The sequence below is a fragment of the Peromyscus leucopus genome, chromosome 18 (genome assembly GCF_004664715.2).
Source record: "Peromyscus leucopus breed LL Stock chromosome 18, UCI_PerLeu_2.1, whole genome shotgun sequence".
NCBI lineage: Eukaryota > Metazoa > Chordata > Mammalia > Rodentia > Cricetidae > Peromyscus > Peromyscus leucopus.
This window is the reverse complement of record NC_051078.1, coordinates 27137940-27282118: the sequence shown is the minus strand read 5'-3', so window position 1 is coordinate 27282118 and position 144179 is coordinate 27137940. Positions and strand designations below refer to the sequence as shown.

The window sequence follows — 144179 nt, the reverse complement described above, 5'->3', positions numbered from 1 at the left end:
GAGGAAGAAGCAAAGTGCTAGAGAGGCCCATAGAAATCCACAAAGATACCCCCACAATAGACTGCTGGCAATGGTCGAGAGACAGCCCGAACTGACCTACTCTGGTGATAGGATGGCCAAACACCCTAATTGTCGTGCTAGAACTCTCATCCAATGACTGCAGGAACTGGATGCAGAGATCCACAGCTAGGCCCTGGGTGGAGCTCCTGGAGTGCAATTAGCGAGTCTGATCTGTAAGTTTAAAACCCATGCCAAAACATTACAGTTATCCCTAATTCTCCTTTATAAATATTAATTATCATCTCTTTTATTAGACACCTAATGATGTATTTTTGAAATTAAAAGAAATTAATATTTTCTAATTTATAAAATTTGGTCAAAAATCCACATAATTTTCAGAACCATCTTAGTTAAAGAAAGAATTTTGACTCTTTGTTATCTGGTATCTTTTCTAACGCTGCTCACATTATAAATGCCCTGGCTAATAGAGTATAGCCAGCGTTGAGCAGAAATTAGAACAGCAGATCTCATTCTCTGCATGAGTTTTGGTGTTTAGATTCCTACTTCTGGAAGGCTTTCCTTTGTTTGGTATAGGATTGCCTCCTCTTCTCCAGGGCTCCCTGAGCCATGAGGGAAGGGATTTGATGGAAACATACAGTTTAAGTCTGCGTTATTCCAATGCCTCACCCTCTGCATAATGTCTGCCTGTCGGTCTTTGCATCTGTTCCTGTCTGCTGCATGTGGCTCAGCACGGCACGGATTTATTTTCTTTTTAATATAATTTTTCAGAATTTCATACATAGATACATACAATGTATTCTGTTCAGATCAACCTTCTTACTTTCTTTCCCACTTCCCCTTACCCTGACCAACCGATCTCCTTCCTAACTTCATATTTACCTTAAAATATGCATATTCCACTAATCAAAGGTAGTTTTCACCATATGTTCGTAATATGTGGCAACTCCTCAAAGAAAAAATGGCTCTCCCTCCTCCAACAGGCGTCACCTGCAAGAGCTTAGCTAGAGATGAGATCTTAGAGCATGTCCTCCTCCATGCTGGATTGTTCCGTTTTGTTTTGTTTTTGATAGAGTCTCCGTGTTAACTCTTGTTAGCTTGCAACTGGCTCTAGTAATGAGAGAGTCATCTGCGCTACCTAAGAATGCTGGGATTAAAGGTGTGTGCCACTGTGCTGAGTTTTCCATTCTATAATTTTTTTTTTTTTAACGGACTTGCTCTTGTGCAGATAAACACAATTGCTGTGGGTTCAAGGGTGCAAAAGTCAGGTCATGTCCAGATGTCAATATTTATAATATTGATTTCATTCATATAACTATAATTAGTATAAAACTACAAATGTTAGTATAAAACTACAAATATGAGTTTCATGTTATAATATTTCAAATAATATACAAATTTTCAAAATATTTCTGACTGGCTGCAATTTAAATTAATAATAATAAGCAATGAAATGGAAGGTTTTACAAGGTGCTTTTGTATACAAGTAACAATTCTCAAGCCACTACTTAATATTAATTTTATTTGAAGTGAAATATTTATAGGAATATGAAATCTGTTTTGTTATTTTAGGTAATGATATCCTAAGAACGCACAGCTAGATACTGTACAGTTACAAAAACATGTTTTCAGTAGGTCAGTAAAAAAAAAATCTACTACTGTGTCAAAATTGGAGATTTGTAGCTTTGGAGCGTTATTGTTAAGGTATAATACATCTTACTTGAAGTCCTTAAAATTGCACATTTGAATTTAAAGCAAATTTAGGATTAAATTATTGAAAGAGTGTAGATTCAGAACAGACTGAAAACAGTGAAATCACTTAATATCTCATTGTTCTCAGTGCATTTAGAATAGTTATTATTAGAATGAGTACATACATTAAAAAGTAGTTTCTCCGAGATAATTTTAAAATTATATAGAGATGTGATAGGAGTCCATATTGAAAATGCTATGACCATGCTTTAAAATAATCAAGAGGATGTTTTAATAATGTATTTATATACATAATAGCTTCAAAGTGTTTACTAAATTTAACTAAAAAGAAAGCTTATATCCAAATCACAAGAAATAATAGCAAATTTTGTCATTTTGTAATGGATTGAGTATTATTTAATATATGAAATGATTCAAACTTTATCACTCAATTCATTCCTTAATGAAAATGTCTATCAATCAATGGGACAGATCTACAATTATAAAATTAGATATTACTTGTTATGTGTCTAAAGCTACTTGAATTATTTAATTGTGTTTAATCAATTTGAGTGGCCTAGGAAAGACATTCAATTTCACTTGTCACTTAATCTTAATGAATTAATATTTTCCTCAGAAATTGAGTAATTAAAGCATGATATCAATAATTCATATTCAATTAAAGCCAAAAGTCATAGGGTGAAACTAAGTTTTAGTTTCAAAGAAAAGTTAGCTGGGAAAGAAAAAATGGGAAACAAACGTATCAAGTTTATAATTTACAGAACAATGCATTATAGGCTCAATAAGAACAATAAATAAATAATACATAACAAATAATTTTATATAAGAAACTAATTATGAGACCAATTGAGAGACTTCAAATGCATACTTCTATCTTATTTAATCAAAGAAGCCACCCTCTGAAGCACACATTTTGACTAAGGATGGAAAGTATCTGCAAAGGGCTAGGGATGAACCTCAGCTGAGAGTGTAATCTAGTATGCAAGAAGCCCAGGCTTTGATCCCAGCACTCCATAAACTGGGCAAAGTGACACCCATCTGCAACCTCAGCACTCAGGTGGTGATGGTAGGAGGACCCAGGAATTCAAAGCCATCCAGGGCTACATAGTGTCTCAAAAACAAAAGCAAAAAACGTAGAAGGGGCTTGTGACGTGCCCAGCAGCGAGAGGAAACTGCTCTAGACCTGAAGACATGAATTCAATGTTGGCCCCCACTGGTTAAATGAAAGAATCAATAAACTCTCAAGAGTTAACTGCTGCTTCCTCCACATGTGTGCAGTAGCATGCAAACCAACACACACACAAACATGCACACACACACACGCGCACACACACACACACACACACATGTGCAAAAACATTACACCTCACAAAAAACAAAATAGAAACTGTGCTTTAGTGACTTTTGAAAGATGACATGACTAGTCATGGAAAGAGGGAAAATTCTCTTTCAAGCTTGCATAATTATGATAATTAAAATTGAATGATCCTGATCAGTATTATATATAAATCACCTCCTAAGAATCTGAATTTATGCAAAATCTATAGGAACATGATGAAATATCCTAGAAATTATATCTATTTTATAATAACATAAAAAGTTTAAGTGAATTTAAATAGTTAAACCATTCAAGTGAATCATTTTTTCTCATTTAAAAACCTGAACATTTAAAACATTTATTTCCATGATTTATTTTATTCAACTCAACTCCACACTATTTCCTGTTATTCAACTATCCAAGAAATAAAAGTAAAACAATTTGTGGATATGAGTATTTTGAAGACTCCAAAAGCTGCAAATGGTAATTACTTTATTATGAGATAGTCATTAAGGTCCTCAGTTCCAAATCTGCTAATGTGTTACTTTAGCAACCCATAGAACTTCTTTGATTCACTAATGAATGCTTTAATTTTAGCTACTAATTTGGAGATTTGGAAAACATCAATGGACTCTAAGTTGAATTTATCAGCTAAGCTTACATTACTGAGTTCTTAACATGTATGTGATATTCTTTCAATGTGTTACTTTAATGATTTAAGTCTATAATGCTTTCAGTTATTTAACCATTAAAATAATGCTTATTGAAGGTCATTGTGCAAAACAGAACACTATGTGATCAATTCCTAAAGAAACTACCCATCAACCCAAAGGAAATAAAAAAATACACAACTTTGCATGTAAAATTATTTAAAATTCCTATTATAGACTATACATTTTTTCCTGTAGAGCTGTGTCCAAGACAAAGTACTTTAATTTATTTAAGTATATTCAGTATATTTTAGTGGTGTCTGGTGTCCTTTCAGTATACTATAATACAAAAATCTCTAAAACAGCCTTTTGAGGAAGAATACCTGTCATCACAAATAATAGATTATGAATATCAGGATATCAGTAAAAACATCAGCCAGCAGGGATAAATCCAACCCCAGGTCTGACAAATGAAATCCTAAGTCTGGCTGTTTTGAACTTTATCTTCTTCTGCTCCCTTTTTCAGTCTATTAAAATCCATGCTTTAGTGCCCATGCTCCATGGAAGTACTGTACCCATTTATGAACCCCACATTCGGGAACTTTATCATAATAAATCTAAAGTTTCCAGCCATGAACATATTTAATCTCTTTTAAGAAGTGATGATGATCACCCAGAATTTCAGACTGTGTTGTTCAGAAAGATAATACCAAGATAAATTGTGTCGTTATCTTCTCTCAAGTTGAAAAGCTATGGGTTAACGGTGTATAAAAACTTAACAGAAATTTCAATATATTCAGTCATGTCATTATTTTTAATGTATATATATATACATATGTATATATAGATGTAATGCTATCTATAGCATTTCCATCACTTTACATAATCCCTTTTCTCCCTCGAACCTCTCCCAAGTTCCTTCTCTCTGACTCCTTCCACAGTCTCTTCACATACATATGAGTCTTCATTTACTTTTCTGAATTTTCAAAGTATTGTATTTTAATAGCTTAGGGAAGTGGGCTTCATTGTGACATTTTCATGCATGTGTATGATTTTTACATGCATAGTATATTAATTAAGGAAATTATTTTGTGTATAAAACACAACATATGAAGGAAAATGACAGGATATATGTTTTTATTCATCATGGAATGGACACTGTCTTCCAAAATCATCAACTTGTTTGTATTAATTTTTGTCCAGGAACTGCGACCTTTACAGTGTATTTGTCAAGTTTTCAAATTTCAGATTCTTATGACAGAGAAGAAACATTCTGCTGTGTTCTGGTTATTTGGATGCTTAAAAGTTACTTGCTCGCCAGGCGGTGGTGGCGCACGCCTTTAATCCCAGCACTCGGGAGGCAGAGCCAGGCGGATCTCTGTGAGTTCGAGGCCAGCCTGGGCTACCAAGTGAGTCCCAGGAAAGGCGCAAAGCTACACAGAGACCCTGTCTCGAAAAACCAAAAAAAAAAAAAAAAAAAAGTTACTTGCTATATCCCTTGATATATATTCCCAGAAATGAAATATTTTTTTGCATATAAAACCCTGTAAAATGGACAAGACTGTTTGAATAAAAAATGAGAACAAGAAGTGAAAGTAAGTTATGTTCATGTACACATATAATCCATATGTCCATATCAAATCCACATGTCCATACATGAGCTACATTCATGCACAGCTCAACAAGTTGCTTCATTAATTCCAATCATGTATTCTCGGGACTATGTACTATTTCATCCATAACTTTGGAAAATAGGAGAAAATAAGTAAAAAGTAATCAAATTAGGTAGAAGAGAACATGGCAGATTAGCTACAGGCCAGTCTTTTAATTGACATTAAAATGACAGGCTGTGCTTTTCTACCTGTCAATATTGATGTTTAGACTTCCAATAATACAAAAGTGTCTATTTTATTTTAGGCTACAATCACACGTCGTAAGGATGGTACACACATTTTTCTAACAATACATTGAACTTCATTACTTGAAACTGTTTCACAACCCTTTCTAGTTATTGACTATCTTCCATTTTGTAGGTGTATTTCTTCCTAGCCACTGCCTTACAAGTGGGTCTCTTTATTTTTAGGAAAGAGATATGTCATGAAAACTCGTCTGCTTTTTAAGTAAGAAATAATGTAGTTTGAAGAAGAGTTTTTATAAATGTGAGGAAATGAGAAACCTTAGAAACCAATTATTTCCTAAATAATTCTTAATATTCTACACCTCACTATCATTGAAAAGCATAAATATCCACATGAGCTTTAACATGATGCAACGTTCTTTGCCCTCATATTCTATCAATAATAATGCTTCCAAAAATAAATAGAAGTAATAAAATAAGCATTGCTTAAAGAAAGTAAATTATTTTCTCAATAATAAATATAAAATGAACATTAGTTTAACATTAACATCTGTTTTCATGAATGTATTAAATCTATATTATTGAAATTCTTATACACACTTGTATTGAAAAGGATCAATATTTTAACATTAGTATCTAGCTCTCAATGAAATAAAGAAAATAAATTTAATTAACAAACATTATAATATTAACATAATTTATTGTTCAATTAATTGCACAATAGTGTGACCAAATTTTTTCACTCTTTTGAAAAAAACAAAGGAATGTATGATGGATAATGCTGGATTATATAAATACAGTGTCTTGAGATGAATATGATTGTTATTCTCTTATTTTCATTTTATATATAAGTATTGCATGACATTTACGCTTTAATAGCTATGCTAACTATTTAGAATTTATTCTATAGTGAATATATATTTGCATACTTTATTGTCTTCTATTTTCATTCATGCCATCCTTTGTTTATCAATAACTTCCTGACAAGAATGATTTGTTAACTATATATTATGTTGACATTTTTGAAGATCAAACATCAAAGTCATTTTGTTCAGTTGTCATTAATATGATAATTATATAATTATTTGGTGAATTTTTACATCATTGATTGCAATTGGTTTTTATGATTTTTTTTGAAATTTTCTTTATTATTATTATTATTATTATTATCCACCATAGGATTCATCGGTTTTTAATTACATATTTAAGTCAAATGGTTGATAGTGGGTTCATCCTACAGATCTCATAATTAATTTATGGTGCAATAGAGGAGAAATTGTGTGGTAATACTGTGTTTAACAAGGTTTTAGCACTGCTCTTGAGCTAATAGCTTACAAACTTGGATAACTATACTGAATGCCTTCTCTTCTATGCACTGAGTACGTACAGGGTATCAAGCCCAGTGGTGAGGAAACTTATTTCATAAGCAGCTTTTAGTGTTATTATATTAGATGATACTTATATGTAATAAATATAAGGGTATATAAGAAGAGTTCAAGTACATATTGTTACTTCATTTGACACATCTCAGGCAAGAGCACAAAAAGTTGAGTTCAACTTGACCTAACTCCCTATCTTGTGATTCCAATCTGATGATGGGCAGCATTTTTTCTTCTATCAACTTCATAAAATCAGCCCTCACATGGTAACCTTGGAGTCCTAATGCAATTCTAGGTCTTCAAAAAGCACAAAATCTGTCAAGTCCAAGATTTCTGAATAAGTTATAGTATTATTATAGAATTAATGAAAAGTGTGGATCAATTTACTTCAACGTCTTTGGAAGTAGGACATTGCAAGTCAGCCAGGTTAGCTTAAGATAAAACACTCCAGAATATGAGAGTGTTTTGGTCTGTTTTTTTTTTTTTCAGTTGTTATGACTTGCTTGTTGTAGACATTCCCTTAGGGTGAGGTTTGAATAGTGACAAGTACATAATTTACTCTAGACATATTAGGATGTGTTAGGAAAATGTGGGAACAATTTAATGGTGGAGAATGACCAATGCTTGGAATTACGACGAAACCATACATACATGTTTTATTCTCAGGATTATAGTTAAAATCCTGCATTCTGATTGTCCATTAGTTTCATCCCAAAACTCTCAGTCTTACTTATTAATTCAGCTCATTCCCTGAAATGAGGAGATGTCTCAATGTTCATGCTGGGCATTTTCATCTAAGCACATAAAATCTTATTTGATCATTTAATTTGTTCTTCTTTGTAATCAGACTATAAAAGTTTGGCTGCTAAACAATGTCCACACAGTTGACAGTCCCAACAACGATTATTAAGTGATGGAGTTGGATGCGGTAGGTCACACTCAGTAAATCTGACTGATGCAGAACTAGAATGTTAATGAAAGTCCACAAACATTTCCTTACCTGTTCTCAATTTGCAGTGCTAGCCCTGTTGGCTCATACATTACAGCCAGAATATTGTTCTGACTTTTTCATCAGAAAGTCCTTGAAGAGACCATGCCTCTCTTCTTTAAATAGACAGTGAATATTATCTTATTCAACAATTCATAATGTCCAGAGTGAATGGGATAAAATTTTTTAAGTATAGTTTTATAAAATGGAGTTGCCCACATTACATAAATGAATATTTAAAGGTTCGATAACAGTCTAAATGATGGTTTATTGTACATTTCAAGAATACAAAAGAGTTAATAAAGCTAGATGTAGCTCACAATCTTCCTACTCTGATTTGATGTTGGATAATGGTTTTTGACAATGAGATAGGAATTCCCTCAATGTATCAGCTGCACATCATTTTATTGTAAATTTTTAGCTCCAACTTACACTGGTTTTGTTGTGGGGACTAATTTAGCTTTCAAGACATATGCATATGGGATCTATATTTCTATCTTTATCTTACCAATAAGAGAGAGATGATTAGTGCTGGAATAAGATTCCAACTTACACTTCCACTTTCCTGACAAATGGTTCCCATTAGAAAATGGCATGTCTTTGGATCATTCTTCTCATTTTGTTGCTCAATGAGGAGTTCATTTCTTTTTTTCCAGTACTCACTGCCCTAGTATGCATAATGAGGTATGGAAAGACAGGACAAGGATGTTTTACAAAATTTATTCCTGAAGCAAATTGGTTTTCTCTAATTGGGTGTTCACTTAAAAGTCAGCAAGTCATTAAGTAGTGGCATCCTGTGGCCACCAGAAAGAACAAAGTAAAGAAAGTGGAAACCACTAACACTGGAAGCTAAACGTTATAGTGGATGCAATAATCTTCTTTGATATTAATTGCATTTTGTAAAACATTTGTGCATCAATACCTGTAATATAAATGTTACTGTAAGATCAACGACTAGATACTAGTTTTAGAAATGTTGGCGTGATCTAAAGGGGTTGTAATGGAAAATTTCAACATTTAGATAAGATAAATATCCGGATAAGTAATAGAGGGTATTAGCACTTCCTTTAAAAGTTATTTATGAAACAACTAAACACAAATTAAATCATATAACTCTAGGAAAAGTTAATCTAGTATAAAATGATAAATATTGATCTAAATTTCCCCAAAAGAAAACAGGAATGAGGAAGTGGAAAACCATAAAAATACTTAAACTCAGTGAGTTAGAGATGAGTATAGACTACTCTAATGCTGCACAAGGCAATGTATAGAGTACACGTACAGGTGCCAGTACCAGACTTAGGGGTGATTTCAATACTTTAAAAAAAAATAACTTCTTCCTTTATCTAAAATGATCAACTATAGGGGAAAAGGTTATCTTCCTCAAATCTAATGCAATTTCAATACTAGAAATTTCAGTAGCTCTTAAAAAAAAACACCTTTCAAAACTGAAAGGAATGAAAGAAAAAAAGAGGGTGAATTGAAGTTAAAAGTAAATAAGTAAATAAATAAAATACAAGCATTCACCAAACTTTAAATGACATACACCCCATTTTAGAATAACTAAGGAATTTTAAGTGATTTGTTTAGGTGGAGATCTGGCCCACAGGAAATTTGCCAGACTCTCTGTCCTCTCTTTTGAAATTTCTGCTTACTTAAGCTGTCTCATTGCTTGCATTTGAAACATGTAATTATGATTAAACAAAGATACAGAGAAGTTCCTTTGTATTTCATCATGTACTTAGGTGGGGTTCAGAAAGTGGCAAGTTATTTTGATTGTGTCATGTTGTATGGCAAGGTGGTTGCCAGAGACTGTGACTGATGAAAGTCACATCTATTCTGCCTCAATATCTATTTTTCTTGTAAAACACAAAACATATATATATATATATATATATATATATATATATATATATATATACTAAAACACAGATTACATTCAATTAATAATCTGATAATTTAATTGATTCATTAATGAAGCTTATCTGACTTTAAAATCCATTGCATTGTAACACCTTAACCTTTACTTATATATAATAATTGAATAATGTAATCAGCAGTTTTGAAGGCTGTATTTAATATTGTGAGTCTTCAAATTTTCTAGCTCTAAGTGCATTTTTCCAAGGATCTATTTATATTTCCTAACAATCAGGAGATAAATAGAAAGGATTATCCTTGTTTATTTTAATGGGTGTTTTCAATTAAAAATTTTAAGAGCACTTCTCTTTTATGATACATGACCAATTGTACAATTATACAACCAAAATAAAAAGTATTGTTTTAATTTCTGTCTTTGAGGAGGTAAGACTGATCCATAAAAAACTAAATGAATTTCAGACATGATTGTATATGAATTTGAGATACGACTGTTTCAACTCATATTATATAAAATGTATTTTAGAAGTTAAAGAATTCATCATTGTTTTAGAAGAATGGCAATTACAGATTTTATCATAGGTTAATGGCAATCGCTTTTAGAATCACATGACTCCAGGGGAAATAATTTGAGTCACATAAGGATGTTTCCAGTTCACAGCGTGGAAAAGTAGCTGAAATCCAAATCAATGGTGGCACTACCACACTTTTCATCTCCTAATCAACACTTTTATCAGAGGCTTGATTGATGCCATTGATGGAGGATTTCAGTTGGTATCCATGCCATGTTCTTTGTCTGGACTCATTCATTTCCTACTGGTGCAGGTTTTGCTTTCTTGCTCCAGTCCACAATGAAAGAAACATTCATGGTTTCCTTTGATAAAACCGAGCTATTTTTATCTATATTTAGAATCCGTGTACTGGAATCAAGATCTATTTTCCAGTCACTTCAAAGTCAACTGATACCCAGTTGACCCTGTAAAACATCTTCTAAAGTTGCTCTCCAAACCCCCAAAACATGATTTTCCATCTCTGTGCTAAAAGAGATCATGGAAGTGTCGAGATGAAAGCTAGAAGATATTTTTGTGCACATATTTCATTCCTGAGCCCTTAAACAGATCTAAATAAGACTATATGGAGATAATTATAATGATTGAAGTAGTATGGCCTCCTTATACAAGAAGGTGAAACGTCTTTGATCTCCACCTACTCAAATGTTGTTTCTCCTCCAATACACAAATTTTTCTTTTCACATATCCTTTTGAACTTTCGTGTCTTTTACAAACAAGATGCCTTTATTTATAGACAAAAGCTAAAAGTTAACAGGAATATCACTAAGCTACTGACACTCAGGCAGACAGGCTATTCCAATACAAAATAGTTTCCTGGAAGAATTAAATTCTGTTGAAAATTATTTATAAGGAGCTGCATTGACAAAATATAAGGAACAAGAAAAATAACAATTTAAAAACCAAGCTTATTGATTAATGACTAAGTGTATGGGATTGAGGCAGGAGAATCACCATGAGTTTTAAGCCAGATCAGGCTGCAGTGTGAGATCCTGTCTTATACAGAAAAACAATTATATCATCTTAAGCTATGGCCCTGCAAAGTCTTTCACCTATTTCCTGTCTTCATTGTACCAGACTCACAAATGACAATGTTGCATGCTCAGTGTGAAACCGTTGAGTGCGTTTTCATAATGAAAAGATAACCATTGAGTATTTTGGGAACTTACTTCAACTAAATTTAGCTTATTCCCATATTTCTGTGGGTTTTGTGACATCTTACCATGTCTTCACAAGCAAGGATATACTAAACATAATTTGAACCACAAATTATGTAAAACACAGGACTCTGTCGATGGGCATCACCTCTGTCTCATGTCACAAATTATTTGCTCTTTGGATATCTCTATATGTGCCTGCTGGGCAGTATCTGAGGATAGTCATCATCTCATTATGTAGTTTGTTGTCTGTGGTTTGGGTTAAATTTTGCACAGAAAGTTAGGAATTGAAGGTGATCAAAACAAGTTTGTATTATCTACATTACAGTAACTGTGACTCCCTGCTACCTTCAGTCTTTTCCAATAAGAAATAAATTCAAGTACGTTCTGTGAATCATCTCCAACCTTGAAATGGGTGTGCTCAAGTATTATGTTAGTGGATTTTTCAAGTTCTTCAACAATATGTAAGTTATTACCTTGAAGTAGCTAAATGAGAACCTTCATATGTGATCTGTGCTATTTCAACACAAAGAACACATCGAAGTTGCTGAGAAAAGATCCTGTTAGGATACATGGCTCATCCATTTTCTTTTTCTGCAAACACACTTTCTGTCAACGTTCCCTGTGACAGACAATTGACTTGATATAAAATCTGTTGCTTACATGTTCACATAGCAAAGAATAACCAATATTTTTTTCTGCAAAAATATTATAATTCTTACCATTTCCCACAAAACATAAGCTTATATTTAGATTCATGGAAAAAGAAAAAGAACCAATTGATAACAACTATCTCCCATTTATACTCATCCTTTTTCATGTAGAGGAGTCGTTTGAGTGGGCATTTTAAATAATCTTTCCTTGTTAAGTTTTGTAAATGGATGACTTCTGATAAGCTAGTTGAGAAATAGAGACTTTTTATTGTATCTCCTTGTAGATGTGATTTCATAACAAACAGGAATGTTTCCTGTGCATTAAGAGTGTAACCATTCTGATCTGGTGGTTGATGTTGGCTTGTTATTAAGGTGTACATATGCAGAACATGTAAGAACTTCTGATCCTCTGTGTGCTTTTAAGTGTGTAACGTGTATAAATCAAACCATTCCTGTATCAGAATAAAAGTACTGGAATTGTATAGTGAGAAATGGCTACTTTATCGAAATATTTATTATAATAAATTAAAAGTTGACTCAAAACAGTTAGACTCGACTTCTAAGAGGCTGAAGCCTTCCTAAGGCTTTTGTGCTGCAGATTTATGGATTAGCTGCGCCACCTAGTGTTCATATTCTGAAATCACCAGTATGAATGTCCCACACACTTCTTTCCCTCGCTATTTCAAACTGTTTATCGATTTGTTCATTTATTTATTTATTTATTTATTTGTTTGTTTGTTTGTTTGTTTGTTTGTTTTGGTTCATCACTTTGATTTATTATTATTTAATTTGAACAACATTTTCTATTTAGGAAAATATTTGCATACAAATAAAAAGCAAAAATACATAAGTCAATAATTGCATGATGTATATAAACTTGCATAAAGATTGTTTTATTTTCATTTTTATCACTTTGATGGTCAAGAGTATTAGTAAAGAAAAATAGCTCAGAAGTATAATAAATAGGACTTAACAAATATATATTGAATTGTAAGTGAAATACAACATATATGTCCATGCTATTCCCAATACCGAAGCATCATTTATTTGGTGAGGAAAAATATCTAGCTATGATTCTGTCTCCCCTGTTAATGTTTTGAATAAAAGAAAAATATTAATTATTATCCATAGTTTCTTCGGAGATATGCAAACTCTTTAAAGTTAGAAAGCTACAAAATGTAAACAAAAACACTTTTATCACTTTAAGAATTATTAATTAGTTCATATGTTTCCACTAGTTTGGCTATTTGTCCCTGTGCTTTTTCCAGTCATGGTCTCAGCAATTCTCAATCATACAATCCCTCCTCTTTTTCGCTAAATGGACTCCTGGAGCTCCACCTGGGGCCTAGCTGTGGATCTCTGCATCTGGTTCCCTCAGTACTTATCAGCTATGGATTCCCTTGTCTCCCCCCTCCCCCTCCCTGCCTTCCCCCCATTCCCATCTCCTCCAGGTCAAAGACTCCCCAGAGGATTGAGTTCAACCTGGTAGATTCAGTTCAGGCAGGTCCAGTCCCCTCCTCCCAAGCTGAGCCAAGTGACCCTGCATAAGCCCCAGGTTTCAAACAGCCAGCTCATGCACTGTGTATAGGACCCGGTCCCACTGCCTGGATGCCTCCCAAATAGATCAAGCCAATCAACTGTCTCACTTATCCAGAGGGCCTGATCCAGTTGGGGGCTCCTCAGCCTTTGGTTCATAGTTCATGTGTTTCCAATCGTTTGGCTATTTGTCCCTGTGCTTTTTCCAACCTTGGTTTCAACAATTCTCGCTCATACAAACTCTTCTCTTTCTCACCAATTGGACTCCTGGAGCTCCACCCAGGGCCTAGCCGTGGATCTCTGCATCCAGCTTCCTCAGTCATTGGATGAGGTTTCTAGCACAACAATTAGGGTGTTTGGCCATCCTATCACCAGAGTAGGTCAGTTCAGGCTTTCTCTCAACCATTACCAGTAGTCTTTTGTGGGGGTATCTTTGTGGATTTCTGTGGGCCTCTCTAGCACTTTGCTTCTTCCTATTCTCATGTGGTCTTCATTTATCATGGTCTTTTACTCCTTGTTCTCCCTCTCTGTTCTTGATCCAGCTGGGATCTCCCGCTCCCCTAAGCTCTCTTTCCCTCGACCCTTGCCCTTCATTACCCTTACTCACGTCCATGTCATTCATGTAGATCTCATCCATTTCTCTGTCATTGGGCGATCCATGTGTCTTTCTTGGAGTCCTGTTTTCTAGGTAGCCTCCTGATTTTTAAGTTGCCACAAATAATCTCCTTTGAGAAGTAATGAATGGATCATCAGTATACCATTTCCATAGATTCTACCTAATGTAACTACCATTTGCTGACTCCAAAGACACTTGCAAGAACACAGAACTGTAGGATCCTGTTTGGAGCTCAGGACAGACAAGGATTCAAGCTGATTTAATTAACAGAAAGTCTCCAAGGCTCCAGAATTAGTGGACCTCCTGTGAGTTTTATAGCCCCGAGGGAAAAGGCTTCCCCAATGGAGGTGTTGCAACTTTGAATGTAAAGGTATCCTGGCAGTAGGAATTGTTGAGTTTTATTTGACTTATTTACAAGAATATGAGTGAGTGGTTACTTACGGAAGCAAAAATGATGCTCAGGCAGCTGCATCACTGAAGCCCGCCCCAGCTTGGGGGGCAGCTCACAAAAGCTGGCAATCTGGAGCTTTCTAGGCAGTATGCAGGATGGGGAGTGCCCAATCCAGATGCCTCTGGTCTATACCTCTTCCAGAGAGCTCAGTTGATGTCTGCTTCTTCCAGGCAGCTGGTCTGGTATCAGAATCTTCTTTTCAGCTTTTCTCTTCTGAGAGTCTTCTTGACAGCTCTGTTCCTATTGCTTACTTTGGCAGAAAGGGATCAAGTGAATCTGGTCAGTTTCAGGGACTTCCCGAAGCTTGTTTTGAGTTATTTATCTTCCTTTTTAAGGAGCTTTCCTGCAGGATGGAATGTTTCAATCTCAGAGGAGACTATTATACAACAGTGAAATTGAAGGCTCTTCTTCAATTTGAATAACCAATTGCTCCAAATACTTCACTCTCCTATGTAACGATTGGTTTATTGAACATACTCACTTTAGACAAACTAAATAGATGAATATAGTGATAATGTGCATAACCTAACTTTTCAGCACATTCAAGTTTCTCTGGAATACACACACACACACACACACACACACACACACACACACACATACTCTGGAATATATATATTCATTCCTAAGTCTCAAGAATCATTGCAAAAATGGAGTAGGTGGGGATGTCTTCTGGAAACTTCAGAAGCTACATTCATAAAGTCTCAATAAAATATCTTCGTAAACATGACCTGAACAAAGACCACACCAATAGGCATGCTTAAGTGGGCAGAGAAAAAGCACAGGTCTCATCAGCCTCACACAGGAAACTACAGGAATGTTGAGAACTACAGGAAACTACAGAATGTTGAGACTGGGAAAAGTCTTTCTCAAGGAAGATCACACCAACTGGTTATCCAATACCAAATGGTCAGTCCTGAAAACATACACATAAGTAACACTATATGGAGTGATCATGTTGTATTTATGTATTTAGGAATGTATATGTGTGTACATGTATGCCTGTATGCGTTTAGGGATATTATATATGGGATATTATATATACCCAATACCAAATGATAAGTCCTCAAAACACATAAATATAAGTAACATTATATCAACTAAGAAGGTCATGTTTAAGTATTTAAGAAATAGTATATGCACATATATTGTTTTTATCTATCTATATGTACATATATATTTCAATTAAAGAATGTAGAAGCCATGAATTTGAAAGAGAGCAAGGAGAGTATACAAATATACAAAAAGGTGTGAATAGAGGAAATGAAAGGATTAAATGGTGTTATTGTATCATAATATCAGCAAAATAAAAATTTTTGAGAAATTTGTATATGATCCCTGCTATCTACATCACCCTCCCATTCTTTCTGATTTTTCAAACCAGTCACATGTATCTCCTCCAAAATTCACACTCTATTTTAATTATTATTTTTATGTCTATATGTTATTGTAGTACACACAATTCCTGTTCAAACTCAAATCAGAGGAAAATGCCAACATGAATAGAGTAGGTAGGCACAATATCCCATCACAAATTGATGAGCTATTAGCAAGTGATAGCTGTTGGATAAGAGTCAGTTTTCATTAAGAGTATAAACTGATCAGTTGACCACTGTCCAATGGTAGGCCAAGCATACAAAGATATACAGGCAGCACAAATTGGACCTGATGGGTTATTTTTCAAACAAGGGTGTGAAGTGGAATCTGTAGGGAAGTGGTGGCAGTGAATGTAAGTAAAATACATTTTACAAGATTCTGAAAGAACTAATACTAAAGGAAAAACATATAGGATTGGAAAGTTCAGATAAATAGAAGATGTGCTTTTCAGGCAATGCATAAACTATTACAACCAGTAAATGGAAAAAAGTGTAAGAATATATAATATAAGCCGGGTGGTGTTGGTGCATGCCTTTAATCCCAGCAACTGGGAGGCAGAGGCAGGCGGATCTCTGTGAATTTGGGGCCAGCCTGGTCTACAAAGCGATTTCCGGGAAAGGCACAAAGCTACACAGAGAAACCCTGCCTCGAAAAACAAACAAAAAAAATAAAAAATAAAGAATATATAATACATTCAAATTATGGGTCCCCAACACCTCCCAGATGCTCCTCACTTCTCCATACAACCAAATCTGCACCCTTTCTTTTTGTTTCATATTAGGATACTTACATGGATCTAATAAAATGATAATAACAATAAAATAATATGTAAAATAAAATTAAACAGAATAGGACAAAACAAGCAAACAGAAGAAAAATAGCCAAGAAAGAGCTCAAGAAATAAAAATATAGACACAGAAACATACACACATTTGCACATAAAAACGCAAAACTGGAAACTATAATACACACACACACAGACATTGGCACATCTTTATGGAACAAAGAATTTCCAAAAATGACCTTGAGTCTTTTGTGTTAGTCATCTACTGCAAGGAACGGGATCTGGCTGTAAGAGTGTTTTGTATACCCAGTGAGATTACATCAGAAAAAAAAAAAAGCTATATGTAATAAATCTGGTTATCCTGTATACAGGTGTGAACTAGAGACTTACTCCTTATAGAGTCACACATGATATTGGAGTTGGCACAGGGGAAAGAATTATCAAAATATACTAATATATTTTAGGAAAAAAATTAATTAACAAAGAGCAAAAGAAACAGAAAATATACTTATGGGTACGTCTAAATGTGAAGAACACAGGGAACTGAAAAGGACCTATTTTATACGTGTCATATGTATGTATGTGTTCTCCTGTGTGTATGTGCGTATTTGTGTATGCATATGGTATTGGAACAGCACATTTTAATCAATGCCTGAAAACTTGCCATTTTTGACTTGGGATTATATTAAGAAAGTTAGTAATAACAGGGCTTGAGAGATGCTCAGTGGTTAGAAACACCTTCTCCTCTCGCAGTGGATCTGCATTCAGCTGCCAGCAGCCACATGATGGTTCACAATTGTAACTTCAGTTACAGGGAATCTGACTTTTTCCGACCTCCCTGTGCTTCAGCATGCTTATAGTACATATACATCACTCAGGCACACACATATGCACAAGCAATTAAATAAATATGAGTATTTTAACATAAAATTTCATAATAACAAACCTTTTAAAATAGTAGGACTTTAACTTTTATTATTAGTAGACTGACAATAAGACAAAGCTTAGCTAATTTTCCCCTGACTACAGCAATCACCCTAGAAACTATATTTTCCTTGTATAATTATTACTGCTATTTTTAGTATTCATTGGCAAAAATCCAATGAGAGGACAGCCATTAAAGGGAATTTCAGAGTGTGATTTTGACACAGGAAAAGAATGATATGCTAGTAAGTACTTGAGTATGAATATCATAACTTACCTCTGTGCAACACTCCATAAATCTCAGTGAGAATGTCACAATCAGTATCACATGAAATTAAAGAGCACATCCCTTTATATTTTCAATGAAAATGTAGATAAATTGAATATGAAATACATTTTTATTTGAATGATTACCATTGTTTCCATTTTACTCTTTCTGAAAACCTCCTTTGCAATTTTAAACAAAGGAAAATTTCATTACAAGAGGAAATGACATGAAAATTATACACTCATGTTCCATTATTTTTGCATCAAGTAAAGAGAATATTCAAATATTCTTCTCTTGTCCTACAAAGAAAACTTATTAAATTCACTTTCATTACCATCACTTTAAATAACCAAGCCCTTATTATAGTAATAAGATTCTTAGTATTTTTCTATTAAATGATAATTTACATAAAATGTAATCATTACATTTAAAAACCGAAACTCATCAAGCTATAACTATTAAAATTAATTAGTGAAATATAATTGTGAGTAAATATAATTCAGAATTCTGTTTTATAATTTCAATGCATGCAACTATAGAATTTAACTTAGTAAGTAACCAAATAACTAGCCATCTAGATTAACCATCTGAAGATGAGGTATTAAATTTGGAAAATCAAATTGAGTAGAGAAAAGCAAAGAGCTGGGATGGGACTCATATGATATATGCAAACTAAATGAGAATAAAAGAGAGCATTTAAACGTTGTACATTCAAAGTCCTGCAAAGGAAGTAGAGAGCTCACATCTTTGCTTGTCCTTGTCCCCAACCCTGAGTTCAGGCTGGCACAAAGAACTCTTACTCTCTAGGCATATTCATAGCCTCAATTTAAGATTTTATTAAACCATTCTCATCTTTAAGCTCATTCATTGCAACAGTAAACACCTAAAATTCTTGTTCCAAAAATGCAGTGTGTTTCCTTGATATATCAAATGTCATTTATGCATTCAAATATCACATTTAAGTCTTAAGTTCATAAATTTTATGTGTATTGAATTACTATTTTAAGAATTATTTTAGTTTCATGTGTGTGTGTGTGTGTGTGTGTGTGTGTGTGTGTGTGTGTGTGTGTGTCTACATATATAGATGCACAAGCGGTTCAGGTTCTCACAGAGACCAGAAAAGGGCATTGGATTCCCTGTGCTGGACTTTAGAGGCAGATATGAGTCACCGGATGTGGATGCTGGGACTCTAGTCCACTGTCATTGCAGCAAATGCAATTAAATTCTGAGGCATCCCACTAACCCCTAATTTATCTATCTATCTATCTGTCTGTCTGTCTGTCTGTCTATCTATCTCTCATCAATCTATCTGTTTATTTAGTATATGTATGTGTGTCTGTGTACATGCACATGTGCACCAGCTTGAATAAGTCACCTGACAACTTTGTGCAGTCATTTCCCTCCATTTCCACCATGTAGCTCCATGGGGTCATACAGCACACAGATTTTTCCATCAAAATATTAGATTGGCCCGTTTCCATCTGATTCTTGCTCTCCTCTGAAACCTCACAAACTGAAACTTTGTGGTCCATATTTCTTTCAGATATCTTATCTTCCAAGCTTGTACCAGAACAACCCATCAAGCTCTGAGAACCCAATGATATTTCCAGCCCAAAATTCCAAACATTTCTATAATTATCCAATTAAATAGTTCAAAGATATAAAAAGCTACATGCTATGGCTCTATCTTGCCAGATTGTTCTTTTTTCCTAAAATATTTTTTCTTTATTAAGAGATTTTTTTTAATTCATTTTACATACCAACTGCCGAGACCCCTCTCATATCTCCTCAAGCTCCTCCCAAGCCTTCTCCACCCAACCCAGCCCATCCACTCCTCTGAAAAGGTAAGGCCTCCCAAAGGGAGTCAGCAATGGTTGGTACATTCAGTTGAGGCAGGTCCAAGCCCCTCCCCCGTGCATCGATGCTGTGCAAGGTGTCCCACCATGAGTAATGGGCTCCAACTGGTTATTAGGAAAGCTTACAGAATTCATAGCTCAGTAAGGCTGTTGATTTCTTTTGTCCCTCTACCAGCACACACAACATCTTCTAGTACAAGAAAGCAATAGAGAAAAAGCTTTCTGGTCAGTGCCAACTGATTTCTCAAGTTATGATTGTCAGCCTAAAGCAATAGCCTGTCTTGTTTGGGATACTCAGTGGGATATCCTTGACTAATGACTCAAGGAGAAGTATCATTTATTTGACAAGCATGTTTTTTGTTGCTGTTGTTTGTTTTTTTTTTTTTTGTGTAACTCATGGCATCTGGAAATAAAATTATCTCCTGATGAGGGTAACTCCAATTAAATTCTTAAATTAATTCACACATTCTCTCTCTCTCTCTCTCTCTCTCTCTCTCTCTCTCTCTCTCTCTCTCTCTCTCTCTCTCTCTCTCTTACACACACACACACACACACACACACATATATGCATACACAAACATGTACGTGCACACAGATGCATACATATGCATATATGAAGCATATAAAATAGGTCATTTTTAGTTTCCTGTGTTCTTCACTTTCAGAACTACCCATGAGTATATTTTCTGTTTCTTTTGCTCTTTTTTCTTTATTATTTTTTCCTTAAAATATATTAGTATATTTTGATAATCCTTTCCCCATGTGAACTCATCCCAAATCCTTCCACATCCCTCCGTACCTAACTTCATAATCTTCTCTCTCTGTCTTCTCTCTTCTATCACCTATCCATCAATTAATCTGTCTGTCTGTCTGACTTTCTATCTGTCTGTCATCTATCTATCCTCTCTCATAAAAGCAGAAATATTTTAAGATATCACGAGTATTTTGTTTGTTTGTTTTAATTTGTTAGCACACATACCAGGGCACATATATGGAAATCAAACCAAAACAGACAGAAGCCAGCTCTGCTATTCAACCTGGTTTGTCCAAAGGGCTCAAACCAAGCTGCTGGGTCTGGCTGCAAGTGACTTTACCAGTCATTTCATCAACTTGGTTTGTTCTTTTATATAATCCCCATGCCCTTGTTTCTCAGTACTTCCCCTTCAATGTCTTCCTAGTCCTATCAAAATGTGATAATATTGCCTGAAGTTGTTTCTAGCCTATTTTTAAAATCACCATTGTGCTACTTCATTTATTTGTATTCTGGGCTTTATTAAGTGCAACCCTTTTCAGTTTTCATTTTAATTTTACTGACCTGAGCTGAAATTCTCAGGCTATGCTGTCATTTTCTCCAATGCGTAGAGCACATTTATTTTAAAGTTGCTATAACAGCTGTATTATCAGAGTCTGCTGAGGGCTGCTTTCTGTTGTCTGTGTTTCTCATATCAATCCTTGTTACATTTCTCTAGTTGATTTATGGCAGCCATTACGTTTAACAACAAACTAGGAGGACTGGATAGTGTATTTGTTTAGCATTCATAAAGTCCTGAGTTTGTTTCCTAGCAGTGTATAAAACTTTGAGATGGTGCAACTGTAATTCCAACACCCAACAAGTGGATGCAATATGGCCAGAGGTGCAAGATCATACTCTTCTTTCCTATGTAATGAGTTTGTTGGACTGAGTCTTTGTCCTCATCTCCTAAAATGAATTTCAAAGATACTCTGTGGCCTGGAGTGATGTTATCTTCCTGGAGTGCATATTTTCATTTAGTCTGAAAATTCAAATACTGTATCCAAATCTTTATTTGCTTAGATGTATGAGAAATCAAGATACTGCAACACCGTAGTGTAAGACCTAAAATATCAACAGGCGGTGGAGGCACTAGCCTTTAATCCCAGACCTCAGGAGGAAGAGCCAGGTGGATCTCTGTGAGTCTAAGGCTAGCCTGGTCTACAGAGCAAGATCCAGGACAGGCACTAAAACTACACAGAGAAACCCTGTCTCAAAAAAAAAAAATGAAAAAAAAAAGACCTAAAATATCTAGTAATTCTCAATTATCTTTATCTTTCCATATGTGCACTTGAAAGGTAAGTAAAAGATACCTGGAACATTGCATAGGTATATTAATCTGTCACTGGAACAAATATCGAGAAAAACAACCTTAAAAGATAAGAAATCAGCTGGCAGTGGTGGTACACACTTTAATCCCAGCACTTGAGAGTCAGAGGCAGCTAGGTATCTCTGTGGACTCAGGCCAGCCTGATCTACAGAGCTAGTTTCAGGACAGCAAAGGCTATACAAAGAAACAATGTCTCAAAAAAGCAAACACCAAATAAATAAATGAAAAACTAAACAATAGGTAAGAGATATACTTTGTCTCACAGTGGAGGTTTTGGTCCATGACTTATTGGCCTCTTATTTTGTGTCTACAGGTAGTTGGAACTATGCTGCAGAGGAGGCCACTCATCTCACGTCCAAATATAAAAGAGTAGATACCAGAATTCTATAGTTCCTTCCCAGACTATACCAGCAATGACCTAGTATCTCCTAGTATCTCTAAAATTTATTACTATCTACCAGCAGCACCTTTCTAAGGACAACCCTTTAATGCATGAACCTATGGGGGATATTTCAGATTCAACCTAACAGTGACTGCTTATTAAAACACAAGAGAACAATTCTCCTAATAAACTAAGCCCAAAACCAAGATCCTACTTCTTGCAATCATTCTCTCCATAGATCTTTGTTCCATGTGCTCAAATATTAGCTCATCTGCAAATTTGGTTTTGACTTGAGTGTGTTTCAAGTCATAGACATCTTGTTTGTCTCTCAGGTTAATTAGGAATATTCCAATGTCATTGAATGATCAAAATGAATCAGAAACCATGCTAAACAGACTTTCTAAAGTCTTGTGTCCTCTGCTTTAACATTATTTCTTTACTTACATCAATAACTTCCTATTTGTTTTTGTTCTTGTCCACTGTGACAACACATTGACCAAATCCATCTAGCAGAGAAAGGACATTGTTTCAGTTTGTAGTTTACAGTCCACTGTCATCAATAAAAGGTGAAACAGGAGCTCAAGGCAGGGACCTGGAGACAGGAACAGAAAAAGGGACCATGGGAGAATGCTGCCTGCTGGCTTACTCTCCAGCTCTTGCTCAGCTAGCTTCTGAAACAGCCGAGGCAAACCAACCTAGGAATGGCACCATCCACAGTGAGCTGGACACTCCTTCATCAATTACTGATTAAGAAAATACCTCATAAACATGGCAACAAGCAAATCTGATCAAGACAATGCTTCAATTATGGTGACTTCTCTCAAGGTGGCACTAGCTTTATGTCAAGTTGACAGCTGAAGCTAGCTCTGACACTTCCAGAAGTTTTTTTTTTTTTTTCCTTAAACATTCTACACATTAAACATAAAGTAGATCTTATTTGTGTGGCTTTTCTTCACATGCCAAAGGAGATTCCAGCATAGGGTTTAGCAGTATTAACACACACACACACACACACACACACACACACACACACACACACACACTTAATAGGAAAATCTATTTTTAATGTTCTCTGCTAGTATAACAGATTAGCCTCATTAATTTGACTGGAAACTTTATTCTTACAGTCAACCACTACAGAACTAGATTTTCAATAGAAAATGATTACAATGTTTATTAATCTCCTGCTCAAAAGTTAAAAGATTTATTCAGATGTAAAAAGAAAAATATTCTCCTTCAGAATTGTCATTGAGCTGGATTAATATCTTCTTTGTCAGGGGTGGTGTGTGTGATTTGATTTTAAAAGCATATATAGGTTTTAATTAAGCAGAGATGGGGGAGGAAGCTTATAACTGTGTCTACTTATGTGATTACTTCTAAACATGACAAGTGTTGTCACTATGGCCTAAAGAGGGCTATTTAGCTGAAATTTCTAAGGAATTTCCTCTTTAAAAACATATATGTAAACTTGTGATAATTAATGTCCTCTTATTTACACAGAGACCTTGGATAAGTGATACGTGTATATACATGTATAATGGTTTTGGATCAATTTAATGGATCTATATTATCATAGAAATGTGTTTTGTGGTTTACAATTTGACTTCAAACTGTCATGACAGACAATGAAATAGATACCTTACAAAGTTATATAGACCCAGTTACATTAACATCTGAACATGTAGAAATTATTCCTTAAAACTGTGTTAATGCTTCTGTAATGCTAATTTTAATATTTATAAGAATATCATGCACATATAGCATTGAGTTTGCACTGATTTTATGCTTTTTTAAAATGAAATTTATTTTAAAAAATAAACCATGAGTAAATGTCTTATATAATCTTATATATTACTGTATTTTAAAATGTGAACAAAATGTATTATATCGTGTAGAAGTTCAGTAGCAAGATTTTTATGTCAGAAACTCATCAGTTTAAATTTTACATTAAAAATCAAGCCAGAAATTATCAATGACTTTATTTGGAAAACAGAAGCATGTCAAAGCACATCTATGTTTTAGGACTACCACCTAGTGGTCCCAAATATTTATGCAGCCTTTCATTTTCTCCAATGTAGATGACTTAACTCTGCCTGCTCAGTTAATTTTGTTTCCCAGGAGCACACCCAGACTTTTTTATTGTTCTACAGTTTCAGATTTCTAAAGTAATGTAAAGTATCCTAGACACACGAAAGCATATCCACTTGTGGAATTATTCAGAACTGTCGGAAACTATGAGATGGTTTATGTTCATTGTCAATTTCTGACACTCTAGAATCGCCTTGCAGACAAGTCTCCTAGCATGTCTGTGAGGTGTTCTGTAGACTGAGTTAACTGGGATGTGAAGATCTATGTGGTTTATGGATGGCACCACTTAATGCTCAGGTGTCCTTGACTGTTCAAAAAGAAAAAGCAAGGTGGAAATCAGCATTCACTGCTATCCCAGCTTTCTGGACGCAGATGTCACATGACCAGTTGCTCTCTGCTCCTGCTATTATTTCTTTCCTTCCATGATAGACTGAGCCAAAATTAAACTCTTCCCTAGGTTACATTTGCCAGGTATTCTGGTGCAACAGTGAAAAAAGCAATTAATGCCACGTGCAAAGAATATATATTTTAATTTGTATTTAAATGGCACAAGGTAATTTTAATGGCAGAGAAACAAAATGCAAAAGAGAATAAGAATTTAACAAAATTATACTAAAAATATACATGCTCACAATGAGTTGTCTTATATTTTCAATATCACACTAGGGTGGTATTGATAATTATTAACTTTCAGACATATTAAAAGATAACTTAAGTTGTGAACTAAGAAGTCCCCACAAGCAACTCAGTGGTAGAGAACTTGATTAGCATGTTCAAGGATTTTTAATGCTGTAAAATGTAAACAATGGAAATAAATTGCTAACCTCTGGGTTATTGCTCTCTAAACAACAAAACAAATATCATGGCTATCTGTGCTGGCTAGTTTTTATCATCAAGTTGACACTACCTCTTGTCCCCTTGAAAGAAAGAACCGCGACTGAGGAAGTACCTAGGTAAATTTGACTGTAGACAGATCTGTAGGACACTGAGATAGGTGGTGTCAGGTTATATATCTATATATATTAAAAAGAAAAATAAAAAAACTAGGTTGGCCAGTGAGCAGGATTCCACCATGGTCCCTGCCTTGAACTCCTGCCATGACTTCTCACAATGATAGATTGTGACCTGGAAGTGTAAGTCAAATAAACCCTTTCCTACCCAAGTGGTTTTTTTTTTTTTTTTTTTTTTTTTTTTTTTTTTTTTTTTTTTTTTTGGTCAGTGTTTAACACAGCAACAGAAAAGCAAACCAGAAGACTATCTATGTCAGTCCCTTAGTTATTATAGTAAGCAGAACAACAGAACTTGAATATTTCCACATTCTATTACAAGTATTCTTTGATTATGTGAATGATTCAGGGCTCTCGGAAAGTAGCCTGGACTTTCTGAATAGGACTGATGCAATTATAGTTATCTTCATAAAATGGAGGAAGAGGCAAGGAATTTCAGAGGCTATGTAACATGGGAACAGAAATTGAAGTGGTGGGGTTTGAAGACAGAGGCAAGAGTATCTTCATTGGAAACCAGGAAATACTGGTTGGTAACATCTTTGGTTAGCACAAGAAGGACACAACACTTCATTCTGATGGCAGCAAAGGTAGAAATGATGTGATAGAAAATAGTTACCAGAAAAGCAATGAAATACAAACAAGCACAAAGTACTGCTTTTCCTCCTTGGATCTCTTTTTATCTTGACTGGTGTGTAAAGGTGTCACCAGCTCTAGGAGGGGGACTTTTCCCATCGGTAAATCCTTCCAGGAACTGTCTTCACAAATCTGGCCAGATGTGCGTCTCTTTGTTGTTGTGAAGTCTAATCAGGATTAACCAACACAATTATGAATACTGATTTTAGAGACCTGGACTTTGTGTCTGAATCAAATAAGCCACTCTCATAAATTATGTGTGTGTGTGTGTGTGTGTGTGTGTGTGTGTGTGTGTGTGTGTGCATGTGTTATAAACCATATATTTGTACCATTGGTTCTGTTCTGCTAGAGAACTCTAATACAATAAAATAAATAAAGTTATCTACAAGAAAAATCTTTTGAAGGTTCATGTTTGTCTTCTTTCAAACCAATAAGTTTGTGATAATTTGCTGGATACAGTATTGATTGAAGACATATGCAAATCCTCTGTTGGAAATGATGAATTCACAACTCACAAAGTGACAATTATTTCCAATAGAGCCAGTATGGACCTGTGACCTTGATGCTCCATCATTCTCTGTAATCAATAATAATATTTATGTTCATAATACATTTTACTCAACTACATTTCAGTTAAAAAAATCTAGCTTCTGTTAGTGTGATTAGAAGAAATATTGACAGAATTTCCATATAACTCTGTGTGAGTGCTAGTCACTTTGTTTATTTGGTGTTTTTTTTTTTTTTTTTTTGGTTTTTTGAGACAGGGTTTCTCTGTGTAGCTTTGCGCCTTTTCCTGGAACTCACTTGGTAGTCCAGGCTGGCCTCGAACTCACAGAGATCTGCCTGGCTCTGCCTCCCGAGTGCTGGGATTAAAGCCGTGCACCACCACTGCCCGGCTAAGCCACTTTATTTGATCTTTGGTTTAGGGTAGTTTCTTAAAAGATCTTTACCAATCATTTCTCTAAATAAATTCTTAGCATATTTTCTATAGAACAACCAACTGGGTCTTAATCCCCTTTCCATAATGGGAATACAATTTCAAAGGGTATTTCATTTTTATTTCATCTATATGAGCAGTTTGCCTAAAAGTATGTCTGTGCACCAGGTGTATCCCTATTACTTGTGGAAGCCAGAAGAGGGCATTGAATTCTTTGGGACTGAAAATATAGATGGTGCTGAGACACTTGTGTGGGTGCTGGAAATTGAGCCTGGGTCTCTGTAAGACCATACAGTGCTCTTAATGGCTGAACCATCATTGCAACCCTGGAATACCAATTTTCTCCTTTTATTATATTAATTCGATTATATATCTGATATGTATCCTTTTATTAATATTACAGTGCCGATTGTGTTAAATAGTGTCCAGGTTAAGGAGGAACTAATAAGTAGAAGTTTTAGGAAATCCTTTATCAGAACATGTCAAGTGCTTCCCATAACAGGTATGCACCTTTCCTGGAACTCACTCTGTAGACCAGGCTGGCCTCGAACTCACAGAGATCCTCCTGCCTCTGCCTCCCAAGTGCTGAGATTAAAGGCATGTGCCACCACTGTCCAGTCTGCAATGTGGATTTTAGGAAGACAAGAAGAGCACACATCTGTACCTGGTACAACCAACTTTCAACTCTACCCCTTTTGCCTTAATTTTCTGTTTGTGTTCCTTTTAGCAAACTACTTCATGTTTACTTTGCTATTATGGATAGCAGGCTATTTCACACATAATTGTTGAAGGAACTCTTGGAGATTGCATCTACTTTATCAGTATTGCTTTAAGAATGCAGAAGAGTTGTCTCAGTAGGTTGTTATAGAAGTAGGAACAAGAGGCTTTTTAAATTATCTATTGCTGTGGGATGGTCTGTATGTCAAATGTGTTGTTCTGATTGGTCAATAAATAAAACACTGATTGGCCAGTGGCCAGACAGGAAGTATAGGTGGGACTAACAGAGAGGAGAATTGAGAGAACAGGAAGATGGAGAGAGACACTGCCAGCCGCTGCCATGACAAGCAGCATGTGAAGATGCCAGTAAGCCACAAGCCATGTGGCAAGTGGGCTCTCGGACTGCCAGGGCTTGGCGGAACCCAGAGAGAAAACACTGCAGCTGCAATCTATTGCCTCCACGATGATATTAAGAGAAAAATTTTCACCTACTATTAGAATTCATAGAGAAGAAAAACCTCTGTGTAGAAGTTTGCCTCTCCATCCATCCCTCTATTCCATTGGGTCATTCTTCCAATCACTTAATAGTTAATATTTGCTATGTATATGCCAAATTCTATTTCATTTAACTTTTACCTGATCTAAGCATCCAGAACACCAAGGGTTTTTCTTTCTTCCACTTAGCATCAAAAATCAATTTCTAAAATATTATTAGAGTCAGTATGCCTTTCGTTTAGAACTTTTGACCTATTTTGTTGTGCAAACAATGATAACCTATAAAAAAAAAAAACAGGAAGAGTAGAATTCCTCTTTTCATATGAGGTGAGAAAGTTCAGGAGGGATTTTGTTGTGGTGGGCATTATTTAATTTTATTTTGCTGGCCCATCTGGGAAGTCTCAGTCCATATTAGAATTTTTATTCAAGCCTATAATTCTTTAGCATAGAAGCCAGATTTATGTAACAGGGATTATTAAATATTCCTATTAAACAATCACTTTGACTCAGTTCCATTAATTGCTATCTGGACAGTTGAGTCCATTGACAGATATGTTTGTCTTCAAGCTAATTAGCCACATTCACTGCTGTCAGACAGTTCAGGATCATTTTTTTCCCACCAACTTCCTATGCTTTTATTTTTTTTTAACCAACTAAATTCACTAGTATGTACATGGTGTAGGGTCATATATTAAAGCATTAGCAACACCTCAGGGGATACATCAATAAAAATTAGATCGATAGATAGATAGATAGATAGATAGATAGATAGATAGATAGACAGATAGCAAATACACATAAAACTCCCTCTCCCACTTGCCAACAATTTCCAGAAGCTCCTCAATTTGGGATGAGACTTCATAACTCCTCCACCACCTACTATGGAACGTTTATTTGCCTTGATCTTGTGTGTATCTTATATATACACTCATAAAAGCTGCAAGTTCCTGTGTGCACTGTCTTGCCATGTCCAGGAACCACTGTGGTCATTTACAAATTCTTGCTCTTGGAATCTTTCTACCTCTTTGCAATGACAGCTCACACTAATCTACCAGTATGAAGTTACTGCTTAGGAGATATTTTATTAGTCTATGTAGTAGAATAACTGAACTAGGTTCTGCTTTAGGGCCTTTAACCTAGCCAGCCACAGGGTTTTGGCCCAGGTAGTAGTACCAAGCAGTGTACCATTATACCGATTAGGTTTTAAACACAACAAAAAGCTGATTGATGAGTCCCATAACGTTTGTGCCACTATTGTATTAGTGGGCACAGTTTGCCAGGGCAGTTGTTACTGCATTTTGTAGAGTTCACAGTTGAATAAGAATATTGATTACCTTTGTCCCCCAGTAATATGAATATAAGCTTCTAGCACTATGAAAGCTAACTAGTCAGAGTGAAGCTTCCACGTGGGTACCAGCTTGATTTCTCCATGTTCTGTGACCCAACGATGTGGCATCTTCAACCCTAGGTACTTACTATTGATTAGCAATGCCAATAACTTTTAATGTCTCAGAAGGAGTGTATAGGAACTCACTGACCAACAAATCTAGAAGAGATAGCCCAATTCTGTCTTTTTATTTATTACATGTTGTCTGAGAGATGCATTGCCCTCTATTATAACTCCATTAAAATTTTCATATGTGTGTGTGTGTGTGTGTGTGTGTGTGTGTGTGTGTGTGTGTGTGTGTTTCAGGAGGCTTCTACAGTAGTATATATCCATAAGGTATTTTTAAAGTTCTCTCCATATTTCCTCCTCTACCTTGTCTCCCAATCCCCTTGCCCACATCACCCTTTCAGGGCTATTATTTCTTTGCTCCACTCCATACCACCTGTGGTCTATCTCCTCTCCTTTAAATTCCCCTTACTATGCCCTCCTACTCGTTTAATGACCTTGTGTCTTAAGTCCTGTTCTATTGCTGTGAAGATATGGTCGAGTCCACTCTTATAAAAAAGGTGTTTATTGGGGGATTGCTTACAGTTTCATGATCATCTCGGTGGGAAGCAGGCAGGAATGTTCTGAGACAGTAGCTGAGAGATTTATATCCAGACCCACAAGCAGCAGGCAGAGAGATAGAGAGAGAGACTGGGTCTGGTGCGGGCTTTTGAAATATCAAAATTCACTGCCCATGACACACTTCCTTCCACAAGGCCACACCTTACTCCAACAGGACCACACTTCCTAATCCTTCACAAATAGTTCCACTAACTAAAATACAAATTTATAGGGGCTTTCAAACTACCAACCTTCTACAGGTACTCCAATTTAAGCACACATATCTAACTATTCAAATATAACACCCACATGTGTAAGAGAGAATGGAAATGCAAACTTGAATTAATTGTGTAAATAGACATGTTTAGGTACCTGTAGAGGCCTGAGGCATCAGATTTCCTGGAGCTGGATTTACAAGTGAATATGAATGAACCAGGGTAGATTCTGGGAACTGAATTCAAGTCCTATGAAAAAGTAATACATGTTCTTAACTGCTGAGCAATCTCTCCAGTCTGCACAATGGAGTTTCGTTCAGCTATAAAGATACATGAAATTATAAAATTTTCAAATAAATAAATGAAGCTGGAAGTGATCATTCTGCTTGAGATAACCAGATCCATTGGCCATTTTTATTGGTATATTTAGCATTTTTGTTTTTTTTTGTGTTATTGTGTTCTCTATTTAGCTCTTCAGAAATTCTGGACATTAAGTCATTCTTAGATGCAAAGTTTATAATTTTTTATTTTTTTTAATTCTCTAGATTGTCTGTTCACTCTGGTGACCCTTTCCATTCAAGTCTAGCAGCTTTAGATTAATGCAATCCCATTCATCCTCATTTGAGTTTCATTCTTGTAATTCACAATATTGTCCAAAATTCCTTATCATGTATCATACCAACCCACCTCAAGAGTTCACATTGCTTCTGGTCTCACCTTTAAGTCTTTAACTCTTCTAATTCACTAAGCAGTTTTCTATATCAAAGTGTTGACACTTGGTCTTTATTTTTAAGTTAATGCATATTTTATTTGTAAAAAAAAAAAAAAATGACCCTTAAGTAGTGATTGGATGTCATGAATTGAAATGTGATCTGGACAACAGAAACCAAGATGATCGATTGCCACTGACCTCTTTGCTCTCCATACCAGCAATTCCTCCAGTTGCCTTTTCCTCAAACATGCTCCACAGCAAATTCTTCCAGATAACATAACTCCCAGGAGCTGCCTTGCACTGTTCATTGTGTCAGTTGTGACCATTAGGTGGCACCATAATGCAAAAAATAAAACTTTCAAAAGCTTCTGGATTATTTATTTATTTATTGGCAAATAAAAAGGTTTTTTTTGAATTTTACTGTGCTTCCCTTTAATTTCATCTTTAAGTCAAGAACGAAATACAGTCCAGGAGGCATGTCTCTAATACTAGCATTCTGGAAGAAGGCAGCAAATTCAAGTTCAAGGCATGCCAATGCTGCAATTTTAGTTCCAGGCCCGCTTTGGATGTAGAGGTCCTGTTAGAACAGAACAGAACAAATCAAAACCTGCAGAAAATAAGACAATAGCAACTACCAAAAAGAAATTAGGTGCCGTAATATTTGTACCTTTCTTTATGTTCTCTTGATTTCAGTTATATCTTTAAGCTTATTTTTTTAAAAAAAAAAAATCCATGTGTATTATACAGACGAATATGAGCTTTCTTCAAGATGTATAGTTTACAACCGAACATTGTGCAAATGTTCGTTTTAAATGAAATATAAGGTGACATAAGATATGGTGTACAAAGGAGGAGAAGGTGGTTTTTCAATAAAAGTGCTTCCCATGCCAGTGCAAGTATACATTCTCAGAAGCTATACACGAAGCAGCCATGATGGGAGCTTGCCGGTGCCTGTCACCTCAACCTCGGCAAGGGAGAGCCCAGGCAGCTCTATGAAGTTCATTTACCAGTCAATCTAGCCCAATCCATTAGTTTCAGATTTGGTGAGAGACCCTTTCCCAAAATATAAATAAGGAGAGTAATGGAGACATTGGCCTAAGACACATAACCCAAAACATCCATATGCACATAGCATACACATATACACATCCAAGAGAGTGGGGGTTGTAGTAGTCAGTTTCTCCAGTCTTGCCTCGCCCTGCGGTAGGGACTAATCTCTCCCACCTGTGTCCCACAGCTGCTTGGTCCCAAGAAAACACACAGAGGCTTGCGTTATTTACAAACTATAAGGCCTGTAGGTCAGGCTTCTTGTTAGCTAGCTCTTATAACTTAGCTCAACCCATTTCTAATTAATCTATATGTTGCCACGTGGCTGTGACATTACTGGTCTGCTGGCATCTTACCGCTCCTTGGGTAGCCAGGGGACTTGTATCTCCCCGACTCCTCCTTTCTCCTCCCTATATACCTGCTTGGATTTCCCACCTGCCTCTAAGCTGACTTACCATAGGCCATAGCAGCTTATTTATTAGCCAATGGGAGCAACACATATTCACAGAGCACAGAAAGACATCCCACAGCAGGGGGTGGTGGGGAAAACATTGAAGTGTAATAATTGTTTTCTTTTCTGTTTGGATCAGAATTTTGATTTGTGATTCTTAGCGGTTGATCTCGTTATTTTTGTTGTTGTTGTTTTTCATTTTCTAATTACTTTTTTAGATTATCCCTGAAAATTTCAGACATACACATGATGGATTCTGGTCATTCTCTTCCCTCACCCTTTTTAAAAACTCTCCCTCCCATCTCTAAGTACCCCTGGACTCTACCAGTCTTTTCACAGATTCATAATTTTTGGGTTGCTTTGTGAAACATTTAGTTTATCCAAGGCTTTCTGTACGGCCCCTGGATGGTAACTACCCACTGGAACTTGGTGGGGACAGAAACAGCGGAAGGCAATGACCCATCTCCCTCTGCCAGAACCTACCAGAAGCAAATAGTGAGGCAGTGATGGGCAGAATTCCTGAGGCCCTCTTCCCTGCATGTCTGAACATTTTAGGCAGACCGCGTAAAGACTTCTGCAGCTACTGAGTTAATTATTGTAATAGCTATTTTGCCCAGCAGATGGCATTTCATAGCCCTCTTCTTTATTGTCTGACTTGCATTATGTAGTCCTCTCTTCTACAAAGTTCCATGAAACTTAGCAGGGGTATATCTTATTTTTATTCATCACATATTCTCAGTTATTTCTCGGGTCATTATGCACATTTTAGTTTTTAACAGATTAATCATATAACACTATTTTCTAAGATGCTTCAAAAACTGTAATATCTCTCCTTTAATCATCTGTCCTGATTAGAGGTTTTCTAATATAGACATGAACAAGGTCCTAGGAGTGCCCCAACAACACCCAACTGAGAACTAAAATTGAAGAGTTAGTTAAGGAGTTAGGTAAGGTCAGAGATTTAAAACAGAGTGGCCTGACTCTTTGACTTATAGGTATATTTTGATAACCTATCACACTCAATCAATACTCATTGCTCTGACTCTAATGATGAGTATTCCTTTAATATTTTTATGAATATTCATTTTAATCTAGTTCCATTATTATAAAGACATTGAACGTACCAGAAACATTCTTTTTTTTTTTTTTTTTTTTGGTTTTTCGAGACAGGGTTTCTCTGTGTAGCTTTGCGCCTTTCCTGGAACTCACTTGGTAGCCCAGGCTGGCCTCGAACTCACAGAGATCCGCCTGCCTCTGCCTCCTGAGTGCTGGGATTAAAGGTGTTCGCCACCACCACCCGGCCCAGAAACATTCTTAATATAAGTTGTTACTATTTTGCATCCTATTGCAGATGACATGATCACATGCACAATCACATACACATATACACAAACACACAGGTAGCAAACACAAACAAATGCTTAGTGCTTAAAAATTTGTAAGGTAAAAAGATAAAAAAATCAATATTCAAAATTAATTTGCATTTCTTTGTATTAACAGTAGCATCTCATATAATTTAAGTAAATATTCTTATTGATGATAGTTACAACAAAAATATTTACAAATTAATAAAGGTGGGGGGTTTGTACTCTATGAAACTTTTTTAATAAAAATTTTAACAGACTCCATAAAAATATAGCCAATACTCATAAATTAGAAGACAAATATTATTGAGAATTCAATATTAGCCAAAGTGATCTATATATATGTGCAATACTCACCAAAATCTTAAACAAAACTAGAAACTATGCATATCAAATTTCATATGTAATTTCAAATGACATCAAACAGTCCAATTAATATTGACAAATATCGACTAGAGAGGACTCACATTTTTTTGTTTTCAAAATTTACCACAAAGTTTTTAAAGTCTAGCACTTTGGTATGGAATATGGTACTCCAGAAATAATTCTGTGTGCAATTGTCAAATGATTTACATAGGGATACAAGACCATTTAATGGATAAAATGTAAAAATGTTTCCTCAAATTGAGCTGAATAAATAGCATCTATATTTAGAAGAGTGAGTTTGGGCTCTTATCTGAACTTCTATTATCTAATGACTCCATCCAATGCAGAAAATAGAATGAAACTGAAGACATGAAGATAGGGACTAAGCCATGACACACCTTAGAAGAAAACATAGGAGAAATCATCAGGGAAAGGCAAATGACAATAATTTAGTACACCACAGACACAATTCTAGGAAAGAAATAACATAAAAGGACGTGTTCCTTTTCATGTAAATGATCCAAACAAGGAGTTCTGTGGTTCACAACATTTAAGAACTTTTTATGTCTTCTGTTATACTCAGGATGAATGATGTTCTATTTATAAAAGCATAATAAGCACTACATATAGCTTTAAAATGGAGTGAATACATTTACTGTTGTAGAATATTACTTTAAGGTGTGTTACTTTTGTTTATGTTGCATTTATTTAACTCTGTGTAGCTGTGTTTCCATTCCTGTTGAAAATACCTGATTGTCTAATAAAGAGCTGAATGGCCAATAGCCAATAGTGAGGCAGGAGAAAGGATAGGCAGGCCTGGCAGGAAGAGAGAATATATAGAAGGAGAAATCTAAGAAGGAAAGAAGTAGCCAGAGAAGGAAAAGGACTCCAGGGTCCAGGCATCCAGCTACACAGCAAGCCACAGAGTAAGAAACAAAGAAAGGTATACAGGAACAGAGAAAGATAAAAGCTCAGAGACAAAACACACAGGGGAATAATTTAAAAATAAGGAAAGCTGACTAGAAACTAGCTAAGGCCAGATATTTATAATTAAGAATAAGCCTCCATGTGTGATTTATTTGGGAGCTGGGTGGTAGGTCCCCCAAAAGAAAAAAAAAAAAAAACTAACAACACTTTCCTTTGCCAAGATCAGACCATTTCCAAACTTTATGTCAGATCTCCTTTCACAATACTGGGGCAGAGGTACCAGAAATCAGCTGATACCACAAGATATGATAAAAGATTCAGCAAAGCATAAAGGAATCACAGCCTTGGGGAGGTGTCGTGAAAATGGCTTCCCAAACACACTGTTCCTCGTAGAAGATGTGATGGAGTAGCTGGTAACAAAACCCACCTAGGCTTGAAGAGTCAGACGTCCAGGTTATTGGAAGCTCACAGATGGGTGGGTTGAAGCTTCATTCATTGTTAAACAGGTCAGCGTGAAATATCAACATAATCACATCTTAGGGCTAAAATAATCTATTTTTCCCAAAACAGTTTCTCCAGCTTCTTTCACATGGGTTTGATGAGCAATAGATTTTTGTTCTCCATCTATAAACAACTACTTATAGATAATGCCACAAGTCTAAGTTGGAAAGCTGTAGTAAATGGCAATGTGATGAGCTGTTCCCGGGCATGTCCCTTTGCTTATGCACAGTATCTTGAAGAGTTGTGACTACAGTAGATTCAGTGAGTCTATCCTTTCACTGTCAAACAAACAAACAAAATCCACCTGTATCCCAAAACACAAGCATTGCACAAGTACTTGGAAACATTAGCCCAGAAAATATAATAAACACTAACAATATTTTACCAAACACTCTTTATTTAAACCTTAGGTAATGTGATGACTTGAAAGAAAATGACCCCCCCAAAGGGAGTGGCAGTATTTGGAGATGTGGCCTTGTTGGAGTAGTTGTGGTCTTGTTTAAGGAAATATATCATTGTGAAGGCAGGCTTTGATGTCCCATATATACTCAAGCCACACCCAGTGAGACAGTTCATGTCTTTGCCTTTGGATCAAGATGTAGAATTCCCCAGCACCATGTCTGCCTGCAGGCTGCCTGCTCCCCTCCATGATGACAATGGACTAAACCTCTGAAATTGTAAGCCCCTACCCACCCCCAATTAAATGTTTTCCTCTATAAGAGTTGCCATGGTCATGCTGTCTCTTCACAGCTATGGAAACCCTGACTAAGAAAGTGAAAATGCATTGACATTTTACTTTTTAGCATGTATTTTTTTTTATTTTATAAATACAGTGTATTTATTTCAGTGAACTTGAGAGCTTTCAGACCATCACATCAAAGTGATTTTAAAAAAAGATTACTTCTCATCATTTTAGAAAACAAACTTCAAAAATTAGAAAAGTTTGTATTTTACTCAAGTTTTCCTTTGACACCATGAAACTGAAATTTCATTACTTTCAGTAACTGAGCTACAGAAAAAAAAAAGAGAAAAACTGATATACATTTATAAAACAATAAAATTAACAAGGGGTCACTTCTTGGCCTTTTGACTACGACCAAGTGTAAAAGCAAAAAGACTCCCTCCCATGCATAGTTATCCCAAACTTTCTGACCCATGATGAGAGGACCCAGTTAAAGGTGTGATGATTCTTTCTCTCTCTTGGTTAATGAGTATGACCTTGTTGGGACAAGTTGTTTCTAGGGGTTGTTGTTTTTTTTTTTTTTTCCCCTGGGTTTTAGTCATGAATGATATAGATAACAAATTTTATGTCAGTTCTGATTATTCCTCTGGGTAGATGTGGCAGGCATGCTGATTGTTTCCATAAAAGCTCCATCTAGAATAATTCTGAGAAATCACCTACTGCTGAAAGGAGAACAGGATAAGGTGACCTAGACTGGAATCTAGTCCACCTCAAATAGACGAAGTGATTCTTTCAAAAGAGTACACAATACTGTACTGAGCATTTTTCATTTCTGTGTCTTGCTGAAGGGAATGTCTATAGCTCTCATTATTTCAAAGACTATTTGGGTGCCCTAGAAAGGGACCAAAATATACGTTACACAGGTTCCTTCTCTGAAATTGTAGAATTTGTTTTCAGAAGTTATTATATGCCTTTGTAGCACACATAAATATTCAAAATAAAATTTGTTTCTTGCTCCATAGGGAATCTAACTCTGATATCATGATTAATTATTTTCTAAACCAGATTAGGAAGGCAACTGAAAATAAAAAAGAGAAAGGAAGAAATGGCTAATGGATAGGGAAAAATTGATTTGCCATAGTTTGTAGTACCAATAATTCTCCAGTCTAATTTTTTTAAGTTTCTATTGTAACATTGTATCAATCTGAACGTTCATCTCTGTAATCATCCCCATCTGATAAAAATGTACGAGATGCTTACTGTAGAGGATTGGTTCCTAAATGTATTATAATGAAAGAGAGAATGATAAGACTATAACCTCTTCCCCCATCTGTAACCAGAGGAATGCTTTTTAAATGCAAAATTTCTGAAAACATATCTACTTTCATTCATACGATCTACTGCTCTTGGAATAAAAAGAGAGAGGTGGGGGGACAAAAAACAAATTGCCCAAAAAGAAATTTTGGAGTAGCTTCCACTAACACATCTACACCTCTCTCCTAGTTTCTCCACTTTGAACACCAATAATCTCTCCTATATGGGAACCTTTAGAAGGCCATTCTTCTGACTAGCATGCTCCCCTAGTCATATAAACCCTTCCTCTTCTCAACTAAGTATCACTGTTAACCCCCTTGATACAGAGTCCTTCATCACATATCTATACAAATATTACTTTTTCAATTGAATTTCTTGACTCTGTTATAAGCTCTGACAGGATTGCTTGTTTATGGCATATGACATGTCTTCTAGTTCATTTTAAATAAAGTGATAACCTATATGAAAGTACTCGGTCCATGAATAAGCAAGTAGAAGTGTGGAATAAAGGACAGCACACATTTTGGTGATGATGACAGCTTAGTAGGACCCATTGCTTTCCACTCCATTTGTAAAATCCACCATGAGAAAGAAATGTGTATGATAGAGCATAATAATAAATACAGAGAACAACTGAGTGTGGGATATGAGTACCCAATTGATGCATCTACAACACAGCCCCAACATCTAAAGTTTGGGGAACATCGTGGAAGAAAGGGTAGAAAGGATTTAAGATCCAGAGGACCAGACCACCTGTTTTGAGGTTGTTTTCTCTGCATATGAGTGGAAGCTGCAGCCATGAAATTTCAACAATAATAGCTGGCTAGACAAGACCTACCTATATGATGACAACACACGGCAAGTCGGCCTGGATGGGAAAATTCTCACAGGACCTACTCTTTGTTGTAGAGCTACAGGCAACAGATGACAGCAGAGAGTGGGAAAATTAGTCCTCTGTAAGACGAATTGCTAAGCAATCTTATTAATTAAAAACCCGGAGCCAGATATTGGGGTGAAAACTGAGAAATCAGAGAAGCAGAAACCAGCCATGTTCTTACTGCTAGGAAATCCTCAGCCAAAGAGAGAGCTACTTCCTGTATACTCATGCCTATATCCTTTCTGTGCCTGCCATCTTACTTCCTCTCACCACCCAGCTACATCATTTCCTCTTTCTGGCCAGCTCAATCACTTCCTGTCTGTCTGTACAGACCTCCAGACTTCTGTGGTTAGTGCTGGGATTAAAGGTGTGTGCCACCATTCCTGGCTTTGTTCCCAGTGTGATCTTGAACTCACAGAGATCCGGATTAATCGCTGCCTCCTGAGTGCTAGGATCAAGGGCATGTGCTACCACTGCCTGACCTCTATGTTTAATATAATGGCTGTCCTTTTTCTCTGACCCCCAGATAAGCTTTATTGGGGTGCACAAGTATAATATCACCACAGTCCTCTCTAGAGATGAATGCCCTAATTAGTCATCCAATATCACCTGGTTAACCATGAAACCATATACATGTAAGAAACATTAAATGGACTTAGCAGGTTGTGTTCATTTATCTGTGTATGCATGTGTAAAAATATTTAAAGATAAAGAAGCCATGTATTTAAGAGGGAGTAGGTTGGGGAGCACATGGTAGATGTTGGAGGGAAGAAAGAGAGAGGACAAATTATGCAAACAGAACACACATACAGGAAATTTTTAAAAAATATATTTAACTAGAATCATGATAATGGTGCATTTTCAGAAGTACCTTGAGTCAGCTTGCATCAAGCTACAAATAAGTAGGAAAGACTGGGCCTCTGCTAAAGCGAGCAAGTTCAGCCACCTCCACTCTTCCTAGAAATTTAGAGTAGAAAATTATCAACAATCAACAATGCCTAATGAACAAGATCATTAACCCAAAAAGTTTTAAAATAAACTGGATAAAAATGTGGAGAAATAAATCTATGTTGTTGTTGAGAAATAGACAAAAATGAGTGGCAGATGATATAAGATTTTACCCTCCAGATTACATGAAGTAAGGAGAGAAGAGATATATTCAAGAGTCAAAAGACTGTTCACTGTATTACTTGTGGCACACGACCTCATTTTTATCTCTCTGTCAGTAGTGTCCAACTTGACGCATAAAATAAACAACCTTTCTTCGGCCACTCAGATTCCCTAGTGCTTGTCATTTTTAGTGAAATGTTTATTTCCTACATAGTAGACAGGAGTCCTACTTTTGTGACCTCATTTAACAATAGTTTCTTCTTTAAGGGCCTTTAATCCAAATATAGTCACAGTCTAAGGTTCTGTGGACTAGGACATTGGGGAAATCTAAAAGTAATGTCTGCCTCCAAAGTGATTTTGTGCCAACAGCTCATAGAGTGACTCATATATGTCCACCTTGACAAATAACTCAGTGAGTTGGGGATTATTTGCATAAGAGAGGACAGCTGCATGTGACTGCAGTCAGCCAAAGTCACCGAGTCACCCTGATTGTGTCTATCAAGTTCCTAGTATATATGGCTCTAATTTTATAAAAAAACTTTCTGCAAACTTGGATTGACAATAGTGAGGAATAAAAAGCAGCATATGTAACTGCCACCCAGTTAATATATGACAAGAAGAATCTAGAACAGTGGGTCTCAACCTTCCTAAAGCTGCAACCCTTTAATACAGTTCCTCACATCGAGGAGACATCCAACCATAAAATTATTTCATTGCTACTTCATAACTGTAATTTTGTTACTGTTATGGAGCATAATTTAAATATCTGATATACAGGATATCTGATAGGCTACCCCCCAAAGGGGTCACAACCCACAGGTTAAGAACTGCTGGTGTAGACTCTCTGGAAAAGTTGTATTTACACGTGCCCTAACCGTCCTTTTAGCAAGGACTGTCAGTTTACACAAGTACTGTTTGATGATAAGAAAGGTAACTTTGGCTGGGCAGTGGTAGTATAAGCCTTTAATCCCAGCACTAGGGAGGCAAAGCCAGGCGGATCTTGGTGAGTTCCAGGCCAGCCTGGGCTACAGAGTGAGTTCCAGGAAAGGTACAAAACTACACAGAGAAACCCTGTCTTGAAAAAACAAAAACAAACAAACAAAAAAAAAAATAGGTAACTTTGTCTTCTGGCAGTATGGTCCATAGAAAGCTAAATGAAGGTTGACCTTAAGAATGGGGTACTCTGCCGGGCGGCGGCGGCGGCGGCGGCGGCGGCGGCGGCGGCGGCGGCGGCGGCGGCGGCGGCGGCGGCGCACGCCTTTAATCCCAGCACTCGGAGGCAGAGGCAGGAGGATCTTTGTGAGTTCGAGACCAGCCTGGGCTACCAAATGAGTTCCAGGAAAGGCGCAAAGCTACACAGAGAAACCCTGTCTCGAAAAACCAAAAAAAAAAAAAAAAAAAAAAAAAAAAGAATGGGGTACTCTGTCTGCAATGTGGAGGACTAGTCTTACTATACAGATTCACTGTTAACTTAGCTCACATTATTTCTTATGGTGCAAATCTTTTTGCTTGGGTTATTTTCTTTCTGGAATGATTGCTATAGTATCAAGCTCTCCAAATCAAAGGAATTGTCTTTATTTCATGCTTACACTTGAAGGACTAAGTTAATTCGCTTGGCACACTGAAGACATTAGTCATTGTCTTATCACTTCTATACTCACGGCTCAGAATTCAGGCTTTGAGTCATCTGTTTGTATGTGACCTGATTCTGTGAAGATAGATTTATAAAGTCTTACTGAAAACATTCCAGGTTAAAGATCTCTATTTTTCCCCTATGGACAAATCATTAAACTTTCTGTAAAGTATCTTCTTTGTTCTTAACTTCCTCACCCAGTTTTCTCTTTATGATTTCACATATGTAAATTATTTCATATATAAATCATTTTAGATTTCAAGAAAAGATTTTGGGAAATTGTGATTCATTTGATAAATAATTTATATGGCAAAAGGATCTTAGAAGTTCATTTTATTATGGTTCTGGTTATACTAGCATAATGTCTTTAACTGCCAGTACTTAACCAATTAGAATTATTCACTTATTTTTCTTGAATGAAAGTCCAGAAATGCATGATGTAGTACTAGTAAGCCTCAGAGACTCAAAATCCACCCAGGTTACCACTGAGGCATACAAATATGTGTTACTAGACACTGTTCTACAAGAAACAGGATTGAGGAAATACAAAAGTACAAAGAATTAATTTCAACAGTCTGTACAAAGAACATATAAAAAATGCTATATGAACTTCTTCTTCTATTCCACTGGCTGAAATTTAGGCATATGAAGACAGTAGGAGATTTAGAAAAATAATTTTCACAATCTAAAGCATTATTTGGTCTAAGAGAATAAGGACCCAGATCTGTTTGTAAGTTAAAAGAATGCAAGAATTTTGATAACTTGATCTTGCTTCATGGTTTGATGAAAAAGAGATGAAAATTCTTCATAAAAAATAAAAATGTCCTCAAGAGTGTAAATCCCAAAAGATGGGGTTTTAGTAAACTAGTCTTGACTTGCTACTTTCCAGGTATCTTTATGATCAATTCCTAGAACTTCACAAAATATCATTTGTCATCTTTTCATAGTCAAAAAAGATGCTACAAAGAAATAAGCTGAACACATCTATATTGTGCTATCCATACTCAGCCTTCACTTGATAAAATATTGGTTAGCTTCAGCTAGTAAGCTTACAGTTTCTGAGAAGTGAGTTCAACAACATGATCCTATCTGGTAGGAAAGCAGTAAGTAGGAATTGTCCTCACAGGTAGGACACTGAAGATATTTTAGCAGTCACTTTGTTTCTAACCAAGGACATGAAGCCTTTTCATGCAAACAAACAGTGACTTTTCCTGCACTGAATAGTGCTGTGGTAAAAGTAGCTTCATCCGTTTCTTCACACCTCCATAAAAAGAAACTAATAATTATACTGCAAGGTATAGTTAAATCTCCTCAGTTATCCCAACACCCTGCTGAAAAAACCCTGAGATTCTAATGGAAACTTCATTTGTACATATTTCCAGCTGTTAGCATTCCAGGTACTCCCGAGGATTGCTCTCCTAAAGTGAAAGGGCATATATATAATGCCTTACAAAAGCCTAAAGCAATCTAAATCAGAATGAGATTTTTTTAAAAAATGCAGTCATTTATGAAAACTTCAGAAGTACTCAAAGATTTTCTGACACAGAATACTTATAAATCACTTATAATGTTCCTTTAATAAAAAAAATTCTAGTTTGAATTGGTTCTGGACATAACAACAATGCCTGGTAAAGGGATTCAGTTAGTTCACAAAAGTATCTGGGGCTTGTAACATAGTTTATAAGTGCGGAAGTCCCCCAAATGTCTACCAGACAGTGAGGGCTGCTCTTTAGAATTTTATGTATACAACTCAGCATAAACTCAGCTGGGATAGTGAGCTTTTGAAGTCCTTTGTCTCATAAGGTGTTAATGGCACTCCAGATTAGGGAAGACTTCACAACTGCTTAGAAATAGCAAGGTTAGAAGTATAATATATACATTAACACCTTTAAAAGGAACAAAAAGGTATATCTGGTTCTTTCTATAGGACAGTGGTTCTCAACCTTTGGGACACAACCCTTTTGTAGGGTCCAATGACCCTTTCACAGGGGTCATCTAAGACCTTGAGAAAACACAGATATTTATATTACACTTTATAACAGCAGCAAAATTACGGATGTGAAGTGGTAACAGAAATAATGTTATGGTTGAGGGTCACCACAACATGAGGAACTATATTAAAGTGTTGCAGCCCTAGGAAGGTTGAGGATCACTGCTATAGAACATCACTTTGCACAAGGGTACAGTAAGAACACGAGGGAAATCAGTGTCTAATTTTGATTAGCAATACTTCATTTATCCAGAAAACAGCGTCCAGGGGACACAATATAACTGTTGTACGCATCAAACCACAGCAGATGTTGTTACCTGAACAAGACCTCTTAGGAGATGCCAGTCAAAATTCTTGCATGGCTAGGGTAGGGGCCCCAGTGCCTCATCCTATCACAGATGGTGGCTGCTGAAGGAGGTACTGTCATTTGGGGATGTGGTTGCTGGCAGGTTACTGCTTTGGATATCGCTCTGTATAAATAAACACTGATTGGCCAGTGGCCAGGCAGGAAGTATAGGCGGGACTAAAAGAGAGGAAAAAAGAGGAAACAGGGAGGCAGGGGAGGGACTGTCTGGAGCCTCCGCCACCAGGACAAGGAAGATGTAAGGTACCGATAAGCCACGAGCCATGTGGCAAAGCATAGATAATAGAAATGGGCTAAATATAAGAGTAAGAGCTAGACAATGATAGGCCTGAGCTAATGGCCAAGCAGTTTAAATAATGCAAGAGTCTATGTGTTTATTTTCTAAGTGGACTCCGGGACTGGCGGGACTTGGCTGAAGCTGGAGAGAAATTCTCCAGCTACAAATGGCGCCCAACGTGTTGGCAAGAGTTTTCACCTAAAACCTGAGTAAAAAGATACTAAAACAGAGCTAAAAACAGTTCCTAGTTGTCTCTTTCAAGTTAGCGGCAGCCTGCATGTTTGAGCTACTATCTACTATGGTGGGTTCCTGGTGTGCACGCTCAACCTGCTGTATGGCAGGAATGAGGCCTCTGCAAGTGGCACATTAAGCTGTGTGATGTATTTAGCCTCTGCTAGTACAAAACAAAAAGAGGTTTCTGGGCTACATGCTGCTTTGATAAAAGCATAGACCCACTGTTTCTGAGAGTTGAGGGTTCCCAGAGCTGGTGGCAAACATACCACCACCATGTTGGGAAGCTGAATTGGGCAGAGCCAGCAGCCACAGTGCGTTTCAGTCTTAGAATGCTACAGTTTAAAGCAATAGATTCACAATGACTGATTCAGATGGAATAGTTTACAATATAAGTAAAAATGTACATAGGCTTGAAAGGGAGAGAAAAAGGAATATATAGAGTTATATAAACAAATAGATAGTTTTTAAAAATAAAGTCTTTAAAGAGACAGTAAATTAATATAAAAAATAAGCCATGTAAAGATGGCTATCACACAGAGAATCTGTATTATGTTCTTTGATATTTGTAACTAAAGAAAAAAAATTGATTGTAAAAGCTGTTCAGTTATGCCAAAATGTAAATTTTAAAGGTACCTTGACTTCAAAATTTGGATATAATGATATGTTGCTTTGGAAAAGAGGCTCTGCTTTTGTTTCCACAGAAAGCCAAAGGCTATGGATTTGTTCTAGATTAAGATACACCAGCCAAGACCCCCTGAAAGGTCTCCAATGACACCATGGCCCAGATGATCTAACATTCAGGACAATTTCAAGACAACTGGCTCAGACAATACAGCCTCACGGACTACCCCATAAGCCTAAAATTTTCTCTGTGTCCCCATAAGATACAATGCCCCCCTACAGCAGGAAGTAGTAAGAGATGCTAGGCACAAATTCCCAAATATACCAAGCTGACTTTGGAGATGGATTGGCTCACTCCCCCTCTAAACCCAGGCATATTGCTTTAAAAAATGGTTAAGAGATTCTTGTGTCCCAAATCAGAAGATCCCTCTGGTGTGGGACAGAGAAAAACCAATATTTTTATTTAAATCAGGTTGATTATATATGCAATCTCTTTCTAAAGAAGAAAAGGGGATATGATATAGATATTAGATGTAGATAGGATAGGATAAAAGGGTAGATTAATAAACCTACTATTAAAGAACAACTTGTTTAAAATCTTTCACATTTGGTATAGATTTTAGTTTATGTTTAAAATGTTTTACATTGGTTTAGATTTTAGTTTATTAATATAAGTTTAAACTTAATTTTATTATACTGTATATATATATATATATATATTTCCATTCTCATTTGAGGTATTATGTTTATGTAACTCATTTAGATTAAAATGGATAATTAAGAAATAGATTAATAGTCATCTATGATAATCATACTTATAGCCATGTTAGTTAAGTCTTCTAGATATTTATAGATATATTTCAGATAGATAAGTAATCATCAAATACTTCAAAGACCTACAGAATATGGCATTTAAAATATTTTTAAAAATTTAGACTGTCTAGACAGTGAGACATGTCTGCTCCTAGTAGCACTGGATTTACTTCAGAGAGGAGAATGGGCATCGAAGACACTCCATATGGATTTTAACTTCACCTTGGCAAAAATAGCCATTTGGGCAAGAAACTGTTCTTGCCTGGACTGCTTGATCGACTGGACATACAGGACCCATAGAAAGATGATCACTAAATTTTGTTTGACAAAATGGTCCTTCAGGTTCCTGCTTCGCAGAAAAAAACTGCCAGACATTCTATAGGACCCCCCCCCCAAAAAAAAAAAAAAACTGAGAGACTCTAGCCCTGTGGGCTGAAGACAGATGCCCCAATTTTACAAAGGAACATGAGGTGACTGTCCAGGCTGTCAGCTGTCTCTGTCTACCCTGCAAGACTCCCAAATGTTGCTTGCATCCTTCTACCGTTTCTCAGGTAATATTATATACTTCTGAGGTCTTTGATGTAGTTAAAACTAGATAGTTACAATCCTTAGTTATGATAAAAGATAAGTTAGATATAAAACCTTAAACTCACAAATATAAGATAGATAGGATATCTTCTTTAATATTGTAACTGTAATTCTTACTCGAAAATTGTTTTGTTATATGGAATTTTACTGTGTTAAAGTTAAAACCTTCCCTTTTGAAAAAGAAAAAAAAGGGGGGGGGGAAGTGCTCTGGATGTTGCTCTGTATAAATAAACACTGATTGTCCAGTGGCCAGGCAGGAAGTATAGGCAGGACTAACAGAGAAGAGAAAAGAGGAAACAGGGAGGCAGAGGAGGGACTGCCTGAAGCTGCTGCCAGGACAAGGAAGATGTAAGGTACCGATAAGCCACCAGCCATGTGGCAAAGTATAGATTAATAGAAATGGGCTAAATATAAGAGTAAGAGCTAGACAATGACAGGCCTGAGCTAATGGCCAAGCAGTTTAAGTAATGTAAGAGTCTGTGTGTTTATTTTATAAGTGGTCTCCGGGACTGGCAGGACTTGGTGGGAGTTGGAGAGAAATTCTCCAGCTACAGGTGACTTATAACACATGGATGGCCACACACCCATATGCTTAAGGGCTGAAGTAATTGGACTAAGATGGTTATAAAAATTAAATAAAAAGAAAAAGAAGACATAAAGTTCAGCAGGAAATAGAATGAATGTACAAGGGGGAGTTTGAGAGAGCTAGTAGTGGATGGATGCAATCAATACACATTATATAATGTTATAGAACTTTCAAACAATATATAATATATATATGTAATATATATATATATATATATATATATATATATATATATATATCCAGGCTACATGCAAAAATAATTTAAAAGGTACACCCATGAACAAGGTGTGATACTGCATTTGAAGGCTCTTAGAAAAGAATTTCGCCTATTATTGTGTTATGTGCACAGAAAGGGCTATCGAATAGAAACATAATTTATTGTAGGAATTCAGAAAAAGCAGACTAAGAGAACTTTATGTCATGAATTATATATGAGAAAAAAACTTCCACATAGAAATACATTGTCTTTGTCTCGAGAGAATTGAAGATAATGAGTTAGGAAAATAAATAACATTTACAGGGAAATAAATAACTTCTAGGTAGAAGAAAAAACAAATCACTGTAAATGTAAAGAATGGGAAAAGCAGGCCGGAGAGAAGGTTGTAGAATGAACATTTGTATGTGCCATATTCTGAGTTATCTAACTTATTTAAGAGGCGATTTTCTCAGAGAATGAGGTGAGTCTTGTCTCTTTTTTCTTACAATTTTGAATTTCATCTTCAAACACACCTTGAAAAGGACTTGTACAGTTCTAATCCTGTGAAAGGGAATGTCCCACTGTTCAATATATCAAATTCCAGCAATTACATTGCACTTCTGTAAAGAAGCCATTGCATGAAACCTGAAAGTTCAGTTCCAGACAGAAATTAGGATTCTGTCTATTTTGGATTTATAATTCATAGGATAAGAAAATAGAGGAGGTGAATTAAAATACAATGCTATGTAACAAATTGATATCATAGCATGAAATAATAGGAATTTTCACCTATTATAGGTGACACTGTAAACTGACAGCAATTTGGAGAGATAGATTGACAGTTTCTGCAAATAGACTCTTAGAGATTGCAGAGATGAATGAGGTAATAGGAGACCATGGTAAATGAAGAAGACCACATGAGAATAGGAAGAAGCAGAGTGCTAGAGAGACCCACAGAAATCCACCAAGATACCCCCACAAAAGACTGCTGACAATGGTCGAGAGACAGCCTGAACTGACCTACTTTGGTGATGGGATGGCCAAACACCCTAATTGTTGTGCTAGAAACCCCGTCCAATGACTGAGGGAACTGGATGCAGAGATCCACGGCTAGGCCCCAGGAGGAGCTCCGGGAATCCAATTGGTGAGAAAGAGGAGGATTTATATGAGCAAGAATTGTTGAGACCAAGGTTGGATAAAGCACAGGGACAAATAGCCAAACAAATGGAAACACATGAACTAGGAACCAAAGGCTGAGGGACCCCCAACTGGATCAGGCCCTCTGAATAGGTGAGACAGTTGATTGGCTTGATCTGTTTGGGAGGCATCCAGGCAGTGGGACCAGGTCCTGTGCTCATTGCATGAGTTGGCTGTTTGAACCCTGGGGCTTATGCAGGGTCACTTGGCTTGGCCTGGGAGGACCGGGCTGGACCTGCTTGGACTGAGTCTACCAGGTTGATCTCAGTCCTCAGGGGAGGCTCTGCCCTGGAGGAAGAGGGAATGGCTGGTGGGCTGGGGGGAAGTGGAGGGGGGTGGGAAGGGGAGAACAGGGAATCCGTGGCTGATATATAGAACTGAATTGTATTGTAAAATTAAATTAAATTTTTTAAAAAAGAATACTGACTGCTCTTGCAGAGAACCCTGAATCTCTGATTTCCCCAAATCAGAGTAACCTGACAGCTATATGTCACTCAAGTCCTAGGAGATCCAATGCCATTGTATGGCTCCTCTGAGCACAAAGAAAATGCATAGAGAATAGAAATACAAGCAGACAAGACATCTATAAAGTTAAAAGAAATAAAGTAAAAGAAAAAAAATATTAGCCAGGCAGTGGTGGCTCATGCCTTTATTCCCAGCACTCGATAGGCAGAACCAGGTGGATCTCTGTGAGTTCGAGGCCAGCCTGGACTACCAAGTGAGTTCCAAGAAAGGCGCAAAGCTACACAGAGAAACCCTGTCTCGAAAAACCAAAAAAAAAAAAAAAAAAAAAAAAAAAAAAAAAAAAAAAAAAAAAAAAAAAAAAAAAAAGAAAAAGAAAAAGAAAAAAAAAGAAAGAAAAAAAAAGAAAAAATATTAACTTTATTCTTAAACTTTATGTCCTATTAATCTCATTCATTATTTACTTAAGTAATCCAAAGCTCTTGGCAATGCCAAAACTGTTAAACAAGCTTTTATTGTAGTTCTGCTCATCATTATCACAACTTGGAATGAACTGAGGTATTTCTCAGCAGGTGACAGGATGAATAAACTTCAGTATGTTTAGATAATTACTTAATAAAACATCAAAATATGAAATAACAAGGACTAAAGGCTACTGAAAGAGTGTGATCTGGAAAGGGTGTGTGTAGTCTAACTCATAGAAAAATTCTAGAAAAAAAAAAAACTATGGAGACAATAAAAAGATCAGTAACTGCCAGAGTTTGCTGAAAGAAGAGTGTGAAATGGACAGAGGATGTAGTTTTATGTCACTGAAAAGACATTGATATTTTTATGATATGTATTTGTCATATATCTATGTAATTATACACAGATAGACAGATGATACATACATACATACATACATAGATGCATAGATACATAGAACCAAAGTCCATAGAATGTTAGAGCAGAGCAAATTTTCGAAGGTGAAGATTTGTCAGTGCAGGATCAGGAACTACAAAATACCTAAGTTTTCTGTAAAGGAATGATCAAGAGTGATGGAAGCTATGATTCAGGGTGAGGAGTGTGAGGACATGTGAGACCTCTGTAACTTCTTAATTTTGCTTTGAATCTAAAAATGTCACCAAAATTGAGCTTAAAACAGTCTCCATTGTGTTATCCACATAATTGCAATATTTAGTAATAATGATGGATAACCACATAAAATTTTATTAGGCTATCTTAGGTTATCTAAGCCTATATGTTTATGTTTTCATCAAGGAGTAAGAAGGATTAGGAATAATACTATAATTTCAGTTCTAGATATGTGTATCTGCTTTTCTGAGTGAATATTGACCTTTATTTCCACTTGAGTTTGAAACAAAGAAAATCTTCATGAATCAAACATAGATTATCAGATTGCAAACACATGTCATAAGAAGCTAAAGGCAGAGTGTTTTACATGTAGAACTGATTACACAAGTATTTGTGTAAAATTAAAATTTTCAAGATTCATGCTCCGAAATTCTAAACAAGACATGAAGGAGTACAGCTACAGGCTGCTGGATAATGCTGAGACAGAAATTGTCTTCCCTGGGGATGAGCCGCATAATAGATTGTCCAATACCAAGTGGTCAGCCCTGAAATCACATTCAAATAACACTAAATAGACTGAGCCAGTTGTATTTATATATTTATGCTGTGGGATGGTCTGCATGTCAAATTGCTCTGATTGGTCAATAAATAAAACATTGATTGGCCAGTGGCCAGGCAGGAAGTAGGTGGGACAAGGAGAGAGGAGAATTCTGGGAAGCGGAAGGCTGAGGCAGAGAGACACTGCCAGCCGCCGCCATGATCAGCAGCATGTGAAGACACTGGTAAGCCACAAGCCACGTGGCAGGGTATAGATTTATGGAAATGGATTAATTTAAGCTATAAGAACAGTTAGCAAGAAGCCTGCCATGGCCATACAGTTTGTAAGTAATATAAGTCTCTGTGTTTACTTGGTTGGGTCTGAGCGGCTGTGGGACTGGCGGGTGACAAAGAGTTGTTCTGACTTTGGGCAAGGCAGGAAAACTCTAGCAACATATTTAGTATTTATGTATTTATGTATACATGCCTAATATATTTGTGTATTTGTATGTAACAGTAACAAAAAATAAACAATTATGATTTCAAGAGGGAACATGAGGGTGGGGAACATGGAAGGAACTGAAAATAAGAAAGGAAAGGGAGAAAAATGAAGAAATTATACTTTAATTAAAAAAGAAATTTGACAGAGGTAGAAACATTTTAAATGAATTTTATTAATAAAAATGCTCACTTAAAAATTAAGTGCATGATACCCTGAAGGAAATTTTCAACTACATAAAATACAACATTATGACAGAATGACTGCCAGCTTACATTCCACACTACCTATGTACAAAATAATATTCTCATATTTCATTCCATCTTCAGTTTATGATAGAGTTCAAAACTGTACAGTATAAAAAGAAATGAATTTTTATATACTAGCTTTTTAGCAAATAAATAAAGTTTTTATTTAAGGGACACTGCAAATTCATGTCCAATATTGCCAGAGGTAGAATATTGACTCTACTACTCCTTTTATGTCTTTGTGTCTTTTCTGACACCTTGGCTTGTGACAACCTAGACTAGGGAAAAGTAGTCATGTCCACCTTAAAAATAGTAATATTCAGTGAATGTGAATTTCTTCCATATTGTAAGCAAATGATACATTTCAGTTTTGCAGCCATGAACAATGATCTTTTTTTTTTTCTACAACACTAGTCTATCTATATTCAGGTTCTCTTGTCCTAAAATGGGTTATTCTCTTTATTGGAGTAAATTTCATGTACCAATTGCTGAGTTTTTATTAAACCATGGTTTCCATAAAGCTGTGCATTTAGTAAGAAGGTGGAGAGGGGGAGCAAAAGGAGGGGGAGGAGGAGAAGGAAAGGATGAAGGAGAGGAGGAGAAGGGAAGGAAGGGAGAGAGGAGATGATGTAATTGGTACCTTAAACTGAATTTTTTGCAGGGCTAGTTAAATGATTAGAACCTACATAATTGTAAAGAGGTTAGAAGGTTGCAGGACCAGAGCTAATTACAATTTATCTTTGGCTGTTTTAGCTAGCCCCCTAAAGCTTATTCCTTATGGATCTCTGTATCTTATCTAACAGCCTTGTGATTAACAGGTGAAAACACTCCATATACATTGACTTAACCCATCGTTTTTTTTGACCTATGGGTTGTGACCATTTTTGAAGTCTGATATCAGATGTACTGCATGCCAGACATTTATTTACATTACTATTCATAACAATGGCAAAATTATAAATTATGAAGTAACATTGAAATAATTTTGAGGTTGGGGGGTCACCACAACATGAGGAACTGTATTGAGGGGTCACAGTATTCCAAAGGTTGAGATCCGGTGATTTAACCAATGACTACTTTCCACCAGCCAAATGGCTAGGCCTGTCACTGGAGAGCAGCTGAGTCCAACACAAAAAATTTGGTCCCCTTCCTATCACCAGCCTACACACAGTCTCCAACAGTATGTTGCAAAGTGCTTTCATTTAAGATTTTCTTTGTCCTATTACTTCAAACACTTTGCGCAACTGTTACCATGTTGAAACATGCAATCTAGAGCAACCTGACTCTCTGTTTCCAAGCCATGGCCCATCATACTTGGCTTCCTCTCTTCCTGTTAGAGGTGGGAATTCTGTTTTGTGTCAACACCAGTGATGTTCTGTTCTCCAACTTGGGTCTTCTATTCTCCACTTCTAGGTGGGCTGTACTTGGCAGAGCAGTTTCAGGGTGTGGGAAAAAAAAAAAAAAAAAGGTTTATTTGCCTTGGGAGCACTCTACCAGGGAAGTAAGTACAGGAAAGTGGGAAAGGTTTCTTTCTATGCCTAGTTCTGCACTAAACTATTTGTATGCTACATGCACCTCTTTACACTCCTTTAGCTCCATATTCCTGACACAATGTTAAATGCACTTTGTGAGTGGACATGGGCCTCTCTCCTCTCCAGCCAACCACTGTGAACTTTAAAACTAAAGAGACCCTTCTTCAGGGTGAATTGTTAATTTGGAGCTCAATGATTCAAGATCAGTGAAGATCAGCAAAAGCTGAACCTGAAAGGTAGAGGTGAAGAGACATTGCAAAGAGGCTGTGTGTTCCCTTCATATCCCAATCCTGCTCTGCAGCAAGAATGTGCAACTGGAATGCCACAGATTAGTTCCAGTCATATTTCTCTAGTGCTCGAGATTCCAAAATAAGGACTTCCTTCCAGCAGATGAAGGCTTTATCCCAGTAGAGAGCAATTAAAATCACACCAGTCGGTACATTGGAGGGGATGTGAAAAGGTCTGAAAGTCTTGGTAAAGTTGTCACAAGAAAGGAAAAAAAATGATGAAGTACGTGCATGGGAAGAAAACCTCAAACCAAAATGCTTATTTACAATATGGTTTCATCTCAACTCTGACTTTTGCAAACCCTTAAAGCATAGAAATAGAATTGGAGTTCTCTTTCCCAAAATTGATATTTTTTTTCATTTTTGCATATTAATATTTAATATTTATGAAAGACTCAGAGTTTGAGAAGAGATATTGGTTTGCTGCCAGTGTGAATTAGAGGCAAATAGTACCTAGTTGCTGTTTGAACTGACATTCACTTTAAGTTCTTTGGCTTAGCAGGAGTCTTGGTTTAGACTGGACATTATTGTTGAAGGCTGTCAAAAAGAAAGGTCTGGATAAAAATGGAATCTCGACTATGGTCTCAGGCCTGGCTGAGCTCCAGGGTACAGAGTTGTATGCAACCTGGGGGAAAGTAACATGTCTGTTGGATTTTGGTTTAGTCATAACTGTGGGTTTTATAAGTGCTTTGTATTGTTCCAAGATCTGGTTACCGGGGAGAATCAAGTTTGTTTATCTTCAAGGCACATCTCAGCAGGAAATCAAAAGCAAATAAGTATATCTCATTTAAGAAAATTATCTTAACACATTTTTAAAATCCAAGACTTTGAAAGAAATGTTTGCAATCCTAATTGCTGTATTTCACAAATAGCAAAAAAAAAAAAAAACAAAAAAAAAATGGTTAAAGCATCAGACAGTATAATTTTGTGTTACTTTTGGTAATACAAAAGTGGAGTGCTTTGGAGGAGGAAATGGCTTCTTTTCTTTAAAAGATCCTTGTTTTTTGAGTGAGATAGAAAGCCGTTTGTTTTCATATGCAAATCAATAGAAATGAGTGGTTACTAACCTTTTCAGTTTTAAAAAAGTTAAATGATTTCCATACTTGTTATTCCACATGAATAAGAATATGAAAGAGAATTAGAATTTTGATGACATTTCAGTGTGGGAGCTTTGCAGATGAGAAGGTACATTGAAATAAGGACTATGCTGTGTGTTCTGAAACTTGGGCAATGTTCAGGGAAGAATGGTTTTCCCTTGGCTTAGGTATTGAAAAAAGTGAAGGCACCAGTGTGGTTGGTATATTAATAACTTTTCATTGCTATAGAAAATACCTGACATGAATAATTTACTAAAGGGTATTGTTCTGGATCATGCTTCTGGATATTCCAACCCAAGACTAGGGGGACACTTTCTTTTGGGTTTCTAGTTGGTGGGTATGTTAGATGACCATTATAGGGAACTTGTGGCAGAGCAAACTGCTCACGTTACTCAAAGAAGTAAAGAAAATGAATATGGTTTTTGGGTCACATATCACCTTTAAGTTTATGTCCTCAGTAACTTAAGGACCTACCTACTACAAAGTCACATGTTCTCAAGGTTGCAATCACCTCATGATGGTGAAACCCCATGGTTGAGTCTTTAATGCATGGACAATGGGGGTATTCTGTACCCATACCCAAGTAATTAAGTGTGATGGCAAGTCATATTCATCCAGGAAGTTGGCCTCAACACACCATACTCTTCTGACAAAGAAAAATGGCTCTACAACCCATGGTAATAGCTCCAGAGGTAGTGTGAGGAAACTCATGATACCAAAAAAGCCATGTGTTTGATTGGTGATTTCCCTTTTATTCAGAGAGAGAGAGAGAGAGAGAGAGAGAGAGAGAGAGAGAGAGAGAGAGAGAGAGAGAGAGAGAGAGATCTGTATAACAGGAGCAGTAGGTGCTGCTGGTCTGGGAACTTTTTGTAGGACTGATGGCAAAAACATAGGTGAGTAATGAATGGAGAAGCAGTCAATTGCTAGGTAGTTATACAGGTTTAAGAGGGTTGGAAAACATTGAGGAAGGATCCCTCACTGTGGTGATATTTTATTTGTGTTGAAATGTGATATTTTATTTGTATGTTAATAAATAAAGTTTGCCTGGAGATCAGAGGCCATAGCCATAAACAGAAGTCTGGCAGTGGTAGCACAAGCCCTTAATCCAATCACATGGCAGGCAGAGTCTCTTCATGTTCAAGGACACAGCCAAGCATAGTGACATAATCCCAATACCAAACATAGAGACCCAGAGGTCTGTATAGACAGGCTGTGACAAGGAAGTGATGTGGCCGGGCTTATAGTCAGTGAGAACAGGAAGGCAATAAAGGCACAGGTTAGACAGGAAGCTGTCGTGGGAAGCTACAGTGAGGTAGTAAGCTAAGGTTAGTTGGCGGCTGTTGCTCTGATCTCTATGGCTTGCACCTCTGTATTCGGCTCTGTGTTTCTTATTTAATAAGACCGTTTAGAAATTCATCTACACCTCACTCATGGACTTTAGACCCCTCTCCTCTGTTTCCTTTGTAATGTTTGAAATGAAAATATCACAACTGCCTTTAATATTTAAGTCACCATATAAAAGTTGGAGGTACCTGGGCTTTGTTGAGGTCCACTAAGGCAAATCTACTTCCTTCAGGTCAAAAGATACTAAGTTTCAAGTGTGAACCTGGGAAGAGACCCAGCATTCTATGCTACCCAAAGTAGTCATACTATTATCTCCTTCCTTAAATAGTTAACCTGATTGGTCTATTAATCATCTTGCCAGGAACCTATCCACTTCCTGTCCAGGAAATCTGGCTCACCTGGAGACATGCTATAGGGAAAGAAGGACTAATTATCCCCTTAAGGAGATGTCATTGCTTTCCCTTGCCAACTGCTTACAGACCTTTAGTCCTGTACCACTGCCATGACTCTGTAGCACTGTGGTGGACAAACTTTTCATTTTCTACAACTCTTTCGTTTGGATATTGGTCAAATCTTGGACATGCTTTCCTTGATGCCCTGGGGTTTTTCATTCATCCCCTGATTTTTCATGTAGAACACTTGCAAAAGCATAGCTTTCTCCCATTGGGTTTTCCAGCTCCCCCCACCAGGCATCTGCCAGAGCTTAAAGCTAGCTGTTTAGTTTGTTTGTTTGTTTGTGTGTGTGTGTGTGTGTGTGTGTGAGAGAGAGAGAGAGAGAGAGAGAGAGAGAGAGAGAGAGAGAGAGAGAGAGAGAGTTGTTTGTTTTTTCTCTTAGACTCTAATAAAACTTCCCTCAAGTTTTAAGTTAACTCTTAAGTTCTTTTATTAGTGCAACTAAAAATGGACCCTGACTTCCATAATAACTTGAGGTGACCTCAAAGGGCCCCCCACATTCCCCCAGTAACAAATCCAAAGGAATCTGAATGCTTTCTCTCAGTCTCAGACACATCCTCGTGTATAGGTTCTAGGCAGGTGCTCATTTAAGAGAAGACATAAAAAGGAATGAGGAAGCAGCATTGTCTTCTGGCAGTTCACACCTCCAGCAAGGACATCCTTCAACTGCTGCTTTGGGGTCCTGTCCTACCCAAGCAGTTTCTATCTTCTGTCCTCATCATTAAAGTTGGGAAGATAAAACTGTGTGTCTCCCAACCCCCTACTAGCAACCCATGGACCAACAGACCTTGCAGTCTGGTGCATAGGCAGAACAGGAAAAATACTACAGCTTCTAAACCAAGAGTCCAGGATACACAAGACCACAAGTGACTTCTCTGCTTAAAGAAGTCAATCCTTTCTTCATAAATTGGTCCTTTGTTATTTTTTTCCAAAGCCATTTATTCTATTTACTTGTTTTCCTGTTTGCATGTGGATTTCAAGATTTTAAAAAAATTCTATTTATATTAAGAATTCTATTTATGCCACTGGAATTTTCATCCCTTTGAGAATTGTATCTAAACATTTATTGCCAAACTAAAGAAATTTACATTTTTCCAGTGCTGTAAATGTTAGAGTTTTGTGTTTTATATTTTGGTCTGTGATTCATCTTGAAGTAGTCTTTAAGTGTATAGGGTTTCTGTTTAGATTTAATTGTATCTGCCTGTATAGTTATTGTGGTCACATTTGTTGGAAAGACTTTTTTTCCACTGAATTATCCTTTTTCATTTCTTTAAGATGCCATGTTTATATGGATCCAAGTTTATATGGATCTATCTCTGCATTCTACGGTGTTTAATTGATATATTGCTTTACACGTTTTTCAAAGCTACATTTCTGTGGTTAACATAAGTTTAAGGTAAGTCTTGAAATAGGATGGTGTCAGAATGCTAAGTTAAGTGTTTTGGTTTTATTTTATTAGTCTGAATCTTCTGTCTTTAAATATAAGCTTTCTAATCAGTTTGTCCACTACCACTAAATGACTCACTGAGAGGTTTTGGACGTTGCATTGAGTTTGTAAATCAGGTTTGAAAAAGTGACATCTTGATAATGAGTCTTCAACTCCTTAAATATGATACACTTCACTTATTTCTCATAATTTTTCATCACAATTTTGTATTTTTTCTTTCTATGTACCTTATACGTGGAACAATGTATAGTTTTTAAATGCAAAGAAAATTGTATGGAGGTAATTAGATTTCTTCACTCTATGTTATAGAGTATAGAGGAAAAGTTTGTAATAGTTGAAAATAGTGACCACGAGTTTTAGAGGAAAAATCAGTAAAAATGGCACAAAGAACTGAAGGGAGATAATATTGGTTTTAAAAAGAAATTTGCAGATGAAACATGACTTCCGTGGCTAATAAAATAAATTACAAGGTATTCTAGGAGAATATTGGGATCTCTACTAATGATAGTATAATGATATATCAAGAAGGTATATCATGAGAAAATTAGTACAACTGGAAGTATTAACTGTTGAATGTAGTGTATCCTTCAAGTGTTTCACCACAATCCTCTGTACTATGTAATATATGCTAAAACATGTATGTAATCAGACCATTTCACCTTTTCTCAAATCTCACTCTTAACTCTTTTTCCAGCTAAGGAAACAAAAGAGAACCACAGTTGCCCATGTTTGCCAGTAAAGAAAGTGAGCGCAGTCTGGACATTCTGAATTTGAGAAGACATTCTTAGTCTCCATGACAGCGTTTGCTCTATTGGTTGGTGCTGTGGACACTTGAAATGCTAAGATATACAGACTCTAAGGATGGTGAAGAGGCAGTGGTAGAAGAGTTTGGTGAAGAAAACTTCACAATCTGTCAGGTTCTCACAAACCCTCCTCTGAGTAGTACTGGGCTTGGAGAAAAACAATCTCATCAAAAAAGACTTAGCGTTCTGAAGACAGCTTAGCTGAGCTCTGAATTCGTCTGTCATGAGTATCAATGGATAGACTACAGTCCTGTAAGAGCATGTCTTCCTGGACCCAGTAAAGGAACTAATTTAGAAGGTCACAGACGACAGTGAAATGCAAAGTTATATCAGGTCCTAACTATGATTTTAAAGGAAAGTCAAGAGGAATTGTTAGATGCTCCGCTATTAGCTTAAATATACTTTCCCAATGAGAAAAAAAATATTAATTACAAAATCCCTAAGTGGCATTTAAAAATACACATATACTATTCTAGCTCAAAAGAGAGGGTGGGGAATTAAGATGAATTCTCGTAAAATAAGTAAATCTGAAATAAAGCATTAGATTCTGATGACTTGTTGAATTTTATTAGCTATCAAATTCATTTGACAGGCAAAATATTCACTTAAAGATACACTGAGATAAGCATAAATAGCAATGTTTCATTAACAATTCTTTCAATGGGCCTTTACAGGATAGTAACTTTCCTTTGTACTGAGAGTTGAGCCAGTGAGTTTGCAAAGCAGTGTATATCTCTTTCAATTAAAAATAAAGCAATCAAATGACAAAATGGTGCCATTGTTCTGCTTTGGGTTACTGATGTGTGCTCAACTTTGTTATCATCTCTTATAGATTTCCTATAAAATGCCAAATGTGATGACTGTCTAGACATCCCATAATATATTTTGCAAAATTACAGAACATTCAATGTGATATGATTATCATCTGTTCCAATTATACAGAACACAGGATCATGCTCAAGATCTACATTTATTTGAAAACATTTAGTTCAATTTACATGAATGCAGAAAAATAACAGCCAATACACCACACTAGTGGAAGAGATGAAATAATCAAGTTCTGTCACATTTACACACACATGTAATTATATATCTAGATAAGCATATGATTATATATCTAGATAAAAGGTGATCAATCACAATCATGGATCAAGAACCAGCTTCTCAGTAGTAATATGTTCCCCTCTTGAGTATGTAGGGCCTTCTAGGTTTATTCTCATATAGCTGCCTTTTCAGAATATAAGGGATTTTTCTCTTTATCACTTCCTCCTTCTCATCTTTGCCATTGCCATTATCAAGAATATCTTCTTGGATTATCTAAAATAGAGAAAACACAAAGAGAAGTTATATGCATGAAATATATTTCAGATAACTCCCTACATTGTATTCTATCTATTTATTTCAAAATGTACCTGTAGGATCAGAGAAACTATTTTGTCCCATGACAGATGGTTATCAATGACTGAGATGGAATCAGATCATAATCATTCTGATTATATATGCCCTTCCCCAGCTCACCAGCCTACCTCTTTTCAAAAATGTGTTTATATTTTTCAACTGACGGGCTACACCAGAGATACCTACAAATTAGTTTTAAGGCTTTGAATATAAATTGGCAGTCCAAAATGATGTGAAATGTACCACAATAAATATAATTTTGAATCTCACAAGCCGTTGGAATAAGAAGATAACAGGATTTTAGGTTGGCTTAAGTCGATTACTGATATGACTTGAAAGTCATTCTAGTAACCAGTTTCCTAAACAAAGAAAGAATTGCCTGTTCCAAGTATCTTAGATGTTGTACCAATCAACAAACATGGGAACTCTGCTTAAATTGCTAAGATCTCTTCAGATTATAGCTGTCTCCCAAACTTTGGTATCACAATAATGAATACTGATATTTCAATTGTAATGCGCAAGCATACCATCCTATCACCAAGTATTTTGTTTCATTCCACAGTTATTGAGTTTCAGAGAAGGCAAAGCAGCTCCTGTCAGGCAATCTAGGTTTTTAATCTTTACTTTCTTTAAAGTGTATAGCCTGTAATTACTTCTACTATGCTCAGAATGATATTATCATTTTATTTTTAAATGACTCAACAGTTAAAATAACAAGAGTTTCAGGCTTACGTTCAGTTGACTTCTATGCTAATTAGTTTATTGGGGGAGTCTTTCTTCTCTGGATAAATAAGGCATAATTGGCATTTCCCTCTGCTAAGATCTGAATTTTCAAGTTTTATTGAGCTAAATAGTGTTTTAAAGACTGTTCCATTTAGCTGGAATTAAAATTAAAGGATGAATAGTACAACAAGATAATTTGAACTAGCCTTTTTGGTTTTTCATCTGGAAAGCATAGTTATGTTTACCAGTTAGTATAAACACTGGGAGTTCTGCCTGCATTTCCTCCTTTCACGAGGTATTTCTGTGGCAGCCACTTACAGGCTTGTTATATTAACAGAGAGGGCACCCTCAGATCTACAATGCTGGTGTAAGCCCACAGTCTAAAACATTAAGCAAACCTCTCAGACCTTGATCTGAAAAAATAATGTTTCTCCAATCAGAAGTGTAATAGCATCCATTTTTCTTTTTAGGAAGACTCAGTTGTCTTCCACATTTTCCTTCTTTTGGCTCAAATTTTTGTTACTTCTTCCCAAAGCTCTAGTTTATTTTTCAGTGAAATGTATGTCAAGACTATAAAGAATAACGTGTTGCTCTTTTGGTAATTGGTAGATTTCCACCATTTTCAGTTTTGTTTTTTTTTTTTTCTCCCTTTAAAGATAGTCACCGACACATGGTAGTGAGCACATGGACACTGGCACTTTGGAGGCGGGTGCGAGAGGATTGCTACAAGTTTGAGACCTTTCTGGACTACATAGGCCAGCCAGAGTTATACAGCTGTTAAGACCTTTTCTCAAAAAAATGAATAAATGGATAATCTGAAGGTACATCAGAATTCTTAATGCCATTCCTTCAATGATGTCTTGCTTGCCTATTTTTATCAGTAGGAAAGTAGATTTTGGAGTTAAAGCTTAATGTTTGGAGAACTGAATCCTATTTGGATATACCTAAAGGGTGGTACTTCACTTTTTTGAATTTAAGTTTTGAGTCTGAAGAGGACCACGGCTAACTCAACAACGTCTGTTTCAGAACACTTAATTGACAAAAGAGCTGGAATATGGATATGAAATGTTGATAATGAAAGTTATAAGCACGTATCTACTAATATAGAATGAAAAGGCCTTTCCATTTGTGTATGTATGTGTGTGTGCACACATATATGCATATATAATATTATTTGAAAAATTAAGAAATATTTTACTTGCCCAATAATCAAATATAAAAACTGAAAAAAAATCCTATGCACATGCTAGTCTGTGAGTGGCAACTAGAAACCTTGGATTTTTTTTCTTTTCTTTGAAAATTTGCATTGTGTTTGTTTATAGATAATTATGCATAATTTTTTATTTTTAGGAATAAAGATTGGATTTACTTAAATTTCTTGATACATGTCGCTATTACCAATATAATGAAAAAATTATGTCAGTGTTTCATCATTTATATATATATGGTTTAAATGTGCCTCATACCGACCATTACCCTTTTAAGACCGAAGAAAAAGTTTGCTCATCTCCATATGTTTCCAGGACACTTTGAAGTTAATAAGGGTGTTGACTTCAAAATAGGATTCATTACTTTCTAGTATTTGTAAGTCTCCCTACTGTGCTTTTATGAGGGTATAGAACTGAATACAAATGAGATCCCACTACTACAATGGCTCCCATCCCCATCTAAAGTTCTGTTATACCTCCCAGTGTTGAAAAGCCCTGCTGTGGCAAATTTTCTGGAGCTGGAATATGGTCAGCATTGCTTCCAAGCTAAAGCCATCTAGAACAAGGGGAAGTTTCCTTTTTCCAACGAGATCATCTTCGTGCGTTTCTCCTGCTTCCTCTGCTGGGCTGTTCAGGTTATTTATAAGGCTGCACACATTTAGCAAGGTCATTTTCCAAGAGGGAGGACTTGCTTTACCAATCTGAAATATTGAAAAAAAAGATATTACAATTAAAGTCTGTTAGTGGAGTATGAAATGTGCATTGGTTGTGTTAAAAACCATTATATTTTAACTTCTACTTGCAATAAAACTTGAGTGTGTGAATCCCTTTTTTTATTATACTCTTAACTCACAGATATTAAAATCTGAGTATGAGGATATTCACTTTATTCTCCAAAAGCTTGTAATCCTTTCTACTTCCTGCCTTGAACAAGGTTATCCAGCCATTGCAGGCAATGTTCTGTGTTAGTAGGATATTTTAGAAGAAACATTCTTCATTTAATTTCACCACTACGTCGGGCCTTACCAGTTCATATGTTATTTCAATTTCACATTTAGAAAGCCCTTTAGAGAGTTTCTATCTCAGTGTTTTCCTAAGATTAGTTCATTGGAACCCTGCTTCTGCCCCCAACCATTTTAAAATTATACTTTAAATTAAAATAGAATTACATCACTCCCCGCCCTTTCCTCCCTCCATCCTCTCTCAAATACCCTCCCTTGGATCCCTCCCATGTCTCCCCCTACTCTTAGGTTTATAGCCTCTTTTTCTTGGATTATCATTTTGTAAACACACATATACTTGTGTATGCATATGCACAAATACATACAAATGCAACCTGCTTAGTCTATTTTTTTTTTAAATCTCAGTGGTGATGCTTATAGTGAAAACTATATACACACCTCCACTATTTTAAATGGACATTCTACTGTCATTAGCACTCAAGGAAATGGAAAAGTTTTTAAAATAGATGTCCTGAAATCTTACATGTGAATGTGTATGTGGATTAGTGGAAAATAGGCTAAACTAGACTAGACTAGAATGGAAAGAAATAGACATGTATTTGATAATATATTTGGAAAAAGTTTTCTGTCTAAATAACAAATTCTAACTATAGTCCTTGTCTTGTGTGTTTCAGTATTAAATGTGACTGAAGAGCTATCGTTATTCCTCAGTACCCATGATTCACTGAACTGAGATCAACTTAGCAGGTGGTGAATCTGGGGACGTCAGCAAGTGCAAGTAACTGAAGTCATCAGGTGTCATCTAGCTCTAAAATTTACATCTGACTAAAAACGTGAGAGCTTGCAACAGATCTTGGATTCCAGTTGCTTATTCATAAACATGCATTGAACTCCTACCATATATAAGGATTTGAGTTTGATTACAAACAATAATATAGTTAGCTTCCAATAAAAACATGCTTTACTGGAACTATTTTTTTTATTAAAGTACACTTCAATGCCAGTGATGATTATATGTGTATGTGTATATATTGAGAACAACAAACAAATACTCCTGGGTCTGCCACTTTATTTTAGCCATTTGAATTCACTTGAGCTCCTGTTACCTAGATAATTTTAGTAATTGCTTTTCAAATGTCTAAACAACTTTATCCTAAAATAGAAATTGTTCACATACTTGATTTAAAAAGTGGGAAGAGGAAGGCTCATGATCTCTGGAACTTGTAATAATGGCATTGCAAGAAAAGAATCAAATATTCTTCTCATTAAAGTTTTAAATGCAGTCATTTGGTTAAGGGGAGGGGATCATATATCGAGAGTTCTCATTTACATACAAAGATGATTGAGTGACAGAAATGAATGAGAAAGTGATGTCATAGCAAAACATAAGCTGTGCTTCTTATTTTTATCCTAGCAGCAAAATTTTATATGTCTGGATACCTTTCTCATCAAAGATTGTATCTTATTTATCTCAGCAGAAATGAAGCAATGTAATATAAATACTTCATCTTGAACTACTTTGGACCGATTGAATTTACATCATTGCACCATATTTTCTTCAGTGGAAAAGACAACACTGTTCCAGATAATGAATTTTTTTCTTGCATTTGCTTGGTCAGAGAGAATAACCCAAACTCTCACATGTTCTTAGAACACACATCTTCAATAGTTGTAAGGTAACATTATTATGTGCTCTCAATCACAAACTTGCAAAATACATATTTTTTCTTTTCTGCTCAGTGTCAAACACAATAAAATTGCCTTTGCATACTAGAGATTTTTGAACCTAGAATATGCTCATTCAACTAAGGAAGAGCTCTGTATTGAAGAACTAATTAGAATATTGCTTCAGAATTTAGGTCAGTGTCTTAATTAATTTCCAACCTTGCTACTACAGTTTTTAACTTTGAATGTATAAAGGAAAGAATTAATCTTAAAACAATTCCCTATCTTTTCATTGGAAACCTGTATTCTAACCATCAATTTTGATATGCAATGATTCACTAACTCTGAATCAATTAATTTCATAGGGTAGAGTGGTAATGTGATATATTACCAGTTTTGTTCCCAGGAAAAGGTTGGTAAATTAGAAAAGGTGCACTCAAGCTTTCAAAATTTTGCTCAGAATACAGAACTTCACTGGGCTCACGCAATAAAAATTAAATATCTATAGCTAACAATTTTGAGAGAACGAGAAAGTAAACTCTGTCAAAGGTAGTAGAGTTTATAATAACCCATCAGAGAGTCAGAAATGTCTAGGTTCTACACTCCAATCATTGCACTTAAATAGATTTGAAAAGCCAAGATCAGTCTTGCTGACTAACTCAGTAGCATAATAGACCAGAAGTGGTGGTTTCAGGACTGGATTTCAAGGTTAATGTTTGCATGTCCATAGCTTTCTTCTATGTTGTATTTCCTCCCTATATTACCTTGATACCATGTTTTAGGAAACACTTTTTTTTTTCCCCACAACTAACAAAAACATGTAAAAAAAAATTTTTAATTAGATTTCACTTGTTTAACTGGAAGCCCATATACCTTTCATCCTGCCAGTCTAGTAATCATGGAAACAATTTAAGTATGTTTCTCTGTCTCTATAACATTCTCTGTGGCTGCTTAATTAAAATTGAAACATACAAACTGACAGTCCTATAGATATTTTCTCTTTTATATCAAGACCTTTGACTCCTCAGAAGAGTGGTTCTCAACCTGTGGATCACAAACCCTTTGGCAAACTTCTATCCCCCAAAATATTTATATTGCGATTCATAACAGTAGCAAAGCTAGAGTTATCAAGTAGCAATGAAAACAATATTATGGTTAGGGTCGTCACACCAAGAGGAACTGTACTAAAGGCATGCAGCATTGGGAAGGTTGAAAAGAAAAAAATGAAATCTCTCAAATAGGAAATGTCTCCCAAAGACCTTTCCAGCTTTGAGGTAGGTAACTATACCTTTATTGATTAACATAAGAAAATAATATGTTTAGAGTGGATATTCACATGTGCTTCAAGACTGGATTAAAGAAAAGAAAACAGTTACCTTTGATGCGTGCATGTTTGTCAATAAGTCTGCCTCTAATGCTCTCATGTCCTCTTCTGAGTCTGAAAAAAATCAAAACCACACATTTACTATGAAATCACACATCCTGTAACTATATTGCAACCAAAGTATTTCAAATTAATTTAAAGAATCACTCTTTGAAGCTTATTGTCTTCTGCACGTAATTCCTTCAAAGCAGTGTTCAGAAAGAAACACACTACAGCTTAATTTTCTGCTAACAGCCACTGTAGTAGAATCGCTTGTAAGAAAATGCGCACATGATAATTTGCTAAGCAAAGTATTCTTGATTTGGAATTTTCATCTCTGAGTCTCAGTAAAACATTTAATTATATTGTATAATATAGACCTCAGCGACTATGCCGTCGTAGGTCTCTTTCTTACCATCAGTATTTCAAACATATAGGAAATAAGTGTGGAATAAAGAACAAAATAAAATCAAATACAAGTGTCATTTGTTCTTCTTCTTTTTTTTTTATTTCCTGGCAAAGCCATAGGGAATTACTCACTGGTAATTTTAGGATAAAAATGATACTGAGATTCACTTCACTACAAATGTCATTTTATAAAACAGTCTTTGGAGGAATCAGTTTCTGTTTCAAGTAAGAGCTTTGAATTGTGTGCTTTCAGTTTTCTCATAAGCAAGTGAGGGAACGGCTGAGGCAAAGCAAAGGCAGAGCTCTCCATCAACACATGGTGAGTAGTATTGAAAACAGATCCCTTATTCCTTTCGGAGCACATTGGCCATGATTCCATTTATGAGCGTTGTATAGAGAAGCAGAGTTTAGAAATACTAAACAGTTGTAGAGCATTTTAATATCCATTAGCCTCTTATGATAAAAATAAGGCAGAGCTTAAAATTGCCCTAGCTTCCACTCTGTAGTCTTTAAAATACAGGGTCCCACCTGATGCAACCCACTGATAAAGTGCATGTAATAACTAAGTTGTTCCTGAGATCCTTTTGCTCGGCTTATTACAAATACATGTTTGTTTGTTTTTCAAAATGAATAATGCAATTAATTGTATTAATTACTGATGACATTGTGCATTTGTCACAGAAAACTGATTTGAATTGATATAGTTTTTAATCAATAACTTTTTAATCTCTAAATATATTTAAATCTCTGATTATGACTATTTTCAGGAACTATTTAATAAAATCATGGTTACAGAAAAATATATAGTTCTTGCAAAATATTTACAGGGTCTTATGTTAATAAAATAATTAAATCATTCTCAACAAATCACATTCCAGACTGATAGTGTTATCTTCGTACTTGTCAATCCTAGCAGGGGTTTGAACTAACAATCCCGGGTCCTAGTTGTTAACTATAATATCTACAAGTATAAGTTAAGTGATTTTACTTCATTGATCCCATAAGATTTGAATGTGGTTGTTCAATTGTTTTCAATTATTAATTAAAACACACTGCAATCATCAAAATATTTCACAATACTCGTTTAAATGTATATTATTTTCCAGGAGACTTGATACATATCTGATAATAATACATTCCTCCCCCTTTACTGTTATGTACAAAATGCTCTAGAGCTAAATTTTATTATAAGCATAAGTATACCAATTTTATGGCTATAGTTTGTGCCTACTTAAATTACATTAAAAAAAGCAACAGCAGTATTTAATATCATGACTCTGTAACAATGAAAGACTATAAAATGTACTTTCAGAAAGGACTTGGGACATTTTGTGTTGCATTAGAAATAATATTCTATAAAAATAATGCTCACACATTTACTTATTGATATTTGTTTCCCATGTCCTAACACACAAATAAAGTCAAAAATAATTTGAGGAAAATCAAAAAGGTAAGTGAATGAGAAAAGTCACTTCCTAAGAGAATGAGAAAAGATAAGAATGAAAGATTGTGAATGGGATGTTTTATGTCTGCATGCTGACAAGCACTGCTATTCTCCTCAGTAATGACCAGCCCAATCCAAATTTTCATCTTTGTTTCAGGACTCTTATTTATTTTCTCTTTAGTGGTGATATTCCAAAGGAGAATGAATGTGTTGTATTTCCTTGTAACCACACTTACTGCTTTACAGATTCTTAAAAGGAAAACAAACATTTCAGTTGTTATAACCAGAACAGGAGAGAAACATGATATTCACACAGTTTCTGTCACTAAAGGCAGAGAGAGAGAGAGAGAGAGAGAGAGAGAGAGAGAGAGAGAGAGAGAGAGAGAGAGAGAGAGAGAGAGAGTCCTCCTGGATTCATTAACCTGTGTAGCATCAGACTGAGAGAGAAATCGCTTCAGGGAGTTGTGAGATGTAGTTGAGCTTACCTGAGCACAGGCTCCAGGAGCTGAAAGCCAGAAGCATCAGGCACACCAGCTGGATGTTCATTCCTGCCATCATCTTTCAGCCTTCTGACAAGCAGGTGCAGACAGTCAGAAAGACACTGAAGGCGCTCTCTCCTCTTGCCTTCAGCTGGCTTTGAAAGTGAGGGAACTATGAAAGATGCTCTGGCCATTCCCCATATATATATGAGCAGGAGGATGATGTCATGAGTGTACAGGATGTGCCCTGCCTTCATTTCCATCCCTTCCCTCCCCTCCCCACTCCCTCCTCCTTCCTCTTTGTCCCTCATCTCATCCCCCACCCATGAACCTTGATTGAAAGTGACGATCTTCCCTAATTGCAGCTGTTGCTCAGATTTTTCTGACTCACGGAAAGAGTTGTTCAAAAGCACTGCCATATACAGCATACTAACCTCTCCTGGTGCCATTCTTTCCTTATTTTTCTCTCATGCCCCCGCTCCACGAATTTGTCATTTTGATTTCTGGAAATGTGATTTTTTTTAAAATTCCTAATATTTAAGCAAAAGCTCCAGGGCAAAGCCACTGATTCCTTATGCTTGGGAGACTTAAACACAACTTAATATAAACTTCAGAGAAAATGTTTTGTGGTTTCAAAACTCATAGAGAATTTACATAGCACATGCTAAACTAGAAATGGAAATAGGCAAAACTTGGATGTAATAATAAGATAACAAAACAACTCAAAAAAGTAAAACAATCAGTAAAAAAGGAGAGAGAAGAATATGAGATCTAATGAATAGTATTATTCCCACTGAGTTGAGTGTTTATTATATGTAACCGAGGAAAGACTAAATTACATATGTTGGCCTTTAATGAATGCTTAAAAAATGTTTAGAGAGTAAATACATAAGTGGCTCATGTATTAGAAGGCAAACTATGAATTAATGTATTAATAATGCCCCCCATTCATAATTTTTCTTACTGCATTGTTTAGATCTTTCTTGATACCGATGTGGTATCTCCTTCTCTCTTTTGTTTTCATAATCCCATGTTCACTGTTTTTCTGCATTCTATCAACTGGCCCCTCTCAGTTTAATCCTCTTTTTATTGTAAAAGTAAGATTCTACTTTCAGAAAGAAAAATATTCTATAGAGTCATTATCTGCCAGAGTCACATTTCTAAGAATCTTCAGGTAATTTGCGAGTTACAATGCTATTCTTTCCTTCTCTTGGTTCTTGGAAGGAAATTGCTCAAATACCTTTTGGGGGAGTAGCTTTATTCTGCATTCATTACTTGATAACACAAGACATGTTCTGAACTGGTGTTAAGGATAGGAATATTTGAAAGCAAAGATTTCTGAAATTTGTTTAATTTTTTAAAAACACTACCCATGTAAAAATTACTAAGTGGAAAATCCAGATTGGCAAAACAGACAGTTGGTTTATATTATCCAGTATTCAGTATGAAATTAACTTCTTAGTCTTTGCACCAAGCCTAAAGGAATTTATTGTTTATAAATATTTAATAATCATTTAAATTATATATATATATATATATATATATATATATATAATTCAAGGTTCAAAAGCTAAACAGTAGTTGTCTTTTTTATTAATTCAATTTTGTTTTGTAGTTGCTGCAAAACAACTGTGCTGAATTCAGCTCACCCTGAAAGTTTTCTCTCAAGGATGATTGACTGCCAAGCCAGAAACATGTATGGGTTTTTTCTACCGCTAGAGGGAACAGTAGCAATTTAAAAGGCTTTTCATTTTCACTGTGAGAAGGCTTGCTCACTTTTCACATTACTCCAGCTTCTTTCTGTGTGACAGAATCATTTCAGACTTAATGAAGAAGTCAACAAATTATATATCCTTTGCATAATATTTAAATTACTTTATTTGCTTTTCAATTGTAAAACACAAAGAGTAATCTTTGAAAGGTTGTTAAAATGCATGCTGGCAGTCTAAAATAGAAAAAGAACAACTTAATGCTTATTCCCCCAAGTGGTTTCCTAGCAAGTGGAACTTAGGGAACTGTTTATAAATGTATTCCTGATTAATTAAGGAAAAAAATAACATTTTAACTCATTTTAAGCCTATCACATGAATATTCATTGTTAAAGTGAGAATTATTTCAGGTATATGATAAATCCCAGAGAAAGAGTACAAGAACATGTATCAAACAATGTCAAATGACTCAAAATCAAAGAGATTATCTTAAGCTAGACTCCTTATTATTAAAAATAAGTGTATAACATTTTTTGTCAAGATTACAATGTTAGTAAATGCCTTTAATTGGTGTTATAAAATACTCCTCCCTTTCCCTTTTAGCCTACATTATTAGAGCTGCAGAAAGACTATTAAAGAGTCTGTTTCAGCCACAAGTTACAGCTGCCCAGTGGTCTAGGCTCAGTGCCTGGGAACCATACCAAACAGAATGGCCAAGACAGGGCTTCGTAGAGACTCGGCCATTTCTAAACAAGATAACTCAACCTGACAGAGAAACAAATACCTCACAAAGTGCTTTCAGACACACTGTGAGTAAAAAGACTGATACATTGTAAATGTAGCAGAAGACCTTTCACACTAGGTGAATTGAATATATGAAAGTAAGTAAAAAGAACGAAACACACACACACACACACACACACACACACACACACACACACACAATGCCTTCACCGAAGGGTTGGGATCATTTGAGATGATGGGGCAGAAAGATTAAAGGGGCAGGGGAAACTAGGAGTGTGCTGTGAGCTTTTGTCTCCTAGAAGTGTCAGAAGCTACATCCTAATGTCTCACCAACACAACTGCCTAAACACAGTCTGAAACAGCAAGCCTCAATAGACATGCTAATATGGACAGGGAGAGGGCAGGATGAAGGTTAACCTACACAAAAGGTACAGGCAACTAAGGAATGCTCAGAGGGGGAGACACAGTCCTCTCAGAAGATGTGATACGAAATGGTGAGTTTTGAAAACATATACATACAAGTACCACTGTACAAATCAATAATGCAAGCATGTTACATTTAGGAACACACACACACACACACACACACACACACACTAACAAAAATTAAAGAAAGAAGAGTCTGTGTATTTGAAATACAGAAATGGGAGGTGGATATGTGGTAGCATTTGGAGGGAGGAAAGGGAGGGGGAAAAGATGTCATTATTATCTCAGAAATTATTTCTTTGAAAAATAAAAACACATAGCTAAATTAAACATATCATCAGGAGAGATGCTTTATTTGATAAAGGGCTTATAGTGTAAGCGTGAACATCTGACGTTGGATATCTAGAACCCATGTAGAATACTGGGAGTGCCAATGTGCTCCTATTAACCCCAGACTTGTGGGAAGGGAAGAAAGGGAGCCCGAGAAATCCTGAAGGTCTTTGGCCAGCTAACCTAAGCAAATTCATGAGCTTCAGGTTTACTAGTAGAGAAGAATTGAAGAAAGGTACCCATTGTCAATCTCTGGCCTCCATACACATGTGTATAGGTATACATGTACATGCAGCTGCATGAATATGTGTTCATGCAATGCCACACACACATGCATACACATATACACACATATATACTCACTCATACATACACTTGTGCACATACACACATACATACATACAAACACATTCACACATATACATACACACATATACATATGCATACACATACACACATTCACAGACACATTCATACACACAACTCATACACCAGGCACACACACACACACACACACACACACACACACACACAAATTGACCCAAATGATACCCTTCACACAGAGTTTTAGGCGTCTTTCTAGAGACAGAGGTGAACAATTTTTATTTTAAAACAGTTTTACCTGGAACACTGCTTCACGAAGTGATAAGCAGCTTGTGCTCATACGTGTCAGTCTTTGTGACACTCTTCCTTGTGTTGGATTTCTAGCTTGAGGTCACAGTTGTCGACAGGGTCCCCAGAGATGGCAAGGTCTCTACAGGGGATGACTTCTACTTTTGGCCAGTCATTTGTTACACATATATTATCCAGTTTATCAAAACAGCCAACAGAGACAGCTAAATCATTAATAACTACAAAGCAGTGATGTGTTAACTTGTCTAATTTGCAGAAGAAAGAGCCTGAACCCACTTGGTGGACAGTGGCCCTGCAGGTCCACACTAGCTCCTTCTGCACCTACGGAGACTCCCTCCGTAGTCACTGAACCCACTGTAGGCTTACTCTACTGACATTCACACCTGCATCTGACATTCCATCTCTACCAGCTGCAACCTGCTGTCTTCCTCCAATTGTTCGGTATCCCCCTTGAGATATCATTGCTCATTTCCAAAAGACTTTCTTTCATGAACTGATTCAATCACACCTTCCCAAGTTAGAAATCTGAGGTATTCTTGTCCTTGGCTTTCCCTCGGTTCTCCTAAAACTTTTGCTATTGATGAAGAACTGAATACTTTGGATGGAAAGGGCTGTATTTTTTTTTTATTATTATTTCTTTAGGTTTGTGTCCCTGAGCCTAACTAAAACACTAACTTTTAGATGCTTCTCATGATTTCTCCATATCAAATTTGTCATTCTTCTGAGCCTTATGCCCTTAAGTTATTTTTCATCTTTCTTTTTTAAATGAGCCTTTAGATTTACTTAGCTTTCTCAACCTTTCCCAGTCATCCTATCCCTCCATGAGTAGGGATATCAACTTGGAAAAAAGTCACTGAGGGAGATCATCCTGGAGCCAAGTGTCTTTATGAGCTGAATGTTCAGATAAATTGTGGCTTTAGTTTTATTTCTCTAAATGCATCCAGGTCTGGAGCTGTGGCTGTGATTCATCTGAACAAACAATATGCCTGATGCCTGTTAGCCCAATTGATCTTTTTCTGTACAATTAGAGACCATTTTCATGACATAAACACAGATGTGTGTGTGCACACACCCACACTTATGTACACTATCTTATACACTAAATGTGTATTGCACAGACTTTAGAGATTTAGGTAAATGGAAAGCAAATGGTCAATTTCCCACTGTAAGCATAAGCATGCTTTGCCCGTAATCTCTACAATTTTCCTTATCATTTTTGATGGTTCTTCCAATTCTGTTGCTATTTCCATATAGATAACTAACTTGGAATAGTTGATAATTGGTTTCTATAATCAAAGCATTTTTTACAGCTAAAGCTCTAATTATTACCCTTGGGTTGTTTGTGATTAATATCTTATGACTTAACACATCGAACAAGGGCTGTTCCACATTGTGATATTACAGATTTCATTTACTAACTTCTTTCTCATGTTTAGGAAAATAGATCCCTGTAGTGCCATTACCTCAATATGTGATGCTCAGGTTGAGGGTCCTCATATGGCTTCTTTCTGTAAAACCCATTTCTAAGTGAGATGCTAAAGAAAAAAAAAATCCTTCAGCAAACATCTTCATGTTTTTTCTTACTGTGATACATTAATGCAGTTATCTAGAGGAAGAGATAAGTTTTACCTGGAATAAAATCTCACTTTTTATGTTATGAAGTTTATGGTTATTTCCACAGCATCTGTAATGTGCTACACTGAGGCTCATTTTAGTTACTGTTTATGAATGGGTTATTCAGTTTTTCATAAGTGTAACTTTTCCCACTTTTCACTTGTTGTCCTGTTTCTGGGATCAAAGGCAGTGATCTACATAGGTATGGTGGACAAGCAATTCACCAATGAACTGCAACTCCAGGTCTCAATAAAGCACCTCTTTTTTGCTCTTTTCCTGAAGATACAACTTACGTATTTGATACATGACAGCTTATATTAATTAATTATTGTCCCTTTTATTTGTTTCCCATTTGCATAACTTGTCCATGTGATCCTGATGTGAGCCCTGGCTTTAAATTCTCTCTTGTCCCTCATGGCCTTAAAATTTATATCTCTGATGACTGTAAATTGAATGTACAGTCATACCCATAGCACCTATGCTTGGTGTAGCTGGAAAGTTTCCCTGGTCCTGCCTGGTCTGCAGCTGTTCAGACCCCGATAAACACACAGAGGCTTATATTAATTATGAACTGTGTAGCCATTAGCACAGGCTTATTATTGACTAGCTCTTACACTTAAATTAAGCCATAACTCTCTTTTTTTTTTTCTTTTTTTTGGTTTTTCAAGACAGGGTTTCTCTGTGTAGCTTTGCGCCTTCCCTGGATCCCGCTCTGTAGACCAGGCTGGCCTTGAACTCACAAAGATCCACCTGCCTCTGTCTCCCGAGTGCTGGGATTAAAGGCATTGTGCCACCACCACCCGACCCATAATTCTTACCTATGTTTAGCCACATGGCTTGGTATCTTTTCTCAGTTCTGCCTTGTCATCTTGCTTCCTCTTTGTCTGGCTGGCGACTCCTGACTCAGCCTTCCTCTTCCCAGAATTCTCCTTGTCTGCTTGTTCCACCTATACTTCCTGCCTGGCTAACAGCCAAAACATCGTTTTAATTATCAATCATTCAGAGCATATATTCACAGGCTACAGAACCACATCCCACAGCAGCTTGAACTTTCACTGGGTCAGCATCCTGTCCACAGTAAACCTTTAGATCCCAAACTACATACTAACTATAGCCTCCTCCTTTTTTTGTTTTATTTTACTTATTCAAATTATGATTTGTTGAGGTGCATATAATCAAAATGTAGGGATGCTATCATCTTTGGGGTTTTTTATATCTTCCATCTCCAAATACTTCTGAGCTAACAAAAGCCCATGGGAGAACAAGTCTGACATTAAATTATGTACCATATCTGAATGCTTTGTCTTCTTTTATTATCATCACCCAGCTTCAGCTCAAAGCCTCTCTCCTGAGTTGCAACCATGGCCACCCAAGAATTCCTTTCTGATTCATCCATGATCTCTTCCAATGAAGATATTGCACAAGGTACAGAGTTGGTTTGTAAAATGTAACCCTATTCTTGTCTTTCTCTACATCAAAGAATGCAAAGGCTTTTATTTGTAGTTAGAGAACAGTCTTGACTTCCATCTGTAGTGTCAGAGTGGGCCCTTATCTCTTTTTTTGGTCACCAAATCATATCATCCTCCTCTCTGTGCCTAAATTTCAACCATATTAATCTTCTTGCTCTTTTGAAAACATACATAATGTTTTCATAAAAATAAAATTAATATTAAGATTAGAATAGTATGTAACAAATACTCCCTGATGACTATTTGAATAGAGAAAATATATCCCTCACTGTTTGATATTAGCTACAATTATGGGACTGACTTTGACCAATGGGATGCTAGCAAGTGGAAGGAAAACTGATATGTCTTTGACACATCAGGCTTGTTTACTTATTTCTCTGTCATTGCCTAAAGAATAACTTTTATTCAATAAACCCAACATCAAAAGAAACATATGACTAAAGCCATCCCACCTGGCATAAACCTTGCAATACAAATCAGAGGCTTCTGTGCTCAAGCTAGATTTACATGAATTAATTCATAGTCACGGGAACTGGTTTCACTGCTTAGTTTTAAATAATTATGCTTTTGTAGCAATAGCTGACTAATAATGCATCAATTTCTAAACCCACTCCATTGAGGACCAATTCAATCACTTGCACTTTTAATTTGTCTATTTATTTTTGCCACTTGCTTATAAAAGTAAAGACTTGCTTTATCTTGTTTCCTTCAATTACCCAAACATGAAATGCTTCTCCATAGAAGGCATTGTGTAAATGTTGATAATGAAATGCATTAATGAAATTCCAAATAGCCCTACTAATTGCATAACTGCATTCTTTCCCTCACCTCTCAAAAAGAACATTTTATTCTCCAATCTATAAAGGGTGACTCTCGTAAAAGAAATCTTTTGAGATGACTCTTAGCTACAGGAAAAGGTAGAAAAGAACTTCCTTTCAATGAGTCTTGAGTATTGTTTTTAAATTGCAGGTGACATTTTGTAAGTTGCCATTGAGAATTGAGTGGGTGGAAGCAATACTAACAGCACCTGAAAAATCCCCCCCAATTTGATGAGTCATTTTGTACAGAGTGACTCTGCAGCATAAAGTTGTCAGAGACAGAAGCAAGAGTGAAGCTAGAAACAGCCATTACAACCAACATTAGAGGACTAAGAACCCATATCTGAATCTAAAATTCACTTATTAAATATCTACGAGAGATATGTTGTCAGGTTACTTTGACTTCACATAAACTAGGAAAGTTTTTTTAACAAATCTCATAGAATGATACTGAACACAACATAAAGATTTTTAAAAATAAAAAGATAATATTTGCCTTAAGTGTGGCTAAGTATTCTTATTAGAGTACTAGTAAGAATGAAAATTGTTTCATTGCCAAAGACAGATAATCTTTCTTACACCAATAATACAGTGTTCAAGCCAGAGATATTTTGTATGGATGTATTACAGAATATATTATTCCAATAAAGGATAAGTTAGTGTTTTAACTTGAAAATACATTCAGTAAAACAATAAGATGTTTAGGTTTTTAGATCCCTTGCCATTATATTAACCATGCTTTGTTTCCTCTGTACATGTCATAGATCTTAAGTGCATAGACCCTTTACATCAGAATTCTTAGAAGGCAAACTTAAATCGTCTTTGTAGGGATTGCATAGCTTTAACTGGGTGCAAAGTTACCAGGTTTAAACAGAGGAGCTGAAGAGAGTGGACTTGGAGTCTAACCTGAGGGGTAGTAGTAGAAAAAGAGCATTTCTCACTCTGTACTCTAGGTGGAGGCACCAGTATATAAGAGTGGCTGTGACAGCTGGGAACTCTTGCTAAGAGTAGACACTATTTGAACATCACCATGAGTCACTGACTTAGTGAACACTAGACCTGGAAAAAGTTAGATGGAGCTGGTCTTGGACTTTTATTTTTCACAGACAGAAATGCAGGCTAGATATTATTAGATATCTTTCGATGTTTTAACAATGTTTGTTTTGATGGCACTTACCTAATCTCACACCAAACCCTAATGGTAGGTTATCATGGAACATCAGTGGAACTATTTTGAGAAATTGACTTACTCTGAGGGTTTCTCACTTGTTAGTCTTGTATCCTCGTAAGTTGCAGCTCATGCAAAAGGTATTAGTCATGCATTTTGTAAAAAGACTTTCCTTTTGGACAACTGTGTGTTTATGCCCTTGTTGTAACTTGACTCCTGCTTTTGGTGCATTCAATTCTGTTGCCATATTCCTGCAAACCCAGATCTGTTAGTCTCTATATTATAGACTCTCTACTCAGTTAATCTTTTCTTACATTATTTAATACCATCATCCTTTTAATCTTTGTCTTGTCTGGCTCTGATGTCAAGTGGAAATGGACATAAGTGTGATACATACTGAAGTGCTTAAGAGATTCAAGCAAGTAGCCTGTCTCATTTAAGACTTACGAGACATATTCACACTTGGTTAGACTTTTTTCTCCCCCATGGGAAAAACTTATGAGAATATTGAGGATAACCCTCATACATTTTAGTGATCATCTTTCAGTGTTGTTATCATATGAGAACTCCCTCATATTCTGATAAAAGCAACTGAGATACTGCTTCAATAAGGATTTCCTTGATTTTAGATGCATTATAATGTGATGGCTACATAACCTTCAGTGATTTCAGTTTTTCAATAATGTCCCCCTATAATATAGAATATTAAACTTAATTAAATACAATTATGCCAAATAAATGAAGACTATAGTACTTTATGTTATTTTTCTGTGAGATCTATATTAATATTCTTTTTAATGGCTATTAATGCACTTCTTTTTTATTTTCTGCTAAATTTTGCTAAATATTTATCAATTTTATTTATCCTTTCAAAAAATAATATTTAGTATTTATTTTTCCCACTAACTTCCTATTGCATTAACTGTAATTCTTAACACTGTTATTTCTTTCTTTCTTGATATTTTGCTTTAAACTACTGTTTGCTCTCTAGTTTCTATAGGTAACCCTTAGAACTTTATTCTGGGAGTTTTCTTTTTTTCTAAAATAAGCATCATATCTATGAGTATCTAACAGACCATGATTATAGCAGTTTTCAGCCAATTTTTCATTTCTTTATCATTCTGATACTTTTCATCAAAAACAATTCAGTTAATGTAATATGAAATTGAAAATATTCATTAGAAATGATTCTGTGAAATTCAAAAATATGTGTAAATTAAGCAACATGCCATTAAAATCAATGGACAAAAAAGAAATCAAAAGAAAAACTAGAGACATGGAGTTAAAATTTTTAAATTAACACACAGAAACTTAGGCAGAGATAAAAATCAGTCCTAAGAACAAAGAACAATATGCTGTTTCAAAGGACATAAAAACGTCAACCCAACATTACACCAGAAAATGTTGCAAAATAAAAGAGAAAAAGTAGCCTAAATGTTAATACAATGAAGAAAAAAAAAAGAACAGAAAAAACAAGATATTAGAAAAACAACTACGATAAAAGAAAACAGTTCCAAAGATGATTAAAAAAATAGTTTGTAGAGTTATGTATCAACAAATCAGATAATCTAGAAGAAATAAGCAAATCCCTACATATATATTACCTTAGAAGAAGAGATCATGAAATGTAGAACAGGTACTCAGACCAATAATGGGTAGTAAGAATGAATCAATAAAAAAAAAAGTTCCCATTAAAGAAAATTTCAGAGCTTGGTGGCTGCAGTGAAGAATTCTAAAAATACTTAAGGAAGAAATTAAGGCAAAAGAAATATTTCTAAACTCAGTTTATGAGACCAGCATTGCCCTGATAACAAGTCTCCACAAGGACACTTATAGATAACAAAGAAAGTTAAAGGCCAGTATTCCTGTAGGGACAGATTGAAATGAACCAACCAAACCAAACAATCCATTATAAAAGAGATTTATTCTTGGAATGCCAACATGGCATGAATTCTCCTGTGTAGAGCAACTACAACTGGGGTTAGTTATACTGCCCCCCTTAACAGCCGTACCACTATTACACCACAGTGCATGTCTTGCCCAGCTGGCTCACATTATAGTTCATAGAGTTCACAGCTGTGGTAGGGCTCCCACGTCTTTACCCCCAGCAGCTTGTAAAGTAATGTCTAGCACCATGATAGCCACCAGCATGGAAGGATGTAGTAACCCATTTTCATCTTAATTTTATTACTTCTTGAATTAAAGATATATGGTGTCTACAAGAGTATGGAATTATTAGCTGATCTTGGAAAATAACTAAGGGGGGTGGTAAGAGCCTCTGTTCTTTTTGAGACCTCTGAGACTTCTCTGACCAAAACCTCCTATAGAGATGTCTTACATTAGACACTGGAGTGTTTGATTTATGACTTCATTGTGAAAGTATGTTTGCACCCAGGAATGGCTTATTCTGGAGGCAGATTTTGACACTGTGCACATGACAAATACAGTGTTGTAGGCATGAATAATTCAAAAGGTGGTCTTTCTTTTCAATTTTGTTTTGTTTTGGAGGGAAGGTGGCATGGGCAGAGGGCAGAAGCAATGGGATGGGGAGAGACGTGTGATTAGGATGATTAGGATGGATGATGTGAAATCCAAAGAGAATCAATAAAAGTTGAAGAAGGAAAACAAATAAAAATTCAAGTTGCTGATTCATGAAAGCATCCACCAAGATTTCAAAGGAAAGACTGAGAGACCAGGTAGTATATAATGGGATTGTATTTCCTATAAACAGCTATTAAAGGACTATTAGAGAAGTTGAAGGAATAAACCCTAACTGCAGTGAAAATTCCAGCATGTTATAAATGTGAACAACTTGGTATCCCTGCAAGGAAAACTGTAACTAATAAGATTAGCTGACCCATGAGAATGGTCCTGAAGGATACAGCTAGTAAGTCCATAGAGGTGATATTGCTCAAACCCTTTCCAGCTCACATTATACTACTCTGTGTCCTAGAAGTGGGATATGAAAACAGAGTACTTAATGCTAGCTCTATTGCATTTCAGTCTCATTTTAACCAAATCCTCTTATTCCTTTGGAAAAGGGAATGTGAACCCTGAGCCACTATATACTCATGGTATGTAAACTCATTTCCTCCTAACCTTTAAAGACCAACCTACATTAAGTTTGTTGTGAGTCTCTGAGGAAATAGTGAGCTTGAGCATTTGATTAATCCTTGAAGACAAGATTTAGGACTCCCTGGACAGACTAAATGTTTGGTGTATTCAGTGTAAGATGGACATGAAACTTTGAAGACCAGAAACCTAGTACAGTAGTTTGGATACAGAGTGTTCCACAAGGCCCATATGTGGAAGGCTTGCTCACAATTCTGTGGCACTATTGGAAGATGGTAGAATATTTACAAAATGGACCTAATTAATGGCCATAAGTTCATGGTCATGTCTAATCTCATCTAATCTCAGAACCTAAGCAGAATCAAAGCTGGTTAGTATTTGGATGGGAGCAAGTGGGACTTGGGAGAAGAAGGTTGGGTCATATATGTATTTTCATTAAAAAGGACACTTACAGCCTCCCTATGTTCTCACCACTCTCCCTAGAAACAATGAGGAAAGCAGCTTCCTCTTACACACACACACACACACACACACACACACACACACACACACACACAGCACCTGTCATGATATACTGTATCCAAAGCAAGAGAGACAAGCAGCCATGGGTTACATCCTCTTAAACCATAATAAAGTTTTTCCTTTATTAAGCTGATCTATTTAAGTATTTTTTTCCACATGCTTAGAAGCTAAGATAGTTATTATGAAGAACTCAGGTAGACATTGTGACAAGTTTCAGTTTCACATCAGGTGAAACTGCATTTACAACATGACAGCACTTCTCCAGAGGGTCCTTTACATATGACAGCAGTTCTCATGCTTCCTAATGTTGCGACCCTTTCATACCATTCCTCATGCTGTGGCAACCCCCAACCATAAAATTATTCTGTTGCTACTTCAGAACTGTATTGTTATTATTATTATTATTATTATTATTATTATTATTAATTTATTCGAGACAGGGTTTCTCTGTGTAGCTCTGGCGCCTTTCCTAGAACTCACTCTGTAGCACAGGCTGGCCTCAAACTCACAAAGATCCACCTACCTCTGCCTCCTGAATGCTGGGTTTAAAGGCATGTGCCACCACCGCCCAGCCAGAACTGTAATTTTGCTAACTGCTATGAATTGTAATGTAAATATATGATAGGTAGGATCTCTGGTATGTAACTCCTGTGTAAAAGTCATTCAACTGCTCATGGGGGGTCATGATCCACACTTTGAGAACTCCTGAACTATGACTTTGAGCACAAGATAGAAACTGCAGTCTTCTTAGCCTAATGGTGAAAATGATACACTATTTCTAGCTACATAGCTATGTATCTATGTATCTATCATCTATCTATCATCTATCTCCCTACCTACCAATTATCTATCATCTGTCTATCTATCTATCTATCTATCTATCTGTCTGTCTGTCTGTCTGTCTGTCTATTTTGGTTTCTACTCATGAACAAGGTACCCAGCCTAACTTACTTTGATCCATTAGAAATGTCACTGTGAACTACTCTGTACTCAAAAACAGGGCAATCAACTTAACCAGTTGTATGTAGGAACATGCAAGAATCAGTATTTTCTCTTAATGACCAAACATGAAGCACCTTTATTCATTACAGTAATCTTGTTTTCACATCTGAGACCATTATTTTAGATTCTAATTTTTACAACTCTTAGGTGCAATCAAACTTTGTTTCTACATTGAAATCTAACCCACTGGATCCTTTGTGCAATACAGTCCTACTGCTGTAAATAGAAATCTATCACTGACCTTATGAAATAAGTTTAATATCAAGAAACCTGGTATGTCTTCTTTACTCCCCTCATTTTCTACAGAGAGCAGGCTCCACCACTACCAGGTGAAGTTGGAGAATTTTTTTTAACCTATCCTAGTTTCGTTGTTTTATAGGTTTAGTCTCAAAAAGTAGATATTCAAATTTATATTTGTGGTCACTGCTGTCCCAATCTCAGAAACCTACAACCACACAAAACTTGATGTTCATGTTATAGTATCACACATTGTATCATTAATCTGCACTCATAAAGGTGTATACCCTACCTATCAAGCTTTCCAGAATGTATCCTTATTTATACCCCTAAAGGGTTGGGTGTTGTTGTTGTTTTTGTTGTTTTTTTATTTTTCCATTGAGCCATAGTAATAAAAGTACAAAGTTTGGTTTGGCTTACAGTTGGATTTAAATAACATTAAAAACTCTGGTATCCTATTGATCTGGTAGGCAGTTTTACTTAGTGAAAAATTGATGATATTGAAGCTCAGAGGGAAGGTATGGACTTGGGAGTCTGCACTTTCAGGAGGATTCTAGATTTAGATTTTTAACTACTTATTTTTAATTCCAGAAGACAAAGGAATCGAAGATAACTCACCTTTTTTGGGTAATAAAAGTAATATATTGCTCCACTAGAGAATGCAGTTTCAAGGTTATTGGTGTTTGATGAGCCTATTATTTGGGCCCATCGTAAGAAAGACATATGCAAGGTGGCTAAACCACCCAAAATGTATATTCTTACCATTTTGGAAGCTAGTAATTCCTAACAATATTAGCTAAAATTCCAGTTTCTCATTATGACTTTCTTCCTAAGTTATAGAGATATTTCTATTTTGTATTCCTACTATACAAACTTGCATTTATGTCTTAAGTGGTGAGAGAAGTTGGGCGTCTCTTTCTTTCAGTGGAGACAGGAACCTTATCTGCTTGAAGGCCCATTTCTGTGATTCCTTTAACCTTAATTATTTAATTAATGACCCTGTCTCCAAAAGTCATATTGAGGATTAAATTTTCACTATATGACTTTAGACTGAGGCACAATCTAGTCCATAATAATTATTGTTAGGACTTTGGTATACATAAGACTAGTATGTTTCTGCAGCACAAGGGAAAAAAATTGCACAGTGTTGACTTGAGACCACATGCATAGAATGCACTTTATAAAACAGTTTCCAACTTACTCTATGAGAGCGAAGTATCAATTAATGAACAAAAATTCAGCAGTGGTCTGTAGGTGATATATTTAATTGATAACATGTATACAATAGCACTCCTCAGTTACATGACTTTCCTCCATCCTCAAAAGATTTCTTTCCCTTCTAATTATCACAAATATATTTTACTGAGAGTGCTCAATTCAAGGAATGGTCTTTTATGTAAACCCTCCTTGCCTCATTTAACTCACAATTTTGTCAGCTAGCATTATGCCTTTTCTTCTTTGAATAGGAGACTTTAACCTAGGGCTTTCATAATATAGATGATGATAAGCATTTATTTTGTCAGAGAGCAAATCAGTTTCACGGCTTTTTGTCTGCTAAACATGAGGCAAATATAATTGGGATGGAACAATCATCGCAAACCAAATTATGATTCTGGTTGCATTGTTTTAGTACTAGTATGTTAACCACTTATAACATTTGCTCCAATCATTACTATTAAAATCATTAGCATTTTCCTCACATTTCTTCATATTCAAGCATATCCTACTTTATATTCCAACTTACATAATGCTTCTCAAAAAAAAGAGATATAAGGCTTTAGTTTTAAGTTAATATTTGAAGCAAACCCATGGGTTTAAAATCGACAGGTGGTAATCTCCTGTAAAAAGCTTTCAAATGCTCTGAATTGAAAATAAATTCGAATCCTTTTTCTAATCTACAGATAGCAGTGAGTGGCATTCTGATTTTCTTCCTCAATCTGATGCAATACCCTGCTATCAATTCTCTGCAAACCTCAGCCATCATGGACCAGGTAAAGAAGCAGTGTACCAGTTATGGTAGTACGTATATGAATCCCAGAACTCATAGGCTAAGGCAGCAAGATTGTGCGTTCTAGGGTAGCAAGTTTGAGGCCATCCTGTATTATGATATTGAGTCTCTGGGCAATAGATACTGAATTTACCTCTATCAAACAGAACACAGGGCCTAGCCTGTAAGTCAGTGGTACAGCACTTGCCTAACATTCGTAAGACCCTAATTTTGATCCCTAACACAGCAAAAGAAAAAAAAAAAGGCCCATGAAATTATATCTGAAAACTTATGGAATCTTATTTCTTTGACTATCTATCCCTTATTCATCCAAAAATGAGTTGTGCATCTTAAAATGTGTCTAATGCATTAGAATTTGAATACTTTTCTATTAATAAGTATGTCACATCTCTCTACAAACCATTATTTATTTTACAAAAATAGTTTTAGTGCCTCATAATTTCCTGATGTTTTGCTTTGAAATGAATATTTCAAGAGACTAGTGCCCCAAATCTAAATTTAGGAGAAACATTTTTTTCTTTTTTATTTTTAATTTTTAAAATCACTTTACATACCAACCACAAATCCCCCTCTCATTCCTCCTCCCATTCCCCCCTTTTTTGCTCCCCCCCCATACCCACCCCTCCTCCCCTCCTCCAAAAGGATAAGTTCTCCCATGAGGGAACATTTAAGCCTGGTACATTCAGTTGAGTCAGGACCAAGGCCCTCTCCCCTCATCAAGGGTGAGCAATGTGTCCAACCATAGGTAATGGGATCCAGAAAGCTGACTCATGCACCAGGGATAGATCCTACTACCAGAGGGCCCTCAAACTGACCCAGCTACACAACTGTCTTCCATACGCAGAGAGTCTAGTCCAGTTTCATGCAGGTTCCACAGCTATCGGTCTAAAGTTCATGAGTTCCTATGAGCTTGGTTCAGTTGTGTCTGTAGATTTTCCCATCATGATCTTGATCTCCCTTGCTCATATAATCCCTCTTCCTTCTCTTCAACTGGACTCCTGGAGCTTATAAATTAATTTATTCCCTTCTAGATTCAGAATTCATGGAAGAAACATGAATCCTTATATGGATAAATCCTATTTCTTTTTCTGTCTACAGACTTTAGCCCTATCTATCTATCTATCAATCTATCTATCTATCTACCTACCTACCTACCTACATATCTGTTTATTTATTTTTGTATGTCAGTTGACTTCAAGATAGATCTGACACACCTGTTTAACCTATATAATCTGTTTTGGTTATGTTCTGTGCAGGTCAATCAGTTAAACAAGTGCTCTAATTGCTAGGTCCCATAGTCTTCATTTATACAGTAAAAACTAGACACAGAGTATCTACATTTCTTAGACAAATTCTAAATTCACCTTTAATTCTACTTTTTTCTTTGTTTTAAGTCATAATCCAGGTAATCAATGGGTAACTTTTAATTCAAATCATATAATATATTATGATAGCTTTGTCTTCTTTGATGACCAACCTTGGACAAAATAAGGTATCAAAAAAATAGGTACCTTGTATAATGAACAGAATAATATTATAATATTATTTACTCTGAATAAATGTATTTTTGAGGCATTTACATATACATCTGCCTTTGAAATTTTTTATTGAAGTACCAGGTTTCCTAGCTTTCAAAACTTTCCCTGAGTTGGAGCAATGTGTAGTAGCAGCCAGGCTTAGATAGACTTGTCACTTTATCTCGTTAAAGCTAATAACAGCTGTGGCTACTTAGTGAAAACATTTGGCCTTTTATTTAGGTCACAAGTATCTGGTCAACACCCAGCCAGTCAGCTATTCAAACACCGGGTTTAATTAATTAAAAGCTATTTTTAAAGGAAACACCCATTGAAGCTGGATGACTAATTACATACCCCAGCTATATAAGTCCTACAAAGCTTAGGAGTGTCTTTCTAGTCTTTTATGGAGAATCAAAAGAACATGGCCACTGTAAGGTCTTTTAGCTGAAATGGACACTCTCAGCTTCTGCTCTTTGGCCACAGCATTCCAGATTGCTGTTTCTTCCTTGGTGAAAACCTCTGCTGACATTTATACAGGATTTAAATGGTTTTTGTGGGCAAAGCCACATCCATTCTGGGTTTTAGACACACTTTCTGTAACCATGGGCAACATTAACACAAGAAAGTATTGCAGATGACAGATATTTACTGGGAAACAGCCACAGCGATCATGTACAGACTCTAGAATTCAGCTGAGCTACTTACTGTCCACAAATCTGGGTGGATTCTTATACATTCTTTCATAGACAGTGCTGTTTCGTCCCCTGCCACTTTATCTGCCACATCCCAATTGCCTGAAGATCCACACACTGATTTTTAGGACACCCATCTGACAGCCTCTAATTATTTTTGATCTTTTCTCTCTTGTCCAAACAAAAGGTTACATATTTTATTATTTTTTTCCTCCTAATTGAAAATAGTGTTTTCAGGAAGTCAGATACACGGATGGATTTTAACAAATTATCTAGTGTGTTATTTCTTCATAGATTACCATGTAAGTGGTGTCAAATTGGCTCACAGTCACTTGTGTGTAATCCCAGACTTAGAACTTCAGGTCTGCTGTTCTTTTTAACACAGGCCCCAGGGAAAACTGGCTCATACCAACACAGATGCTTCTGATAAAAAATACCAGTAAGCCAATTTAATTGTTAAAATGTGAAGAGGAAATGACTAGTATGGAGATTATAAAACATCTACGTAAAATATTTTTTAAAGAAAAACCACCCCTTAAACTTTCATTTCATAAGGGACTTAGAAAACATTATTATTCCTTTCTTCATTTTCCAGAGCAGGAAACCTAGGCTCTGACTAGTTACCAATTACATATAGTCACTAAAAGGAAACATCAGAGCTGTAACACAGAGTTCAGTGTAGTTAGAACATAGGAACTTTAATTTTTATGCCACTCAGTGAAATCATGCATTCTATAGTTAAGAAAACTCAGTAACAGCAATCCACAATACCAAGCTACAGAGCTGATTCTGTAAGAGTTTAAAAAGATTTCGGCTGATAATGAGCATAATAGTATTTCATGCTTAATTATGCATATTTAAGGTATGTAACAGATGAGGAATATGTATGTAAAGTATTTGTTATAATGAAAAGAATTAGTAAATATACCATTTTTACATGATAAGAAAATAATGACATCATTCGTACTAGTGGAAGATTTTTGGAAGCAGATGTATTTTCCTATGGCAAGAGCAATTATTAAGCAAAAGGAATTAATGCTTGGTTGACATGGCCTGCCTGTTGTACATTAGCTCTCTGGAGTCGATCACCTTATATATTTGCTGCTTTGGATTCTTTGCCTTGCATCTCCCAAATCCCTCCCTGTCTCCTGACACTGGTACAGAGAGAAGTATTTTCAAAAGATTAGCTTTCTAATGTGCTAGAGGAGGAAGATAATTGAGGTGTTGATATAAATGGCTCAGAGTATGTGCCAAGGCTCTACACTCCATTGTGTGCATGCAAAGAGCAGTTCAAATTGTCTTGAAATTTACTTGTCAGTGAGGGAATGGGACTTCATAATATCAATAGAGCTTAAAAACGCACTGTACCAACAATTGGCAAATATATTTCTTATTTGTAGCCTACAAAAGTAGGGCTTTTCTGTCAGAGTGTTTTAACACTTTTCACCTTTCAGTACCAACTAAATCACAGATTAAATAATATTCATTTATTAGGGGAAATATTCATTTTGTCATTTTCAAGTTGTGTCATCTATGTTGATTTTCATATGCCAATATAAACATGAGGGTCAGATATTAGTTACTTCCATATGAGTGCGGACAAGTACCCGTCGTAACAACTTCTGAGACTGAAGACTGATTTTGGTTCATGGTTCAGAGAAAGTTCAGTTCATTCTAGTGGAGTGGAAGGCAAAGCATCAGGAACACAGATGGTGCAGGTTCACACCACGGCCAGGGACCCAGGAGCAGAACACACGTGGAAATGAGGGGTGGATAAAACCTTTAAAGGCTTCCTCTAGTGACTTATCTTTATCAGAAAAACCCACCTTCTAAAGATTCTAAAGCAGGTTCCGATCATAACACTGAAAGTATGTACTTTCTATTTGGGCTCAACTTTGTGCTCACAGAAAGAAAGGACATACTAGCCACCACCTACCATTAAAATTATTTGGATTGCTCCTGAACAAAAATAGTTTACAGCTTATCTATTTTGCTTTAAATTTTAGCATCATTTTCATCCTACTCAACAACTAGTATAAGAATGCCTTGTTCCAGACACTCAGATAATCTCAATAAACTCAATAATATTAATAACTACGTACTGTTAGACAATCCTTCTATTATATCATTGGAAGGACAAGGAGTCATTTTCTGCCACATTTTCAATTTTGGGATAATTATAAGGAAAATAAAGTATTTATGTTAAAACCACCTGTCAAAATTTCATATGCATTATTTGATTTACTTTGCAAAATGAATGGCAGTGAGCATTAGCCATTTTCAGAAACCTTACGTTGTTGGGAAAACTTTTGATAATAAATTTTATTTCAATGTTGAATATTTTGAAGATTATTCTTGTACGAAGCTAAGTTAATTCGTAAAATTACACATCCGTTTATACTAATTATATGGAATATGATTCTCCAACCATTGTATTAGCAGAGAAGAGCATTAGAATTTTAAAAATCAGACAAATGCATCAGATAATATAAAGCATAGTTTTGTTACTATCTTTTAGGATTAGGATTAGGGTTGTTGCTTTCTTATTTTTCTATTTAAGTACTAGAGTCCATGTTTTGTATTTATTTCAGCTTTTAATAACTAGGGGATGGTAATATTTGGGCTTTTCCCCAGCTTTATTGACATATAATTGACAAATAAAAACACATTTGTTTAATGTATACAAACCTCTTTGTGTTTAACTCTTACACATGAAAGCGTTGGTCAGGAAGAGTATTAATAGGCTGTTTTATTGACAAATAATAACATGTTAAAGGCAACTCATTTGTGGTAACTTGAAAGTAGCATAAAGGTTATGCTTATAAAGGTGTAATGCTGTTTCCTCTTCCTCCATGAAAAGTCTTTATTAAAAATATAATGTTCATATATATTTCTACAAATAATGTCAGTAAAGGTAGGGGACCACAATTATGAGATCTACAGAGACAACAGCAAATGCAAAATTCTCTGCAAATTGACAAAATTATTATATTATATGTAAACCGCATAGCTGTAGAAATGTAATTTAGAATAACTTAGAGAAAGTATGTAAACTTTACTAATGACTCAAATCACTTTATGTGTTAGCAAAGGAAGGAAACAGAAATATACCCCAGATTATGTGTGTTTTTTATTACAATAAAAAGGCATATATATAGTGAAAAGTGCACATGTATGCTCATGTATTTATATAGAGAGGTAAATAAAAAAACAATTGGCACCTTTATTATTGTAAAAATATTTTTTTAGCATTTAAAGATGATTATATATTCTAAAACAGTTCTTCTAGGACTATAAAATGTAATTAAATTATAACACTGTCTTGTATAATTTTTAAATTTATAATGGTTCGGGGCCATATGCATAACAAAAATATGAAGAAAATATAATTTTAATTGATATAAAACATATAATATATAGATAAGTTACGACTACTTAATGAAAAATGGCTCTTCTGAGCACTGTGAAAGTTGGGACAAAGCCGTGTGTATAAAAAATAAAAGGACTCCTTTGCAATCCTGTCTTCTTTGCTAGGGCTGGGGAACTGGCAGGACTTCCATAGAAAACTTAGGCCATCTCTGGGCTTTGCTGGGACTCAAAGCATCATCAGCCTGAAATGGGAGTGGTAAAGCCCCGAGTCCATTGCTTTCTCCTCCCTCTCTCTTCACACACACCCACCCCACCCCACCACCACCACCTCACAAGCCTGTGATTAGGAGCTGAGTTGTGCTTGGGGGCGTGATTGTTGGTGGGGAGTTGGGAGTGAATACCTATAAGAAAGGCCCGCCAGCCAGGGTAACTAAATCCTCCAGCGCCTTTCATTTCACCTGCATAGCTTTTCCTCCTGCATTCCCCCAGCTGCCCACTCACTCTTATAAGCCCAGGTCATGGGTTCGAGTCAGAGAGAGAGAGAGAGAGAGGGAGAGAGAGAGAGAGAGAGAGAGAGAGAGAGAGAGAGAGAGAGAGAGAGAGAGAGAGAGATTGATTGACCATAGTCTCCATATTTTTTTTTTAACTTTTTAGTTCCATAACCCCCTTCTACTGTTGTATAGTTAAAGGCGGTGGCAAACAGCTCACTTTTTCTATGACACTCCCATGGTCCCCCGAGGCACAGTAAGTGATCTCACAGACTGATGGATGTCAGCACTCCCAGGGGTCAGCCAGAGACCCAGAAGCAGTCCTTTGCACGGCAGGCAGTAATTGCTAGCTTCGCAGACTTTGTGGAAGATAAAGTTTTAGAGTGTGCGCGGGATGGGGGGTGGGGTAGGGGTGACGCTGGGGTGGGCAGAGGTGAGGAAAGTTCTTAACATGGAGAACTAGGGAACTTGATTTCCTAGTAGCTGCACACCTCAATTGGCTTAACCACACATGCATTCAGGGCGGGGGAGGGTTTTTTTATGTTGCGTGTAGGGAGTCGGTAGGGAAGGCATTCTTGGCCCTCATTCCTGTTTGCCAGGATCGGATTACTTTTCACAGACTGGAGCTGGCTGGCAGGAGGGGCGGGGTGGGGGAGGGGGTTAGTTTAAAATCTTTTATGTGTGTACACCTTGTGTGGTTGGGTGTGGAAAGCAGGAAAAGGGAGGGGGGGTTTTCCAAGTCGAGTGAAATTCCCATTCCATGGCTATTACCATGCCTGTGTGGTTGGCAGGTTTTAGAGGTTAGGTAGTCAGCAAATAGCTACAGAATACAATAGAGTTCCCCCTCCCCTCCCTGCCTCCTTCTACTCTGCCTCTTCCTTTCTCCCTCTCTTTCTTCTCTCTCTCTCTCTCTGGCTTTTCTGCGTCCAAACAAACACCTTCTTCCCAGGCTGAAGTTCCTTAGGCTGGTCTCCCTAGGAGCAGCAGCTACAACAATCCCGCAGTTCAAAGTTAAGCAGCCAATTGCACAACTCCCAGCCGCTCTCTCAGCCGGCTGCTAATGAGCTGAAAGCCAGGAACATCTGAGGAGGTGAAGAGGAAGCCTCCCGCCGCCGGCCGGCCTCCTCTCACCGGAGGGACCCAGGCACCCCTCCCCAGGCCCAGATCACTTGGAGATAAGGACTGTGTTACTTGCTTGCCTCCCTGGACAGACCATGGCTCCCTTTGGAAGAAACTTGCTAAAGACGCGACATAAGAACAGGTAAAAAAACAAACAAAGTGTGTGTGTGTGTGTGTGTGTGTGTGTGTGTGTGTGTGTGTGTGTGTGTGTGTGTGTGTGTGTGTGTGTTGGACTCAGTTTCCTAAATGTGAAAGTATGTTTCTTTGCACTTCGGTTCTGATGAAAATTTTTGAAAGCACAAAGCCCTGTGGTGGTAGGTCTAGAATGAAGACCCAGCTCTTCAGAATATAGGTTCTATATTGATGATGGAATGGGATTATGGGAAATCATGACTGATTTTTAACTCTGTTTTTCCTTTTTCACAATCTGAGTTCACTACGGACAGCAACATTTTCTCTTTAACTTGTCTTGAACTTTGAGGGAGAGAATAACAAGATACGTTTTGTTTAAACACGGGTGTAGAATATTCACCTCTTGAAAAAGCTTAAGACTTTGGTACACATATAAGTAGACTTTCTAGCCACTTGTTAGGTGGGAAAAAGTACAATGCTGATTTAGTCTGGAAACAAGGTAATGGTTTTCCTGAAAGTGGGGCATTCCTAAAAATCTGTAAAGTTCCCAAGAGCAAACATTCCCATGGGGAATTTTTGAGAACTTTAGGTGGCATAGGCATTCAAAGAGGAATCAACTAGCTCAGTGCCTCAGATCTCCATTATTGCCACTTTACCTTGACTTAATACATCAAGCCTGCATTAACTGTGGTTTAAGTACCAGTACTTAAACCATAGATTGGGGGGGGATTACATTTGGGATAATGGGATAATATCCATATTTATATTTCAGTACCATTAACTATTTTACTCATACCTTAAATACTACATTTTTGTGCAAACAACACAAGGATAATTTTAGACGGGCTTTAAATATTTTAATATATTTGTTTTGGCATAGGGACTTTCCATCCTCTCTCCTCTCCATTATGCCTGTTTGCGCTTGTCATAATTTGCTTAGTGTAAATTTAAACGGGTACAATTACAAGGTAGGAAATGATATAATTATTTTAAAGTGTCTGTGTGATAATATAGTGATACAACTTTAAAGTAATTCTTCATACTTTGTTTTTTATGCAAATGTCTCCTTCGAATATTCTGTTTTTAACCCATTCTAATTATATCAATGATTTTCTTGACTAAATTTCTTCAACAAATTTTTAAAAAAGCTGTAATAAATACTGTAAAGCCTTCTCAACCACTTTTAGGTGCTAATAACTTGATTCTGTATGGTAAATGTGGTATTTGTGAATTAAGTATGTTTCATTAAATGTGAAGGTAAGTTGGTTTCAGTATATTTTAAATGCTAGTGGTGCACATTAAAAGTAGATTTGTGTATTAATGGTGGCAAGGTATCTAAAAATACCCCTGAAATTCCACCCCAGCTGGCCATCCCCAATTCTGTTGTTTCAAAGGGAATCTTTCTAGCACAACTATTATAGTACTTTTGCAATTCTTAAGACACTCTGGAATTGTTTTAAAAGTATTTTGCAAAGGTTTAGTGTTTTAGCAAACAAGTTGTGCTTCTGGACAATCAAATCTTCTCTTTGGAATTGTTGTTTGTTGTGAAGTTTTCTTTAAACCCATTCAAGAATTCCATCACTGGTGTGCCAAGTCACAGTGCTCCGAGCTTTTCACCCCTGTGTGGCCTTTATCAAAGTGCAGAGTCCATGTTCCTTGAGTCCTGCTTATCACTGCACCTTCTGCTCTGCCCATCAAACTATCTGCCATTCAAGGTACCCATACAAACCACTTCAGCACGCTATTTTTAAATGCAAAATGGTGAAAAAGAGGAGAAATATCAGAAAAGGTGGACATTAACCAGCATTTCAAGTTTCTCTGAGAATATAGACAGGTGTTGCTAAGGGTCATGATTTATTATGACCTCAGTTTGAGGGTGTGAGCAAAGCTGGTAATGAGGAGAATGTATGTAAGCTACTCTAATGATTGATTGCTTCCTTTTGCTGATTTTTGCTTTTTAGCCTGAAGTAAGACACATGCACGCGTGCGTGCGCGCACATACACACACACACACACATACACACATGCACACACACACACATACACACATGCACACACATACACACACACACACACACACACATACACACACACAGAAACCACAGCAAAATTCAATGACATAAAAGTATGAGTATATATGAGTGCTTGAAACTGAGAACTCAGTAAGTCATGTTGGGCCTTGAAATAGATTTAATATATGGCAGTTTATATGAGGTCTTATTACTGGGTTTGTCTGTTCACCATCCCAAGATGAAACAGCAGATGAAAATTAGTTTCATGGTTAAGTTTATGCATTTCATTGACCAGTATCTATATGGTTTAAATAACCCCACTTCAACAGCTAACAACAAATCTTTTCACTAAATGATGAGTCAGTCAGCTGTTTAGCAGAGAATGTGATTGATAATATTTTTCTGATAAGGACTAATGGACTAATTGCAATATATTCTATGAGACACATTTTGTGGATTTATGAATATATGTGTATACAATTTATAAAACAAAAAGATGAATTTGAGTAGCACATTTGTGTGTCATATGATCTATAACATAATAAAGAGATGAATTTAGCATGGTTGCATTTTTTCAACTGGAGGAAATACAGACTGATGAAAACATGGTTGGGGTTTGGGATTACAAAATTTTGACAAAGTTTACATATTGATTTTAATTGTTTGTGTGTCTTGTTACTTTTCTTCACTCTTGGAGTGGTGTTAAATCAACCAAGGCTGGCCAACATGAGATAGTCCTATAACTGTTCAGATTAAGTATATATTTGAGAGTTTTAGACATAAACATAATGTAAAGGGAGCTGCAAAAGATGAAGCATAATAACTTTTAGCTAACTAACTCTAGAGCTTGTGGAGGGTGGAGTCATATCTGTCTAGACATCATTATGTTTTCTTGCCTAGGAGAGTACCTGGCATAGTGTAGACCTATAATACAGTTGTTTGTTTAGTTTTCTGCACTAAGTTATAATTTCTCCTCAACCTAGGAAGACCGTCATTACTTTATTCCTTATTCGTCATATGATGTAAGCCAGAGTTGCATAAAACTCAATACTCAAGAGAAATTAATTGATATTGGATACAATCAAAACCATGAAGAGATAGCCAAATAATTTTATAGATTCAGACGCAAAGCTATTCCTACTCTACTACATAATTTATCACAAATGGAATGAATCATTTCATTAAAACATTTGGCAAGTTTTCTTTAGAAAATTAAAAAAAAAAAAAAAACTACATGGCCTCAAACATTTTGGGCTTTTAACTTTAAGCTTTCATGTAAATGAAAGAAAGCCTACCTAAAAATTTTAATGATTATAATTAGCATTAATCTGCTTAAATGTTCTAATTGTATGTTTAATTAGAAGAGTACCATTGTACCATTTTCAAAAGATCTCATGTTCCTAGGGAATGGATTGTTTATTGTGGTTCCAAAATAAGATAAACTGTGACAGAAACTTGCATATTGTTGCACATTTTGCTAATAAGACTTTTGTGTAAGGTGACTAAAAAAAAAAAAAGATAGAAAATCTAGATTCTTTTGTTTCCCAACACACTATTCAGTTTTTTAAAGTGTATGCTAATGGTTGCTAGGCAACCATTTTTTCTCATATAAAAGAAGTAAACAATGAAACTCTGATTCATTTGATATTCTTATCAACTTTCAGTGATTAAACTTAGTTTTTAAAATGTATTTAGCTATTTATAGAGACTACAGTTGTGACTGCAATAGTCTTTGTATTGGATTATACCTTAAACTCAATTTTTTTTTTCACAAATTAATATGACAAACTGGAAATTAAGAACATTTGTAAAAAAATTAGTGAACTACTTACATTTCCAGTTTAAGCTGGGATGTCTAGTAACTGTTTTGTTTTTCTAAAAAATGGCTCCACCATTGTAGAGACACACCGGCCTTGAGCTTATGATCTTCTTGCCTCTGTTTCTTCAGTTTTGAGATAACAGGCATCTGTCACCCAACCTTGTATAAGACATGATTTCTTTATATCTTAATTAAAACATTCAATGAGATAGAATTGGTTGTAACATTCACCAAATTTTACTGGAAGCAGGAAATGACTGTAGTGCAGAAGAGTCCCATGTACTCCTTCTAAATAAAGATTTATTGACTACAAACAGACAAAACACAGTTGTAAATATGGTTTTATCGTTATTTTTAAGACCTGTTTGAATTTCTTAATTTCACTTGAGTTATTTCAGAATGCTTCTACTAAAGACAGGGAAGTGCATCAGTCTGTCCCAGGCTGTACAGACAGGTTTTTTTTTTTTTTTTAATGTGAATCCTAAATAAAGTGGTCCCAGATAATGTACCGGTAATGAACATATTTGAATCAGTACAGCTCTTCATAAACCTTTAAATAATTTCTTAAGGCATTGGTGTTTACGTTACTGTTGAATGGTGAGAGTATATCTGGCTGTATTTTTTTTTTTAACTAAGCACACACATCATAAATAAACCCTGCTAACTATTTCATCAGAAAGCAGAATTAGGTTTTATGGTTAGAGTCAGAGATTTTGCCAAGAGAACTTTCTGTAATTAGAAGTGGAAAATATCGGGTACTATTCTCTGTAACTTCAAATGGGGATTTAAACGGTTCACCAACTTGGATTGAGAAATGCCAGATTTTTGAGTTTGTAAATCTTCGTCATCCTCTGAGCTTCTGAAAAGTTTTCCCCTGATGATACCTGGGACCTTAAGTGGTGGTTAGTTGGCAGCAGACAACCCATTAGGAACAATGACTGGAATGCTTTATCCTTGGCAAAAAAATAGCTCAAGAACATTGGCAAGGGTGAAACTGAGCTCCAGGTTAAAACTTGAATTGCTTGGAAAAAAAAAAAAAAAACAAAAAAAACTGAGCCAACTTAGCCAGTTTACCATTTGCTGTGTAATATGCTGCAGTAGGCATCATACCAACAAGTGGCACACGCCAGGGAGTGCAGCTCTTGAATGAAAATTGGTTTGAGACAAGTTACACCATTTATAGCTGGATAACAATTTCATTTCGAAAATGTCTTGGTTAGTTTGACTGGGTAACAGAACATTTTAAGTGTATTTGATGTACAGTTACAGAGGAACTGACAACAGTTGTGAGCATTCACAGAAGTTAACTCTAACGTGTGTGTGTGTGTGTGTGTGTGTGTGTGTGTGCATGTGTGTGTGTATGTGTGTGTGTGTGTGTGTGTGTGTGTGTGTGTGTGTGTGTGGTGGTGGTGGTGGTATTGTGTTCCCCAAAATATTGTATACCTTAATAAACTTATCTGGGGTCAGAGAACAGAAAAGCCACTAGTTAGGCAGTGATAGGACACGCCTTTAATCCTAGCATTCCAGAGGCAGAAATCCATCTGGGATCTCTGTGAGTTCAAGGCCACATTGGAAACAGCCAGGCATAGTGACTCATGTCTTTAATCCCAGAAAGCAAGCCTTTAATCCTAGGGAGTGATGGTAGAAAGCAGAAAGGTTTATAAGGCGTGAGGACGAGAAACTAGAAGCATTTGGATGGTTAAGCATTTGGATGGTTAAGCATTTGACGGGTTAAGCATTTGACAGGTTAAGCTTTCAGGTTTTGAAGCAACACAGTTCAGCTGGGATTCATTCTGGATGAGGACTCAGAGGCTTCCAGTCTGAGGAAACAGGACCAGCTGAGGAACTGGTGAGGTGAGATAGCTGTGGCTTGTTCTGTCTCTCTGATCTTCCAGTATTCACCCCAATAACTGGTCTCGGGTTTGATTTTATTAATAAGAACTTTTAAGATTCCTGCTACGTGTGTGTGTGTGTGTGTGTGTGTGTGTGTGTGTATGTGTGTGTGTTATGTTATATACATGGTATGAGTTCACCTCTTCAGGGTACTTGTGGATACTATATGGCCTTTGAACTTGACAAGAAATCTGTCTTTAACATATTTATCTGCTAAAGTGAGCCCTCATAATAACTGTACTACATACATGTCAAAGGGAAAAAGTAGACCACATCTCTGTCTTTTACTGTTCTTTAGTGCATTCTATACTCACTGTAGCTTTGTTTACTTTGTTTTTGTTTGTTAGTTTTGTCTCCTTTTGTTTTGCTTGGAGAGAATCCCGGCTTTTCATTGTGTGTATGTATAATTAATTCTCTCATGCTTAGAGATTATAAGTATGCCATTTCCCCTTTCACTTGCCTCCTCCCAAAATTTCCTATATATCCCTCATTGCTCTCTTTTAATTAGAAAGTCTTTTAAAATTAATTGTTGTTATATATATGTTTTACACACACACACACACACACACACACACACACACAGTGTGTGTGTGTATTCCTAAATACCAAAGTACAACCTGCTCAATGTATATAATGCTACTTGTTTGTATGTTTCAGAGCTGAACGTTAGATATTAGATAACCAACCAGTGTGTTGTTCTCTTCAGGAAACTATGTTTCTGACTTGCAAGCATTCCTTAGTTGTCAGTAACTGTGTAGAGTTGAGGTCTGTGGGCTTTCCCCTGTCCACTTTATCACGTCTATTGTCATCCTTATTCAGCTCATGTTTAGGCATTCACATTGGTAAGACTTTATGGGTGCAGCTTCTGATGTTCTTAGGACACACATCTCACAGCAAAACCCCTTGATCCTCTGGCTCTTAGACTCTCTTCTTGCCTTCTGCATTGATCCCCGAGCCTCAAATGTAGGTGTTGTACTGGGTATCTGTCCACTAGGACTGGGTTCCACAACTCTGCATTTTGATGTGTAATGATAATTTAATGGTAATGTATTTTTTTCTGTAATGGTCTCCATCTTTTTCAGAGAGAGCTTTATTTGATGAGGACTACAGTTATCTGTGGGTATAAAGGCAAATGTTTAGGATGTAGTTAGGGATTATACTGTTTTACTAAAGTGGTGGCTTGGGGTTCTTCTCCAAGAGTCATAACGTCATTAGCCCTGGGGAGTTGGCTAGGTTTCCAGTACCAGGCATGATTTTAGAAGCCCTCTATATGCAACAATGAAAAACACATCTTATTCTTGTCTTTTTTGTTGTTGCTGTTTTGTTTTGTTTTTTTCGGGACAGGGTTTCTCTTTGCAACAGCTCTGGCTGTCCTGGAAGTTGTTTGGAAGACCATACTGGCCTCCAACTCACAGAGCTCCAACTGAATCTGCATCCTGGGTGCCGAGTTAAAAGCCTGTGCTATCACTCCTCAGCTCACAAATGATCATTGAGTTAATTATTCACTTTTTAAAATTAATTGTAATTCCTTCCCTCTGTTACATGTTATATTTCGCTTTCTAGAGGATATTGTTATTTTTTAGGATATAATTAAAAGCAATTGATAATAGAAAAGATGACATAAGTACAGAATACTTTGTATAAATTAAAGATAGTTTTTGGAAAGTGTTACACATTGGATATAACAAACACAATTATTTCAAAAGTAAGGAAAATCAATGGGTACTACTTATTATGGCCAACCAGGAAAATTATACTTTAGGTTTTATATTTACAGGCTGGGATACTCTATTTTACATAGAGGGTGTCAATATTTCTATAAAAATTCTCATAAAATGTTGGCCCATTACCATTGGATGTTTTGCCTTATAAAATAATGAGAATCAGTGCTCAATAAATATTGGCTGATTAAATAAAGGAATCCAACATATGCTCTGAAAATACAGCTGATCCTTAGATAGCATCTTGTCTGAGAAATGGGTCAATCAATTTTTGTTGAATGACTGTGTAACTTAGAATGAATTTGTAAATGCAGTGCTGATCTCTCACCATCTGTGTGACTCTACCATGCCTTCAGGTAGAGAGTTCCACAGCTGAAAGAGATTCCATGGCACACCTTGTTGGCTTCTGGTAAAAGAAAACCAAACAAAAAAGGGACACTGTTACAAGTTACTCCCTGGTGATGCTCATGCCTACACTTGTGCCTTTTGGATGCACATATGAGTACAATATTGAATGCAATATGTGTATACAAATGAGCTTCCTCCTCTCAGTGGACAGGCCTTATGGATTTTGATGCGTTATATGGACCATTCATCTTTCTTTTGAAATAAAAGAGAAACATGGCTGGGAACTACTTGTTCCCCAAATAAAAGGAAGATGTATGTTATATTGGGCTACTACAGTATATAAGACAAAGATCAAGTGTTAAATACACACAGGAGAAATATTTTGGCTGAGAGTGTGAGCTCTGTATTCACAGACTTAAGGACACAGCCCAACCATGTCACTACTATCTATGTGTGCCAAGGGGCAAATAATCAAAAATTCTTATACAAAGATAACAACAACAACAACAGGCGAGAACAAATCTAAACTTTGCAATACCTGCATGCATGTGTGTGTGTGTATGTATATGTGTGTGTAGGATGCTTTTTATGTAAAATGATGTGGAGGCATCAATTAACAAATGGAATTCATTCTAGGGCTGGGAAAGTGATTCTTTTGCTGCATTAGCAGCAAGCTACTTTACCCCAGCTAGCATTTCTTATATCAACTCATTTTATGTTGAATATCTTTCTGAGAGGTTGAATAAATAAACTCATTTACTACTTAACATCATTGAGAAAGTACTGTTATTTTTCCAAACTCTACACAGGAAGTATCTAAAGCACTGACCAATGCAGCAGTCAATAAGTGACAAAATGATTTCAAATTCATTTTTCTTTTTTTACCCTACAGGACTGCTGTGTAATCTCTAGTCTCCTTGGGATGTAATTTTCTCATTTTAAAAACAGAATTAATTCTAAGCCTATAGATTGTGGATTAGACATCTAGGAAAGACTTGCAGTACAATGAAAGTTGAATAGTCATTTCCCTTTCAGGACCATTAGGTGGAAAATGCTGCAAATTTTATGTAAATTTAGAATAGATAAATAGAGCATGATATTTTGGGCTTTGAAATTCTAACCCTCACTTATTAGAATTTCTGCAACAGCACTGATCTCCTTATCCCCGTGATAAAAAGAATTAGATTGTGAATTATTGAGCATAATTAGAAACATCTATAAATACTGTACAAATCTGTCTTTAGGTGGTAACAAAAGTACTGGAATTCTAACAGTGTTTTGTTTTTATTTTTGTAACTCTTCTGAACCAATGCAGACACCATTAATGATTTTGCCATACATATTAAATATATAGCACAGCATGGTTTTCATTTATTTTTTTCATTGTGTATATGTATCTGTAAGTGAGTGTTGGCATGTGCACATAAATATTGATGACCATGGAGCTAGAGATTGCAGTTGCTTTTGAGCAGCAGTAAGAAATGGGTGTTGGGAAACGAACTCAGGAATCATTGATGATTGACTCTCAATGTAAGCATATGAGAGAGGACTGGATGGAAGTAAAGGAAAATAAGGGAACATCATCGTCACTAAGTAGCATTTATTAAACTCCCACTGTGACAGGCCTGAGCAAGAGAAGGGAACTCCGTAAGATGTGCAGAAAGATGTGGGAGGGGGCTGAATCACACAGGCCTAAGACTGAGTCAGTATAATCAAAACAGAAGAACCTAAGAATTGAGCAGCAATATGGTTAGTTTAGCAAACAGCCATAACTATGGTGGTGGTGGATGACATTTTGCAACTGACTTTTTACAATGGATATGTTTAGGAAACAACTGTGAATGTTTCTATTACCTTGCCCCACTTAATCAATTGTAGTTGACCTCAGATAATTCTAATAATTTTTATTAGATCCGCCAGTTTATCGGATTGTGTGGTTGAGCTGTTTTATCTCTTAAATTTTAGTTCAATAGTTTGGTGAATAACTGCCCAACTTTTGAAAGCTTTCATTTCCTCAGCTGTGCTATATAATTAATCCATGCTGCATCTGAGGCCTCCTGATGTGCCTATGGTGTATGTATGCTATTCTCAACCAGGGAGTAGGGTATTTTATAGAGTCTCGAATTCCTTTAAGTTATTCCGGTGTTTGTATTTCTTCTGATCTCTTTCAATCCCACTGGAATTTCCTGCAGTTGTGGTTAGCTGAGGCAAGATGGCAGTGGCTTTGAGAGATCACAATCTACCACAGAAGAGCCTGTGGGTAACTATTTTTTAGCTCTGCCAATAAGATCTCATATTTTCCTGGAAGCTAGAGCAGATGCCATCGAAAAGCCATGGTAATTTCCATTGCGTAAACATATAATAAATTCCCACATGGAAAAAAAAAAGCTCAAGTAAGAAATAGGTCTTCGGAAGCTGCAGATCCTGGATATTTCATTGTTACTCACTGTGCAGGAACTGGCCATATCCTTTAAGGAGGCTACAAAGTATCTGTAGTTATTTCTTTACTTCCTATGCACTTCAAAGGAAGTTTTTTCTTGGAACTGTTAAAATATGCATAAGACTTAGCAACATGGTCATTTTGGTACTTTTGGTTTTATTTAGAACTTGATTAAATCGTAGTTTATATAATTACATGAATGAAGGCATACAATAAAATGCTTTACATAGTCTCTTCTTATTGTACTATTATGTAAAAGTTTTAATGTATTTTACCATCTGAGAAGAAAACACTCATGAGTTACCCCATAACCTATTCTCTCTCTCTATCTCTATCTCTCCCCCCACAAACACATATTTTATTATATATGTACATTATATATAATATTTATTTATTATATATTCTTATTATGATTTATTATGATTCAAGTTGCTGATTACTGATTTAAAACATCTTGAAATATTAGGTAAACCCTAATTTGGGTGACATAAATGAATAGTTGTAAGTCTTATATGGATTATGGTTTTAGGGAAGTGAATAATTAATAGACATATAAGACCTATCTAAACATTTAAAGGGTAGGCAATTACAATTGTCATTTTAAAAAAAACCACATATCCAACAATAAATATGTATTTTATCTTGTAATATATACCATATATTATTTAGTTGATAGGTATAAAGTGACAAAAATTCCCTTGTCTGATATGCAAATATGGTATTAGAACAACAGTATAAGTACAGTAAATGAATAAGAAATTTTATATAGTTGTTATTGCTATAAGGAATGAAAACAGCATGTCATATTGAAGAGTGCATAGTGGTTTGAAAAGCGGCTTTTAAATGAAGTGTTAAATTGACCAAAAGATTAAGCTATTTAAGGGGCAAGAGAAGACTGTAAAACAGAATGTGTCATGTCTTCATTCTAGAAAAGGGCTTTGTGTTGCATATCACAAGTGATTATGACTGGATTAAAAGAGGAAGAGAAATTCGCCAAAGTGTGTAGAGTAAGGGAAATAAATAGTATCCCTCATGCATTTGAAAGGTCAATGTGTCTCTTATGTGAAGTCATAATTGCGGTAGCATGGAGAAAGGTTACAAGCAGCACATGAGAAAACTTGCTGTAATTGTCTTGCCAAAAGGTATTCCCAGCGTAGTGACTAGAAGAACAGCAAGAGAAGTGGAAAAACAGAATGCATTTGGAAGTGGAATTTATAAGCGTTTAATGTGGGAAGGGACATTTGAAAATGGATAATGAAGAACTTTTAAATTACTTCACTGTAAGTGGTGGTGCAAATAGTTAATATTTTAGAAAATCAGATGTTGAGAACATGTGGGTAATTAATGATTCTGTGTGTGTGCCTTGTTAAGTTTCAAATGCTAACTCACTATTCAAGTGGAGGTGCTAAAATGAGGTTGATGCTAAAGCTCAGGGCAGGAAATCTGAGTAGAATTGTCTCTTCAATAACAAAGAGAGAGAGGACTACCTGGGTTTTAGAAAACAAAGGCAACGTTAAACTATAAATGAGATGTAAGGTTTGAGTTTAAAAACAATATAGAAAAAAAAGAGCATCACAGGTTAAAAAAACAAAAAGACAAAGAGAAAAAGATGAGGTTCTTGGCATTGCATCAGGGTTGTTGACAGAAAGTGAATGGCTTATTTCTTGGTAGAAATCCCTAACAATCTGTGATTAATCTGGGAGACATAAGGTTAAAAGGAGTGCAGGAAGAACGTCAACAGGTCAATGAGAGGAGAGATAATTAAAGAGATCTCTCAATACAAAAGCGCATAAGGCAGGTGAAGAGTCACCATTGGGGAAAGAATTCAAGTTCATTGATGAGGGCAGTATCAGGATGGCAGAGAGAAGCAGTGATGACAGCAGTTTTGGTTCTGAGTCACTGAGGATGTAGGTGTGCCACGGTAAAGAGCAGGAAGAAAGTATAACAAGGACAAATTAAGGGAGGGAAGACCAAGGTGAAGAGTGAAAATACAAGGTGTTATTTAAATCTTTCCAAACGTTCTGCCTACAGACACCTGGTGTTTAGACATATGCACCTGAGAAGTGACTGTGATAGCCTCCATTCATCCTCTCTATACCACCTTGCTCTGCCTCCATGTGGGGATGATTTATACAGGTCATCACACTCCTGGAGTGGGGCTTTATAGACAAAAGAGTACTGGTTTGCAGCCAGCAATTCCGGGCTGACTAATCCAATGATAATCCCACTCAGTCCACATGGAACAACCATCTTTAAATGAGAGAGAGAGACAGAGACACAGAGACACAGAGAGATAGAGACAGACCGAGACAGAGAATTCCTACCATACTAGATTTCCAGGTGTTGAAGGTGAAAGGTTGAGTATGAGACCATGTGGGAAACAAATTTGAATCAACAAAAACAGAATGTGTTGTTACTGGGTATCCACTAGATTCTGCAGAAACATGAGGAATGGGTGTCTGTTTCCATTTTGGGTTGCGGGAGCAGGGTTAATATTAAAACAATTTTTTTAGAGGACAATTTCAGGGAATTTCCCAGAGGAAACAAGAATGGAAGCAGAATGTTATTCAGATGGAAAAAAATGGGCTGTTTTAGGACTAGAATAACAGTAAAAAATACACATACATACATACATATATACATATATGCATATATACATATACCAGGTTTAGTTCATTCTACTTTGGAAGTCAATATGTAACAGTATATTAGAACAGTCAGAGGCCCACAAGGAATTAGGAATTAATGTAGATGTAAGCAATTGTTTGGCTATGAAATGGAGACAGATCATGAAAAAAATAGTAGTTAATAGAACTCAAACATGAGTTATCTGTGCCTATGGTATTGCATGTCCATTTACTAATGTGAAGAATTTATACTCTTGACATATTCTGACATTTTTTGTCCCCACATTCCCTAAACTTTGCTTTTATTTTTTCTTCAGTTCCTTTCTATTACCCGACACATTACCACTTCGCCATATAATGACATCTTCCCCTCAATTACCTTTCTTACACAAATACAAAGGGCAATCTATAATCACTCTCTCTGGTCTGTCACTTTCCACGAACTGTTTAACTCAACACAAAGTGACTGCCACCCCCACTCATTCAAAAAAGAGACAACTTTCTTCTCATTGTCAGGCATCTTCTAATTGCCAAAGTCAGTAGTCATTTTCAGAACTCATGTGACCCGGCCTTTGATAATGTGTTGGGACTTCTTCTTCAAGGTGTTCTTGAAGCCCTCTCATTCTTGACTTCTATGATGCCACTGTAATATGGTCGTTTCTTCTTCTTTCTTTTCTTCTTCTTCTTCTTCTCCTCCTCCTCCTCCTCCTCCTCCTCCTTCTAGCTTCCGCTGCTGTCAAATTTCCCATAGACCTTGTGTCTTCCATACTTGGAATGTGAAATCCATAGAGCCACCAGTACATTGTAGCTCCTTTTAAAAATATTAATATTTCTTCACTCCTTCAGTAGGCCTTGCTATGACTTAAAAAAGTAATAAATAAATAAAAACCAATGTGATAAAAGGCATCCTATGGAAATAGATAGAGGCTTTTAGCTTCCACTCTCTTCCTTTGGAATGTTTCTTGAGACATGTGTTTGATGGCAAACCTGCCATGGTGTACTGTTATGGAGAGAGAGGTGGACAGAGGCACCATACCGTCAAGCTTCAAGCTACCATTCTTAGGAAGGACCTTCTGCTTCGAAAGCATAAACATTGTTTGGGGTTGTCAAAGAGGAAGCTAATGCTGGAGGTCCAAATATCTACAACCATCAGTAGAGGCAGCATTCAGGTTGGGTAGCTTCCCTTACAGTAAACATGCTCTGTTCTTATGAAATATTTTTCCATAAAATACAAATGAATAAGGAAACTACTTTCTAGGTAGAGGCAGAGTTAACCCTGGGGAATACACATTAGAATGGGTGAAGAGATTTAATATTTTCTCAGGGTTTTGTCTGGTAAATACCACTGTTAAATATTTACATTTTGATTGAAATCAATTTCCGGAATCCAAACTGTGAGCTCAGTTTACTTAACCCCGGGTAGTCCTCAATGCACATTCTTCTCACACTCCCTTCCCTTTACTGTTTATGGGAATCATGTTCCATACCTACACTGCAGCCCTGGAATGTCAAGGGCTCTCTTCTGCATGACTCCTTTATAGTCTCACTCAAAAACTTAAACGGACATTACTGGAGCATAAAACTAGTAACTGTGTATACAGGCAGATGCCAAATGGTAATGTTCAAAGCGACTTTTTTTTCAGCATTTGCCTTGATTAATATTTTGCTCTCCTGCCTTGGTGAACTCTAATTCTCAAAATATTTTAATCAAAAGACTAATAATCTATGTTTGGAGGAGGTTGTTTTGTAGGCTTTACGCTTCATTTAGAAAACTACTGATTCGTATTTTCTCTGTAACCTCAAGAAAGATCTGGGTTACTTATGGGGGAAGGGTCAGTGTTTATCTCTTATGATAACAGTGCTTTCTGTAGAGATGCTGTAGCTAGTGTTTGCATCACACTGAGCCTAGTTATCCCAAAAGGGATTGTGGGTCAGAGCTGTCTCACTTGTTTGTGCTCCATTAATTTTAACTTTTATCACATTCCATTTTGTGAGTTTGTACATGGGTGTGTGTACTTTTAAATAGTCAATGCAAATCATCATTTTATCCTAACTATTTCTAACTCATGTATAGTATATTTGCCTGACTTAAAACACCTTTAGTTTTTCAGAGATAGTACTGAAAATATGAAAACAACTGGCCCTGGTGGTGCATGCTTTGATTCCAGTACTCTGGACACAGGCAACATGGATCAATCTCTATGAGTTCGGGGTTAGCCTTGTCTACACAGTGAGTTGGCCAATTGGGACTGCACAGTGAGACCTTGTCTTGAAAGAAAAAAAAATTAAAATAGAAAGGAGGCAAGCAAGTGAGCAAGAAAGACGGGAGAGTGGAAAGAAGTAAAATTAACTTCTCAATACAGCTCTTAAATACTGGGAAGAATGGAGGAATGTATCCAGTTCTAAAACTTATTAAAAATAAATTGAACATTTTCTAAAACATACGAAGACCGACAACTCACTTCAGGAGTATTAGTCAACATGTAAATGTTTTTTTTTTTTTTTTGGTTTTTCGAGACAGGGTTTCTCTGTGTAGCTTTGCGCCTTTCCTGGGACTCACTTGGTAGTCCAGGCTGGCCTCGAACTCACAGAGATCCGCCTGGCTCTGCCTCCCGAGTGCTGGGATTAAAGGCATGTGCCACCACCGCCTGGCTCATGTAAATGTTTTAAAATTAGTAGCGCATCAGCATGTTTTACAATATCAGATTAAAAATCATGTTATTTTTCACACACAGTATCAAGGATTATCTTAATTTCCTATTCAATGTTCTGTGAGAAGGCAAATGACACATTTCCTTTTTTTGCAGTAAAGAAGGCAGCTGAATTTGTGTGCAAAAAAACATTTTGTACAGATCATCAATTATCTAAGATGTGCCTAGAATACCAAATAGTTTCGAAAGTATTAAAAGTTTGTGTTTATCTTCTCCTGAGTTTACAGGGAAACACTTAGCATCTTAAGTGCTCTCAGAATCTCTAAAGCAAAGAATTTCCTTCTATGTATTCATGACTAAGCAAAAGTTCTGGGAAGGGCTAGGTAATAAATGTCTTAGAGTTTGTGAACCATCAGATCTCTCTCAGTTAATTAGCTTTACCACTCCACAGTGGAAGAAACCAGGGACAGAGTGTAAACGAACAAGCATACATGTGTCAATAAAGTGTTATGGACACTAATATTTAGTCAGACAATTTCCATGGGTTACGAGATCATTTTTCTCCTTTTAAGAACATTTACAAATTTGAGAAGCACTTTTAGCTCCAAGCATTGTCTCTTTCACTTGTTAGATCCCAATACCAGCAGAGATCATTGTTCTTTAGGAAAATGTACTGACAGATATAGGACAGAATACCATGCTGTAAGAAGAGTTCATTTAAAAAGGATAGTCAATATGATGAGAAAATATAATTTTGAATAAAATAGGTATATGTGAAATAACCTGTACTTATGCCTCTGTAAAATGGACATAAGAGAAAGACAACGTTACATTGTAATGAGGATTAAATCATTAAAAATGCCAAAATTATTTGGAACAGCGCAGTCAGAGCTCATAGCGAGAATCCATTAAGTGTTATTATTACACTGTTATTTGGTTAACGCCATCACAGAGGTGCAGAAAGGCTATGAGGAAATTAACACCTTTGCATATAGCTTTTACTTCCCAGCTATATGACAATTTCCTGAATAGAAGAGTCAGTTTGTCATCTTTGTTTGTTATTGGACAAGTCTCAAGCTTCTGATGTTCTTGCCTCTGCTTCCTGAGTGCATAGTCTTCTCAGCATTCCAGCACCTTCCTTAAAGTTCAACTAAAAATTAATGCATTTTATAATAACTCGTTATTATATGCTATGTTTCAAATGGGTAGAGTATTTTGGAGTAACTAATAAAATAAAAATGGACTAGTAGACTTATGAACATTTTTTGTTTGTTTGTTTGTTTTTTTCAAGACAGGGTTTTTCTGTGTAGTTTTGGTGCCTGTCCTGGGTCTCGCTCTGAAGACCAGTCTAGCCTCGAACTCACAGAGATCCGCTTGGCTCTGCCTCCCAAGCTGCTGGGATCAACAATGTGTACCATCACCATCAGGCAAAAAATACATTTTTTAAATTGCACATTTAATATTTGACCTTACCGAGTTTTACTTACAAATTTCTATGTTGCTGTCATGCCCTCTATTGTAAAGCTAACTGGTCTTAATGTGCACAAGCATACACATTTTTCTCATAAAATGATAAAACTGGTGCAATGTGTCAGATAAATTAATCACAGTTGCAGGCTGACAATCCATAGTGCTTGGGAAAAGTGCTATTGAGTTAAGAATTATAAACTTCTAGTCTGAAAGTGGCTGTGACATTTCAATTGTTTTTTAGCATCCAATTATGTCATCCTCAATACTTTAAGCTTTATAAGTGGAATATATCTGGGTTTCCAGCCTGAAAACCAATTTATAACCTCTGGCATATATCTTAATTTAATGAACTTGTTCTTTATCAAAAGGAATTCTGTGTTCTTGGTGCTAATGAGATGGATCAGCCGTTAAGAAAGTGTACTGCTCTTGCAGAGGAACTTGAGTTTTATTCCCAGAACCCATATCAGGCAACTGACAGCTGTCTATAACTTTAGCTCCAGGGCTTGTGATGCCCTACGTCTCCATAAGTACCCGTATTCATGTGCCCATACCAATATACAGACACACATGCAAACACACAATTAAAATTAATCTTAAAAAAATAATTCTAAGTTCTTTAATGAGTTAAAGGTTTTTAGAGCAATATGTTTTTCTACAACTTATTGCCGTGTTTGAGTCTGTGCTAAGTAAGCACATTATAATTCTTTAGTTCCTTGCACAATAATTGTTTCTGAACCTTGTCATGTAGGTTCATTCTGTTGTTTATTGATGTGTTATCATATGAATATGTACCTGGAGCTATTGAAAGATTCAAAACCTAATCTTTATTTATCATGAGATTTAATAACTGATTTTGGTGGAATAAGGTGAGAAAGGCCTGTTTGAAGGAATTTCATAACTGTCATGGTCATTTAGCTTTTTCTTGCTCACAATAGTTCAAAAATTGAACTATTATGGGTCACTAAAATCTGTGATTTGGGCTAGCAGTGTGACTTGGTGGATAAAGAACTTATTGGATAATGGTGGGGACATGAATCTGGAGCTCCAGAACCCACATAAAAGCCAGGCAAGTGTGGCAGCCAATTGTCATCCCAACACTCATGAGTCAGAGGCTGGGATTCCCACGTAAGCTAGCTAGGTTGTCTAGCTCATGGGAACCCTGCCTCGATAAATATTGTGGAGTTACTGGGGAAGGCATCAAGTGATGTCAACCTCTGGCAAGTGGGTGCCCATGCATCTGCACCAATGTGTACTCATACAGATACAAAATGAAAATATCTGTACACAAACTCACCAAATACGTGCCAAAAATGTTTTCTGCTGCATGATTCCCTAAAATTAATATTTTTATAAAGCATTTAGCTTGTGTTTTTCAGAATACTGGTTACATAACGGTAAATAAGATATTCAACTCTGCATGTCAGGGGTTATTCATTCATGAATTAAACCAACCACAGATCTAAAGTATCATAAAAACAATTGCATCTGTAATGAACACAGACAGACCTCTCATTCCCCTTCTCTACACAAGACAGTTGATATCTTTAATATCTAGGTGTTTTAGAATGATTTAAAGACTATTATAAGAATTGCAAGATAATTGTGTAAATACTGTACAATTTTACAAAGTGGCTTACACATCTCTTTATTTTGCCATCTTTGAGCTAAGGGATCCAAAAACCAAGAACTATCGATACTGAGAAGTGATTAGATGTTGTGATGATAGTGCTTTTATTTTGTTGCTTCCTATGCATTTAAATTGCGCATTGTTAATAGGGTAAAATAAACTATGGAGGAGTTCACATGTTTTCTTTAATTGGAATTCTTCAAATACCTCATGGGAATTTATTCTATCACATATCTTTTTAAATCTAGGAAGACATTTTCCACTTGCTTATGGAATGGGAATTTTGAACAAAAAGCATTTATTTGTATTCTACTTCCTAGAAGACTACATTGTGACATTCTCTTACCTTAACCAAAAAGACTGACAGTATCCAAGTCAGAAACTCTTGCTTCACATCCAACAAATAAAGGCAAAAATAATTAGTTGTTTTTGTTTGTTTGTTCATTGGTTGTTATAGTAACTGATGTGATAAATTAAGATAGGGTTAGGTCCCAGGGAGTTTGGGAGATGGACTCACTGGATAAGGCATTTGCTCCTGTGCTTGATACTTGAGTTCTATTTGTGTGACCCACAGGTTGGAAAATATTGGAAGAAGTGACCTGACTTTGGCCCATTGTCCTCTGTCCTGCAAATGTGTAAGGTGTTGTAAACACACACACACACACACACACACACACACACAATTAAATGAATAAATAAGTAAAAATATTTTTAAAAGATCATATTATATTCATGATATCTTTTGAATAACAAAATAAGCAATGCTACATTCATTGTAGTTTTATTGCTGAGATGTTCCAAGAAGGTTGTGGCTGATTGATTTATCTGGTCCTATCTAACATTCTTACAACTCAATAGCCACAGGTGAGAAAAACTTTGTATTATTTCCTGTAGTTGTAGCTGGATATTTCCATTTCATCCTATAGACACCACAGGAATTTTGTCTTGTCTGCCTCTTTCCATAAATTTTGAGAGCTTGGAAATTCCCTTACCCATAATCTTGCTTGTTCATTCTGTCTAGGGCAGGCTAGATTTTAGGAAAAGTGTCAGAGATCAATGCAATGATAATACATACCAGTGACTCCTACCACAGCCAGCATTCATCCAGGTGGCCTTGTTTATTCCCAGAACACTGTACCCACACATCTCCTTTCACCTCACAACCTACACTCCATATTTACTAGCCTGATGTTCTTTCTCAAAGAAGAAGGAAGCTTTGATTAAATATAAGGTGTAAAACCAGGGGTTTCTATCAACTAAAATAGTCTTATTTTGAGTGTGTGTGTGTGTGTGTCTTTAGTGTATTTTGACAGCATACAAATGCAAATTCATATTTCTTCCAATCAGCTAATTAAGTCGGTTACTTTATGTTATATTTAATAGAGGGCTAGCATTCATCAACATTTGTATTTGACTGTGTGAGACTCAATGTCTCCTTTGTTTTCTGCTTTTCATACATTTTTTTCTAGGAGATTCCATAGAAAATGAAAAAAAAAAAAAAAACAGGCCAAAGTAAAGCTCAGGTAAATTTTTAAATCTATAAGCCATTTAAGCTAGGATTTCCTAAACATTTTCCACTCCTAACTACTTTTTGAGCCCCAAAATTTTATATGATCCAAATCTATCAGTATTCTCCATATTTGTAAAAGTCAAATGTTTACTGACAATAAATCATAGAGATATTTCACTTAAAATATTATTTTCTATACATTGTCTATATTAAACTATTTATTAAAATATATTCAAATTTTTACACTAATAATATGGATGTGATTATTTTTACCCTAAAAATTAAAATTAAGTAGGGCAGTGGTGGCACATACATTTAATTCCAGCACTTAGAAGGCAGAGGCAAGTACAGCTCGGTGAATTTGAGGTCAGCCAGGTCTACAAAGTGAGTTCCAGGACAGCCAGGGATGTTAAACAGAGAAAACCTGTTTTGAAAAACCAAAAAGAAAATAATAATTAATTTTTTTTTAATATTTGCATAGGATGCAGAGTATACATCTCAGGTTTGATAGGTTTTTAGTTATGATCATCAATGCTGACAGGGCAGTTTCACATAAACACATCATATAAAATGGCAGAAGTATATTTATGAAATAGTTCAGAAACTGTTAGAAAGTCTGTCTTCACTCCCAAGTCAAAATCCATATAATTTTCACGAAATTGAAGTCAGCAACTCAAAGAGGAAAATTTGAAACTGAATATTCTAATGCAGTCCAATGCAAAGATATTCTTTTCTGATACTTACGTGCACAGTGATTTTGCTAGGAGTGTATTAAAGTTATTGTATTTCTAAAAAAAGCAAACTTTCTATCTAAGGTAAAAAAGAACCCATTACAGTTTGGACCACTCATTAGTGTTAAATCTGAGCCAGGTGTCTCTCACAGCAATAACTACTGTTGTGTGGGGTGACACCATGCAGGATACCTAGTAAGCTTGTGTGTTCAGAACCAAGACTATAGTGAAGCTGTACAACACAGAGCCTATAGCCAGAAACACCTTAGATCCATTGTCTGCTTTATTCTAAGTAATTTGGGGTAAATTGCACACTTAAAAAAAAAAAAACTTTGATTATTGCCATTTTTTTTTTTAACCCTTGCCTTCAGTTACCTTAAAATCAATATGGAGTCTTGATTCACATTTGAAAGAGCTATGCATTAAAAAGTGTCATTATTGGCATTTTAGACCAGACAGTTCCTTGCTGCTGCAAGGGACCCTTTTGTGAATTTTAGGATATTGTATTACGGACCTCTACACAGTAGATGTTGAGAGTGTGTGGCAACTGATGTGTAACTAAAATTGTCTGCAAACACTGACAATGTATTCTGAGATGTAAAGTAACCTGGTGTGGAAGACCATTCGAAGAATCTTCTGGTTAAAAAATAGATTGTAGTAATAAGGAAGAAATAGAGAACTGCCTTTGGGTATCAGTTAGGACTAATGTGTCCCCAATGCTTCTCAGCTTACTGTCGTTCAATAAGATTATCACAGTTTTCAGCACAAATGTCACTAGAATAAAAGACCTGAAAAAAAGTTCTGAATTTCAAAAATAAAGACTTGTTCTACAGAGGCTCAAGTGACAAAGACATTTTATTTCAAACCTGCCCTGTGCATGACAGCTAAATTGTATTCATATCATACTTTCCAGGCTGGCCTAAGAAAAAAAGAATTTTTATATAGCGTCTATAGAAAGATGTTTCCTGAATTCCAAACCTTATTATAACGTATGGATTACACCGCAATGTTAAATGTAATACTTGATTGACAAGGATACTCTATGAAGTAATTATCTTCAGTTATTTCTACTGATTATTATTGTTTTGAAATTTGGTTCTCTATGGAGTAAACAATTACACGGGTAAGTTTTAGGTATTCGCATTCATCTATATTGTTGTCTGCCAGATTCTTTTAAGAAAATCTGCTCTTTAATTCTCCACACCAGCTTCAGTGTCTGGTCCATTTGGATGACTAAAAACTAATGTCAGTTCATCCATTTGCCTTCATCTTCTTCAGATTTACATGCAGCACCTTGTATAAAGACATAATTTAGGGGTCTTCATTTGGCATTGTAATGCCATGGATAATATTTCACTTAATTTTATTTTATAGCTTCAAGACTTAAGTTTTTAAATTTATCTTCTCATGCTTTTTTCACAGCAGTTATTCAATGGAATGTTTGATAGTGTGAATATTGAATATCCAAGCCCACCCGTATTAACTGTGTAAAATTTGTGGCTCTAAATTTAATTATTAGTGAGTGAATATTTTGTGTTAGACATAACACTCAATGTTGTACATTCAAAAAAAAAGAATCATATAATTATATTGAAAGTGACTCTTTATAAACAGTGCTAAGCCACTGGGATGCAAACAGCAAGTTGAAGTGAATCATTAGGCTATGAGATATTTTAAATTAAAAAACATTAAAGTTGGTTGTAATGTGCTTAGAAACTGTTAGTTTGTATATAAAGTGCCCTACAAATGTATTTGTGGCTCTAGTCATTAAAAATTCATTAGATTGTGAGGGTTCTAATTTCACCTATACCACATTATGAATTCATAGATATTCTGATATATAGATTTATCAGAATCATATCTGATTCTAAGGAACAGATAGAGGCAATGGAACATTTGGGGCATGCTCTTGATGTTTAGACCTGGTCACCAGCTCTTTCCTCTTGCTCACTACCTCTTGGCTGTGATAAGATGGGTATTTCTGCTCTGCTGATCTTTCTCCACCATGATGATTTACCTCAGCAGTTCCAAGACCTAATGGAGCCACCTGACCATGGATTGTAGTTTCTTAAACTGTGAGCCAAACTGAATCCTCCCCAGCTTGAGCTGTTTTCTCAGGCATTCTGCCACAGCAATCGAGTCTGATTAATGCTCTCCAAAACAACCAAAACCAAAACCAACACAAACTATACTCTCATATATGTTATAAATGTAAACATTTTTTTTTCAGATGACAATGCCCTACTACAGTAGCCATGGGTTGCAATCACTACAATTGCATTCACTAGATAAGCACTATTTATTACATTGCGTCACAAACCAAGTTATCACACTAAGTTTGTATTTTCAACCTTTTGTTATGTATATATTTGTAGATAGCATGGCTTTCGCCAGATAGCACATTTCTAAAAATTGGCATGCTAGGTCTGAACTCCAACATAAACTAAAGATTAGGAAACAAGCACTACTTTCTAAAGTTTTGCTGATAATTTTTTTATCAATATCAGATGATTAAATTTTGCAATATTCAAAGGACACAAGTATTTTTTAAGAACCTATTAAGAATTCTAATTTGGTTTAACGGTTGTGGATGTTTATTTTGATTGTTTTAATCTTGATTTTTTTTTAATTTTATGAAACACTAAGGATCATCATTATTCTACAACAGTCTAGCATTTGAATATACTTAATATACTAAGGAATTTAGAAGCAAAACTGTCAGTAATAGTGTACTCTTTCTGACCCAACACCTGGTTCCCATAGTGTGCCAGAGACAGTCTTGTAAATCATTCCTGTCTTTGTACTATATACAGTTCCAATAGAAAAGGAGATTAGGAAATATTTGTTGAGTGGGTGAATAGAAACTCAGTGAAAGCAGGATCATAAAATAACTCATTTTCAAAATCCTAAGCCAGCTACAAAATATCCTTTAGACATGACAAAACATATGAAAGCTGTGAAAGTTTTACTGCCTAAATTCAGTAATAAGCGGTCATTCCATTTAAATGTGCTAAGTCAAGTTGCAGAAGTTTTAAAAAATTACTTTGATTGAATAATGACTGTAAAAAATACCCCCAAATATTTAGTGATGGTTGACACTGGAAAATACATAAACATTGGTTGGATGTTTGAAAAAAGATATTTTTAAAAGGCTCAGACACAAAATATTCAACAGTAACATATATATTTTTATAGAGGTGGCACTGAGGCCCATCCACAAGAGTTACAGGGGTAAGACAGATATAAGTAGTGAAATATACGTAAAGTAGGTCACATAATGAGAACCACCAACACATCACTGTGGTTAGTGGCCTATGCACCCAGCTTTGTAACTGACAACATTCAATACTATAATAAATGTTTTGTATTATATCTTGTAGAATTATGAGTAATCAGTACAAAAAATACATGGAATGGTTTATTAAAAAGACATACTGTAAAAATAAAACTGGTATTTCAAAATAAAAAAAAATTAGCTCAGAGCCAGTGAGATTATGAGATTATAATAAAGTCCCCAATTGTTTTGTATGTAATATGGAATAAATAAAATTTTCTTCATTGCCTGTAATGAACATTATTGCAGCTTGATGGCCAAAGCTAAAGATTATCCACCTTTTGGGGCAGCGAAAATTCAGTGTGTAATAACTTGATTCAAAGTAGGAAACATCCAGTTGGTGTAGGAGTGCTGGAGATGTTGGGCAATGGCCATGCACATCACTATGGCACTTCATAAAATGCATTCTCTGCTCCCTTTTTAACAGTGTCATTCATACTTCTAATATAAGGCTCAAGAATGCATTAGGTCAGGTGACAACCACTATGGAAGACGAGAACTAAATACAAAGAGAACAGCAATGGCTATGTTTTGTTTGTTTGTTTTGAATATACATGTTTTGTCAACTAATGGAGATATCCAAGGCAGCCAGAAAATCTTCACTACTGTGTCAGCTTAGAAACATGAGTAGTCTTTTAAAAGTATTATAGAAGTTCACACATTCCTGCACACTTTCCCCATGGCTGCAAATGAGAAAAGTCCTTCTAGATTATTCGAGTGCTTTGCAGTGACTATGAGTCGATTTTTCTCTTAAGATAATGTTTTAATGATAAAGTTCAATAAAAATAGCACATTTTTTATTCAACCCACATCTCTAAAGCATCCAATTAATGAACTTGGAATATTCTCATGCTTTTTTTTTTTTATTTGTGAATTGAAATTGATAACTGCTGCCCCTAGAGAATTGTGACAAGTGAATGATTTAATGTATGGCAGATATGAGAAGAATGCCTGGAATATTTCAAATTTTTTATATTTCATTGCTATGATTTCTAATATTGTATTTTTAAATTTCTTATTTTATTTGTTTTGATGTATTTGTAGGTATATAGGGCTCTGTGTGTGAGTATGTGTGTGTGTTTATGTGTGTGTGTGTGTATGTGTGTACATGCCACTGAAGGCATGTGGAGGTAGAAAAACAATTTGTAAGAGTCAGTTCTGTACTATAAAATATGGATTCTAGCCGGGCGGTGGTGGCTCACGCCTTTAATCCCAGCACTGGGGAGGAAGAGGCAGGCGGATCTCTGTGAGTTCAAGGCCAGCCTGGTCTCCAAAGCGAGTTCCAGGAAAGGCGCAAAGCTACACAGAAAAACCCTGTCTCAAAAAACCAAAAAAAAAAAAAAAAATATGGATCCTGGGGGTCATTAAACTCAGATGGGCAGCTATCTTGCTGGGCCAATATTATGTATATTGAATAGATTTTTGCAAACCCCAAACATTTAAATAACTAACTTAAAATTTTTCCTTTTTAAATATCATAGCTATTTGTACTATCATCTAATGTTGATAATTAAGACAAAACTCAAGTTTATATTTTATGTTTTTATGAAAAATTATGTGTAATAAGGTGTAATTAATCAAAACTGCAGAATGAGTTACTGCTTTTAAAATCATCAAAGCTGAAGTAATCTATGCCTAACCACAAAGCATAAAAACATTTACAGTAATTTTGGGTATTGTATGTACAGGGCTAAAACTCTTAAAAGTATAGATTTATTTACAGCTAATTTATACCTAATTTCCATGACACAGATTGTAATTGGTCTTTACAAATTTCTTTGCAAACACACTTCTTTTTATTAAGAACATTGTTGTGCATTTTTTCTCTACTAGTAAGAATATAATGTTTCTGTTGTTGTGAATTCTAACACATTTTGTGTGGCACATAATTAGCCAATGAACTATAAACATAGACAAAATACCACATTTCTTTTAAAAATATCTTATTCAACATGATTTACTAAGTGAAAACATTTTGGAAGATAATTGTCAAAATCCAGTATAGATTTTGGCTCATGCTATAAAATTCCATAGTTGAATATTTCATTTTACTAAGACTTCTGCTAGGGAATGATTTTGATCTTTTATGGTTCTTAGTGTCACTGATTTTCTTCTTTATCTCAGAAGTCAATAGCTAAAGGGAGATGTGTATTCCACATGAAAGAAAATCCATTGAATAGTATTAGTGAGTTTTGCTAAACTTTACATTCTAAGTGCTGAATGAAATAGTAACAATGTCTTTGGTAACTTCTTCATTGAATATATGGCTCAGGATTATTACATAAAGTGATGAATGAATTTGCCTTAGCACGCACAGCAAATCTCTTTACACTCATACATTTCATGGCATCATAAATCACATTGGAGTATAAATTATATCACTTGTTTGCTAGCGTTCTTTAGAAAGGTATTGTGAAAGACACAGTCCATGTGATTTACACTCACAATGGAAATAAGATTTTAACAGTTCTCCAGGGAGAGTATTAGCAATTATGGAGTTCCCTTGCTTTTTAACTTAAGAAAACTATTTTTATCCACCTCTGGACAAATACTCTTTTATATTTTAATTTACATTTGAGTTCACACAGGGGTTTCTGCCATATATTTGCAGTAATAAGAGGCACTTAATGTAACTGGACACTTTATGTAACTATGGACTTTAGAAATATAACCTTAAGGAAGTGATTAAGGTTGCATATAATCATATATTCAAAAATAGAGTGTAGCCACATATGGCCATGTGCCTTTTCTATGTCTTGTCAGAGGATACCACTATACTACAGTGGGATTTTTATCAGAAAGAAGTCTTCATTAGATGAAATCCCTAGGCCTTGTGCATGTAGAACAGTGAGCCATAATAAAACATTTGTTCACCTTTAGAAAGTAGTCTGTTTCAAGTAATTTGTTAGGTTATATATATATATATGCCATTAATAGCAAAAAGAGGAAATGCTATCAAATCTATGGGCATGCATACTCTACCTCAAATCTCTTTCTAATGTTTCTGTGTCTAAAGCAATAATCCTGTAGACCATCATCTTTTCATCGTTTACCCAACACTGTTGTATAGGACAGGCAGGTGAAGGAAGCTGGTCATTTAAGGCATGTCTTTGGGACCATGATTCTTTCCTGTCGGGACTCTGTTTTGTTTCTTATTTATCACATTACAAGCTGTCTCTTCTGTCTGTTTCCTGTCTACTATATTCCCTGCTCCACATGCCTCTTACCCTACCCTGATGTTCTTCCCAAGTGTTTGGAACCAAGTACCAGAAAGAAGCCTCTGAAACTGTGAATGAAGCCTTCCTCCCTTGAGTGGTCTATGCAAATGCAAAAAAAAAATTGACACATGATACTACTTTTGTAACAGATTCCTGTATAACCATCTTATTTGTTCATTGCTGTTCCTGTTTGTGCTGTAATATCAGCCATGCTTGTGCAGAGTTGGCATAAGAATTTGCTCAAGGAAAAAAATGACTGCATTGAATATAGAACCACAGAGTCAACTATTTTTGACTCTATGTAATACCTAATCTGACCCTTTCTACCTTTATTTACCTGTTTTTACTTTAATCTTAAGACTCCAGCATAAAGGGAAATGTCTCATCCCATGTCTTCTTTTGTCTGTCTGTCATCATTGTCACAGTATCAGTTCTGCCAGCATGGCAAGACTAATTTTAAAAGATTAAATAAAAAAAAAAAATCACTTCAATTGTTTTTCAGTGACAGGTTGCCCTTTCCATAAACAGCTAAAAGGGACAGTTGAATACAAAAATCTGATAGTTTTGCGTTCATGCCTTAGAGAACACCTTCCTATTCTGTAGTCACAACCTCAAAGTATGTCCCTCATTAAAGGCAGAGGCAAGAAAAGGCTTTAATGCCAAACCACCATTCTGCGTTTACACAGGTGGTGACAGAAATATAATACTCTTTGTTTTCCTTTTAGATCTCCAACTAAAGACATGGATCCCGAAGAGAAGGAAATCGTGGTTTGGGTTTGCCAGGAGGAAAAGATTGTCTGTGGATTAACCAAACGCACCACCTCCACCGACGTCATCCAGGCTTTGCTGGAGGAACATGAGGCTACGTTTGGAGAGAAGCGATTTCTGCTGGGCAAGGCCAGCGACTACTGCATCGTGGAGAAGTGGAGGGGCTCGGAGCGGGCCCTTCCTCCGCTGACGAGGATCCTGAAGCTGTGGAAGGCGTGGGGAGATGAGCAGGCCAATATGCAGTTTGTTTTGGTTAAAACAGACGCCTTTCTGCCAGTTCCACTGTGGAGAACGGCCGAAACCAAACTAGTGCAGAATAGTGAAAAACCCTGGGAGCTCAGTCCTGCGAATTACATGAAAACTTTGCCACCGGATAAACAAAAACGAATCGTCCGGAAAACCTTCCGGAAACTGGCTAAAATTAAGCAGGACACGGTTTCTCATGATCGGGACAATATGGAGACTTTGGTTCATCTAATTATTTCTCAGGACCACACTATTCACCAGCAAGTCCAAAGAATGAAAGAGTTAGATATGGAAATTGAAAAATGTGAAGCTAAGATCCACTTGGACCGGGTAGGGAACGATGGGGACAATTATGTTCACGCGGCGTATTCAATGCCCAGGCTCAATGAAAATGAGCAAAAGCTCGACTTCCAACCCGAGGACAGTCAGGCTCTGGTGGACCTGAATGAGAGTGAGGGAATGGCACAGTTGGAAGAACGGTTGCAATACTATAGAGTGCTCATCGAAAAGCTCTCGGCTGAAATTGAGAGAGAGGTGACGAGCTCGGGCATCGACGGAGGTGAGGATCCAGAGGGAGCAGCTGCAGGTGAAGTAGAAAGCCCGGATTTAGAAAACGTGAAGTGCGATCTGGAGAAAAGTATGAAAGCCGGTTTGAAAATCCACTCTCACTTGAGTGGCATCCAGAAAGAGATTAAACACAGTGACTCATTGCTTCAGATGAAAGCGAGAGAGTACGAACTCCTGGCCAAGGAGTTCAGTTCGCTGCACATTGGCAACAAAGATGGATGCCAGTTAAAAGAAACCAGAGGGAAGGAATCCGAGGCTCCCGGCAGCTGCGCGGAGATCCCTCCATTAACTCAAAGGGTGTTCAACACATACACAAATGACACAGATTCAGACACTGGCATCAGCTCCAACCACAGCCAGGACTCTGAAACAACGTTGGGCGATGTGCTCCTATTGTCAACTTAACGCAGAGGCCTTCTTTCTGACCATTAGTGACGTTTCGTGTGATGTAACAAGTAACTCTGTTCCATGTATAACTCTGTGAAAACATAAACTGTGCTAAAATATTCAGTAGTTAATAATAATAATAATAAAAAACTAGTGAACATCATTGTTTGTTTTCATAGAGCGTTTCCAATTTGACTTTCTTACAGGTTCAAGCAATGAACTGTGTATCAGGAATGCAGCAGATCTAGCTGGTGGTTACATAATGCAGAAACAATGTAATGGGGATTGATTAATGATTCCCCCACGTGAGACCTGCCTGAGTGACACGAACTTAAAAACAGTTCCCAACTTTGTTCATCAAACAATCCATACTGCAAGCATCAAGAAGTAGCATGAACATGTTTGTCATTTTTGACAACATTGTATCATGAGAATGTTTAAATCTGATAGTACAGATCCATCCCTACATGTTATGTGTCCAATATGGATCAGTTCAAATCTTGTGTTTTCAGTAGTCAGACTGTAAAATGCACTGTGTGTGTGTGTGTGTGTGTGTGTGTGTGTGTGTGTGTGTCTTCTTCGCTGCTGTCTGCTTAAGTCCAAGGGACAGGAAGCTGTTGGGACATGTATAATTCCTGACAGTCAATCGGTTTGGGCACAGATGAGACAAAGTCAATTGCTACAATCAGCTTTTTTTTTTCCTTCTTCCCCAAGCAGGTCTATGATGATCACCAGCTACACATAAGCTTTTACTATCTGTTCATTAGATTTTCTATCCACCAGTGCTGTGTGCAGGTTCATTATTTGGGGATGAATAGGGTAGGCTACAGAAGATCCCAGCCATAATTTTATTTATGCCCTCTTAACTGTGTACGTTGAAGTGGAATTTACTGTTGTTTGTGTGGATACAGCAGTGTTTTGTTTTCTGGGAACATACAGAGTAGAACTGAATGTTTATTCTCGTATACTACAATCCAGCCATCAGGGGACTTCCCGAGTGCTTAAAGCAGCTCAGTACTTTTAAGATGTCCCAAGCACACTAACGGAAATTCAAGAAAAGAATGGATCATCTGGATTCTGTCTTCACTCACATGAAAAATAGTGTTTTCCTTGATTTTAAAATAGACTTTTCCTCTCTCTCCTGCCCATCTGCTAGCTTATTTTCTCTTCGCATCTCTCTTCTCTTTCTCCTTTTTTGCAGTAAAGGCAGGAAGCCATCAGAGTCAAAGTAAATAATTTTATTGCTTTGTTGTGAACGGAATGTTGGTGTTCCTTAATTTTCTTTCGTTAGCACATTTCACTCATGTCAGGATACATAAAGCAGAAATGTTTGCTCTATTTATAGTATGTAGACATTAGCTATTATTCCTGGAATGTTTGCCTTTTATACAAATGATGCAAATTTTAACCGTTCTCTCTTTTTAAGTTTGAAAGTTTTATAGATTTTTTTCAGCTTTGTTGCAGATTCAATGTCTTTAATTTGCTCCTAAAATATCCCATTCCTTGTCCTTTACTTGCTTCATGTATCTTTTGGAAGATACTTGCATTTCAATAGTGTCTCACATCTGGGAAGCACCTATGTTACCATTAAAAAAAAAGATATTTTCAGGCCATACAATAGGAATTTCTATTCCATGAAAATACTGGGATAAATAGTAAGTCATCATGTTCACATAAATTATATTTCCAAAGGAAGATTAGAATAGTCATTTGTAAAAGGGAAGTTCGAAGTTCATGTGGCTAACAGGCCATCAGATCACTAAAGCACATGCTAAATTGTTGACGTATTGATTGTTACTAATAAAGATTGAATTCAGAAGATTATCACAAATGATAAGCCATTTGGTACTTTGTTTTCCTAAAATGAAAGTTATCTCTTTGGGTTATGTGTTTAGAAAGAAAATACGTGTTGCACATCTCTGTATGCAATTTGATAGCATTATCTAAAATCAAATACAGGTATGATAATAATCACAGTTTCACTATAGGAACTTTGAAATAACTACTGGTTTCACAGTTACTTACAATGATGGTGTATAAGGTGCAATTCTGCATTTTACTCTTAAGAATGTTTAAAACTTCTGTTAGAATCCCGACTTTTCAAACTCATTGTAGAATTTGCATTTTCCTTAATATTTAAAATATATTTGTTTCCTTGGTCATTATATTAAGTCACATAGCAATTATTTTCCATGGTGAAATTCTAATAGAGTTAAATATGAACATATTTATACAGATAGAAATAATGATCTCATGATACTGTGCTATTTATTGTTTAATTGATGGTTAAGCTTATAAATACAGGACTTGAAAGTTTAATGCTTTAATTATCTTGAGAAACTTAGTGAATTACAAACCCTTAAGTAGCCTGGCAGATTAACCATGAAATGGCCATATGCAGCTAGAAGAGGCAAGCCACAGTTGACGATGCTTGTTTTTCCCAGGACTAGGTTCTCAGAGCATGCCTTGTGCATTTCCCGCCCCCACATCTGGTGGCCTCTTTCATTCTCCTCTTCCTATAATCCGGACTGCTACTGACTTTCTTTTCTTTCATTTTCTCCTCTTTTTTCTTTTTGTTTGTTTTGTTTTTCAAGACAGGGTTTCTCTGTGTTGCCTTGGGTGTCCTGGAACTCCCAGTGTAGACTTCAGCCTCCCAAGTGCTGGGATTAAAGACATGCGCCACCACACCCAGCAACTACCTACATTCAGCGTGCTTAGAAAAGTGTTCTCTTCTTTCAAATAATTGTGCCCCATCTTGGCAGTCCTAATTTATTATCTTTGAACTTACAAATATTTTGGATGCACTTCTTTTGGGCTTCTCTTCTATATTGGGCTGTATATATTTATGTAACCATCTCACTCTACTCACCCAGTAGAGTTTTTATCTTACTATTTTATTATCTGCCCATTCCAACTTGATTGGTTATCACCAACTTCTTAGCCTCTTGTTCCATTTGTGAAGTCAGTTGCTGAATTGTAAAGGGCTTTAACATGTTTTATGAATATTTTACATCTACTTACTTGTGCAATTTGTATATAAGCATGCATGTAAGCAGGCTTAAAAATATTAGCATGCATACACCCTATAAATTTAGGGAGTTAATACTAAATCTTTACATTGCTATGAATTTTATCTATGTGACATCATTTTTAATTAACATAAAAATACATTATTAGGGGGCACTATGTGATATTTCAGTACATGTATACATTTGCATAAAGTTTAAGTCAGGAAAAGCATTCAATTTTTTTTTATTAACAGAGTTTCTAACTTAAAATAACTCATATGCCTTTTAACTTAATGGCAATGTTATAACATCTAAGCATGTGCATATAAAAGAAAAAATTGCATAGTGTTGGGTTTGAAGTAGTAGACACTCAAGATCTTTTAAATGCCTAATTAAATCTCTGCATCATTTTTCTTCTTAATTGCAAAGTTATAATGCTGTATTATTATATAAAGGCTTTTCTAACCCATTAAATTTTATTTTTGTATTTATTTAAACTTCTACTGTATATGACAAAATATATTTCTGTGGCTACATTTTATAAATTTTCAGAGTAGAGTTATTGTTATATTTAAAACATATTTTTCTAGTGACAATGGAATGCAGCTTAATCCCGAGATAGCTTTAAAAGTAACATTAGACTGCTTCTTTTCATACTTCCTTATTGGTTTGATAAACTTCATGTGATGAATATAAAGTTTCATTTCTTTGAGTTATAACTGATCCAGAAAAATAAAAGATTATTGTATCCTGTCTGAAGTATTTTCTTTATTTAAATGGTTATATTTCAAACAAATTGCAATCATTTGTAATTGCATAATTGCTGAAATAAACTAGCTAATACATTTTATTTTCAAATTGGTTGGTATTTCTTGACAAAACAAATGCATAGTAAATAATATCTAAGAAAACTATTTAATAGGTTTCATATGTACTTGTTCCAATTTCTTATGGAAGTATGCTCCAACTTGTATGCTGATTTTATGCATGGCTTCTTTCTTTTTAAAGTGAAGTTATTTCACAGAAGAATGTTCACGACTTTGTTGGTTCTTTCTACTAGAATTTATTTTGTCACTGCCTTCCTCAAAGTAAGCATTTAGTATTAACTTTTAAATAACTCATCACTGAAGTCATAAGAACCACTAATTCATTCTATAATCACCACCAACATCTTTATTAAAAGATTGTATACAACATCCAGCACAGCATTTAGGAATAAGTTTACACTACTTTCTTCTCCTATTTGTCACCATGGTTAGAGAAGAGGGACAGTATTTTTTAAGCAGAATTTGTGCTTTTAATAACTGTTGAAATTGAGAACTGAAAATTTTAATGCTATTATTATGAATAGATTTATATCTGAAAATCTCTGATTATCTTTGTAATTCAAGGTAGCAATTTACATGTTTTTCTGAAGCAGACATGGAAGATGCTTTTATAGAGGACTATTTAGATACTACACTTCATACACATGTATAATGTAATTGGATATTTACCATTTGGTAAGGTAGATACATTGTATAAAGCTCACTATGATATCTCATTTCTATTGCTGTGGGCCCACTGCACACATGAGTTCATTCTGACATTAAAGACGTCATCTGTGATTTATGAATTGTTCTAGAAACAACATATAAATAAATAAGTGTAAATTTAGTTACATAGTCAGGCATAGGTAACCTAACATACGCAGAAGAGTTAGATGATCTCTTAATTCACCATCATACATACATTCTCCTCATTTAGAGATGTGGCTACTCTGGAAATGTCCTGCATTGTTCATATGGTGGTCTTTCCTCTGATCTCACTATACTACAATATTCTAACAACACAACAATTCCACAATCAATCACATTGGTCCACTTCTGATGAGCATTTGGATGATTATTTACTATGTTTCCAATTATTTACTATGTTATTATAATATCCTTCCAAAAATTCCTATGAGGCAAGACGTAGAAACATTGGCTCAAATGGTGCCAGTTATGTTTTCAATTTTAAGAACGTCTATAATTCACATATGCAGAAATTAATCTTTATGGTCTGAGTTGGAAATTTGCTAATGATAGACAATGTTATTTTCTATTTGTACACTTAAACTGCAAAGCAAATAAACAAATTATGGTAGTGGAGTTGATCTTCCTGGTTACTATTTAATGATGTGCTTTCTGGCCATTCTTTAAAGGGCTGCAAGTAAAATACTTTTCAGTTGATATGATCAAATTCCTTACAGAAAGGAGGGTTTATTTGAGCTTATGGTTCCAGAGTGATAAGAATTAACTATGGCAGGGAATGGTGGCAGTGTGCAGGAGTCATGGCAACAGAAACACCTGAGAGCTCCATTTGCAAACCACAAACAGGAAGCAGAGAAATGGCACGGGGCTTTTTTTTTTTTTTTTTTCACTTCTCCAGTCCCAAGGGTTCTTTTTTTATTAACATTTTTTTTTTCAGTTTTCTTTATTAAGAAATTTTCTACTCACTCTACATACCACCCACAGATCCAGCCTCCACCCTCTTCCCACCCCCCAGCGCTCCCTCCCAAGCCACCCCACATCCCCAAGTCTCCCAAATCAAGGACTCCCATGGGGAGTCAGCAGAGCCAGGCACACTGAGCCTAGGCAGGTCCAAGCCCCTCCCCACTGCACCAAGGCTGCTCAAGGTGTCACACCACAGGCACCAGGCTCCCAAAAGCCTGTCCATGCACCAGGGAGGGATCCCGATCCCCTGGTGATCCCCAAACAGTTCCAGCCAAACAATAGTCTTCCATATCCAGAGGACCTAGTCCAGTCCCATGGGGGCTCCACAGCCACTAGTCTACAGTTCATGGGCTTCCACTAGTGTGGCCGGTCAGCTCTGCATGTTTTCCCATCTTCCCATCATGATCTCGATGTCCCTCTCCTGCAGACTCCCTCCTCTCTCTCATTGATTGTATTCCAGGAGCTCAGCCTGACCACACCTTGGAGTGCTGGCAGCGGTCTAGAGGGTGCCTGGACTGGTCTATTCTCGTGACCAGTCTAGTGAATATCCTAACCGTCATCAGCACTGGGCTTTTAAACTCCAAAGTTCACCGCCCCGCCCCGCCCCACACCGTGATGTTCTTCCTCTAGCTATATCTCTTAAACCTACTCTACTGGCCCCAGCAACATCTAGCCTAATGGGGGGAAGGTCTCGTTCAAACCTCTACAAACTATCATGCCATGTTGTATGATTAATAACTTTAAAAAATAGCTTCTATCTATTTTACATACACATTCATGTTTTAGTTTTAAACCTTGGAGCAATCTAGCATTGAAGGTTTTTGAGTTGTTGAAAATACTGAAACAACTGATTTTGTTTAGATGTCTGGAAATTATTTCATAACATATGGCACAGATTTTTGTCCCACTGTTATAGAGTGACATCTATTATTGGTTGTGTGTGAACCAGAGTATGATCTATATGGTAGATCTACTGCTGACTTTTCTATATCATTTTCTTGCTTTGGCTGAACTGTGTGTTCATATTATTGTACTACATTATCTTGTTCATACCTTTAGGATGCTTTTAATATTTTGTGTATTAATATGATTTATATATGCCTATTATGTTTTACAAGACATTTCTGTTGATCTTTTTTATTTTTGCAATGTTTTCACTATGTTTCAAGCTGTAGGAGTATGGTATTCATGTTTTAAATTTGAATCATGCCAAATTTATAACTAAACATGAGGGATGTTGAATTCTTTGATTTATTAAATGAGAACTCTGTGTTCTTTAGTATTTAAAAGTTTTAATCTGTTCCACCACACAAGTATTAAACTTATTACTGAATACTTCCCCTTCCCTGTTACAAATTAGTCTCTTCCCATTAGATTATTTAGCTAGAAGTTGTCCTTGTGCACTTTGTGTAGCAATTCTTTACTGATGTCGTGTGTTAAGTTTACACTCAACTATATTTCATCCATTGAGCTCATCATAAACTTGTCTAGTCTTCTACTCTCTTTTTTCCCCTCTGATGCCATTTCATGTCAGAAAAAGTAATCCATAAAAAATATGAAATGCTTTATAATTTCAACTCTTCTCTGAAAAGAAATTTCTGAAAAAAAAACCAACAAAATAAAAAATAAAACATAGGAATGCAAAGAAATCTGGTATTTGTACTCATTTGTGGAGAATAAAGTCCATGAAGTATGAATATCAAGATATGTATTCTTCACATCATAAGTTATAAGATGATTAACAATTATCATTTCCTAATTGATCAATATGTAGCGTTAACAATCTTCAGTATGAATGCTTGTATTAGCAACAATGTTTGCCCTACATTACTTCTTTTAAATAGTACTATTGGCACTTATTTAGGGAAGTTTTTATTATAATAGTCTTTCATTACTTATTGAATATTTTAAAACCCTGAGCCACTGGTGTTTAATACAGATAGTGTCCCTGTTCCCATAAATTGGGACAAGTAAAAAAATGCTCTCTCCAAAGTCCATTTCTTAGCTCTTATATTATCATTCACTAGAAACTTACATTGCCTCCTTTCAAACAACAAAACAATATAGCAGCTTACTACTAAAAGAAATTAGTACTTGTATTCTGAAAATAAAAGTATAAGAAAATTTGAAAACAAAGTTTTCAAATCAAATATTGAATTAGGATGAGTAGGGTGTAGCTAGAGTTTTTGTGCCTTGCCCACAGTCAGGACAAATCTCTGTCACCTGCCAGTCCCACAGCCCCTCAGACCCAACCAAGTAAACACAAAGACTTATATTGCATACAAACTGTATGGCTGTGGCAGGCTTCTTGCTAACTGTTCTTATAGCTTAAATTAATCCATTTCCATAAATCTATACCTTGCCACATGGCTCATGGCTTACTGGCGTCTTCACATGCTGCTTGTCATGGCGGCAGCAGGCAGTGACTCTCTCCGCCTTCCTGTTTTCTCTGTTCTCCTCTCTGTTAGTCCCGCCTATACTTCCTGCCTGGCCACTGGCCAATCAGTGTTTCATTTATTGACCAATCAGAGCAATTTGACATACAGACCATCCCACAGCAGTAGGGCATTCCATTTAATGTGAGTCAAATAATGATAGGCCAAGCTCTATATCAACTAATGGGGTTATGACATAAAAATAACAGATTTTGGTGTTCATTTCAATTTTGAAGCAGAGTCTTGCTATGTAACCAATGCTGTATGACAAATCTCATGATCCTTTTGCCTCAGGCTCTGGGATAAGGTTCTGGGATAAGGTTAAATTAGAACCCTGAGGCAGAAGTATTGTGTGCTATAATATGCTATATGACATTATAATATATATGTGAATATGAATAAATATATAAAATATATCTGTGGTTGATATATTGTTCACCCCAATAAACTTATCTGGGGGTCAGAGAACAGAACAGACACTATATTAAACAGATTTATGCAGTGGTAGCACACACCTTTAATCCTAGCATTCAGGAGGCAAAGATCTGCCTGGATCTCTGTGAGTTCAAAGACACACTGAAAACAGCCAGGTATTGTGACACACATCGTTAATCCCAGGAAGTGATGGCAGGAAGCAGAAAGGTATATAAGGCATGAGGACCAGGAACTAGAGTCTCATTAAGCTTTTGGCTTTTAGCAGCTGTTCAGCTGAGATCCATTCGAATGAGGACAGAGAGGCTTCCAGTTTGAGAAAACAGGATCAGCTGAAGAACTGGCGAGGTGAGGTTAGCTGTGGCTTGTACTGTTTCTCTGATCATTCAGCATTCACCCCAATATCTGGCTCCCAGGTTTGTTTTTATTAATAAGACATTATAACAATTCATCCATCTACTTATTTATTTTTGAGATGTATATATATTTGCCAATAACTTAGAATACCATGATGGATGTTAGCACCATAAAATCTTGTTGATAAACTTCCATAGTTATTGACTGATATTTCTGAATGTAATAAAGTATTTGTTATTGTAAAAGCTCTGAGTACAGATCTTCTGCAATTATATTAAAATGAAACTAATATAAATTTATTACAGTATGAAAATGCAAATTTCCCAGTTCTTATAATTCTTATAAGACCTATTACTAGTTCTAGTGACCATTACTAATAAATTACAACACTAATTATTTTTCTGAGATAAGCAAACACTGTTTAGAAAAGCAACTACTTAGGAACTCAGACAATGGTCAAACAGAATATCAAGGAGCAAATGATTAAGAAAATTAACTCTTTCAGCTACAGAGTCTACAATGTCTGTGCATTCCGTCCTTATATCCATATTATCAGGATGCATGCATCTCACATTTAGAGTTTACATCCATATTACTGAAGAATAAAGTAAATTTTATGTCCTTCACTAATAAATAAATTCTCAGTTTTGTTTGTAGCAAATTTTTAACACAGTGAAAATAAAGCAATTTGGAAATAGTGGTGTAGATCAACAACCCTTGCATATTCAGGAAGACTCCTGACTCAGTGTGATCTACAAATTTAACCAAGGGCACTGTCCTCCATATAAATTACAGTTATAATGAATGATACCTTCATCTGAAGTCACATTGAAATTACTCATGAAATTTAGTATTTATGCATTTTACAGTCTTTTGAAAGATAAATTATTATGCCTAGATTCTAGAGAGGAATTGTATAGTTTTCTTGGTGATTTCAGTCAGCGTTCTTATAGTTCAATAATCAGCAAGAAATATTGCAAAATCTTTTGAAACAAACGTAAATAGTCCTTCTTACTTGAGGCATTACTGGAAGTTACAAGGTCTAATAGGAAAAGAAGTGTTAAAGGAATCTTAGGATATTATTTGTGGTACTTAGTGAAATCTGTAAATAGTTATACTGATGGTTAAAAGGCCATGCAAGAGTAAAATATATCTGGAAATAAGCAAATTTCAGTGAACTCCAAATATGTTATGAGACTTAAATGATGTGTGCCGAGTAGCAAGTCTATTGAAAACAAAAATGTAGTAAATACTATTTATATTTTCACCTTATGCTGATGACTTGAGAATCAATACACTTCTATTTTCTCCATAAATGAACTTCTAAATCAAGAATCATTATAAAGATAATTAAGATTGTTTCCTATGTGAGACATATTTCTGACTCTTTGCTGTATTCGTTGAGACTGTCACAAATAGCAAACAGCTAGAGGTAAATAGAAAATGATAAATCAACTGCCAGGAATTAGAAGCTTGAATACTTTTGAAATAACCTTGACTTCCAGAAGTCAAATTCTGATCCACAAAATAATTTAAAAAATAGAAAGGAGACACCAAAATGCTGATTTCAGTTACGTATGTTCTGAGGTTCACTTAGTACAGAAATATTAATTACTTTCATATTTTTAACATTTCTAGTTCTAACATTTTATTTTTGTAGCACCAACAAAATGAATATGAAGTATACTTCTGACAGACATAGAATTAATACTTAAAAAGTCTTTATTTCCTAATATTTCCACATCTGCCTCTTATTTATTTCCAAATTAGTTAGGTAAGGCCATTATCCTTAATTTTAATTGAATATTTTTCCTGTACAATGAGTATAGATCTTTAAAAAAAAATTAGAATTTTCTTTAGTACAAAGAAGTAAAAGTTGACTAACAGAATTCTACAATTCCTCTCTAGAATTACCCACAGTAATTTATCTTTCAAGAGACTGTAAAATGGATAAACACTAAATTTCATGAGGATTCAATGTGACTTTGGATGAAGCTATCATTCATTATAATTGTAATTTATAACTCAAAAATAGGGCAGACTTTGGAGGACAATGCCCTTTGGTTAAATTTGTAGGTCACACTGAGTCAAGATTCTTTCTGAGATAATTCTCAAATCTGTTTCCACAGCAGATTGACAAAGAGTACCTATTAAAACCACAGATTCCTAGATTTCACCTTGGAGAATCTGAGTGTGGGGGTATGATTTACAACTTTAACTTTTTAAGGTTGAATTGCTGTCCAAATGATTGCAAAGTCAAAGTATTTCAGCAGAGCTGGTAACTAATGGCATCACCAGGCTGCCATGAAAGAATGTGGAAAGCTAGCCTTACCATGGTGACTGGGAACTCATTAACTAGGAAAATCATAAGTCTCTAAAGTCCTCAGAGCAAAGGTAAACTGGAAACAGATACTTGGTAGGTCTCCTCGGGAGACTGCAACTGGCACAGGTTAAATGTTTAGTGCTGCGTTTTAAACAGTATTTAGTCCGAGGTGGAAAGAAGAGAAGAGACTTTGGAGGAATTTTTGTTGTCATATAAATGCTGGACATGTATTTTATATACTTTATATTCTCCATCAAATATGCCATTGGAGGTTACATATTAAAAACTTTAACCTTTCCAAAAGTGATGTTTTTCTTGGCTCAAATTAAACACAATATATTTAACCTAATGATTCAAACAGATCTTGTTCAAGAAGGCATACAAAATCATATCAAATATGAGCTCCAACATTTGTTGATTTGATGGTCTCAGGAATTTTAATATTTGGACCCCAATTGTTGACACAGTTTGGGCAATTTTATAGGCATGACTTTGCTAGATGAAGAATGTCACTTGGGCCAAGCTTTGAGGTTTAGAAGTTACATTCCATTCCCAATTCAGTCACTTTCTGCTTCCTGTTGGGGTTCAAGATAAGAGTTCTTAATTTGCCATATCTTCTTTTGCCATATCTCCAGTTCTCCAGTTACCATATCTCCCTGCTACCATGCTTCATCACCATGCTGGTGATAGATTCTATTCCCTCTAGAACTATAAGCCCTAGATCTCTTCTATAAGTTGACTTGGTTATGATGTTTACCATAGCAATAGTAATTAAGACAGAATTTGTTACCCCCGAAGTCTTTTATGACTGTGACATACCACATCAGCCTTGGTTTTAGAGGAATGTGGAAGATTTGGGAACTTTGGATGAGAAGAGTGACTGAATGCAGTTAAGAGGAGCTTGATACGCCATCCTAGTAGGAGCTTGGAAGACAGTAGTGCTGAAAGCTATGCAAACTATGGAGACTGCAACAGGTTTGAGAGGGGAACAATATTAATATTGTTACTGGGGTATAGAGACATATCTTATGATATTTTAGCAAAGAATGTGGCTTCTTTCTGATCTTGTCCTAAGACCTTGCCTGTGGCTACATGTAATAGTGATGGACTAATATTTTAGGCAGAGTAGATTTCAAAACAGCTCAACATTGACTCTTCCCCACAGCTAATAGAAAACAACCAGTGAGACAGAAAGAAATATAAAATGGATAGTTTGAAGAGAAAAGGAACAGATCAAAGAGATTAAGAAGTAGCCTGATGTATACTAAAATAAAGGGAAGGGTGCTGTCTGGACAAGACTTCAGCCCGCTAAGTTTTTCTCCTCTTGAAAGGAAAAGGCAGGAGAAGTTATCTGCTCCTGGAAAGGAACAACAAACCAAACCTGCTTCAAATATGATTCCAGGAAGCCAGAGTCCACTTCCTGCTGGCAGTGTTGTTAACATGCTGTTGGCCTTGGTTTCCTGTAAGATGCACAAAGAACAGAGTTGTGGAATCTACCTTCATGCTATCAGAGACACATGGAGGTGGAGTTCCTGGGGGGCAGGGTGTGGTGTGATGAGAGGCTATTCCATGAAGCTTTGAATGTGAAGTCTGGCTTACCTTGGAGACCCGAGATGTTTGAAATGATAACAGAGCTGTGAGACATCTGCCGAGGGGAGCTACACCTTGGGATTTGTGCCATCATGTGTGAAAGAAGTACGTTGTAGACAGCTAAGCCTGAAGGGTGTAGCTTTCTAAACCTTTCAACATTGGCCATAGAGCTACAGCATTTTATGAGGGCCCTGATGAGATTTAAGATTTAGTCTTGCTTTGGTCTGGTATTTCCTCTCTATGCACCTATTCCTCTCTTTTGAAATAGTGATGTATATTCTGTGCCATTGTATGTTGGACATATGCAATTTGCATTTATCCTTTTAAAGGGATTAAGGTTAAGGTTGCCTGGAGTCTCAGTGGCGAGTTTGAATTTTCAAACAGTGTTAAACTGGGAAATATTATGTGAATTTATGAAGTTAAACTAAATGCATTTACATTACGGTATAGCCAAGTTTCTCCTTAACCCCAAAATGCTCTCCCATCAAAAGACTTCTTTCATTATCTCCCCATCCTTCCCACCCCCTACCAGCCCAACCCAAACCCTCATGTTTCCATATCCCCTTCCCCACTCCACCCACCCCATTTACTCAGAAGATCTCTTCTATTTCATTCCCAGGGAGATCCATGCATCTCTCTTTGGGCCCTCCTTGCCACAAAGCTTCTCTGGTGCTGTAGATGGTAGAGTGGTTATCCTTTACATGTTTGTCTTTCTGGGTCCGTGTTATCTCACTCAAGATGATTTTTTTTTCTAGTTCAATCCATTTGCTGGCAAATTTCATGATGTCACTGATTTTTTACACCTGAGTAATACTCCAATGTTTAGATGTACTGCATTTTCTTTATGCATTCCTTGGTTGAGGGGCATCTAGGTTGTGTCCAGGTTTCAGCTATTATGAATAATGCTGCTATGAACATAGTTGCCTAGGCTTATGTCAACTTGACACAAATTACCTAGAGTTACCTGAAGGAAGGGAACCTTCATTGAGAAAATGCCTCCATAAGATCCAGTTGTAATGCATTTTCTTAGTGATTCATGGAGGAGGGCCCAGCACATGGTGTGGGGTTCTGACCCTGGACTAGTTGGTCCTGGATTCTATAACAAAGCAGGCTGAGCAATCCATGGGAAGCATACCACTAAGCAGCTCCTCGCCTCTGCATCAGCTTCTCTCTCCATGATCCTGTCCTGTTTATGATCCTGTCTTGGCTTCGTTCCATGATGGACAGTGTTGTCGAAGTGTAAGCCAAATAACCCTTTCCTCCCCAAGTTTCTTTTTCTTGGTGTTTCATCACAGCAACAGTAACACTAAGACAGCAGTTCAGTATTGTGCACTTTATTTATTGAAATTTTGTGAACTTAGAAACTCTATATAACAACTTTTTCTTTATATAAAGCAGTGCTTAGGAATCCACCGGGGAACAGAGAATCAGAATTTTCACAGAGAGAAAAAGTGAAAAGAAAAAGCCATCAAAAATGAAAAACTAATCTTGCAATATGGAGTATTAGCTTCATGAGGAAAGGAATTATCAAAGAAGAATCCTCAGGCCTCACATTTGAATTGAATGTTTCCTTTTCTGAGTTTTGTATATTATGCTATTATCCCCTGGAATCTCAGCTTTATCCTCTGAATGCAAATGTGTTGCAGTAATCACAGTCTCTGAATGAAGAAGTCTCTGTTTACGACTGAGCAAATAAAAGTTCAGAAAGAAGCTAAGGAGAATGGAATGACAAGTGACAAATCAACCATTCTGTAAGCAGAAACCAGATGTGGCCTAATGTACAGAAGGTGCTCTGGTTGTACAAAGGACTGTAGATATTCTTTTATTGTATGCAAGTTTATAACTGCTTCCAAGAAACACAAATGCTATAAAGTGTTTAGTCTGAATTTAATACCACTACTCAAAATGCTATTTGTGCTACAAACAAACAAACAAACAAACACACACACAAACCCAGCAAAAACATATAATAAGTGGTCTCGTTTCTTTTGTTGAATGAAAAAACTAACAATAATATAAAGATTCAGTCTTCAGTGTTGGATATATCTAATAATTAGACTCCTGAGTTAAAAACATGTCAGTACACTACTTTCTAAAAATTGTTTGAAACACAAAATATAAGCGAAATATACTACCACTTTAAAATTTTTTTAAATTCGATTTTGTTGTTACAGGAATTGATTCTGTGAACACTGTTTTAATCACTATAAAATTCTGAAAACTATAGTTTTCCTGATTATTTGATATTAATAAGTAGAATCTGCACTAAGATCTTGAAAAACAATAATGAGAATATACACACATATCTGTTAGTATGATAAAAACAAATAAAAACAAAATGACAACTCTAATAGTAAACTAAATTTGAAGGAAAAAAATCAAATAAAATTCCCTGATCATTTACTAACCATGGGAAACATGTATTGCCTTGTGTTACAATATTTGAATGCTTCAAATAGTTTTTTTTGAATAACAAAAGAAAACATATTCAAGTCTACTGAAGAATATAGAGGTGGGCCAAACAGATTATGGCCAAAAAAAAAAAAAAAAAAAACAGTTTTAAGAAAAAACAAGAAGCTAAGTATGTGGGTAACATCTTTAATCCCAACACTAGCACCTGAGAGACAGAGGCAGGGACATTTCTATGAATTTGAGGTCAGCATGGTCTACAGAGTGAGTTCTAGGGCAGCCAAGGATGCCTAGTAAGACTCTATCTAAATCAATAACAAGGAAATAAAAGAAGCAGAAAGAAGACAAAAAAGAATAAAGAGGAGGAAAAGGAGGAGAAGGAGGAGGAGGAGGAGGAGGAGAAAACAAAAACTAAGTGAGGTCCAAGAACATTTATACAGAAATGTCAGCATTTAGGAGAAAGAAGCAGGAGGACTTAGGGGTCCAGGCCAGCTATAGTGAGTTCAAGGCAGCCTAAAGCGCATAGTTAAACCTTGATTAGAACCAAAATAACAAAACAACAAACAAAAAGGAAAGTGTAAATGAAAGATATACTTAGAAATCAATTTTGACCTAATATATGGGTTAGGTTAGAATCATCTGTTGAAATTTCTCAGAGAATCTTTAAATAGTTATCATAGATATTTGATCATCTTACTCTAATGGTATTTCAATTGAGCTGTAGAAGAAATAATCTGTTTGATTACACTGTAACATGTAATTATTACATTTTGAGTGTGATAGAGATTTAAAGAAAACAGGTGTGACCTTTATTTTACTGTTCCAATTATCAAAAGATCATTTTAGCAATCAACATCTGAGAAGTGGATAACAATACTACTCATATAAGAAAATGCCAGTCAGTGTTAAAATAAAAAATATGTAGATAAACTCAGCAGAATGTATTTAGTGATTCAGAGACTGAATAAAAATATTCTAGACCAGTAAATCTTGAGAACCCCACTTGTCCCCTGAAACCACAGTAGTACCATGTATAAAGACCAAGGAAGTAGCATACAGAAATACTCCTGTTACTCAGAGCACAGCATTTGGTTAACTGGATGCTTCTGAGTAATTTGCAGCTTGTAATCAACAGCTGAAAGCCTGACTGCCACCTGCTCAAATCTGAAATGTGTTCCCCAGTTCTATTCTCCATTTAGTTGAAATATATTTATAAATAATAAAAGTAACCAGCTCATTCTGTATAAATGCATATTTAGGCCAAATTTAAAATAACATCTGCAAGAATACTGAATGGTTTTTATTGCACAATGTAAGATATAATGGTTGAAAATGAAACAAAATGATGAAAATATCCACACCACTTTAACCAAAAATACTTCAACTTTCTTATACATATACAAATAAATATGAAATCAATTTATCACACATTATATTAGGACTAGTGTGTGGTTTGAGTTAGGTACTCGAAGCTTTGATTCAGTGATGTGTCCTTTGAATTACACATGCACTCCACTTTTTTTTTTTTTTTTTTTTTTTTTTTTTTTGCGGGCCTCCATCACCATGGAAGCACAGCCAAAGCTGGCTTTGTAAGCCTGTCTCCACCTTACTGCACTTAACACAACCATTAGCTGGGCTCATGGGTGGTCACAGTGTTCCGTCTCATCCTGTTCTCCTAAGTTCATAATTAGAGGTCCAGCTTAGGAGTCATCATTCCTTGTAGATACAAATTAAATGAGGCTTGAAGAGTATATGCTTTCTCCATGCTGAGTAATGAGTTTTAAAACATAATGCCAGGGGATTTTTTTCTTGATGGTTCACACAAGAATATACAAGTCAAGGAAGGAAAAAAAAGTCAGTTATAGTTACCCCAGACAATCAGTACCTACTTGTCAGATGTGCACATTACACTCTCCTTTCTTTTCGCCATCATTTTGGTTGAATTAACAATGAACTTTCCTATACTTTCAACCAGATGTCAGTCATCTAAATTGGGCGTCTCAGATTCTTCTTGCCATCTTCAAGCTATAAAAACTACTTGCGTATTGTTGATAGGGATGTCATTAATCTTTGACATCCATGAATTTCTCAAAATAGTCCCATCTTTTATCATTTTCTGTTACCAGTTGGGTCTCAGGGAAATTTAAGAATCTTTGCACTCTAACCTTCTCAAGTGATATAAGAACAAACATTTCTACGTAGTTTGAATTTCAGAAATAGCTACTGGAAGAATTATTAAAATTTAGACCTCTGTATCCCAATAAATAGCTCATCTTTTTCTAAATGCCATTTCTATGAATGTAGATCCTTTACAGTGTTTGAGGTTAATATATCTAGGCTTCATGCTGTCATAAAGTGCTATGTAAGTTGCTGGGGAGAAATGCTATCAATTTACCTACCTAGCTGTGGATCCCATGAATTACAACACAGCTTGCTTGGCAAGATATCCCCACTACTGCAATAGTGGCATGATGATTATCAGTTTAACTAACCACTTTCTGGCTAGATTTGAGGCCTGCTCCACTAAAGAAAAATCAAGTATGGTATCATAAATCTGGTGAAGAGTTCAGATCATAGGTTCTAGGAGCAAACTTACATCTGTTGTTTTGTTAAGTGAACATTGTATCAGACTGCCTTATAAATACTTAGGTGTATTCTCGTAGAGTTATGGTAGCTTCAGACTTCCCTGGAGTACTGATAGACTCGAAAATGTATGAAGTCATATAGATGGGAAGGAACTGGAATTTGATCAAATCCTCCATAATCTACACCACTATCCACAGAAATAATAAATGCACAGGTACAGAATCTTGCTTAATTTTGCCTTTTAATGTTCAGCTAGAAAGATGCAAACAAGCACAAAGTATTTAATAATTATTGATTGTACTCAAATTAGTTTACTCACTTGACAACCAGTTGCACCATTAAGATGTCTGTATCTTCTCACTATCTAAATGACTCACAGCTATGTGTGTATCTACTGCTGGGAAATCATTAGTTATATCTAAGTAATTATAAAAGGAATGATTTCTGAATAATGCACATATGAGCAAGCTTGGAGCAGCATTATTTCCTGTATAGCACTGAGTTAAAATACTTCACTATTGTTTTTCCAAAGTATTTAAGAATTTGACAGAAATGTCTCTCTTTTAAGTGTGTGACTTCTTTGTGAAGACTTTGCACTGTAACTTTTTACTGCTTTATTGATTCTAGGCATCATGAAGAGAATAAAATAAAACATTTCACCTCTAGAAACACATCAAGTAAATTGCCTTTCATTCACTGGATCAACAAGTAATTATAGCCAGAGGCTCTGAGATTTGCCAGTTCCCTCATGTTCTAGAGGGTAGTGATACAGGGCATTGCCCAGGCCCTCAGTGAAGTTGCCTCTGGAGTACGAGAGTCACTCTGTGCAGTCACCCTGTTAGCTTCCTTTATTCTATCCTTCACATCATCCCCAAGAGACAGCAAGAAAGTTCAAGCAAGGTAACAAATCCCTGAACAAACTTTTTTTTTTCAAATTTTTAATCATAAATAATGAAGAGTTTTTAAACTGTAATTACAATAATGTCATATCTGGATTTGGTCTGAATGCTAATGTCTACAAATCTGGGAACGTGTGAGGAAGGTGAACTTGAATAAGCCTGAATATCAAGTATCTCACAGCCAGCTGAGCAAGGCCAGGCAGTGTCAGTACTTAACAGCGTGCATAGGAAATAATACAAGGAGAAAAGTTGTGACTCGGGAGTTTTGGATGTCAGTGACATGTTGACAGTGGACCCCCACTGCCTGTGTCATGCACTCCTCTTCCTCTCATGTCATTGCAACTTCTTGGGTTTGAACATAACCAGCCCCACTTCAAAGGATAAAGCAGCCACCAGTAATTTGTGTCGCTCAGGGTTCCAACAGACAGTAGACTACATGACACATTTCTCTTACATCTATCATGAACCTGTTTCTCCATCTGAACATCTCCCCTGTCATTTTGTATTGATCAAGAAGAGTTCAAATCTCAAAGAACATTATAATCGGGGAGATCTCATCTATTTTGCCTTCCTTCCCAGGGCGGTCCATGTGTCCCTCTTTGGATCTTCTTTGTTAGCTAACTTCTCTGGAGTTGTAGGTTGTTGTCTGGTTATCCTTTGATTTACTTCTATTATCCACTGATGAGTGGGTATGTACCATGTTTGTCCTTCTGAGTCTTGGCTATCTCACTCAGAATGATATTTTCTAGTTCCATCCATTTGCCTGCAAATTTCATGATGCCATTGTTTTTCTCTGCTGAGTAGTACTACATTGTGTATATGTACCACATTTTCTTAATACATTCTTCAGCTGATGGGCATATAGGTTGTTTCCAGGTTCTGGCTATTACAAATAATTCTGCTATGAGTGAACTTGAGGTGAGGGGTGGACAATGGAGGGTAGTGAGGGGTGGACAATGGAGGGCAGAGGGTGGCAAATGAGAACATAAGTGAATAGGATGGTCGAGCTGGAACAGGGATGGAGTGAGAAAGTAATAACAGAGATACCATTATGGAGGGAAAAACCCAGTGCTAGGGAAGTTGCCAGGAATCCCCAAGGATGACCCCAGCTTAGACTGCTAGAAATAGTGGAGAAGGTGTCTGAACTGAGCTGGCTTGCTCCATTGATCAGGTTGGTGAATACTCTGTCATCACAGAATTTTACTCCAATGACTGATGGAGGCAGATGCAGAGATCCACAGCCAAACACCAGGCATAGCTCTAGGAGTCCAGGGGGAGAGAAAGAGGAGTGATTCTATGAGCAAGTACATCAAGATCATGATGGAGAAACCTGCAGAGACCACCAAACCAAAGGAGTGGGAACTCATGAAAGTTAGATCAATGGCTGTGGAGCCTGCATGGGACTGGACTAGGCCCTCTGCATGGCGAGACAATTGTGTAGCTTGATCTGCTTTGGGGGCCCACTGGCTTTAAATCCTCACTGTGGTGGGCAGAGATAAAAAAGACTTCGGGTACTTGCTGGCTGCCAACTTAGATCCAGAATCACTGAGAAACTGTATCTCGGGGAATCACTCAAAGAATGATAGAACAGGACACCCAGTATCCTCCTCTGAATTCTGTGTGCTCATGAGTAGCAATTCTGGCTCACCCATAAGCACTTACACATGTACTCATGCATAATTCACACGGACAAAAATTCTAAGAATAAAAATAAAACAAGACATGCTACTTAGTTTATTTAGCATCAATTGGCTCTACCTACACAAATAGTAAGATCTCCACAGCAAGTTTATGCGTGCTTTGGTGTACTCTGAAGATGCACACTAAGACATGCCTTGCTAAACAGAACTGAATATGTTGGATGAGAAAATGTTTCTTTTTCTGTACAATTTACTGTGATTATACATTTCAAAGACAATTGGGAAAAGTCCTTTCTCCTGCAGTAATGTAATATATTTATATGTTTTCAGTGTAGGGCATCTGAACTCTGACTTTGATGGGGGTATAATGAAAGAAAACACTAAATGAAAAGGAAATGGCAGGAATAATTTAATGTTCTTAGTCTAGGAAGAAATGCATGTGTGTATATTTAAAGAATACAACATGATGATCCCACTTTATCACTGGCATTTGGTCTCCTGTGATGGTGAAACTCAAGTCAGTGCCTTACGCTAGGCAAAAGCCCTGTACTGAGCACGTCTCCAACTCTAGTTATGCAGTCCTACTTCATTGTCTAATCATATGAAGCTCTATAAAACATCAAAATTCTTTCCTATATGACATCAGCCCACCAAGAGCCATAGGAAACACAGTTAATAATAAAAGTACATTGGAGTTGTCTCTTGCCCCCAACCCACTCCCATTCAGAATGTGTAGAAGATCAACATTCTATACAGAGAAGACAAATTTTCCTCTACATAGTAACACCAAAATCTATCCTTATATTATATATGCATATATATATATATATATATAATTAGTTTTAAGTTTTTCTTTCCTTCTTTGGCAGCACTAGTGCTTGAACTCAGGCCTCAAGTAGTCTAAGCAGGTACTTCACCCCTAGACACCATCCCCAGAAAAGTCTTCACTGTTTCCTACTTTTTCATTTTGAGACAGGGTCTCACATAGCCCACTCTGGCCTTGAACTTATTTTACTCCTGTCTGTACTATCCAGAGGGCTGATACTGAAAGAATATACCTCCATGCCCAGATTATGCCATACTGGAGATGGCATCAGGCCTTTGTCCACAACAGGCAAATTTTCATCTAATTGATTCATATCAAATCCTGCTTTTTCTTTTTAATTATCAAAAGCGTAATGGTTTGAGTTTTCTTCAGCCACAAATTAGGAGCCTTGGTGAAACTGTTCACAATTTTTCTTGTAAGATTTTGTTTTGTACTTCCATAATGGAATTTCAAATTATTAACTCAGAGAGATCTGTTCAATAAATACTTTATGGTTCCTACAGCAGATAGCAAGCACCATGATGGATACAAAGGAAAAAGGATTCAAGACAGGAGTGCATTCTCTCAGAGCTTATTCAAGAGGCAAAATGTGAGTTCATAATTATAAAATGCAACATGATTGAAATGAGGATAGATATAAATGAAGAGGGAAATAAACTAAGGAATGTTCTAATATTATTTGGTTCAGGATTCAGCAACCATTATTTCATTTCAAATTAAGTTTACAAGTCTGAGATAAAAAGATAGCACCATCTCCACTTGGCAGATGAAAACACAAACAACTGAGACCAAAGGAGAAGCACATTACCCTTGATAACTCTAATGAATAAACTAAACATCTCACATCAAAGATTTAATGTTGGACCTGGAGGGACTTGGAAAGCTATACTTAGAGGGAAAAACAGATGAGTATGAAAAAAGTAATAGGAAAATGAATGTGTGAGCAAAAGATCTAAGAAGCTTCATTTGGAAGCAGAAAATGTGAGAAAAGTTTCTCCTGTTTAATTTGAGTGGGCATCAAGCTTGATTTGGGAGGAGTGTCACAAACAGATGATGTTGCACAAACCTAGGAAGACAGGAAGAAATGAGATGCTGAAATGTGGATGCAGTGAGAGCAGAGAAAAAAAATACATCAAGGATGCTCAACAATGCTATATGAAGGGAAATATTAGGAGACAGAAGAAGACAATATGAACTTACAGTTAAAATTGGATTCATATTAAAAGTAAAGAAGAGAAGAAAAAAGTTTTTGACTTGTTGAATTTTAGACACTGTCAAGTGGGAATCCTCTGCTATAATTAAGAAAATCCATAGGTCTGTGGATTTCAACCTTGTCTATTCAATATAATGACTTTGGTAAGGTTAGAGGAATACTTGGTCCTCCATGCCTGCAATCTCAGCATTCTGAAAGTCGAGCAGATCAGTCACTCTTGACTATCTCGTGAGACATTGCCTTAAAACAACAACAACAAGAAAATCCCAGCTTTACTTAAACAAATGGACTCATGGGTAGAACTAATCTATAATTAAAAAAAAAATCTTTCTAGTGAGCAGAAACAGCCCTAGAGGGTTAGGATTTGAGCTATGTGTGTGGATGAGATCATCACTTGGCAGAGCAAGAAAAATCTTTCCAGCACAATGTAGAGTCAGCAATGTGGAGTGAATAGCCCTATATGGGAGGCAAAACTAGACACTGCAAGATCTGAAAGGCCAAGAAGAATAGAATTCCCATGGAAAGGCCCCTCAATGGGCCATCTGTTCAGACACAATTAGGATGTAGACTGAAAGAAAGTTTCAGGTAGGCTGGTAAGTATGTTACCTGCTGACTGAAGAATTACATTCAAGAATGTGTTCAAGATCATATTACAACTGATTAAGAGAATGGATGCTGGAAAAAGTCCATGTGAAATAGCCTTTAGAAAAGAAGTGGTCTGAAATCAGAGAAAGAAAGAAGGCAGATTGAAGGAATTTGATCTTTTACACGATGCCAGACCTGCGAACATTTTAAGCTGAAGAAAAGAGAGAAGAGTACTGAGATGGGTTCAGGATGCATGCAAAAAGAAAGGCTGGTGAAGCAGGCAAGGAAAAACAAGAACCAAATTGTGGGAACATGATTCGATTTGACAGAAGACGTTTTATTCTTGGAAAATAAAATTAAGTAGGAATACTGAATTAGAATTCACTAAAAATTAGGAGACATGGTCATATTCCAACCTGGGTAATGCCTTTAGGTGATACAAAAATACACGGGACTTGTGTGTGAACACTTTGGAAATGTTATCAAGCACACATACACACACACACACAGAGAGAGAGAGAGAGAGAGAGAGAGAGAGAGAGAGAGAGAGAGAGAGAGAGAGAGACACAGAGAGACAGAGAGACAGAGAGACAGAGAGAACAAAAGAAAGAGAGACAGAGACAAAGAAACACAGAGAGACAGAGACAGACAGATTTCAGAGTATCTGATGGCATGCTGGATACAGATGAAATTTATTTTAAATCTTAGCACCGCTTTTGACATCTTTCAATAAGTGCTGGGCATACCAAAAGGGCTATCGTATGAATATGGGAAAAAGCATATATTTCATGCTGGATTTGGCCAGGAGCAGAAGCAAGAGGTCCATATATTCCAAAGTACTATAGGAGTGGTAAATCATGTCCTGTTGTACTGGCAGCCATGCCTGAAAGTTAGTTTAAAAAGAGCCTAAGGGGTGACATGCAGAAAGAAGGACATGAACATCCTGGCTGTGCTGCCTGTAACGAACAACTTGTTGGATAAAGACAAAACTGAAAGAAAGCAGATGATAAAAGAGAAATATGTCAGATATTGTGAATAAAATATGAATCTCACAATACCCCAGGGACGGGAGAAAGGAGGAAGGATAGTAAAATTCAAGTG

The 144179-nt window shown here is 36.2% G+C and overlaps 2 protein-coding genes across 2 annotated transcripts; one reads left to right on the top strand and one right to left on the bottom strand.

Moving 5' to 3' along the window:
* Positions 1 to 58750: 58750 nt before the first annotated feature.
* Positions 58751 to 68075, bottom strand: Nts (neurotensin). The gene is made up of 4 exons (XM_028883523.2): positions 67867 to 68075; positions 65543 to 65604; positions 62016 to 62240; positions 58751 to 59527 (listed from the first exon to the last, which is right to left on the bottom strand). The coding sequence occupies exons 1-4, from the start codon at positions 67937 to 67939 to the stop codon at positions 59375 to 59377; spliced, it is 513 nt and encodes a 170-aa protein (XP_028739356.1). The 5' UTR covers positions 67940 to 68075; the 3' UTR covers positions 58751 to 59374.
* Positions 68076 to 90362: 22287 nt separating this feature from the next.
* Rassf9 (Ras association domain family member 9) lies at positions 90363 to 122892 on the top strand. Its single transcript, XM_028883520.2, has 2 exons — positions 90363 to 90939; positions 119056 to 122892. Exons 1-2 carry the CDS (start codon positions 90893 to 90895, stop codon positions 120314 to 120316), a joined length of 1308 nt encoding a protein of 435 aa, XP_028739353.1. The 5' UTR covers positions 90363 to 90892; the 3' UTR covers positions 120317 to 122892.
* Positions 122893 to 144179: the final 21287 nt, after the last annotated feature.

What these genes read in the sequence shown, in the direction of transcription:
- Nts (XM_028883523.2), bottom strand. Translation starts at nt 67,939, where the DNA reads ATGATGGCAGGAATGAACATCCAGCTGGTGTGCCTGATGCTTCTGGCT. An exon ending in CTCCTGGAGCCTGTGCTCAG is followed by an intron (nt 65,605 to 67,866) that starts GTAAGCTCAACT and finishes GATTTTTTTCAG; the next exon opens with ACTCAGAAGAGGACATGAGA. An exon ending in CAAACATGCACGCATCAAAG is followed by an intron (nt 62,241 to 65,542) that starts GTAACTGTTTTC and finishes TCAATATTTCAG; the next exon opens with ATTGGTAAAGCAAGTCCTCC.
- Rassf9 (XM_028883520.2), top strand. Translation starts at nt 90,893, where the DNA reads ATGGCTCCCTTTGGAAGAAACTTGCTAAAGACGCGACATAAGAACAG. An exon ending in AAGACGCGACATAAGAACAG is followed by an intron (nt 90,940 to 119,055) that starts GTAAAAAAACAA and finishes TTTTCCTTTTAG; the next exon opens with ATCTCCAACTAAAGACATGG.